Source organism: Neomonachus schauinslandi, chromosome 4 (assembly GCF_002201575.2).
Source record: "Neomonachus schauinslandi chromosome 4, ASM220157v2, whole genome shotgun sequence".
NCBI classification, from domain to species: domain Eukaryota; kingdom Metazoa; phylum Chordata; class Mammalia; order Carnivora; family Phocidae; genus Neomonachus; species Neomonachus schauinslandi.
The window spans coordinates 83,681,577-83,814,513 of NC_058406.1; the positions used below are offsets into that span (position 1 = coordinate 83,681,577).

General features: G+C 37.5%; 2 protein-coding genes, 1 long non-coding RNA gene and 1 pseudogene across 4 annotated transcripts; 2 read left to right on the forward strand and 2 right to left on the reverse strand.

The window, feature by feature from the left end:
* Positions 1 to 17,899: 17,899 nt before the first annotated feature.
* On the reverse strand, positions 17,900 to 23,396 carry EXTL2 (exostosin like glycosyltransferase 2). Its single transcript, XM_021690298.2, has 3 exons — positions 22,973 to 23,396; positions 22,251 to 22,321; positions 17,900 to 19,910 (listed from the first exon to the last, which is right to left on the reverse strand). The coding sequence occupies exons 1-3, from the start codon at positions 23,364 to 23,366 to the stop codon at positions 19,422 to 19,424; spliced, it is 954 nt and encodes a 317-aa protein (XP_021545973.2). The 5' UTR covers positions 23,367 to 23,396; the 3' UTR covers positions 17,900 to 19,421.
* Positions 23,397 to 33,259: 9,863 nt separating this feature from the next.
* LOC110580365 lies at positions 33,260 to 38,435 on the reverse strand. 2 transcript variants are annotated; one of them, XR_002480333.1, is made up of 4 exons: positions 38,379 to 38,435; positions 37,698 to 37,870; positions 35,264 to 35,341; positions 33,260 to 33,398 (listed from the first exon to the last, which is right to left on the reverse strand). It is a non-coding gene; the product is annotated as an uncharacterized LOC110580365 (long non-coding RNA). The 2 variants fall into 2 exon arrangements; XR_002480332.1 differs by lacking the exon at positions 38,379 to 38,435 and having other exon boundaries at positions 37,698 to 37,915.
* Positions 38,436 to 38,962: 527 nt separating this feature from the next.
* SLC30A7 (solute carrier family 30 member 7) lies at positions 38,963 to 121,327 on the forward strand. The gene is made up of 12 exons (XM_021690272.1): positions 38,963 to 39,231; positions 39,450 to 39,551; positions 53,478 to 53,591; positions 57,716 to 57,803; positions 58,476 to 58,602; positions 66,709 to 66,852; positions 71,799 to 71,849; positions 75,323 to 75,458; positions 102,309 to 102,399; positions 108,239 to 108,388; positions 117,716 to 117,807; positions 121,029 to 121,327. The coding sequence occupies exons 1-11, from the start codon at positions 39,152 to 39,154 to the stop codon at positions 117,761 to 117,763; spliced, it is 1,131 nt and encodes a 376-aa protein (XP_021545947.1). The 5' UTR covers positions 38,963 to 39,151; the 3' UTR covers positions 117,764 to 117,807; positions 121,029 to 121,327.
* Positions 81,003 to 86,241, forward strand: LOC110580584 (annotated as a pseudogene).
* Positions 121,328 to 132,937: the final 11,610 nt, after the last annotated feature.

Below are 132,937 nucleotides of genomic sequence, written 5' to 3' on the forward strand. Positions count from 1 at the left end.
GATCATTTTTTACATTGTACATTGCCAGTTTTAGTTTACTAATTTTGTGTAGAATTCTTAAATCTGAAAATAGAGCTACCATATGATCCAGCAATTGCACTACTGGGTATTTACCCCAAAGATACAAAAGTAGGGATCCGAAGGGGTACGTGCACCCCGATGTTTATAGCAGCAATGTCCACAATAGCCAAACTGTGGAAAGAGCCAAGATGTCCATCAACAGATGAATGGATAAAGAAGATGTGGTATATATATACAATGGAATATTATGCAGCCATCAAAAGGAACGAGATCTTGCCATTTGCAACGACGTGGATGGAACTGGAGGGTATTATGTTGCGTGAAATAAGTCAAACAGAGAAAGACATGTATCATATGATCTCACTGATATGAGGAATTCTTAATCTCAGGAAACAAACTGAGGGTTGCTGGAGTGGGGGGTGGGGTGGGAAGGATGGGGTGACTGGGTGATAGACACTGGGGAGGGTATGTGCTCTGGTAAGCGCTGTGAATTTTGCAAGACTGTTGAATCTCAGATCTGTACCTCTGAAACAAATAATGCAATATATGTTAAGAAAAAAAAAAAAGAAGAAGAAGAAGAAGGTAGCAGGAGGGGAAGAATGAAGCGGGGGAAATCGGAGGGGTAGACGAACCATGAGAGACGATGGACTCGGACAAACAAACTGAGGGTTCTAGAGGGGAGGGGGGTGGGAGGATGGGTTAGCCTGGTGGTGGGTATTGAGGAGGGCACGTTCTGCATGGAGCACTGGGTGTTATGCACAAACAATGAATCATGGAACACTTCATCTAAAACTAATGATGTAATGTATGGGGATTAACATAAGAATAAAAAAAAAATTAAAAAAAAAAAAAAACTAATGATTTGATGTATGGTACTAACATAATAAAATAAAATTAATTTAAAAAAAAAATCCATTGCCTTTCAGTAAGTTGGTAAAGGATGTACAATACACGTCATTTTTACACAAAATAGTACCTTAGATAGTCTCCAGTGTGTATAATATATACACACCTTTTAGCATCTGTTTCTACTTGGCAGCTTGCAGCATTAGGCTGAATGTTGTGATGAACAACTGAATGGGGATGAAATGCTAAGCAGTCTTACAATGGATTTTTATTAGAAAAAGTAAGCTCTTCAGAGCTTCTTATTGATACTTTTCCATAAAGATGGTAAGCCAACATATTTGTACATAATTAAGGTGACATACTCTTTAAATGTTTAAGTTCTTCCAGAAATGGGGATGGACTTGACTAACCAACTGATGATTCTCCTCTTGAGCTGGGATTGTATATTTTTTGTACAGGGAAATCTATTTTTACAAATGTATTACTAACTATTCTTACAAATATATGTATACAGGGTTGTTACAATTAAGAATTGCTGGGATCATATCCTCAGTATTTACTTATTATTTGACTAAATTTCATTCTATTCAGCTCAGCCCAGAGAAGCAGATTTAATAGGTTTGTTTTCTTATTCTGCTACTACTGTACTTGGGTTTTTGGTCTAGTGGTCATAAAATATTCCCAAGAAATATGTTCACTTAGAATTCCCAAACCAAAATAATAAAATCACTTAAAAAAACTTTTAATACACACAAAAAAAAAAAAAAAAGAAAAGAATTCTTAAATCTACAATAAGTAAAATTGGCCTGTAATTTTCCTTTCTCATACAATCCTTATCTGGTTGTTATCAAGGTTATATTAAACTCAAAGAATAGAGTAAGGAATGTTCCTTTTTTTAAATTTTCTATAAGAGTTTGCAAAAGATAGAATAATCTTTGCCTTGAAAATTTGGTCAAACATTCCAATAAAATCATCTGAGATTGCTGTTTTCTTTAGGGAGATGCACAATTACCTTGTAAATTAGTGTTTTTAATGGTTATTGAACTATTTCTAAAGGTTTATATATTTTTTCTAAATTTTCAACTTATTAGCATAAATCAACTGAAGTATCATTTTATTATCTTTTAAAAATTTTGCTGGATATGAAGTTATCTTCTTTCTCCATTGCTAACCTTATTTATTTGTGCCAACTTTAGTTTCCTTTATCAACCTTTCTAGAGGTTTGTCCATTTTAATAGTCTTTTCAAAGAACCGACTTTTGACTTTGTAGATCCTATTTTACTGTACCTTCTGTTTTCTAAACCATTAATTTTTTCCCTAACTTTATTATATTCTTTCTTCAAATGTTTGTTTTTCTTCTGTTCTTCTAATTTTTTAGGTTGTAAGTACAGCTTATTTATTCTTTCTTAATATAAGCATTTAAAGCTATATATTTTTCTCTAAAAACTACTTTTGCTGGCCTCTTATGTTTTGATATGGAATATTTTTATTATTTTTACTTATAAACACTTATAATACACATCTTAATTTCTCCTTTCCAAGTATGTAAGAATTTTTTTGCTTGTCTTTTATGGTTGACTTTTAATTTAGCTAAGTTGTATCCAGTAAACATGTTCTGAAAATAATTTGAAATTTGTCAACCTTTGCTTCAAGGCCTAGATTGTAGTCAGTTTTTGTAACTGATCATTGATAGGTATTTAAATAGATATGTCTAGTAAATTAAAAGTTACAAAAGTTACCTTACCTTTTAGTGAAGGAAGACAAGAGCTAGATAAAGAGACAGGTAAAATATAGGGTGTATCACATAACAGTGTCCTAAGCAGAAACGTGAAGCAGAATAAGGGGACAGCCTCACTGGTAAGGAAACATGTGAGCAGAGCCCTGAGAAACTGGAGGATGCCAGCCATGCCCATATCTGAGGGAAGAAAAGCCTTCCTGGGAGAAGGAATAGCCAAGGTAGGAGATGGAAGTCGGCTTGGTGTGTTCAAAGAACAGCCCAGATCCCATGGGGCTAAGGCAGAGTTAGTGAGGCACAGAATAGTAGGTTTTGAGGTGGGGGAGGGGGGGCAGGACCAGATCATTTAGGGACTTATGAGACACCCAAAGGATTTTGCCTTTTCTTTTTGAGTGAGTCTGGAAACTGTGAGAAGAACTGTGATAGGTCTGATTTTAACATTTTTTTAAAGATTTTATTTATTTATTTATTTATTTATTTATTTATTTATTTATTTGGGAGAAAGAGAGAGAGCGTGGGCACACACAGAGGGAGAGGAAGAAGCAGACTCCCGCTGAGCAGGGAGCCTGATGCGGGTGGGGCTCCATCCCAGAACCCTGGGATCATGACCTGAGCTGAAGGCAGACGCTTAACCAACTGAGCCACCCAGGTGCCCCTGTCTGACTTAACATTTTAAAAGCTCCCTCTGTTGGGGCACCTGGGTGGCTCAGTCGGTTAAGTGTTGGACTCTTGATTTTGGTTCAGATCATGGTCTGAGGGTCATGAGGCCAAGCCCCATGTCAGGCTCCATGTGCTGGGCATGGAAACTGCTTAAGTTTCTCTTCTCCATTAAGGAGGGCATGTGATGTAATGAGCACTGGGTATTATATAAGACTGATCAATCACAGACCTGTAACTGAAACCAACAATACATTATATGTTAATAATAAAAAAAAGATTCTCTCTCTCCCTCCCCCTCTGCCCCTACCTCTGCTTGTACTCTCTTTCAAAAAAATAAGTAAATAAAATAAAATCTCCCTCTGTTGAGATCATGACTAGAGGTTTGATGAGAGAAAGGTGAGAATGTGGCATTTCATTCATTTAGTTTTATTTACTTCATTTAGTATGTGATTATTGGGTGTTAAGAACTATGCTAGCTAGTTTGTATTCATTATTTCATTTAATTTTCAATTGCTCTGAAGGAGATCATCATCATAATAAATAACCATAATAGTAATAGCTAACATTTATTGACCACTTATAATATGCCAGGCACTGTTCTGGGCACTTTAATCATTTAATCCACCCCAGAAGCAATGAGAGAGATAAAATTATTGTCCCTATATCACACATTTGGGGAGCTAAGGAATGGAAAGATGAAATCACTCACCCAAGGTCAGCTGGCTGAGCCCAGATAGCTTAGCTGCAGAGCTTTGTCTCGTAGCCACTGCATAATATGACCTCCCTTGTGATAAGCTCACTGAGATTAACAAACTTGCCAACTTCACATCCTACTGAGTGATGGATCCGTAATTGGAACCCAGGTCTATCTGACTCCTGGACCCAGGTTCCCCGGTGATAAATGGTACCAGCCCATAGCCTCTCTGCAAAGCCCTGTTGGTCATGAGGGGTCAGAGTGAGAAATGGTCAGTGGCATCACCTTAGGATAGAAAGGTTAGAACATTCTGTAGGTTGTGTGTTCTTTCGTTTTGTTTCATGCTACCCCTCGGGCATCACTCTCTCTACTCTGTCACACTTGATATACTTGCCTTTTTCCATTCCTTAAGAACAGTGGACATTTCTTCTCCTCTTTTGTATCTCGAGCATCTAACACAGTGCTAGGCAGAAGGTGCTTAATAAATGTTTGTGGAAGGCTAAATGATTGCTTAAACTCCTTCCTAGAGAAGACGAACCAAATACATAGAAGCTTAACCTACTGCATGTGAAAGAGAGATGCTAACTCACCAAGTGTCAAGTAGGGTGCCTGTCTTAGTCAACATATTTCATAATCACTGAGAAGCTGAGAAAATATGTGGTGAGAATATACAAATTACTCAAAACGAGGCTCAGAGAAAAAAATAAGTTAAATAAGTAGCTCTAAGATGCTGAAATTTACTGATCTTTCATAAGTATTTTTAAAGATTTATTTGTTTATTTATTTGAGAAAGAGAGAGAGAGAGAAAGAGAGTGTGCAAGTGGGGTGAGGGGCAGAGGGAGAGAATCTTCAAGTAAACTCCCCACTGAGTGTGAAGTCCCACACGGGGAGGTCATGACCTGAGCCGAATTCAAGAGTCAGGTGTTTAACCAACTGAGCCATCCAGGAGCCTCAGTCTTTCATAAGTATTTAAACAAAGGTGTCAGATATGTTAAAAAAACAACAACAAGAAGAAGAAGATAGCAGGAAGGGAGAAATGAAGGGGGGTAAATCGGTGGGGGAGATGAACCATGAGAGACTATGGACTCTGAGAAACAAACTGAGGGTTCTAGAGGGGAGGGGGGTGGGGGGATGGGTTAGCCTGGTGTTGGGTATTAAAGAGGGCACGTTCTGCATGGAGCACTGGGTGTTATACGCAAACAATGAATCATGAAACACTACATCAAAAACTCATGATGTAATGTATGGTGATTAATGTAACATAATAAAAAAAATAAAAGAAAAAGAATAATACGGGATTATTATTCCAACAAAAATAAATTAGGATTATTGTTTAGTTTCTGAAAAAAAGATAAACAAAGGTGTCAGGAAAGTTGGAAGTGATTTTTTTTTAAATAGCTTTTTAATAATAGGGCAGCATTAGGGTGGCTAATGGCAAGTGGTAGGTAAATATTACTGAAACAGATCCAGAGCAAACCCAACTTTCCACGTGATAAACATTTTATCAGCAATGCTATATGGAAATTCCTCAGGTCTAGAGATTGCCCAGTCCTTGTTCCCTTCTACCCAGTGTCCTCGAAAAAGAAGAAGAAGAGGAAGAGGAAGAGGAAGAGGAAGAGGAAGGGGAAGGGGAAGGAGAAGGAGAAGGAGAAGAAGAAGGAGGAAATCAGCAGGCCCTAATTTTTTTTGTTGGGGGGAGAAGAGTCAAGAATATGGCTGACAGCTATTTTAAATGAGGGACCCTCAATGGAGCATTTTGCTGCGGTGGGTCTGACTAGAAGGACCCATCATATTTGCATGTAATCTGTAACTGCAGTCCTGTTGTGAACCACACTGCTGCCAAGAATGGTAGTGAGCTGAATGTATGGTCAGAGTCAAATGACAAAAGAAAATCTGCATTCTCTTCAGATAATCTCCTGAGGCCTTCCATAACCTCTTTCTCAACCCTCACATCTCCACTGTGACCAGAGTGGGGGGCGGGGGGAGAAGTAGAGTGTTCCCTTGTTAGAAGTAATTTTCATCCCTTTTCAGAACTCCAGACTGTCCCACTGGGGGTTGGAGGCTGAGGGCAAATCACATACTGTACCCTGTTCCCTTTCCAGTATCTTAGTCCCTCTCCACATGCCCTCCGTCACCCATTCGGATAAACAGGTAAAATTGGGTTTAAGTAAGCCTTAAGGAGAATATTGAAAGAGAAAAATCACAAAGGAGCAAATTATACCAATCAGTTATATGCATTTTTAATAAATCTCAGGCGATTTTTTTTCCCCCAGCATTACTTCCATTTACTCCCACAACTCCTCTTGGAATTACTGGCATCTTTGGCCTTCTGAAAAGAATAGGGAAATTACAAAGCCCTGCACAGGGCAGTGTTTTTCTGAGTAGGATAGAAAACACTAGTTAAGAATATGAGCTTTGGAGTCCACTGACCCAGCACTGAATATTGTCCTTTTACTGTGTGGCTTTGAAGAAATTACTTAATCTCTCTGAGTTCTAGCTTCTTTATCAGTTAATTGAGGATAATAATACCTATCACATAGGGTTGTTTAAAATATATATAAAGAGTGTTCCGTAAAAGATGATGCATGCTCTATTGTAAATGGTCAAGAAATGGTAGATGTTAATATTATTGTTACCATGACATTTAATTCATTCAATAGAGGTTATTAATTTTTAATCCAGAAGTTGTACTGACTGTACTCACTTTAAATTTGTGATTGCATGGGGCGCCTGGGTGGCTCAGTTGGTTAAGCGGCTGCCTCCAGCTCAGGTCATGATCCTGGGGTCCTGGGATCGAGCCCCACGTCAGGCTCTCTGCTCAGCGAGAGCCTGCTTTTCCCTCTCCCTCTGCCTGCCACTCTGCCTGCTTGTGCTCTCTCTCTGTCTCTCTGTCAAACAAATAAAATCTAAAAAAAAATTTGTGACTGCAAATCTCAAATGGTTCAAAACACTGTTAGACCATTCTAACTCATTTCCATGCAGACTTCATTACCCTCCTCCAAGTTAGCTATTCCATAACATCCTCTCTTCTCACATCTCTAGTATCTCCCTCTCTCTCTCTCACACACACACACTCACACTCACACTCACACCCAACTGGTACTCATACTCAGACCTTAGTTTATAGAGACAACAGAGTGATCAGATGGGAACTGCTCTCCTTTCCACCATGAAATCCATAACTTGCCTACATCTCTGTTCATGGACTTTGCCTTCCCTCCTTTTTCAGGAGAAGAAATGCCCCTGCTCCGCAGGCCCCCTCCCCTGAGCTTAGCACACATCCTCCCTGGCCTTCCTAAGGACCTTACTCTTGCCTTGTGTGTTGGCTATGTCGCCTCTCACATGATTCCAATCTCACTGTGGCCCATGGTTCTGCCAGGCCCTCCTCCCTTCTCTGTTTACATTATCCCCCTGGATGATTTCACCCAGCTTCATAGCTTTAAATATCACCTATGCTTTAATGACTCATCCCCAGTGTTCCTCATCACAGTACCTATTACCAATATCCCCCTTATTGCTCAGGCCCCAAACCTAGGAGTCCACAAGTCCTGTATAGCTCACAGCAATCTCCAGATGCATCTCAAGGCTAACTACCTTCTCACAACTCCATTACTACCACCCGATCAAACCCACCATTTCTCTCTTGATCAGGGTTTCTCAACCTTGGCACTATCAGCACATTGACCAGATAAGTCTTTGTCATGAGGGGCTGTCCTGTGCGTGGTAGGCTGTTGAATAGCATCCCTGACCTCTAGCCACTATGTGCCCACTCCACAGTTGTGACAACCAAAAATCTCTCCCAACTGTGCCAAATGCCCTCTGGGGGGCTAGGGGTGCAAAAACACTCCTGACTGAGAACCACTGGTCTAGGTCAGTGCCAGCAATCTCTTCGCTGGTCTCCCAGCTCCACCATTGCCCTTCTAAAATCTGCACCCCAGAGCGATCTTATTAAGGACATAAATCATAACATCTCCAGCCCCAGCTTAAACATTTCAGTGGCTTCCTTTGAACACAGTTCAAGCTTCTGACCTTCTTTCCTTCTACTCTCACCATCTGTCTCTGCCCTTTACTCACTCTGGCGTTCTTATTGTCTGCCAGACTTGCCAGGCTCGTTCCCATTTCAGGGCCTGTGCCTCTGATGTTTCCCTCTGCTTGAAATTCTTCTCTTCCCACAGATCACACATAGTTACATTTCATCATTCAAGTAACATCTCAAATGTCTCCTCCAGCTTTTCCTGGACCCCCAGCCAAAGAAATCCCCTAAAGCTGCTCTCCATCAATTACTCTATTTTATTTTATTCATCAGTACTAAAATTCTGTTTTTATTTTGTTTGTTTGTTTTTACCTACTTACTGTCTGCCTGCTAACATGCCAACTCCATGAGAGGAGAGGCTTTATCTGGTCTTGTTCCCCACTGTATCTTTAATTTGTTGAAAAGTCCCTGACCAGAATAAACGTTTGGAAATGATTAACTGACAAATTGTTAGCTAATTGGCTGATTAAACACTATGTGATCCTCCTACTGGGTTTGGGGCTACAGCTAGAAAAATGAATATTGAGACGTGGTTTCTGCCCTCAAGGAGCTTGGTCCAGTGGAGGCTTCAGAGAAGTGAAAAAGTAATCCCAATACAGAATGGTAAGTGCTGTAATGGAGAAGCCTAGGGGCGGTAACAGTATTCATGGCAGAAGCCCTTAACTCAGACCTGGGGCAGCCAGAGAAGACTTCCCAGAGAGGGTGGCATGAACGAGTGAGTCAAGAGGGGTAAGTTGGAGTTAGCTGGGTGAGTGGGTGTTAAGGTCTGAATTGTGTCCTCTCCTCAGTTCATGTGGTGAAGCCTTAACCTCCAGTACCTCAGAATATGACTATCTGGAGATAGGGCCTTTCAAGAGGTGATTACCGGTAGAAGGAAAATCCTTTTGCTCCTGCAGATTTCATAACTCTGAAATTTCTGCCATTTTAACTTCCTTTGATGCCAGGGTTCTTAACCTTGGGTCCATAGACCCCCCTCAAGTGGTCCATAAATAGAATTCAAGGGGTATATGTATTTAGAAAGGAGGAAAAGGTACAACTTTAATCTTGCTAGTCTGAAATTTAGCATTTTTATCAATTATGAATATAGGCAAAACTACAAAAGATTAGCAGTACCTGTGACTGTCAAAAACATATTTTCATATCATATTACAGTTGTCACAGATTTCTCAAAATATCATTTACACTCATCACTTTTATGAAACTATGGTAGTTATCAAACCTACTGCTAGATCTCATTAACAAATCATTTAAACATATTTTGAAAACTGTATTTAAATATAATTAGTTTTCTTTGTAATCCTAGGTATTTTACTTTGTCTTTTAAAAACATGATTCTCAGGCGCCTGGGTGGCTCAGCCGGTTAAGCGACTGCCTTCGGCTCAGGTCATGATCCTGGAGTCCCGGGATCGAGTCCCGCATTGGGCTCCCTGCTCGTTGGGGAGCCTGCTTCTCCCTCTGACCCTCCTCCCTCTCATGCTCTCTGTCTCTCATTCTCTCTGTCTCAAATAAATAAATAAAATCTTAAAAAACAAACAAACAAACACGATTCTGAGAAGGTATCCTTAGGCTTCCCCAGATGTCTTCAACACAAAAAGATAGCTAATCCATTACATAGCCATGTACCGACTCCATTATCCCAAATTTTTGGTTTCTATATGGAGCTGCTCTTATTTTGTTTGATAAGCTGTAATTGTCCCAAATGTTCCTCCAGGGAAAGTAGCCATGTGTCTGTCTGCGCTTTTCTGTTGATCTGACCACCTATTGGTCCTTTCTCTTTTCACCTGGTCATCAAAAAACCACTTTTTTTGGAGGAGGTAAAATTGGTTTCAAGTTATTTGTTCTTGTTCACTTACCATCAACAAGCATTATTGAGCACAAGGTACTTGGGGATGCAGCATGGGTACCTCCTGGGAATTTATAGTTTGGGGAGTGGTCAAAAAAAAGCAGAGGGCGCCTGGGTGGCTCAGTTGGTTAAGCGACTGCCTTCGGCTCATGTCGTGATCCTGGAGTCTCGGGATCGAGTCCCGCATCGGGCTCCCTGCTCGGCAGGAAGTCTTCTCCCTCTGACCTTCCCCCCTCTCATGTGCGCTCTCTCTCTCACTCTCCCAAATAAATGAATAAATAAAATCTTAAAAAAAAAAAAAAGCAAAACTACAGGGGCACCTGGGTGGCTCAGTTGGTTAAGCGACTGCCTTCGGCTCAGGTCGTGATCCTGGAGTCCCGGGATCGAGTCCCGCATCCGGCTCCCTGCTCAGCGGGAAGCCTGCTTCTCCCTCTGACCCTCCCCCCTCTCATGTGCTCTCTCTCATTCTCGCTCTCTCAAATGAATAAATAAATCTTTAAAAAAAAAAAAAAGCAGAGAGACAGACCTATGCACAAAGAGTTACTACACAATGTGGTAGTTGCTTTATTAGGATATATACAGGTTTATGGTAAATGAGTTGCCAGGGGAAGGCTTCATGCAGGAGATGACGTTGAAAGTAAAGAAAATGCCATTAAAGGGCTGAATTTGCCAAGACCGGGCAAGGAATGTTCATGAGCCGTTACTCTGTTTTGTTTTGTTTTTTTAAGATTTATTTATTTATTTATTTATTTGAGACAGAGAGAATGAGAGAGAGAGAGCACATGAGAGGGGGGACGGTCAGAGGGAGAAGCAGGCTCCCTGCCCAGCAGGGAGCCCGATGCGGGACTCGATCCAGGGACTCCAGGATCATGACCTGAGCCGAAAGCAGTCGCTCAACCAACTGAGCCACCCAGGCGCCCGTTACTCTGTTTTCTAAAAATCTTGGAATATTAAACATAATGAAATAAAAGAGATTTCCATCTTGGTATATAGATTTAATTACCATATTTTATTAGAACCGAGAAAATGGTTGAATATTTAGGACATTTTCCTTCCTCTACGCATTTGTACAAACAATATTCATAATCAACACAGACGAAAATATTAGGGAAACATTAATTTGAAAAGCATTTTGATATGAAGAATTGTCAGTTTTTCCTAGATGAATGTATGACACCTGCTGGCCAAATTATAAAATTTCCCTCTCCAAAGGAACGGTGAGTAATAAAGCTAGTTTTATTAACTCCGTTTCTCTACCAAAGGAATTACATATTAGACCTGCAAGGGGGAGATTTTTTCTGAATGGCAAATGCAGTCCTTGTTTTGTTTTTCTGGCTTGAGAAGTTCAAAAAGTTCAAAGAATTTAAATATTTATTGCAATTTCTTTACCGGTGAGTTAGATAAGATTTGGAGAGAAGTCATGCCTCACTCAAGGTCACATGCAAGTGGGTTGGCCATTTGCTACTAGAGCCCTGGTTTCTGTTCTCCTGCGTTCCCAGACTAGGCAAGATATTCCAGGGCAAGAGTTTAGATTGTTAACGTCTCTTCTATCTCTCGTTATTGGACTCAACTTTTCATAAATTTTCCTGCTAATGACATTACTAATATTTTGTATGAGTCTTTTATTTCTTCTCCTTGACTAATTGTTGGGGTTAGGACTTCCAATAGTACATTGAATAAAAGTGGGGAGAGTGGGCATCCTTTTCTTATTTCTGATCTTAGAGGAAAAGCTTTAAACCTTTCACCACTGCATATGATGTTAGCTGTGAACCTGTCATCTATGGCCTTTATTATGCTGAGATACATTCCCTCTATATGCACTTTGTTGAGAGTTTTTGTCATAAATGTATGTTGAATTTTGTCAAATATTGTTTACTTGAAAAAAAAAAGCCCGGTTTATTGAGGCAAAATTTACATGAAATAAAATTCACCAATTTTAAGGGTATGGTTTTATGAGTTTTGATAAATATATTTTGTCACACCACCACCACCACCACAAACAAGATCTAGAATGTTCCTATCAGCCCCCAAATTTTCTTCATGCCCTTTGTATAGTCAATTCCCCCCTCCAACCCTGAGGCCCTGACAACCACCAATCTGTTTCCTGTTTCTATAGTTTTGCCTTTTCCAGAATGTCATATACATGGAATCTTTTGTGTCTGTCTTCTTTCACTTGGCTTAACTGATTTTGAGATTCAGCCATGTTGCTGCATATATCAGTAGTCTGTTCCTTTTTATTGCTGAAAAGCATTCTAATGTGTGGATAAACCAAATTATGTTTATCCTTTAACTAGTTGTTGGAAATTTGAGTTGTTTTCTGCTTTTGATGGTTATGAATAAAGTTGCAGTAAACATTTGTCTATAGGCCTTTGTGTGGATATAAATTTTCATATCTCTTCAGTAAATATCCAGGCATGGGATTGTTAGGTTATATGGAAAGTGCATATTTAACTTTATAAGAAGCTGGCTTTTGCTTTTTAAAAGTAATTTTGTAAGTATTTCTTTATTCTACCTTATTTTAGACTAATTCTAATTGTGTCCCATATTGTCATACAACTCTTGTGCAAAATATAGCTTCAACTCTAAGCGTGATGAGAAAGCAACAACAAAAGGCTAGTTCATGAGGCTCATGAAATAGTATTTCTAGAGGTAAGAATATTGCATTAAGAGAAGAGTATAGCCTTGGAACCAGCTGCAGTCTGTCACTTTGACTTGCTGTGCAACCTTTATTTATTAGGCAAATTACTTAACCTCCCTGAATGTCAGTTACTGAACCCTTGAATGTGGGAGATACAGATATCAAAATTACAAAAATTACATGGGATAAGGTGAGTGTTCCTCACGTAATAGGCACTGCTGTTACTGCCATTAGATTAACAACTTTTGCTAAAAGCTAAAGTCTATATTCTACAAAACAAATGGTATCACACTATAGATATTTTAGGATTCATTAGGTATTAATGTGTTTCTTCAGGGGTTGTAAATATGCCACACAGAGACAAATGAGTTTTGTTTGGCGCTAGTGTCTATGATGTGTGGGTTTTAAAAATACTGTTATTCTTGGGCGCCTGGGTGGCTCAGTTGGTTAAGCGACTGCCTTCGGCTCAGGTCATGATCCTGGAGTCCCGGGATCGAGTCCCGCATCGGGCTCCCTGCTCAGCGGGGAGTCTGCTTCTCCCTCTGACCCTCCTCCCTCTCGTGCTCTCTGTCTCTCATTCTCTCTCGCAAATAAATAAATAAAATCTTAAAAAAAAAATACTGTTATTCTTATGCTTAACCACAGATTAGCATTTTGTACTTAATTAAGATCATGTTTTTTATAGGTCACTGAGAAATGCTATTGTCACGTAAATTATGATGACAATTACCAATGTGTTACAACTTATGTAATATGATTTACCTAGGCCAGGGCCCACTTAGCTAAGTAACTTCTGAAGGACTGATATCATCCTGTAGCTCCACTGAAGAAGATATTCTTAATCAAAAACATTGACAGTCGGTTGTTAACTTTGCTATTTTAAGACTCTTTTCACTCAGTTTACTGGCAGGTATTTGAGCTGCTAAAAATGTTAATTAGGTTGCACTGACATCTGCTGGTAACACAGTAAATTCCATAAAAATAGTGTTTTATAAACTTCAATAGAATCACGTAGTTTAATTTAGTCTTTTTTTAAAAAATTTTTTTAAGTTTGAGTCTTCAAAACTTGTATTTGCATTCTGGGTTTATGAGATTAGGGGCTGTGCATGATCATTTCTGATTCAGAGTTCAGTTTGAATCAAGTGGCTTGTTACCCTGTTGTGTGTCTCTTTGCGATCTTCATAAAGGCCCAGCAGCAACAGAAGCTTGGTTGAGAAGTAACACACCTTTTAAATAAATCATAATCTCTTCCGGTCAGTGTTTATCACTGACCGATGGCATTGTCTTCTTCCTCATCATTGTCACATCATAATCATTATGTCTTTTGGTTCAAAAACAGTACAACAGTAGTGATGTGTATTAATTGAATTCAATTAATTGTATTAGTATTCACTTTGAGAAAGGACTCCTGGGGAGATAGGCTGAGGGTGTGGGGAAGATAGTAAGCTCCAACAGAGCTAAACTCTAAGGGATTATTTTTTCTTGTCAGGAAGTATAACCTGGTTCCTTTATTTATTTTTTAAGATCGATTTATTTATTTGAGAGAGTGCATGAGCCCGTGAGGGCAGGGGCAGAGGGAGAGAGAGAGAATCTCAAGCAGATTCCGCACTTAGCATGGAGCCCAACTCCAGGATTGATCCCACCACGCTGAGACCATGACCCTGAGACCGTGACCTGAGTGGAAACCAAGAGGTGGATGCTCAACTGACTGAGCCACCCAGGTGCCCCTAATCTGGTTCCTTTAAAAACCTACCAATTCAACACTGATTTAGGGTCACCAAATTTTGCAGCTGGAGAGAAATTTACCAATCATTTAGTTCATTTCTCCTTTTGTAGATGTGAAAACTGAGACCCAGATAAATTTACATAACCTAAATCATTACCTAGCTGATAACGAGAAAGATATTTCCTAATTCTCCCATTGCAGCATTCTTTCCTATGTAAATTGTCTTCACTAGCTATTAAGTTTATTGCTTAAACCAAAAATACTTGAACACTCAAATATGATTATTTGAAAATTTATATTTAGCTTACATTAAGTCAATCATCCTGACTTTAACTAGAGATGTGTTACTAAAATATACACTGTATTATGTAATACCGCTCAGTAGTGATTCAGAAATAGGTATCTATCCTATTAGGTATCTGTCCTTCCCAGAAACTAAAGCTCTATTTCTTCAGATGTGAAAATAAAGACATGCAGATTGGGGAAAAAAAGAAAAAGAAAAAAAAAAAAGAGGCAGGAATACACCTTAACCAGAAAAATTTCTGGCTCTTTGGTCAGATTTGGGGGTAACAGAATTATGCACCAGATGTCTTATCAGTAATATATGTACATTCCCTGCCCCTTTAGTTTTCTGTCCCAATAGACACTGTTATATGGCATAAAACTTTAACATTGCAACTTGCATTGTGATAAAATATGTGCTATATAGATAAATTACCAACCAGATATTCTATAATACAATGTCAGGCACATTTTTCCTCAACTTCAGCACTACTGACATTTTGGGGTGCTTAGTGTTGGGGGGCTGCTGCATCCTCAAAGCCAGTAGCATGTCCCCAGTTGTAATAAACCAAATGTGTCCAGACCTTGCTGTGCGAACCCTGGGGGTAAAGTCAGCCCAAGTTAAGAACCACTGCTGTAAATTAAAGCTGTTTCTTTCAGGTTTATTTTTGTAAACTACTTAAAATATTCTGATCAAGAATTTGATTTTCTTTTTAAATAAAATATTGACATATAAAAAGAGAAGAAGCCTTGAGTCATCTCTAGTTTAGATAAACACTTCATCTGAATATTCCATTCTGAGCCAGAGTTAATAAAGCGGGTTCCTTAAATTGTTTTCAGTACTTGCATATTCATTCTTGCTTCTTTTTATGCTCCAAGGTATAATTTTGACACAGCTACTAACTCACGACCAAGTTTCTTTAACTCTTGGGCAAGCTGCTCTTTCTTTATCTGTAATAGCTTTGGAAAAAATTGTGTGCTTTCCTGATGCTACAAAGTTCTCTCTACACATTATGCCCTTTGAAACCAAAAGCAACCAGGGAAATTTTCGGGCAGGCATTTTCATCCCCATTCTCCAGAGAAGGAAATTAAGTGGAGCCAGGACTCAGTGCATGTTTCCAATGTATCAAATGTTCTTTTTATTTCATCTACAGTAAGTATATTTTCAGGTTTTATAGTGAGAGAACCTTCATGAAAGAAGAAAAGGAGGCATGGAAGTGAGTAAGAAGGGAGTAGAGAGAGAGAGAGCAAAGTCGGGAGATCCCTAGCAGGACAATAAATACTGGTTTATGATATAGCATGGGGTAAAGGATGATCACATCTCACCACTGAAGCCCTAGCAGCCAGTGAGATTTGGCACCTCCCCAACCCTCCTCCATCAAAGCTTGATCCTCCACTCCATCTCCTCCCGAGTCCCTCTACCTCCTGCCCTCCCCTGCATCCATAGAGCATGTAAGTGCACACATAGAAGCAGGCACACACACCTTTGGGTCAAAGCCTTGGTTCTTTCCAAGAGGAACGAATATGAGCATTTTTTTAAAAGATTTATTTATTTGGGGCACCTGGGTGGCTCAGTTGTTAAGCGTCTGCCTTCAGCTCAGTTCATGATCCCAGGGTCCTGGGATCGAGCCCCACATCGGGCTCCCTGCTCCGCGGGAAGCCTGCTTCTCCCTCTCCTACTCCCCCTGCTTCTGTTCCCTCTCTCGCTGTCTCTCTCTCTGTCAAATAAATAAATTAAAAAATAAATCTTAAAAAAAAAGATTATTTATTTGAGGGGGGGGGACGGCGCAGAGGGAGAGAAGAAAGAATCCCAAGCGGACTCTGCGCTGAGCATGCAGCCCCACACAGGGCTCAGTCCCACGACCCTTGAGATCATGACCTGAGCAGAAACCAAGAGTTGGACGCTTAACCGACTGAGCCACCGCTCCCCCACCCCAAAATTTTTTTATTGCTGGGACAAGCAAAGGGTCAGCAATTCATTGCCTATACTTCAAGCCTGGGAACAAAGAGTTTCTAGAAGTACTTCAAAAGCTTCCTAAAGCTTATACTGCCTTTGAATCTTTTATTTGACAGTTGGGCTTCCTGTTTTTTAGCCTTCTTAACAGAGTTCTTAACATAGCCAAGTCCTTCCAAATCCTCTGCGAATTTTGTACATGGAAAAAGGAAAGAAAACATTAAATATGCAATGTTGGGAAGTCTGATGGGAAGCAGGTGCCCTCAGATGTGATACTAAGAGTGCAGTGATGGCAATGCTTCTGGAGACACCTAGCAATATGTATCAAAAACTCTAAAAACATGCATACTACTGGATGGGTCCAAGTATTGAAATTCTTGGCCTTAAAGGAATCATTATAGATGTGCTCAAAGGCAAGGGCATTTACCCAAATGTTGTCCTAATAGGAAGAAATCAAACAAAATGGTAGTAGGATTGATTATATAAATTATAGTTTATCTATCCAATGAAATACCAGATAAATCATGCTATTAAAATATATGCTTCAGAAAGTCAGGAGGAATAGACACAAATACGCTTAGCCATTGTTAATGTGGTGGTGTGCTTTTCATTTCTCCTTTACGCTGTTCTGAATAAGCCAAAATTGCTAGAATGAATATGTAGGGTTTTAAGAATAAGAAAAGGGGCATTTGAAATAAAGACCTGAAAATTGCCATGGTTCTCTGCCCATTGTTACATAGGAATAATTTCTTGAATATCTCACCTGGTGGGCACAGAGGCTTTCTAATACCTAGGTATTGAGTTGTAGAATTAACTGCACTTATTAGCAGTAACACACTCCAACAGCTCTTCTATTTCTTAATGCAAACCACTAGGTAGATAGGACTCTCATTTTTGCAGATGAGGAAACCGATGCTCCAAGAAGTTAAGTAAATGTGAGATCTAGGAAGGATTTGAGTCCAAATACTCTCCTGGCACACCTAGCCTCTAAGTTCATTGCTTTCCTCATGCAGTTTCAAACCTGAGCAGCATCTCTTCTCCCAATCATTTGGAGCAAGAATAAGAGGTGTACAGAGGAAAACAGTTTTAGGAGAATCACAGCCGCAATGCAAAGGTCTCTGTATCACAGATTGAACTTCACTTTGTGATCATATTTGCTCTATAATGTCTGTAAAACATGATACGATTAACTTACGTGATGCTTAAGACAAGTTTGAGAACACAAAATGGGAAATAAAATCTCAGAATATTTTCCCACTGGAGAACTCCCCCCCCACCCCGGGGAACGTAGCTAATGCCTCTGCTTTACCCTGAGCAATATATTAGAATATTTAGAAATTTGTAAAAACACGGACCACAAAAACATGAGTCTGCTTAATTAAGAGAACATCTGCATGGTAGAAGTTTATTTTATTTATCTGCCAGGTGAATTCCAAGAGGCAAAAAATCACTACCAAGGTTGGCCAAAGCAGATAATGAACATTATAGGTTTTTAGTGAGGTTCTGGGTTCTACTGGTTTTATCTGACTGCATTAAGACACATACACATGCCAATGTAAAGAAACAACATATACTGAACTAACTGCACATAGACCTCATTGTTGGAACATTAACCATGATTATTATAATATTTTCACAGCTTTGCAAATGTGAGAATACAATGACATCATGGGAGGAGGAGGGGGAAGAGGAAGAGGAGAAGGTGGTATACAGGAGCTTAATTGTTCCTTGCTACTCTTGTAAACAAGGACCAAACACAGACACTATGTGGAACACAGATACTAATTCATGTAACAGAGTGAGCAAGTTAACAATTTACTTGCTCAATTACGATGCAGACTCCCTATAAAATTCCTCTGCTATGATTCAGTTATTTTTCTCCTGTATGTAACCAAAATATCATCATGATGAATGCATTGGGTCTTTTTTGGAAAAAAAAAAAAAAAAAAAGGAAGCAGCAGCAGCTCTGAATACGAGAGTTTAACTTTGTGTATAATACACGTAACTCTTTAGTATCCATGAGATAAGCCTATGCCCTAACAGTAAAGGTCTTTCCATACCAAAGGTTGTAACTTTCGTCAGTTCCTAATTAATCATTCTTTCAGAAGATTATTTTATGTTTCTTAAACAACACACAGTTTCTGTAAAATATAGGAATTAACGTACACTTCTCAAGGTCAGATTCAGGGACAAAATGCACTACCTGAATCCAGTAACACATTTGCTCCCTGCTGCATAGAAGTTGCACATAAGAAACACAGGTTGCATTTTTTTGTGATCCATGCAGTAAATATTCACAAAAATCAAGCAAACAACTAGACATCCTTCAGCTACTAAAATGAACTCTCCCAGTCACAACAGACTTATCAACGAAAATCAAAGCACTGAGGGTTGCATCAAAACCATGCTGGGCCGAGTTAGTGCTGGAAAGGGCTGGTTGGAAAAACCACAATGAAAGCACTGAGAGTCATGAGTTTTCCACTTGTTTTTATAAGGGATTGAGACTATTCTCCTCTCACATGGCTTTTCTCTATGCCATAGGCTTTTGCTAATGAGGCATTTCAAGCTTCAAATGAAAACAATCATCCTTTAGGGAAAAAGCTGAGAAATGCTTTTCTGAAGTTTCTGATCCTGGAGACAACTTGCTATAGGTCCTTAAGGCAAACGCCAGGAATCCAAGAAATTGTAGAACTGTCTCAGAATGTAAACAATAAAATCGCTGACCAAGAAGTTCTATCCGTGTATGAAAATTCCTCGCAAAAAAAAACCTATCTAGAGAGTACCAGCTTCTTGGTTTTTGAAGTTCCTTAAATTCTATGTCCTAGAAGCATGGTACATTTTTTCCTTTGTAGAGACTTCTGTAGTGGATAAAAGTTCGTGATGTTGCTTAAAAAACAAAACAAACCCCAAAAAACAAAACAAAACACCAACCCTAGCAAAGAGAAGCTACTCAGATACTAAGCAGTTTTGAGGTTTGTTTTTGTTTGTTTCATATTTTACTTTTGTGGTTGGCATAGGGAAAACCAAACTGAGAAATCATGATGTTGGAGTATTTTAAGGGCATGCTATCGTAGATACTAACAAGCTTATTTATACAATAAGACCTCTGCAGAAAGTGCTCAGCTCGGTGCCACATTCCAGGATAGCCACCGTTGGACTCTTTTTCTAAATTGCCCATGTTTACAGGTTTCACAAATACCCCTGAAGTCTTCCCGGTGTTCTTGGCAATGATAAAATTCATGGCAATATCATCACAGTTCTGGATTTCATCTATCAAAGCATGGACAGCTGCAGGTTGCCTCTGAAACAGGTCAAGGTATTTGCTATTGAAGAATGAGGCTCCAATCAGCACCATAGAGTACTGGTCGCCATTTCCAAACCCCGGTGTTTGCAGTTCAAAACCTCCATAACTGTAGACACCTGATGAAGTAGAGACATGCTTTCTAGGAACAAATCCTACAATTTGATCAGGAAATTGCTGAAAAGATGGAAAAGGAACAATTAAGGGTGGCATTTCTTGAGAGCAGACATGGTGAGAAAGGCAATGATTCATTACAGAGAGAATTAAACTGATTTATCAACTTTATTTTATTCTTGGCTTCCACATCTCAATTTCATCTAACTCCAGGCAACTTCATAAATCTACATTCTGATACATTTGCAGGTCAAAATTCCATCGCAACCCAAATTGCTAACAAAATTTCTAACCTTACAAATGTTCTCTGAATTCAAATGTTCTCTGATATTAACAAAATCTAGTCACCAAAGAGTCTGGTTCTTCAAAGTTTGCTTCAAAAGAAGCTGACTGTACGAATGCTATTTATTACGGGAGATAAGAAGATATAGCATAATTTTGAAAATCTGTTTCAATCTCTAAGGAGCACATAAAATTGTGGATCTACATGTATGATTCTGTTTTTCCATGTTGATTTCAATGTTCTTGAAAGTCACTGTTGATTTTAAACAATGTTATATTTTTCCCCCTTCTCAGCTTGGGTGTTTCCTTTTTAAAAACATGAGTAAAAAATATATAATGAGATGCTGTCAGACTCTTTGAAGAAAGGATAGTAGTAAAACCATAGAAGTAAGATGAGAGTAACTAAAAATGAAACAAAAACCAGCAAACAAGAGAAAACCAGTGAAGCATGGAAAAGAGTAAGAATTTATAGAGTTAAAAGGTTTAGTTCAATCTCATAAGTAATTTGCGTTTCACTCATTTACTGAACAGACATTAAACTAGGGACACATCCACACACACACACACACACATCCACACACACATCTAAATCAGCCTGGGTTAAATCCCATTTCAAAAAAGTCATCATCTGGGAAGGGTATGATTCAGCTATGTGAACAAGGAATTCCCATACTGTGAGACGGTTGTACGTGCAGTTGGATAAGCCTGTTGGAAGCACTGAGGACAGGGTGACAGCTTTGTTACTGGGAGGCAAAGGGGAAGGGCAGGGAGGTGAGGATAAACCCTGGGGGGCTTCAGAGAGCAAGTACCATTGACATCATTTAGGAGGATGAATGAGGTTCCATAGACAGCTAGAGAAGGAAAAGTCATAGCACTAATTAGCGGTAACGGGTGAGCACAAAAGCACGCTAGATGTCCACTCCAGCCTTGCCCGCCTCTATACCCCAAATCATTACACTATGCCAGGCATTGATGGGACTGAACTGTAGGAGTCAAGTTACCTTGTGCAATGGATTGAAACTGTTCTTGGTTATTCTTCTATGAATAAAACCTAAAAATCATATTTATCCATTTTTAATTATGGCTTACTTGGATTGTTCTAAATAAGCACAGTTCTCCTATTCCCCCCCCCCCCCCGCCACCCCTGACATTTTAGGTAAATTGATTTTTTTTACCTGAAACAGAAATTTCACAGCCGGAATATTACATTAGAATTTTTTGCCTAAGAAGCTTTATTTACAGGGCTGGAAAAACTGCTATACGGGAAAAAAACTTGTTGAACTTGGTATAAAGTTAGAAACTGAAGTTTTGAGAGTGCTGATATCTGCAGAGTACTGTGACCACTTACCATTAATATCTAATGTTCTTATATCCCACGTAGCTAATTAAGGAGGGTTACTATAGTGCAAATTAGACCATTTATTGGGTAGCACAGTGTTTCATTATTTGACACAGCTTCAGAATACTGGTGTGCAGTCCTGATTTCTGCAACTTGTAAAAGCAAGCTACTATTAATTAACACATATTCAATAGCAAAGAATTGTGTTTATAGAATAGCGAACAATTTATGCCTGTTTATTCCAGCTAGGATTTAGGGGGGAAAAAAAAAAACAACCAAAATAAATAAATAAATAAAACTATCACCACAATGATGCATGTGGAATTATTACTATTCCTAATTCCTAAAAAGTTGTCCCAGCATTAGGATTAAATTTTGTGGGTGTAATAAATGCTTTCTTTTAAAGAAAGTTATATATAACATTAATACAGAAATACACTTCTCGTTTGAGACATGTATCTGTGGCCTTGTAGAAAAATATCTCTCGATTCTAGTCTTTGCCATACCAGATCATCTCCTCATTGTTCTCTGGAAGATAGCTCTAGCTCTTCTCCCCAGCATACCAAATATAAATCAAATATAGATAAAAGATACCATAACTTGCAGGCTGGCTTAAATGAACATGAGACATGTTGATTACCATGCAACAAATATCTATGTCTCTTAGAAAAATACTGTCTACACCGTTTGAGATGACTCCCACATTAAACCACAACGCTGCCCAACTAAATCAGAGATAAAACTTTATACTGATGAATTCATAAAGGACAGAGCAACATTACCTGCCAAACTGAGAAAGCAAAGACAAGGTCTTGGGCGCTAATGAGCGTATCATCATCTACCATTAACACCGCTGCAACGAAAGGAAAAAGAATTATATCCAACAGTTTGGAAATGGAAACAAAACTAGTAATAAAGAATGGTGCCCAGATAGAACATTCAAATGAATAATTTCCTGAACAAAATTAGTAAACAAGAAATGTACTCTCGGAGAGATTTGTCCGGTAGAAAAAGTGTTTATTTGAATTGTAATTGATACTTATAATTGCCTGAGGGGAAAATTATTATGCAGCTCTCATCCATTATCCTAGAAATGAATGAACCTATAAATAAATAAAACCGAGGGTCTTCTAAGCAAATTACAATGCTCACGAAACTGCTCTGAACGGGAGGCAAAGGAAGGTGGCAAAAAAAAAAAAAAAAAAAATACATTAAGCGTAAGCCGAACGGCATTTTACTACTTTCTGTGATACCATACTGTGTAATTATAGTCGATCTTTGTTCACATTAACCTCTTTGTCACCGTTGCAAGATGTATGTGATTTCTTGCCCACTAAACTGCTTCTTGACATCTTGAAAATTGCCCCTTATGTTTCTTTTTGATTCCCTCTCCCTGCTTTCTCCACATCAGTAAGACAAGCAGAAGGCCGGAAAGCCACACACCCGCCCCCCGAGCTCTGGGGAGTGGCAGCTCGTGCCAGCTAGGACCCCCGCAGCTACTCACCATTGGTTTCCAGTTCGGGAAAGACCTGGAGTCGATTTCTCATCCTGTTTGTTGCCTGGAGTTTGAAGATCACAGGGACAGGGTGAGGCCCTAGAGAGTTCCATAACTCTTCTGGCCCCTTCTCCCCGACGTTGTTCCACACCACAATCACTTTATGCAGATACGGCACAGCCTGATAATGATTTAAGAGTCTCAGTAAGAGATCTGTTCTGTTGTATGTCTGCATTATTAGAGTAAAGGAATCCAGGGCGGATTTGCCCTGGGATTTTATTTCCCTACGCAAAGTGAGCATCTTGTCTTCCTTGATATTTGGCAGTAAAGTGGTCAAAGCCCCGGCTACGAGGAGCAGCACAAGGATGACCACCAAAGAGAAACGAAGCACTCGAATGCCCATCACTCGTCCGGGAAGTTTGCAGATGTGGCAACACCTGGAATACAAACGGCAATAAAATACAGTGTTAGCATTCTTACTAGTTACCATGTTTTTGGCTTTGCCTTTTTAAGGAGGACGGAGGTAAATCTTATTTGAGTTGATTAAATTCAGTTCTCCCTGCCTCTTTGATAGGGTGACTTGGCCTAAGGTAAAAATGAAAAGTGCAGTGAATGGACCTCCCCTTCTGGGCCTGCTTGCTTTTGCAGTTGTGGACAAAAGCTCATCTACACACAAGCCAGAAGAAGTAAGCAGTGTATTTTAAAATCTGCCCTCATTTTACTATGAAGAATTTGGAACGGAGACTATTTTTTCAAATGGGATTACATTTCTCTCAGTAGTGTACTAATTCTTTAAACAACTTTACTGAGAGATCATTGACATAAAAATTGCATATATTTAAAGTGCACAACATGATGTTCTGATACATGTATACGGCAGGACCTTGAACAGCACAGGTTTGAACCGCATGGACCCACTTAATATGCGGATTTTTTTTTCAGTAAATACAGTCCAGGACTATCAGTGGATTTTCTTTCCTTATGATTTTCTTAACAATATTTCCACTTTTCTTACTTTATTGTAAGAATGCAGTATATAATACAGACACCAAATACGTGTTAATCGACTATGTTATAGGTAAGGCTTCTCTGGTCAACAGTAGGCTATTAGTTGTTAAGTTCTGGCGGAGTCAAAAGTCAAAAATGTGGATTTCCGACTGTGTGGGGCATTGGCCTCACGTTGTTCAAAGGTCAATTATACTCCAGTATACAAAATTTAAAAGTACTTTTTGGTAGCAACCTTTTTTCCAAATGAGATCATAGGTGGTAGCCAATGAGCTTTATCCGAGGCGTGATTATTGCTAATTGAAATCATAGGCGGAAGCCTTATATAAGAAACAGATAATAATGGCAGGAGCAGCAACAATTACAGTGGGTTTACCACTTATTAGGCCCTGTACAACGTGCTTCGCACGTCATGGTATGTACTTACTCACTCAATAGAATAAACAAGTGGTTATGAGTGCTTACTTGTACCAGGCACTGTTCTAGGATCTGTGGCTACAGCAACAAATAAAATAGACTCAGTCTCTGCTGTTTGATGCAGAGGAAATAGTAGAGAGAGGCAGACGAAAAGTAAACTCAAAGATAAGTTAGCATAGCGGTAACGAAGAGAATACATCAGAGTGACATAAGCAAGGGCCAGATCACCAGGAACCTTGTCAGCTGAAAAAGGAGGATAGGTTTTATTCTACTTGAGATAGGAAGCTCTTAGAAGGTTTTGATCAGGGCAGGGACAGGATCTTTTACTAGAGCTTGAATACTTGCAGAGGTTAAATATCCTTCTCAGGATTAGGAGGCAACTAAGTAATGGATCTGGAATCTATACCCAAGAAAATCTGCTGCCAGAGCCAGGCTGTCCCTCATTATGGGCTAAGGGATGTACTGCCAGATTTAAATTCAGGTTGAACTGAGGTAGGGCTCTGGAGCTTCCAAGTCACCATCTCTGATAGTACAGGAGGATCAGAAGGTACTGTAATCAGCTATGTACTCTCCTATTCCTCACTATACCTAAAGGCTCCGCCTGCAATATGGCTACAGAATACTAGGTGAACAAACACCTGATGAATGTGGTCTGGACATTCACGGGTCAAACATTCCTGGCGGATCAGACCTCTCAGTCACGTATGTAAGAAAAGACTGAATCACACAGGCAGTTTTACAGAGACCCAGAGCTCCGATTTCCTAGCCTCCGATAGAGTTCATTATCACCCCTGCTGCCTCCTTCTGAAGCACTGTTGACTTTCAGTTATTGCTGGCTTTTTTTTGTTTTTTCTTTTTCTTTTTCTTCTTTTTATTCTGCTGGTTCTGTTTCTGATTCCAGACTTTACTTACTCCTCTACAAGCTTCCGTAAGCTTTCTAGGTAAGTCCTTATTTTGTATTTTGGCAGCTGAGCCTTCACACACATCTTAGCATATATATCCTAGATCTATTCAACTGCTCTGTTCAAGTATGAAAGCCAGAGTGAGGAAAAAGAATATTCAAAGATATACTTACTTATAAAAAGACTGAAAACAAAAATCAACCAGAAGTTTCTAAACATTTAGAAAATACCTTTAAGAAAAAAATAGATCTTAGAACTGGAAAGGATATTATTCTTGATGACTTTAATGGATCCATCATTTACCCTCTCTTATTATTTTTCATACAATTCCTCTTTTTAGGGACGCCTGGGTGGCTTAGTCGGTTAAGCAACTGCCTTCGGCTCAGGTCATGATCCCAGAGTCCTGGGATCAAGTCCTGCATCCGGCTCCCTGCTCAGTGGGGAGCCTGCTTCTCCCTCTCCCTCTGCCTCTTCCCCAGCTTGTGTGCTCTCTCTCCTCTCTCAAATAAATTTTAAAAATCTTAAAAAACAAACAAACAATGTCTCTTCTTAGGTGATACAATAAAAAAATACTCTCATCTATTCCACGATATCGACAAATGTGATAAAGCTGGAGGAGACTTCTTACTGCTCCCTCCCAGCCGTGGTAGGCCAACCGCGCTAAGCCACTATCGCAGTCCTGTGTAGTACCATTGAGACCATACAGTTTAGTTTTGGTTGTCGCCATCTCCTTAGAAAAGCACTGTGTGTGGATGCCTAGACTCTGGACTCCACAGCCTGTGGTTTAACTGGGCACGTGCTGCCAGACCACCGTTCCACAGGCAATCCTAAGACTGTAGTCTAAATCTTCCCATCTCACAGCTTAGATTCCCAATGAAATCTCACTTTAATGTCCAAATGATGATGTTCGGTCAGCCTTTTGTTTTTCATGGAGGAGATTTAGCAGGGGTGGAATTCAAGTGACAATCCCACTCCTGTGATCTTGTTTCGTGGGGGAAGGCGTGCTTTGCAATTGTAGAAACAGTTTCTCCATATATAGTTCAGCAAGGACACAGAGAGACCATATAGACCATGCCTTTAACATCTCCCTTTGAAGTGTACAAGAATGGGGAATGGAGAATTCTAATGGGGCTAGGGACATCCACTCCATGATTGGAGAGTGCATTGAGGCCTGTGCAAGCAAAGAAGAGCTTATTCATAAGATCAAGGAGATGGTCGTTGCCATTCAGCAACTCTCACTTTTCAATAGTCCAGATTTGCAAAGCAGTGTTACCTTGTAGTAACCTTTTCAGAGAATTTGCAAAGAATATTCTCTCCTGGACTCTCTCTGTGGCTTGTTCTGTTAAGAAAAGCAATTTTGTGTTCTGTTAAGAAAAGCAATTTTGTGTCTCTCCTTTTATCGTGGCCTCACTCAAGATATGAATAAAATGAATTATTTTTGAAGTAACCCCAGCTTACTATGATTATTCTTCAAGGACAGTAATTTAAGGCATTAGAATACAATGTTTTCATTGCATATACCCTCTTACTAAAACAACACATACTGTTAATGTAGCCAACCAAGGAAAAACCATTATGAATTAATAATCTTGGTTCAAAGGCCTTGAAAATCCTTCTAATATATTGAATCAAAAGCAGGTCTCATAAAACATACTTTCAGTTCTGCATAAAAATGGCTAGCTATAAGCACTCAAAGAATCATCCAACAATTGCATTAAAATACACCCTGATTAAAATCTTTGTGTTCATTTTCCACAGCTGAGTAGGAACAGCATCTCGCAAAACTTACACAGAGGTGTTTCTAGTTTCTAAAGCAGACACAGGTAACTATCTAGCAATTTTAGTGTAGAAAAAGTAATGAAATTAATTACTATAGCCTACCATAAATATAATTATGTAATTATATTTACATATAATTATATGATAATTATATACCCTACTATAAATATACTTTGTCAAAGACACTCACGAGTATTTCACTTTCACCTATACTTTTAAGTAGGATTTAGCCCTATGCCCATCATAGAAATTTCCTCTTTCAGATAACTTCTAATCTCCTATTCTACCTGTTCCAAAAATGTGTTGGAAGATATGAATAATTTATCTTTAGAAACACAGTGTAAATATTTCATGTATTTATTAAATAATGCAACCCAATACAATTATGTAAAATTTTTAGTCTGTATAGAAAAGCAAGAAGAGCAAGAATTTCAGAGACTGCAGGGCAAGCGGCACATTTATACTCTGAGAACAGGTGAAGTTTGGAACTCCCACTGTAGACCCGCTAGAAACAGTTTCAGATCAGTTTGGAGAAGAACGATGACTTCACTGGCTGTCTGGATTTCAGTCTCTAGCTTTCTTCTATTCTCTCTCTAGAGAAAGAACTTATCATCTAATTCACAGCTTTGAGCTTTGAACAGGAGATACAAGGAAGAACACATCTAGGATAGTCTACATCTTACATAGAAAGAACCAAGAAGTCAGTGGAGGTACCTCCCAGTTCTCTTGCCCTCAATTCCTACACCTTCTTCTTAGATTTTTTTTTCTTATTTCTTTTTTTTTTAGATTTTATTTATTTATTTGAGAGAGAGAGAATGAGAGAGAGAGCACGAGAGGAAAGAGGGTCAGAGGGAGAAGACTCCCTGCTCAGCAGGGAGCCTGATGTGGGACTCGATCCCGGGACTCCAGGATCATGACCTGAGCCGAAGGCAGTTGCTTAACCAACTGAGCCACCCAGGCGCCCCTTCTTATTTCTTTTTAATGTCTGTATGTATTTACTGACACCCTGTCTTATTCTAAAGAGGATCTGACAGCTCTTAGACTAATCCTTCTCTGCTACCGTTGATTAAATGTGACTTTTAATAAACACAGTAAATGTCAGCAAAACAAAACAAAAGGTCTTCCTTTCTTGTCTCCTGATCATCTGAAAAATCAAAGACCCCCAAATGATATTTTTTGCAGATACGTTAACTTATTAGTTCTTCATAGGTAGACAGCATATCCTTTTAGTTATTTTCATATTGTTATTCTAGCATCTTCTATACCAGGGGTTTTCAACGGGGGACGACTCTGTTCTCCAGGTGATACGTGGCAAAGACCGGAGACATTTTGATTGAGGAAGAGATGCTACCGAGTGGGCAGATGTCAGAGTTGCTGCTAAAATCCTGCAATGGACAGGACACCCCTCCAAAGGGAAGAATTATCCAGCTTAACATGCCAGTGATGCTGAGGTTGAAAACCCTGCTCTACATATACTTTACCTGACACGACGTACCTGAACATGATCGGGGGAAGGACTGCTAGCCAGGTGGCTTCTGAAAACCCCACTACTTTGGTTATACTCAAACAGTCAGGGATAAAGCCAGGGCTCCAAAACTGCCCCAGTATTTATATGCTTTACTGTACAAACACATAAACTGAAAGACAGCTCGGAGCTCTAAGTCACTTCCTTACTTCATAAAGAACTCAAGGTCCAGGCATAAGGAACTTGCCTAGGCTCACGCATGCAGCACACTAGCAGTAGAACCAGTGCAAGAATCTAGCTCTCCTGATGGCAGTCAAGGACTCTTTCCACTGTGTCGTGCTAAATTCTGCAAGGATGTATCAAAGTATCAGTACATAAAACTGTCACTATCTGTCCAATAATATAAATATTTATACTTGGTATGCTGGGGTATATTTTACAACTTTATTAAGATTTATTTCGTATATCCTAAATTTCACCCACTTAAAGTACAATTGACTCTTGAATAACACAGGTATTAGGGGCACCAACCACTCCACTCTGCACAGTCAAAACCCCTTGTATCACTTTTTTTTTTTTTAAAGATTTTATTTATTTATTCATGAGAGATAGAGAGAGAGAGAGGCAGAGGCAGAGGGAGAAGCAGGCTCCCTGCGGAGCAGGGAGCCCGATGCGGGACTCGATCCCAGGACCCCGGGATCATGACCTGAGCCGAAGGCAGACGCTTAACCGACTGAGCCACCCAGGCGTCCCCCCTTGTATCACTTTTAACTTCCCCAAGACTTAACTACTAGTAGCCTACTGTTGACCAGAAGCTTTAGTGTAACATGAACAGTAGATTGACACATTTTGTATGTTATACGTATTATATACTGCATTCTTAAAGTAAGCGAGAGAAAAGGAAATGTTATTAAGAAAATCATAAGGAAAAGAAAATCCATTTATAGCACTGTACCATATTTACTGAAAAATATCTGCACGTAAGTGGACCCGCGCGGTTTAAACCCATGTTGTTTGAGGGTCAACTAAACACTTCAGTGGCTTTCAGTATATTCACAGAATTGTGTAACCATCACCACAATCTAATTTTAAAACATTTTCAACATCCCAAAAAGAAACCCCAGACCCATTCATTAGCAGTCATTCCCCCCTTTTCTCATCTCCCCCAACCTCACCCCCCCTCCAACCAGGCAATCTCTAATCTACTTTCTGTCTCCATAGATTTGCCTATTCTGGATATTGCATATAAATGGAATCATACAACATGTGGTCATTGTGTCTGGGTTTTTTTCCCTTAGCAGAATGTCTTCAAGGTTCATCCATGTCATTGTATATATATATCAGTACTTCGCTATTTTTTTTTTATTGCCACATAGCATTCCATTCCTACATAGATATAACACATTTTGTATATCTATCAGTTGCTGGACTTTGGGTTGTTTCCACATTTTGCTATTATGAGTAATGCTGCTATGAACATTCATGGACAAGTTTATATGTGACCGTATGTTTTCATTTCTCTTAGGTATGTAATTAGGAGTGGAACTGCGGGGGTCACTATGTCAGAAATTTTTTAATATCTGATAATTGAATAGCTTTTGGAAGAGCATTATTTGAAATGTTAAAAAATTTTTCTTAAATGTGGGTATAAGAGTAAGAAAGTAAATAATGCAGTCTATAAAGCAACAGTTGCAAATTCTCTAATGGGTGTCTCTAAATGGACCAGGCAATTTGAATTTTCAAAGACACACTAGTCAGTTATTTACTTATATCATCTCTCCAAATTCCCTAGAAGGAATGCTGCTGAATGAATAATTCTTTTCTCAGGGCTAGTTCCTTCAGACTGAAAAAGCAGCAATTATCCAGACTGAAGCTGAAAACAAATATGCCAGAGCATAGTACGAACAAAGATTAGTTATGTCCTCTGACTCATAAAGTAGAAAAGCAGGGAGCAGCCTGACGTCGTACACGGAGAAGCTGTCATTTTCATTTTGATGCCACAGATGGCGGAGGAACGATCACTATTCTGCCATTTCACTACTAGATTTGTCTCATGTTGTACAGATTGTTTTCTCCTCTGGTTCATCCTGCAAAACATGTACTTGCCTAAAAACTGATGATTATAGAATACAGATGCTCAGAAAAGGGCCCTCAGCTGCCAAGACGTAAAATCACCTCCGGAAGGGCATGCAGAGGCCAATTCAGAACCTGGGCTTTCCTTCCGTGAACATGCAAGAGTTGGAAGAGACAGCTATGCAACTGATGAGCAGTTTCTGACCAGGTTTCTAGCATGCAGATGACACACACTGCTCAATCCACGGCAAAGGGACACGTAGTGCCAAATTTCAGAAGGACTTTTCTCTTATGGTACCGACAGCCAGTGTTCTGGCCTAGGACTCCATGTGTCGGTACATGCTATTTTCTCCACCGACAAAGCCCTTTCCTGTCCCCACCTGACAAACTCTTACTCCCGGGCCCCTCCGAAGTCTTTTTCAAACATCCCCTCCCCTGCGAACATGCCTCACACTCTCCATCCTCAGTGCTCTTGGGAACTCAGAACATAGTGTCACTAGCCTTTGTTTCCAGGTATTACAACCATTGACTATGCTCCTTTTTGAGTCTAACTGTATTTGGAAGGCAGTTTCCATTAGTCTTTGTCATCCAGAACAGTGCCCGGCCCATTTTTTGAGTAAGTGCTCCCAGCTCTTTGTGGTTAAATGGGGTGAGGGAATCTCTGTTTAAATGGTCTTCAACTCCACAAAGGATAAGAAATGCTTGAAACTAACAGAACAAACTTAAATTAAATGCGAACGAAGGCCCAATTAAGACTAGACAGTACCCAAGAAACCATTCCCTATGTGAAAGACCTGAGTTATCCCCCATTTGGTGACTAGCACAGCCAGTCAGAAATGTGGTCTTAAGCACAAGCCACTTTTCTACTTTCAGTTCTGTGGTCAAGCTACTTGATAAATAAAAGACATCCCAGAACTCTTTTTTTTTTTTTTTTTTTGCATCTTTTCAAAGATATTCTGCATTAAAATACCTTTGCACATCCTTGTTTCTATGGAAGCTCTTAAAGAATGAGCTGATTTGCCTTGGGGGGAAATCATCACTTCTTAGATAATATTGTCCTTGTGAATTTCCCCAAACTTTTAGGAGCTAACAAAAATTAGAAGCTAGATGACTTAATCTGGCAGGCAGCATACAGGATTTAAACCAACAGAAAATAAAATCTTACCTAGTTGAGAAATGAAATTTTAGTTTGGGTCCAGGAACTGACCCAAAAAACCCCTTAGACTTCAGGACGATTGGCAGAAAAAGAAAACTAAGTGAGAAAACACTGCTGCCAAGTGTCATTCACTATTGCCCATAGTAAGCCTCTTCCATTAAAATTTCAAGCCACATACACTAGAATTTACTTCATGACTAAACACAAAATGCCAGAAATAGCACATGAAAGGTCACTTTTCTTTACAAGTCTTTTCCAGGTGCTATCTGGTATTCTGGGAAGAGTTTTGCCTTTCGTTATTTTCCACATATTCAAGAAATTCATTCTTTTCACTGTTATTTTAGAAGTGCCATACCACTTTTCTCATCCTTTACCAACTGCTATCTTCTGCTTCCTAAGTGATTTTCCCTCACTCTTCCTCCTGAGGAACCCATCTGTTCTTACAAGGCTCTTCCTAACTCCCATTACTTTCTTCACAGGTCTAAATACATCAAAATAAGTTAAATGATTTTGTGTTACCAATAAATATTCTTTATTATTCGTATTTAGGAATAGGACATTATTTAGGAATAGGAAAAACAGGAGTAGGAATACACTTATAGTAATAATAAATAATAAAAGTGTCCATAGCGTGGGATTCATCTTGTGGTTCTGCTGTACTTAGGATCGATTGTACAGTGTTGAGAATGGATCATTTAGATGACCACAATCTGGATCAACTGGGTCGTGGATTGGCTATTAGGATGAATGCAATCAGTCTTTTCTAGTCACAGTATAACTGGTTACATATATAAGATCACTGATAGCCAATTTAAAGCTTGTTCTTTAGAAGGCTTAGTTCTGGCCCTCACTGCATTTTGAAATTGTAGTTCCGAAACAGTATTGCTAAAGCAGGTTGATAAATAGCTACATTTACTGCAATATCGCATTTGAATAGATAGATGCTGTGACAGGTCATTTCTCACTGCAGGCTGTAAGGAAAGAATTTCCGTACTGAGCACATTCAAGATCAAGTCCTCCTGTTGGCAGCCAGGCAGAGTGAGCCATTCCTTTATAGGTAAATCCAGTTAGAGGGAACACCAAGGGCAGCATTTAAGGCAGGGATAACAGACAGTAAGTACCTGTGTTTCCACTTGCCTGTCCACTCCCACCCCTTTATTCATAGCAGAAGGTGCCCACAGTCCTGGCATTTTTTTTTTTCCTCCTAAGCCTGAACAAAACATCAGATTCCTTTTCTATACTTCCTCAGACAGGTACTATCAATTAGCTGGATTTGCTTCATTATCGCTGATTTAAGAGGAAATGATGTATAAGTATCATGTGGGACATTTTTTTTAAAGTACCTCCTCCTTTAATTCAGCCATTTGTTACTGAGGCAGACAGTGAGCTCCTCTCTACCCTCGAAGCGCCCAGGTTATGCTACATAAAACTATGCTAGATAAAAGTTCGCTTTAGCCTTGCATCTTTCTCCTGGAATTGCCAATTCATTGTAGCTATGATGAAGATAATGATGATGATGTTTGGAGATGACCAATTCCATGGACATGTATTGGACAGGAGTAGGAATGGCCTTATTTCTAAGAGGAACATCCACGACTTGTAAGGATCCAAGGAGTCAATGCATCCTAAGAAGAAAGCCTAGAAATAGAAAAGCATTTTTAGCTCAGTACAGTGCCATGCAAAATTAGTTCCAGAAATGGGTCAAAAAGAAACCAAGTACATCTGCAAATATATTGCTTTTACCATTCTAGCATAATAGAGCTTTTCATTTGAACTTCTGTTTCAGTCACAGGAAAACGGACAGAAGGCAAGATTGTTAGGCAACGGATCTCTGGAATATTCTATGGAAACTTCTCTCTTTTAGAAAACAGTGGTGTTCAGCAATAAACTCACATCCCAAAATCGCTAAGAGAAAGAGATTTCATACATATGAATTATAATTTATAAATAGTTTCAGATATCAAACCTAACATCAAAGCAATCCTGGCTCATACAAGCTTTCTAACTTTATTAGAGGAAGGTCCGAATCCCCATGGTAAATATCCATCAGTCAACAAACACTTACAGGTACTTACCCCGTGCCCAGCACTGTCAGGCACTAGGGATGGTAATGCAAAGAGCACCCAGTTCCTGCCCTCACAGAGCTCAGCACTAGTAATGAGAACTGTCAGACCTCTGCCATCTGTGTGTTATATAATATCTCAAATCAGTAAGGTTTCAAATCTTTAGAGACAAGGAAATTAAAATATATCCACCCCATTTGAGAGATGGGATAGCGGAGACTGAGAATATGAAACGATTTTCCCTGAGCCACAGAAAGAGTGGTAGGTCACACCAAACTCCACACTTGTGCCACTTCGTATTTTCAGTGTCTTGTGTAGTCTCTTATCTTCAGCTTTGTTCTAGTCTACAAGAATATTTCAACTTTATGGGTATTGGCTTTATTCCGTAAGCTGAATTATTTTGATGGGTTAGACTAAGGGAGGCCTTACAGTATTTTCGAACAGACCCTGGCTCAAGTAGGAACTTTTATTTCCAAGGAAACAAGAGTACCTCTAGAGGAAATAATTCTTCTCAGATAAAAATATTGGTACAACACTCATGTGCACAGCAGCATTGTTCACAAGAGTCAAAAGGCAGAAGCAATCCAATATCCATTAACAGAAAAATGGCTAAACAAAATGTGATTTATACATGAAATACTATTCAGCCTTTAAAAGGAAGGAGATTCTATCACGTGCTATACCATGGATGAACCTTGAGGATATTATGCTAAGTGAAATAAACCAGTCACAAAAAGACCTTATAGGAGATATCTAGAGGAGTCAGATTCATAGAGACCAAAAAGTAGAATGGTAGTTACAAGGGACTGGGGGAAGGGGGAAATGGGGAGTTGGTTAATGAACATAGCATTTCAGTTCTGCAAAATGAAAAAGTTCTGGGGAATGGTTGCTCAACAATGTAAATATTCTTCTTCTTTTTTTAGATTTTATTTATTTGTCAGAGAGAGAGAGAGAGAGCACAAGCAGGGAAAGCAGCAGGCAGAGGGAGAAGCAGGCTCCCCGATGAGCAAGGAGCCCAATGTGGGACTCGATCCCAGGACCCTGGATCATGACCTGAGCCGAAGGCAGACGCTTAACCGACTGAGCCACCCAGGCATCCCAACAATGTAAATATTCTTAATACTACTAAACTATACAGTTAAAAATGGTTAAGATAGCAAATATTATGTTATGTGTATTTTACCACATTTTTAAAAAACAAACAAAGGGCGCGTGGGTGGCTCAAGTTGGTTAAGCGACTGCCTTTGGCTCAGGTCATGATCCTGGAGTCCCGGGATCGAGTCCCACATCGGGCTCCCTGCTCGGCAGGGAGTCTGCTTCTCCCTCTGACCCTCACCCCTCTCATGCTCTCTCTCTCATTCTCTCTCTCAAATAAATAAAATCTTTAAAAAAATAAAAATAAAATAAAAAACAAACAAAAAAGCCCATATTGGTACTTACCTCATTATGGTAAAGTTTTAACTTCTTAAAACTTTTCTTTATGACTTCTGTAATTGATAGGAACAGGATCTCTTGGTGCTATTAGGGGAAATCAAAGATTCTTCTGTGATGTTTTTGTCAATCATCAGAAAATTTTTAAAAATGCTTTTAATGCCATTGCCTATAGGCTTCAGATTATTTTTAGAAATTAAAATGAGGTATTCTGTGTTCTAAAAATTGCATTTAGGCAGAGAGATAGATAACATCTTCCCGTGAGGTTGGAGCTAACCCTGCTATATTTGTGTTTTCACCTTTGGGAAATATGCAGAAGCAGAATAAACTCATATCATCCCCCTATCTAATGTGTTTATACATTTGAAACCTATACGCTATAGATATGTGCCATGGAGCAAAACCTTGGAACGCATTAGCAATTTACACTTATATTCGATTTCTAGATTTTTAAGAATCTGTAGTTTTATCCACCATCATCACAGCTTCTTTATCCAGTCGAGGTTCACGGGGCATTCAATTTGAAGCATCTAAAAAAGCATGGGGTCTAAAATAGGGCTGCAGCTAAATGCCAGGGTTGATTACTGAGGAATGACAGATGGCATCCTTCCTATTCCTTACTGACTACTGCCTGAAAGGAGCTGGAACCCTGACTGGAGATAAGCATCTGTCCCTTCATTCTCTCTGCATTCATTTCTCACAGTCCTCAAGCACATGTCTGAGAAGCTGGTTTTTTCCTGTCGTATAGTCTGCCTAGTTAATCTAATGCAATTAATTAGTAGAAGATGATCTAAACAAATATTTCAAAGTTCAGGGTAGAAATCCATTTATTAATTTTAAAATGTTCATTACTATATTTTATAATCTTAAAAACCCCATTTAATCTTTTAAGACATGAAGGAATTAAGAGTTACGATTGGAATCTTTCAAAATCCTGCATCTGTAATGACCACCTGAATTGAGCAGAAGAATCATTTTTGATTTTCCAAAATAATGTTCTTTTTTTTTTTTTTTTTTAAAGATTTTATTTATTTATTTATTTGAGAGAGAGAGAATGAGAGAGAACACATGAGAGGGGATAGGGTCAGAGGGCAAAGCAGACTCCCTGCCGAGCAGGGAGCCCGATGCGGGACTAGATCCCGGGACTCCAGGATCATGACCTGAGCCGAAGGCAGTGGCTTAACCAACTGAGCCACCCAGGCGCCCAAAATAATGTTCTTTCATTAAACAAGTTATTGAAGGGGCAACAGGATGGCTGAGACAAAAGGCTTGGTATATATCACAAGGTTCACTGAGTGACAGTTGTCTCCCTTTGATACACCAAGGGCATACCTTGTGCACATCTTAAACATCACACAATTCTAAAATCCTGTCACCCTCTCTCCTCACATCAACTTCATCCCATAAAATTCTTCCAGGGAAAGAACCTGGACTTAACTGGCTTTATAATTATTTTCTTCCTCCCACCCTGTGCCCGGCACAGAGCCTAGCAGATAGTAGACACTCACTCATTAAATGACCGCTGAATGAAAGAAACTAACTTTAACTTTGATATGACAATATATATTGGTCAACATATATGGAAGAAACATTATTTCAGAATGACAAAAGAAGTGAGATGCAAACATTTTCCACTCATAGAACTTTTCCTCATTTAACTAGTGTCCAATTTCTATTTCCAATAAAATGCCTTTAGTATTGAAGTTAGGCTGCAATTTGGGAGTCCCAGGAAACCAATATAACTGAAATTAAACTTCAATTTCTCCAACTTATTTCAAAAGTATTTGAAAGGAGTAATGGGGTAATGCAGATTTCTCCATAAACCAGCTGAGCAATTTCTCGTTCACAGCAATATAGGATAAAATGCAGAATTCATTTTCAAAAATGGAATGCAAAAATACAGGCTCAAATTGCAGTTGACCTTGATGAATTAAGAGAATACGGGAAATCAGTTACTGAAATTTGGTTATTTCTATATATCTCCCCCCCCACTCCCCAGTTACATCATATTGAAATAAAGCCGTTTTGGAGAAAAACCCAATTACCATGGAAATATTTATCTTTAACCTAGTTTGCAACCACTTAATATTTCCCCAACAGTGCAGTAGAGTAAAATTTAAAGTCTATGGCTCATATAAAAGCTTCCTAAAAAATATAAGTAAATTTTACTAATTGAAAATATTTCTATGTTTAAGTTAAAATAATGAAACATAGGCCAAGAAAGGCAAAGAGAAAATACTCTTTACAGAACTTAATTTCTGGAATCTAGCTGTTTTACACAGCAGTTTTAATTAACATGAACAATGAAAAAAATCCATTTTCAAAAATAAAGACAACAAATCACTACCCCACTCACGCACAAAGTTCCAAGAACGAGAGCAAAACATGCATACATCCTCACTGCAAAAATTTTTTAACACGAGAGCATTTGCTATTTCCTTACCTCGAGTGCAGAAGATTGCAGTGGGGCCAGCCGACTTATTTGCTTGCAGCCTGGTTCTCATAAAACGGAAGGGGCGTCTCGCTTGCTCATTTTTTGTTGTTGTTGTTTGTTTGTTTGTTTGTTTCTAAACCCAGCAGCGTGCATCTACCCTGCCTCATTCGCTGAATGATAACCTGGAAAAAACACCGCCCGCAAAGTGAGAGCCTGAAGCAGGGACAGTCCCCGGGTGGCCGCCCCTCCTTCCCGGTGACGCTCCACTTCCTGTTAGACTAAAAGGCAGCTCCCAAGAAGCTCGGTTTTGTAGTTTCCAGCCCACTTCCAAAAGCCAATCCTCCTTTTCCCCCATTTCTTCCCCAGAGTAACAACTTTTAATCATTCACGTGATGGACCACCTGACCTTATCCAAACAATTTTCCGGAAAGGCGCCCGCAGGAACGTTCCAACGACTGTGGGTGCCCAGGACAAGCCCGAGAGCTCCTCTCTCTGCGCCCCGCGCGTCTTCGCGCCCCACCGACCAGTCAGCTCCTCCAGCACCTCCCTCAAATGCGCAGGGAGGTTCTGACAAGAATTACAGCCGCGGCTGCGGCCCCCGGGATGACCTGGAAGTGAAGGGGACCTGCACGAACTCGAGAGTTTCGGGGGCTTCGGCGGGTTGAGATTGTCCGGGAAGCAGTGCCTTACCCAAACCTCATTTCCAACATGGTCTCGTAGGGGGTTCCTTTAAAGGGCTTCTTCTGGATTCATTTAACGTTCTTTCGAAAGGCATGTGTTGACTGCCTCACACTTGGCAGTACGGAAGGCCAGGCGCTGTTCTCCGGGACTGGATTACTAGGATTTGGGTGACCACCGAGTTCACCCAGCAAAACTATCACTTGCGCTTCCCGCGGACTGGCGGCTACAGAACACGTTGCCGCCTGGGTTCTAAAGCATTGCCATCCCCAACACCGGGATTTAATGCTAATAGGGGGAAATAGCGAAAGGGCAGGCGCTGGACCCCAGCGCATCCGGGAACATCCGTGGTAGGCGGTCTGGGTGGGCGAGAGCGGGCCCTCAACCTCCCAGCCATCCCAGTCTGTGGGCCGTCACTTCAGGATTTTCTTCGTGCCTACATCCCAGGCCGGCGCATTAACTACCCAGCAGTTGCCACTTTTTTCTGCCCCCTACTGCCTCCCCGCAGGTCCCACCTCGCTCCCGCCGTAAGCCCCGCCCTCCGCCGCGCAAGCCCCGCCCCCGGGCCCGCCTCCCCCTTTCGCGTCCCAGGACGCGTTGCGCGCCCCGGGCCGGAAGTCGGCGAGTTCCCGGGTGTGTGTCTGTGTCTGTCTGTGTCTCGAAGCGGCGCGCGGCCCGGGACAAACGCTGGGGAATCCCATCTGAGGCGTCACCACTGTCACTACCATCACCCACGGAGCCACTTCTAGAGGGGAGTAGACCCGGCGCTTCGCCGGGCAGAGAAGATGTTGCCCCTGTCCATCAAGGACGATGAATACAAACCACCCAAGTTCAATCTGTTCGGCAAGATTTCGGGCTGGTTTAGGTGCGGGTGCTATTTTTGCGGGAAGGGGGTATCCGGCCGAAGGGGAGAAGGCCCAGACCTAAGGATAGCCCGAGGTACAGGGAGGGAGCGTCAGGGACACCTTCCTTCCCTGTGAGGAAAGGAGGTTTGGACTGGGAGGGTCTTGAAAGGGGACCCAACCTCCGGGTCCTGGCACCCCTTTGACTCCCGCCTCTTCTCCACTGTTATCACTCCCCCAGGTCTATCCTGTCGGACAAGACGTCCCGGAACCTGTTTTTCTTCCTGTGCCTGAACCTCTCTTTCGCTTTTGTTGAATTACTCTACGGCATCTGGAGCAACTGGTAACCAAAGGGGGAAAGGCAGGGCGGAAGCAGGGCGTGGGGGAGACGAAGCACTGTTTGCTTAGTGCCACGTAGCTCCTCACCAGGAGGTTCAGGTCTTGCCTTTGCCATTCAGCTCTGCTGCTGAGTTGCTTTCTCAGTTCCACACCAATCTGGCAAGGCTACATTGAAGATCCGGGCCCCATCGTGTGCGGTAGCATTAAGGTTTGGGTCCCGCCTTCCCACCCCTCCCGTCAAACAAGAGTGACAAGTCTCTTTCATTTTGTCTCATAGTCATCCTTGACTACAAACCTTCGCTTTGCTCACTTTCTTGGAATTGGGAGAAACCTGTTTCCTGCCTCTTTGGGGTGGGAGTGTTCCTTGCTTCTCTTGTGGGGGAGTGGCATTTGGATTTCACCCTTAAGATTCCGAGAGGGAATATCTGAGATGTTCAACTTAATTTATTAGGTCTTGGAATGGGAAAGAGCTTTATAAAGGGGATATCCGGAGAAATATGTGTCATTCTCGTCTCTTGAATTTTATGCTGCAACTGTCGGATGATTTTCCTCTGATCTTGACTGCAGTAGAAAATCCCATATAGTTTTCTACAAACTTATATCTCTTGAGTTGATGGGTTTCTGTGCCATCTTTGGGTTTGTTTGGTTGGTTTTGAAACTGCTTTGCGAAGAGGTAAATTCAGGGACTCTGGAAATGAAGTACTATTATCTGGGTATTTGCTGTTGAATAACTTAGGGGCTTGTAAAATTCTTCAGCTAACAATAAGATCATTACACTTCTAAGTGTGTTGAATGCTCTTTAAATCTCACACTCATTTGAGAATCTGATAAAAACCAACACTCAAAATTTTATATAAAACTTCATTCAGGGTGATACTGTGTTCCTTGAAATACATCTTGAACCCCAGCTTAAGAACCTATGCCCTTTATAGTTTATTTTCTATTATTTAGAGTTAGTCTCTTTCCTTTATAGTCCATTTTCAGAGAGAATTGCTGTCCTTGATCTTTATCTCTATTGAGATTGAAAAATGACATTAAATAAGATCACCATTTTTTGTGACATTTACATTTTTATGTGAAAAAGTGGACTTCTTTTCAGTTCAGATGTCAAGTCAATTTTATAAAAAATAGGTTATTGATTTAGTCACCCCTTTAAAAGGCATATTGAAACATAATAAAATTTTAGTATATATAATAACCATTTTGAATCCTCCGGGAAGTAGATATACGTATCCCATAATAGGACTATCCTTCAATGTATTTTGTATATTAAAAGCATTATGTTGTATTGTAATAATCATGCTTTATTATAAATATACAGTATTTATAATATATTTTGCTCTTCTTAAATTATGCCATATTGTGGCATATGTACTTGACTGTATCAAGACTATAACTTGGTTTGCATATGTACACTTTAGCTACAGTTACTTTATATTACAATACACTATCTTTCAATATGGCCTTCCATTGCATAAATTACTATGTGAAATGTCTCGTTCAAGGGAATTATATTTGAAGTGCCTAGACCACTTCTTTCATGGAAAGTTAGGTATAAAGTAAATTTTTTGACCTGTAGAGATCTATTGAGGAAATTACAGTTGACCTTTGAACAACATGGGGATTAGGAGCATGAACCCTGTGCAGTCAAAAATCTGTGTATTACTTTTGACTCCCCCAAAAACTTAACTTCAGATAGCCTACTATGGGCCATAAGCCTAAGCGATAACATGAACAGTTGATTAACACATATTTTGTATGTCATATGTACTATACACTGTATTCTTACAATAAAGTAAGCTAAAGAAAAGGAAATGTTATTAAGAAAATCATAAGGAAGGGGGCGCCTGGGTGGCTCAGTCGTTAAGCGTCTGCCTTCAGCTCAGGTCATGATCTCAGGGTCCTGGGATCGAGCCCCGCATCGGGCTTCCTGCTCGGCGGGAAGCCTGCTTCTCCCTCTCCCACTCCCCCTGCTAGTGTTCCCTCTCTCGCTGTGTCTCTCTCTGTCAAATAGATAAATAAAATCTTAAAAAAAAAAAAAAAAAAGAAAAGAAAATCATAAGGAAGAAAATACATTTATGGTACCTTAGTGTATTGAAAAATATCTGCATATAAGTGGACTCATGCAGTTCAAGCCTGTGTTGTGCAAGGGTCAACTGTACTAAAACCACTGTTTTCCAAGCCATTTGTCAGTATGCACAGTACATAAGGAAAACATCAGTGGTACATGACTTTTTCTTCTGCCCTTTGGTGGCTTGTTCTCCTGACTTTAGGATCTCTTTTCCTCCAGTTTACTCTCTTTGATTGTGTTATTATATCTTCCACATTTGAAATCCAGCTGTGAACTAATGTCTGTCATACCTAAATCATTTAGTAGGTATTCATCAGCAGGTTAACCTCCATATCCACAACCACTTATTCCCTAATATTAATTTTTATCAGAGGATTGGGAGTATAAACACATTGCTTTTGAAGCCTTGGCATATTTAAAAATTGCTTGGGCCTTTTCATAATCTGGGTTTCTATGTCTTATTTAGATATTACAGTTTTTAGTCCCTTTTGTTGAGTGATCAACAATTTCTTTATATGACTGGATTATCTCTGTTCCTAAAGTTTCAATTAGATTTTAAGTTCCTTGAAAAAATGCCTTACCAAAATTTATTTTGTTTATCATATTCATTTCTGTGTTCATTTTCATTCTATAAAAATTAAGTTTCAAGATGTTATGACTATTGAAATGTCAAGAATTTTTTTCCATTATGAAATTAAAAGATGGATAAAACATGCTCTCTCTTCACAAATAAAGGTTTATAGAAACAGTTGATCTAGTTGCAAAGAATATTAAATAGTTCTGCTTCTTGTTTAGAGCCTTCATTATCTAAAGGAAGAATTTAGGCTCATTTGGTTAGGCGGCTCATTCGGTTAGGCGTCTGCCTTTGGCTCGGGTCCTGATCTCAGGGTCCTGGGATCGAGCTCCAAGTCAGGCTCCCTGCTCAGTGGGGAGTCTGCTTTTTTCTCTCCATGTGTTTGCGCTCTCTCTCAAATAAATAAATAAAATCTTTAAAAAAAATAAAGGAAGAACTTAGTTATAATTAGTTTATATTTTTGATGGTGAGAATGTGTCATCAGTGGAAGAATAGCTAAGCTTCTGTGTATTTTTCCACCATATTAAATATCCACTGCTTTTCACTTTTCCACTAGAATGTAAACTTCATTAAAATAGGGATCTTTTCTGTCTTATTCAGGCACCTTAGTACGTGGCGCATAGTGTGCTTAATACATATTTGCTGAATGAAGAATGAGGGAATAATGAATGTATGGAATTAATCTACCTACACTAAACATACTAACTACCCCTATTAGAGGGGAGGAAAATCATTAAACCCCTCTTTTCTCTTATTCTTTGAAGTTAGTAGGAAAATGGTAGGAGTACCATATGTGATCTTTCCTTCTAGGGTTCTTTTTCCTTCTAGCATTTTATTTTCATTCCTATTTATTGTTGAATAACTACTTAATCTCAAGTTAATATAGTATAAGTATGTGGTTTTGTACCATCTAGGATTAAGTTCTTTTTGAAATTACAGAAAAATTCCAAATAATGATTTCTTAAATAAGACAAAACTTTATTTCCAAGATGGTTGTTAGAGTTCCAGCCATCCCTAGCAGCAGATTGTCTAGAGTGGAGGGAAAAAGAGATAAAAAGTATATATAGTCTCTTTTAAGGAGATTTATCTGGACAGACATAGAGCACTTTGACTTATATTTCAGTGGCTAAACCTTTATCATTTTGGTCATGCCTAGTTGCAAATGTGGTCTTTGTTCCAGTCAAACAGGTATTCTGCTGAAAGTCAGAGATTCTTTCTAAGAAAGATACTGTAGGCTCAGGAAGTGGGACTAGAAAGAGATAAGCTAGTTTGACTTCTTCCATAGATAGAAAACCAAGGCCCAGGGTTTTTTTCCCCAGAGTAACAGCAGAGCCTAAAAGCACCTGTCATCCAAGGTTTTTTGTTTTTTTGTTTTTGTTTTTTTCCACTACACCATGATTTTTTTTCTAGTATCTCAGTATAGTTTCCTTTGTTCTTATGCTCTTTTATTTTATGTGTACTTCACTGTCTGTTAGAAAATTTAATTTCAGTAATATTTTTTACCAAGGCTATTACAATCATTTTGCCTTTAGACATAGAGGGAAGTCATATAACTCTAAAGTAAATGTCTTTGTATTACCAAAGTAAATACTTGTTCAGGAAATGTTTTTTTTTTTTAATTTGTTTTTTATTTATTTATTCATGAGAGACAGAGAGAGACAGAGAGAGGCGGAGAGAGAAGCAGGCTGCCTGCTGAGCAGGGAGCCCGATGTGGGACTTGATCCCAGGACCCTGGGATCATGACCTGAGCCGAAGGCAGACGTTTAACTATCTGAGCCACCCAGGCGCCCCTGTTCAGGAAATGTTTTAGGCCATACCGGACACTGATTTGTTCCTACTTTGTATAATATGTCATAGCATATGTTTGTAAAGTAACTCCTTGGTAAAGAATGTGCTTCCATTAATCACATTTTTCTATAGAATTAAAACATGTATATCTTAGTCTTTTATCAGCTTTTCCCCTCTCAAAAGACAACATTACTTATCAGTCCATGGTGATGACTTTTGCTTTCCTACAGCATTACTTTTCACCATAGAAATGCAGATAAATATTCAATTTTGCTGAGAATTTTTTAAAGTAAGGGATTATATAATGGAATGTAGTGGAGTTGAGGGTTTTTCATCGTAACTCTCGTTAGCTTAACAACTTATACAAATGTCAGGATTCTAATTTCTTGGTAATAAATTGACAGTTAGTAGTTTCTTTTCTCCTTTCTATCTCATGAAAACCTATCTTGATTACTCCCTAGCTTCAGTTTTGAGTTAATCTTTAACAACCACTATAAATATACTGTTATCTTAGTTATCAATAGACTTTTTAAAAAATTTTTATTATGGAAAATTTTAAACGTAAGTAAAAGTAGAGAGTTTAATGAACCTCAGGTCCCTTCCCATCACCCAGATTTAACATTTATCAACATGTACCCTATTCCATTTCCTCTTGCTTTTACCTTCCTTATGCTTTTACCTGCCCCACCACTGGATTATTTTAACAGAGATACCAACTATAATTTCTTTTAAAAGAAATACTTATACTTCAGTATGAGTCTCTAAAAAATAAGAGCCCACCCCCTTTTTAAAACATTACCCAATGCCATTCTCATCTTTAAAAATTAGCAATTTATTAATATCAAGTGTCTAGTTAGTGAGTGTTCAGGTGACCCTTATTATCTCATAATTTCTTTTTACAGTTGTTTTAATAAATCAGAATCCAAACAAGATCTAATCCCAACAAGATCTATAGTATTTGGTGGATATGTCTCTTAAGTTTCAGTTTATGGGCTCTTTTCTCCCTTTCTTTGTTTTTGCCTCCACTAGACCTTAAAATCTTTTCCAAAAGTTTCTTTTGCTAAATGTTCTATTCATGTTTATTATATTTTGCTTCAATGATCAGGTTTCTCTTTTGTATCCTAAGAAGTTTTCATTATTAAAATATCTTTAGAAAGTAGTCACTTAAAAAAAGTTTAAAAATTAATCATAGAGAAACTGACAGTGTTTAAAGATGGGAGCCTAAAAAAAGAATGCTGCTTTTAGCAACTAATTTTTCTTCATCAGGTTACATTTGGTATATAAATCAGATAACCTGAAATATTCTCATGCTGTCTTTATTTATAAGGAAATTTATGCCATGTGGTTTAAATGATAATTCAAAATAAGAAACATTTGCTAATATTGAAGATGAACAGTAAAATAGGAATTCCTCATGAGTAGTATTTTGATACATGGTAGGTGAACAGAGAACTAGAAGTAGACTCTTTTTCATGTAAGTTTGCCTACATAGGTGCAGCTGAGTAATTTTCAAATCATGATACCAGATTTAAATAAAAAGACCATATTGCAGTGCTTTAAGAGAACATGATGTTCTGGGGCGCCTGGGTGGCTCAGTCGTTAAACATCTGCCTTCAGCTCGGGTCATGATCCCAGCTGCGGTCATGATCCCAGCTCCTGGGATCGAGCCCGGCATCGGGCTCCCTGCTTGGTGCGGGGCCTGCTTCTCCCTCTCCCACTCCCCTTGCTTGTGTTCCCTCTCTCACTGTGTCTCTCTCTGTCAAATAAATAAAAAATCTTTAAAAAAAAAAAAAAGAGAGAACATGATGTTCTTCCACTTTAGAAGAAGGAGTGGTTTTTCAGGTAGAATCATTTTATAATATACTGAAAATGAAATAACATTTTAATGAAAATTAAAGTTACTTAAAATTTAAATAAAATTAAAATCTCATTTTGATGAGTATTAAAATTCCCAAGCTATCTTTAAACCTCTTGAAAAGGGAACTTAATTGCTGTAACATACAGAAGAGGTTTACCATCTTCCCCCCATTAGGGCAATGTTTGATGTCCACTAAGTATATTTAAGATAAATTTGTCATAAAAAAATAGTGTGTATTAATTTGCTAGGGCTGCTGTCACAAAGTACCACAGTAGAAAGTTACTGTCTTGTGGTTTGCAGACTGAAATTCTAAGATCAGGGTATTGGCCATGTTAGTTCTTTCTGAGGTCTGCCAGGAAGAATCTGTTCATGCTTTCCCTTAGCTTCAGTTGCTTTGCTGGCAATCTTTCACATTCCTTGGCTTATAGAAGTCTCATCTGATACCTTATCTTTACTCAGTGGTCTCTGTGGGTGCATGTTTGTCTCCAGGTTTCCCCTTGTTATAAGGACAACAGTCATATTGGATTGGGGCCCACCTTACTGACCTAATCTTAATGAATCTTAATGAATCATGTCTGCAGTGACCCTGTTTTCAAATTACCTCACATTCTGAGGTACTGGAGATATAGGACTTCAAATTAAGAATTTGGAAGAGGACACAATTTAACCTGTAGCAAGTTTTACTAAATATATATGTACATAAGTATATCAGTAAATATTTTTTTATTTGTATTTATTTAGAATGAATACCCTGCCTTCTTCTACAACTAATTTATGGCCATTTAAAATAGAAGTCACATATATAATAAAATCCTTAAATTAAGAAATAAAATGTTAAGAACCCTGTATAGAGTGGAAAAAATAAGCCTACTAAATATGTAAATTAATGTAGTTACTGAAATTGACTTTTAAATTTAGTTGTAAAGTTCCATAAAGTTAAGGCAGGATGGATAACAATTCTCATTGTCAGGTTTTACTACAACACAACTGCATTGTTTTATCAGAATAGATCATTTTCTGAAACCAAATTTTAAAAGTAACTTACCATATTAGTCCTTTGTCACAGCATAGAAAACAAAATCATAAACAATGTCTTTATTGGTGGTTTTATAACACAGTGCAGAGATATTCTTCAAATGGGTCTTTCATACTTGAAAATACAATAAAGTTTATTTTCAGTGTTACATGACTATTAAGGTTCAAGTGTGTAGAGTTGTAGAGATCCAGTTAGGAAAGGAAAAAGTTTTAAAATAACAGATCTGAGAGAATTTTATGAATAATAGGACCTTTTCTGTGTCCTCCTCAGGCATCAGTTTTCTCATTTAGTCTTTTTATTTATTCCTTTATTCTCATTCTGCTTTGAGTTGGGTATTAGAGGAGTACAGACAGACAGCGCTTAAACTGTATTATGCATCTATATTTGAATAAGGTATACAAAGTTCATGATAAAATTTAAGACATTTTCCAAAATACCTCGTGATGACTTGAAAGAGATTTATAAATAATTGTATTTTTGGGGGGCGCCTGGGTGGCTCAGTTAGTTAAGTGCCCAATTCTCGGTTTTGGCTGAGGTCATGATCTCAGGACCTAAGATCAAGCCCTGAGGTGGGGCTCCATGCTCAGCACGGAGTCTACTTATCTCTGCCCCTCTGCTTCTCCCCCTGCGTGCCCTCACTCTCTCTCTCTCTCTGTCTCTCTAGAATAAATAAATAAAATCTTTTTGAAAAAATGAATTGTATTTTTTATTGTATTGTTTTATTTCAGTTTCTAATTTTATAATTATTCCAAATTATGAGAAGATTTTAAAACTGTGTTTTCTACTTAGGTGAGGAATGTTTTTCACTTTAGTTTGTAGCACTTATAATTGATGAAGGCTCTGGCATCTAGCCAAATTGTCAAGAGCTATAGGTCATGCTTTGGGAACACTAAATATTATGAGGTATTAATAATTAATATAGTGATTTATTAATAATGGTAATAATAGGAATATTGATGTAGCTTTAATGTGGCAAGCACTGTGATAAGTGTTTCAAATATATTAAGTCAATCATTATAATATTTATGACACTTTTTATTATTACCCTGTTTAAGTGATGGCTAAATTGAGGTACAAAGTAGTTAAGCAATTTAAGATTGACAGAACTAGTAAATTATGGAGCTGAGATTTGAACCCAGGTACTCTGACTTCAGATGTAGTGCTCTTAACCACTGTGATACTCCTTGGTTTTAAATACTGAGCTGTTGATATGCTTGCTTTCAGGACATTTCTATTGAGCTATCTTCAGATTCACTGAATTCTTTCCTTAGCTCTGTCTGGTCTTCTCATAAACCAATGGGAAGAATTCTTCAGCACTGATACCTTGTTTTTTGTTTCTCCCATTTCCATTTAATTCTTATTTTTTTTTATTTTTTCTTATAAGGATTTTATTTATTTGAGAGAGAGCGTGCACATGCGTGCGTGTGGAAGCAGGAGAGGGGGCAGAGGGGGAGGGAGAGGGAGAGAGAGAATTCACAGCAGACTCCTCACTGAGCACAAAGCCCCTCATGGGTGCTGGATCCATGACCATGAGATCATGATCTGAGCTAAAACCAAGAGTTGGATGCTCAAACAACCAGTGCCCTTCCATTTAATTTTTTAAAAAATATTTCAGGGGCTCCTGGATGGCACACTCATTGAGCGTGGGACTCTTGGTTTCAGCTCAGGTTGTGATCTTAGGGTCGTGGGATGGAGCCTCATGTCAGGCTCTCTGCTCAGCTCAGCGTCTGCTTGGAATTCTCTCTCCCTCTCCCTCTGCCCATCCCACTCATGCTTTCTCTCTCAAATAAATAAGTCTTTTTTAAAATTTTCATATTTTTCTGCTGAAATTCCCCGGTAATTCATACATTTTGTTCACCTTTTTCCATAGATCCTTTAACATAATAATTATAGTTATGATAGTTCCAGTATCTGAGCCAGTATCTCAGTCTGGTTCTGTTGACTGCTTTATCTCTTCACAATGAGTTCTTTCTCTTGCTCTTTTTTGTGTATCTTGAAATTTTTTATCAAAGGCTGGACATTGTGAATAAAGAGCTGTGGTTATTAAGGTAATAGTATTTGTAACTAGAAAGAGGCCTGTCTCTTCTGTGACGCCATTATTGGGTTAGGTTTTTGCCTGCGTCACAGAAGCTCTCTCTTCATATTCATGGCATTCCTCCACCCACTACTCCCCCCTAAGCTGTAGACTGCTGTTTCTTGTTACTCAGTGCTGGATTTGTGGTGAGGGCAGAGGGGCATTCAGTAACTTAACCCAGCCTCAGTCTTAGGCAGGTCTTGTGAGCCTGGGCCTTGGGAGTATGTTTGTGTTGTTTTCAACATTTTTGCCCCTTCTGTTAAAGCAAAACTCTGCTGTGTACATGTGGATAGTCTTGGGTGAGGGTGAGTTTCCTGCTCTTTTTCCAGTGGTAGCAGAACATCTGCTTTGTGTTGGTGCAGAATTCTGTGTCCCTCCTTTAGTGACTTTTTTAGTGGTTGCTTTAGCATGCGTAATACGAATTTTTTACTTACCACAAATACGTTTATCTTAAAATAATATACTTCTATTTTCTTCTGTCCTGTGTGCTATTATTGTCATACATTTCACTTTTACATGTTTTAAACTCCACAATACAGTGCACCTGTGTTTGCTTTATACCAGAGATCAGCAAACTTTCTCTAAACAGCAGATGTTGAATATTTTACGCTTAGAGGGCCATAAGGTCTCTGTCACAACTTCTCTGGTCTACTGTTAGAGCACAGAAGCAACCATAGACAGTATATAAACAGATGAGTGTAACTGTGTTCCAGGAAAACTTTATTTACAAAAATAGATGGTGATCCGGGCCATGGCTTGCTGATCCCTGCTTTAGATAGTTATCATTAAAAAAAACAAAAACAAAAAAAACAGCTTTATTGAGATAATTCATATACCATACAATTCACCCATTTAAGGTATATAATTGAATGACTTTTAGGATATTCACAGAGTTGTAAAACCATCACAACAATCAATTTTAGAACAGTTTTATTACCCTGAAAGAAGCCTTGCACTTGTACCCATTGCCCTCTAATTCCCTTATCCCCTGACTTTTCCTAATTCTAGGCAACCACTAATCTACTTTGTTTATGTATTTGCCTACTCTGGGCTTTTCATCTAAATGGAATCATATAGTGTATGATCCTTTGTGACTGGTTTGTTACACTTAGCATAGTGTTTTCAAGGGTCATCCATATTCTGCGTGTGTTAGCATTCATTTATTTTTATTGCCAAATAATATTCCAGCAGTGTGTGAGAATTCTGCTTTATTTACATCCTCACCAACACTTGTTACTGATTTTTTTGATTTAGCTGTCATAGTGTGGGTATGAAGTTGTTTCTCATTGTTTTGATTTGCATTTCCCTGAAAGGTAGTTAATGATGTTGAGTATCTTTTATGTGCTTATTGGCCATTTGTATGTCTTTTTTGGAGAAATGTTTATTCGGGTTCTTTGTTCATTTAAAAAATTGGATTATTTATCTTGGGGCGTCTGGATGGCATAGTTGGTTAAGCAAAGACTTGGTTTCAGCTCAGGTCATGATCTCAGGGTCATGAGATCTGGCACTGCGTTGGGCTCCACGCTCAGTGTGGAGTCAGCTTGAGATTCTCTCTCCCTCTGCCCCTCCCTCCAGTGCTCGCTCACTCTCTGAAATGAATAAATGAATCTTTAAAAAAAAATGGATTATTTATCTTTTTGAAGTGTTTTAAGAGTTTTTCATATAGGGGCGCCTGGCTGGCTCAGATGGTGGAACATGCAACTCTTGATCTCGGGGTTGTATTTTAGCCCCATGTTGCGTGTAGAGATTACTTAAAAATAAAATCTTTAAAAAACAGAAGAAGAGTTCTTCATATATTCTGGATACAAGCCCCTTTTCAAATATATGATTGGCAAATATTTTCTCCCATGTGTGCATTGGCTTTTAACTTCCTTAATAGTGTCCTTTGAAGAACGTAAGTTTTAAAATTCCAGTGATGTCCAGTCTGTGTTTTCTGTTTTTGCTTTTGTTACTTGTGCTTTTGATGTCTTATTTATAAAAGAAACTATTGCCTAATCCAAGGTAGTGAATATTTTAGCTTTTATGTTTAGGTCTTTGATCTATTTTGGGTTAATTTTTGTATATGGTGTGAAATAAGGGCAAAAATCATTTTTTGCATGTGGGTATCCAGTTGTATCAATACATTTGTTGAGAACACTGTTCTTTCCATCTTGGCATCCTTGTCAGAAGTCAGTTGACCATAAATGTGAGGATTTATTTCTAGATTCTAAATTCTATTCCATTGCTCTATAGGTTCACTTTTGTTCCAGCACCATACTGTTTTGATTACTGTAACTCTATAGTAAACTTTGAAATTGGGAAGTGTGAGTCCTCCAACTTTGCTTTTCCATATGAATTTTAAGATCAGCTTGTCAGTTTCTTCAAAGAAGTCAGCTGGGATTTTGATAGGAGTGAGTTGAATCTGTAGATCAATTGTGGGAGTATTGGCATCTTAACAGTATTGTCTTCTGATCCATAAACATGGGTGTCTTTCCATTTATTTAGGTCTTTTTAATTTTTTCAATAATATTTTATAGTTTTAGAGTATAAATTTTACATTTTTTTGTTAAATGTGTTTGTATTTTTTTTTGATGCTATTGCAAATGGAAATGTTTTTTATTTTTTTATATTACTACTGTATAGGAATACAGTTCATTTTTGTATGTTGATATTGTATCCTGTAACCTTGGCAAACTCATTTGTTCTAATAGGTCCTTAAGATTTTATGTATATAAGATCCTGTCGGGGTGCCTGGTTGGCTCAGTCGTTAAGCTTCTGCCTTCAGCTCAGGTCATGATCCCAGGGTCCCGGGATCGAGCCCTGCATTGGACTCCCTGCTCCGCGAGAAGTCTGCTTCTCCCTCTCCCACTCCCACTGCTTGTGTTCCCTCTCTTGCTGTGTCTCTCTCTGTCAAATAAATAAATAAACAAAATCTTTAAAAAAAGAAAAAAAGATCCTGTCATCTGCAAATAGTGATAGTTTTACTCCTTCACTTCCAGTCTGGGTGTCTTTTATTTTATGTCCCGCCTAACTTCCATTGTTGGATCCTCCAGTATAATGTTAAATAGACGTAGCGAGAGGGGACATCCTTACCTTTTACCTGATCTTCAGGGAAAACATTCAGTCATTGGCCATTAATGGCGCTGTGGGTTTTTTGTAGATGCCATTTAAGAATTGAGGAAGTTCTTTTTATTCCAAGTGTGTTGAGTGTTTTTGTTATAAAGGGGAGTGTTAAATTTTGTCAAACTCTTTTGGCACTTATTGAGATGATCATGTGGTTTTTGTCTTTTATCCTATCGATATGATGTCTTAGATTGATTGATTTTCATATATTGAACCAACCTTGCATTGTTGGGATTAATCCCACTTGGTCATGGTGTGTACTTTTTTAAATATATATCCTTAGATTCCATTTGCTAGTATTTGTTGATGATTTTTGTATGTATATTTGTGAAAGATTAGTCTCTTTCATCTCTTGTGATGTCTTTTGTTTCATTTTGGTATGAGAGTAATAACTGCTCTTATACAGTGAATTAGGTAGCATTTCTTTATCATCTGTTCTTTGGAAGAGTTTGTAAGGGATTGATATTTATTGTTCTTTAAATGTTTGGTAGAATTTATGTTTAAAAAAATAATAGGGACCAAGGTTAATAGTACTGATGCCTAGAAATGTGCACACCTGTTATTTTGTCAGGCCATTAGTGTGGGAATTTTGAGTCTCTGATCAATAGTTGACTAGCTGGGTTTTGTGTTTTGTTGTTACTAGTTAATTTCAACAAGGCACTGACTTCAAATTTTTTTAGTGGCTTTTACCACCTTCTGTTTAGTGTAGGGTTTGGGGCCCTGGAGGTTTTTTTCAGTGATCTTGCTCTCCTCTCAGCTTTCAGCAAGCCCTGCACACCTCGCCACAGGGGAGTCCCTATGCTCTTGCTCAGCTCTCAGAGATAGATTGCTATTGTTTTGTACTCTAGTCAAGGCTTTGGTTGTGGGGGAGAGAGAATTTGGTTCTCCTGCTGGAGCCTTATTTTTAGGCAGTCCCTTCACACCTGAGAGCCAGGGTGGGTATTGTTAATGTTCCTGCCCCTTCTCCTACCTCTCCCCACAGCCTTTTATCAAGAGAAGGAACAATTGTCTTACTCCTCTTCCAACAGCAGCAGACCTTTGCTTTGTATCAATGTAAGATCTTGGGCCCAACCTGGCTTCAGACTTGCCCCCAGCGGTAGATGGCTGTTTTTTCTCTCTTTCAGTGGCAGCTGACCTTTGCCAGTACCAGAGGGTGGGCAGATTCCTGCCCTTTATCTAGTAGCAGCTAGCTTTATTTCTACCCCTCTTTCAGTAGAAGCTGGGTTTTTTTCTTGGGCAAGGGGTGTTAGGGTTTCCTTCTCAGGTGTTTAAAACTTATCCTTAATATTTTTCTATATATCATATTTCAAGGTTGTCTTTTTAGAAGATTAGTTCCTGATAAGCAGAAGGACATTGAGAGAATTTAGAGAAGGATGTTTACTATTTGGTTACTATTATAATATACCAATATGTCTGTTCTTTTACAGCTTAGGCTTGATTTCCGACTCTTTTCACATGTTTTTCGATAGCACTGCCATTTTGGCTGGATTGGCAGCGTCTGTTATTTCAAAATGGAGAGATAATGATGCTTTCTCTTATGGGTAAGACTTTTTAAAAACCTTTTTATTAAAGTATAAGAAATACAGAAAATATACAAATCTTAAGCACATGATTTTCACAAATTGAACACATTTGTGTAACTTGAACCCTAAACCCCCCCCCACCATGCCTCCTTCTGGTTCCTTCCTGTGCTTCCAAGGGTAATAACCACCTCCCTAACTCGGATTTGTTTTACCTGTTTTTGAACAGTATTTAATTGGAATCTACAACATGTACTTTTTTTTGGTATCTAAGTTCTTTTGCTTAGAGGTAGGACATCCTGGTTTTACCAAAAAATTTTAAGTGAAATTTTTTGCTAGATAGGGGACTTTCTGAACTTTTAACTTTTTTTTTTTTGGAAGAAGAAGAAAGTTTCAGTATACAAAAATGGTCGTGTTTCTTTTTTAGAGGGATATTTTGCTATTAATTTATTTAAAATCATTATTTCCTAATACGATTTTATATTACTTACCCTCTTCAAGCTCTGCTTTTATGAAAAATGCTTCTTTTCATACTCTTGCTCATATTGGAGAGTGTTTTTATGCTGGAGAGACTATATTGGACCATTTGGTCTCACTTCTGAGCCTAGTACTATTTAGAGGCAGTTTGCCTTTTGCCATCTCTGATTGGGAGAAGCAGTGGAGTGTCCAGTGTTTGACTGGCTCTGCCTGAGTGTTTTCCTTTTTGAGTTCATAGAGTATTTTGCAGTGTAATTATATTTATGTATAAGCAGCACTCGGGTAATATCCTCCTTCTCTGTCTTCTCCACCTTCTTTCTCTTTCCTGTTCCCCTCTCTCGCCTCTTACGTGTTGACTCTTTCCTGTCTGTCCCCCTCCCTTGTGAGTGCTTTCTCACATTCTCTCCTTTCTTCACTCTTACCTGTTCTCTCTCTCACTCTCATCTCCATCCTCATCCTCTCTGCCATCTCTCCTGAACTCCCTTCTCCCCTCTCTTGTTTTTCTTTTCAGCTCCTTGTGCCTGTGCTCATGGTCTCTCCCTATTCCTCAGCCTCCCACTCCCCCCTTCCTCTCTTTCTCTCTCCCACACATCTTTTATCTTTCTTTTCTCCTGCTCTCTCTCTCTCTACCCTCCACCGCTGTATCTCTCAGGCTCTTTCTTATTCCCCCTCCTTCTCTCTGAACCTCTTAGTCCTAGTTCTTTCTTCTCTCCCTTTCCCAATCTCTTTCCTTCTCTCACTGATCCTCCTCCCGGAAGGTTCCCTTTCCTTTATAATGTCTCTCCTTATGTCCTGCCTGCTCACATCCGCTGTCTTATGCACTCTGCCTCCTGTTCTCTCTTTTACTCTTGTTCCCTCACTGCTTCTTCTTTCTCTCCACCTTCGCTTTTGTTCTCGAGCCAACACGCATGCACTTTCTCTTGTACGTGCTCTTGTTCTCTTCAGATATTTATCGAGGGCCCACTATGAGTCTAATTCTTTGCTGCTTATAAGGATGAATAAGATATGGCTTCTGCGTTGGAGGAACTTGTGCTCTGATGAGGAAACACTGCTGTAAAAGTACCATAAAACTATACATTGTGACAAGTGCCAAAAGAAAGATAGATAAAATTCTGTGACAGAACTTGCTGATTTGGGGTATAACTGAAGTGATGTGGTTATTTGTAAGATTATAAAAAGTGAGACAAAAAACACTAATTATACTGTTTTTATTGACTACAGCGAGGGATCTCTTTATCTATAAACCCAAACAGCTCAGAAGAGAACATTTTCCATGGCATTACGCAGACAAAAGATTCTTAAGTGTATTTTGAATCATTAAAGAAAGATTGCATGTAAAGTTCTAATCTTGTGTTGGAAAATTAGTAATTCATATATACTGTACATCAGAAATCTGATTAGGATATTTTACTCTACAATTTTTCAGAAAAAAATTTTTTAAAAGCCAATTTTTCAGGATAAACAGTAGGTGACTATAAAAATTCTCAGTTTGTTAAATCTTAGGGTATCTGTTGTTTCCTATTTAGAATGCACAGTCTCCCACCATACGGTTTTTAGGAACAGCTTTGAATACCTCAGTACCATATTAGGTTTAACTATTCAACTTTAACTAGTTTATATAAGGGAGTGATATTCTTGCCACCTTTATGTTTCCTGTTTTGTCTTCTCCTTGTTTGCTTTTTTCTTTTGAGAAGGGAAAAATTAGGGAGTAAAATCTGATGCAGCATTTGAAACTATTAATAGTTGCTATAGTAATAAGTAGCAGCAGTAGTAAAATGTAGATACCAGTACATCAAAGTGACACCGAATAGGCTAAGCCTGGGGATGAATCCCTAACCCCTCAGCTCAGTATGATCACAACAGCAGACTGACCGCAGCAGAAAAATAAGGAGGAATCTGAGAAGCAGAAGACTTTTCAGTATTTCTTTATAGAAAAGTCATCTTTGTGTCTGGTCACACTCCTCTTTTTGAAATAGCAATGCCAGCATAAAAGTAATATATGTCTGATAGGTAGATACATGCATATGTACACGCCTTTATATGTATGTATATACCCTTGTATCTTTTTTTTTTTTGCCTTGGCTAAAGAATTCAGATACCATCTGCATTAGGCAATAGCACATTCATGAATGTGCTGTATATTAATTCCAAGACTCACTGTGTTCAAGTAAACGTAGTCATTTGTAAAGGCAAGTATATCTAATTTTCACAAGTTTTTCACTTGAATCCTGCAACCAAGTTTAGCAAATATATTAAGCCTAATTAAATCACTTTAGTCCAGCAGTTTATCAGAATTTATGGAGCACCTACTAAGCTAGGCATTAGAGACAAAAAGACGCCTGAAAAACATTCCTACCTTTGATCTTGAAATCTAATGGAACTCAAGGACAAAGGACTTTCAATCAAGCATTAGCTATGGGAGTAGAAGAGTGGGCTAAAAGAAAGTGCTTTTCGTTTTGAGGTTAGTAACCCTGCTGATATATTAGATAAATTCCTAAGTGTTTACTATGGAAAGCCAGCTGAATTCAATGAATGTTCTCTCGTGAAAAATAAAAAGGCATATGCTTTGACAAATATTATGTAAATTTAATTCATTTGTATGTGTTAGAAGGTAGAAGTATGCATTATTTCTGAGTGCAGAAATATGTACTATGTTGGAATGTACTGACAGAGCAAACTCCAACATGACGGAATAGAGTGCATTTTAAAGAGTTTGTTCTCTTTACTTTAAACATAGTTCTTACAGTAAAAATTGTATTATAGAAGTTGACATAGAAAGCTAGAAAAAGCAGTGTTTTTGATGCTCCTATTATATTGTTTAAGGACCAGAGTGATTAACTGCTGTCAGCACCCTTTGAATAATGTTAGGACATGTAAAACTGCCAAGTTAAAGTTGTTTCTAATAACTTTAACTAAGCCAAATAGTATCTTATGGAAAAAATAAAATCTTTCCCCATGCTTCACACAGGTAGGAAACAGAAAGCTTCAGAAGTCCATGGAGAAAAAGACAGGTATTTTAAAAAATAGTTTAATTAGTATTATGTGAAGCTAGAATTGATTCTAAAAATAGGTAATTGAAAAGTTTTGTTAAATTTCTTAATCTTAGAAAAGAGTGATAGAAATATAAATTTCAAGTTGTCTCTGGGGTACTTCAGAAATAATTTTATTTTCCTTCAAAGCTCCATTTTCCAATTATTTGAAAGCAGAAAGGTACAAAACAAAAAAATGTAAGGAATTCTTAGAAAAGAAGCAATTAATAAGTTAGAAAACCCCTCTTTCAAGTCCTTTTCTTCTACTTTTTATCTTTAGATCCTTCCTTCTTTGCCTACTTGTCTAGTCCAGTTATTCCTTCTCCAGGGGCAACTTGAGATTTACATTTCTGTGAAAGGTCTTTTTAAATCTACTTACTCTAAGAAGGTCTTTATTGGCTTGTAGAAATGGATGTATTTCGCAGTATTGTGCTATTACATATAATTCATTATGATTAAATTCATTTCCTCGTTTCTACAATATATGTAGAATAAAACACATTAATTATACTATAAATACTAGGACTTTGCTGGCTGCTTATAACCATACAATATGGTTTAGAATCTCTGAATGTGTATAAATTAATGATTTGATTTTTAAGAAATAATAATTCAGTTTTTTACTTTGCTCTTCTTTAGGTATGTTAGAGCGGAAGTTCTGGCTGGCTTTGTCAATGGCCTATTTTTGATCTTCACTGCTTTTTTTATTTTCTCAGAAGGAGTTGAGGTATTGTAAATAATGATTAGACTCAGTAAATTACATTTCTGTAATGAAAATGTTTATGAACTAAAGATACATGTACAGAGCTGCTTTCACGCTATTAAGTATTGAGGACAGTCTTGGGTCAGATAAAATCTTATGTAAGAGGACTTTACAAAATAGTTGAAAAAAATTAAATATACGTGAAACTACTTGAAATTGAAAACAACTAAATGAAAGTGCTTTATAGGTTATGAATGAAGTGTTGACTCTGTGAAAGGTAAAAGCACAATCTGGGAGTGAGGTCTGTCGGGAAGGGTTCTTAAAATAGAATCTGAGAGTTTTGCCATTGAACTTTAATATTTGGTATAATAAAAAAAATAAAGAGAAGATTGAAAGATCAATGAACTTTAAATGAATGGCAATATTATTTAAGATACCAAAGAGGGATAGGTTTTAGACCAAACAGTCATGCTATTAAATATTTGTGTTTCTTTAAAAATAGTAATTTTATCTTGTCTGCAGTAAGTGAGCACTATTTTTTTTTTATTTTTTCCTATAAACTGTTTTGGCATATATTTTTAGAATGCTTTTAATTTTGAAAGTAATCAAAAATTTTTAAAAATTGCTTTTTGTTTTTACCAGTTGATCAATCAGAAATTATATCAATGCTCTTTGTTTGTATTATGTGTTTTCTAGAGAGCATTAGCCCCTCCTGATGTACACCATGAGAGACTGCTTCTTGTTTCAATTCTTGGGTTTGTGGTAAACCTAGTAGGAATATTTGTTTTCAAGCATGGAGGTCATGGACATTCTCATGGCTCTGGTATGATGGTTAGAACCCTTTGTTTCTTCATTTTTCTCTTTTCCATCATAATTATCACTTCTAACAACTAATAAATTTTAAAATTAAAGCCTGTGTTGATTTTTAATAACAGAAATAATATGTTAATAGACTCTTACTAATGTCTTTCTGAGCTATCACTCCCACTTCTCCATGTTCCTCTATCCAAGTGCCATCTCAAGATTATACATGTTCTCAGTTTGGTGTGGATGCTTCCAGACCTCTGTAGCTTATCTGTTTAGTATGACACCATTTATATAAAACCAACAAATAAACATTAAAAACCACAAAACAAATCTAGTTACTAAAAACTATAGTGTATGTGGGTATGAAATTTATTCTACCATCTGTTTTTGAGATCCTTCTGTTTGGTATACGTCAGTCCGCCTTCACTTGTTAACATAAAACTCCATGGTGTGAGATACTATGCTTATTTAAGCTGGTCTTCTGTGTATAGACTTTAAGTCCTTTCCACATGAAGCATATCCTTGTGAACATATGCAAGTGTTTTTCCTAAGCTGTGCCATCCCATTTGGTAGCCATTAGTCACATGTGGCTATTTAAGTTAAATTATGGTTAATTAAATTTAATAAAATTAAAAATTCACTTCAGTTATATTAGCGATGTTTCCAGTGCTCTGTAGCCACATAAGGCTATCATATTGGACAGCAGATATAGAACATGTCCATCACAGAAAGTGCTTTGAATTTTACTGTGCTGGAATATAAGTAGAGTTGCTGGAACACAGGAAGTACAGTTTTTAGTTTCAATAGACAATGGCAAATTGCCCTCCGAAATGACTCATCCACATTTATCCCAGCAATGAATGCCAGTACTAATTTCATCCCACTTACATCAGAACTTATTATTATGGGTTTAAAACTGTTTTGCTAATACTTTGATAAATATGTTATCTCATTTTATTTATTATTTCTCTGATTAGTATTGAGGTTGAAAATCTTTCTGTATGTTTTTAGGCCACTCAGGTTTTTCCTCTCCTAGAATTGTCTATTTATTTTTGCTTGTTTTTCTATGGTCTTCCTGTTAATCCATTTATAATAATTTTTATATGTTTTGTATACTAATTGTTTTATGTGTGGCAAACAACTTTTCCCAATCTATGGCTTATCTTTAAACTTTTATATAGGGGTTCTAATTTGGATATAGTCTTACTGTTTCTTACATTTTTTCTGGCGTGTTTTCTACTGTTTGAGATGTTTCCTGTACCTGAGTCATAAACGTATACTCCTATATTTTAATGCTGTTAAAATGTCAGGGTTTTTTCCCGCATCCATTTGTTCCTTCATCTATATGTAATTTGTTTTCATAATGGAGTGAGTTACGACTTAATTTTTTTTTTTTTTCAGTGTGAATAAGCAGTTTTCCAAGCACCAATTATTAACCTGCCTTTTACCCCATTGAGGTAAAAGAACACTTTTAGCCTATATTAAATTGCCTTTCAAAGTTGTTTGGACCTGTCTTGCTCAATTGGTTTTTTCATCAGCTTGTCAAGTTGTATGAAAAATCTTTTGGAGATTTTGACTGGGAATGCATAAAAGAATTTTTATGTCTTTTACTAAATTGTCTTTGCTATTTTGATAAAGATCTTTGTATTTTTTGGTCAGTTCATTTTTAGGTAGTTGGATGTTTTTATTACTATTAAGAATAAAAACTATTATTCCTGCTTGTCTTATTGCATAACCAGGATCTCTAGCACAGTGTTGATTGGAAATACTTAGTTTGTATCCTTGTGTCAACCTGGATGATCACCTGAGTAACTTAACATTTTATCAGAATCCCTGGAGGAAGCCCCAAACATCAGCATGTTTTAAAGCTCTCCAGGTGACATTAATGTGCATTCTTCATTAAGTCAATGAAGAATGTTACTAAAGTTTTACCATTTGGTCTGATGTTTATGGTCTGTTTCTGATGAAACTATTTTATCAAGTTAAGGATATTACTTTTCTTCCTGAATCTATTGAAGTAATCATTTTTTTCCTCCTTAGTTAATTTAAAATTTGTAATTACATTGATAGATTTCTTATAAGGAACCATCCTTAAATTTTATGGTTAAAATGTATCCATTTAGGTCTGCATTTAGGTGTGTGATCCATTTTCAGTCAATTTTTGTATATGGTGTGAGGTATGGGCCCAATATTTTATTGTATATAGATTTCGGTTGTCTCAGCACCATTTGTTAAAAAGATTATTTTCACCCCTCTGAATTGTCTTGGCACTCTTGTCAACAATCAGTTGACCATAAATGTGAGAGTTTAGGGGCGGCTGGGTGGCTCAGTTGGTTAAGCGACTGCCTTTGGCTCAGATCATGATCCTGGAGTCCTGGGATCGAGTCCCACATTGGGTGCCCTGCTCAGCAGGGAGTCTGCTTCTTCCTCTGACCCTCCTCGCTCTCATGCTCTCTCTCAAATAAGTAAATAAAATCTTTAAAAAAAAATGTGAGAGTTTATTCTGGACTCTCAACTCTGTTTCATTGATCTCTGTGTTTATCCTTATGCCAGTACCCTACTTGTTTAATGTACCTTTGAGGGGTGCCTGGGTGGCTCAATCATTAAGCATCTGCCTTCGGCTCAGGTCATGATCCCAGGGTCCTGGGATTGAGCCCCACGTGGGGCTCCCTGCTCCGCGGGAAGCCTGCTTCTCCCTCTCCCACTCCCCCTGCTTGTGTTCCCTCTCTCGCTGTGTCTCTCTCTGTCAAATAAATAAAATCTTTAAAAAAAAAAAGTAATGTACCTTTGAGGTGGTTTCAAATTGGAACATGTGAGTTATCCACCTTTCTTCTTCTTTTTTAAGATTATTTTACCTAAGGCGCCTGGGTGGCTCAGTTGGTTAAGCGACTGCCTTCGGCTCAGGTCATGATCCTGGAGTCCCAGGATCGAGTCCCGCATCGGGCTCCCTGCTTGGCAGGGAGTCTGCTTCTCCCTCAGACCCTCCCCCCTCTCATGTGCTCTCTTTCTCATTCTCTCTCTCAAATAAATAAATAAAATCTTTAAAAAAAAAAAAAAAGATTATTTTACCTATTACTGACTAATTTAAGATTATTTTACTTATTTATATTTCCATATACGGGCTCGTGGGTGGTGCATCTGGCTAAGCATCTGACTCTTGGTTTAGGCTCAGGTCGTGATCTCGGGGTCATGAGATCAAGCCCCGCGCTCTGCTCAGTGCAGTCTGCATTAGTTTCTCTCTCCCTCTCCCTCTGCCCCTCCTTCTGCTCACTCCCATGTGTGCATGCTCTCTCTCTCTCTCAAATAAATCTTTAAAAAAATTTTTTAAGATCCGCTGGTCAATTTCTGCAAAAAAAAGGCAGTTGGGATTTTGATAGAAATTGTGTTGAATCTGTAGATCAATTTGGGAAGTATTGTCATGTTAACAATGTTAAGTCTTCTGATCCATGAACATGGGATGCCTTCCCATTTATTTATAGCTTTTTTAATTCCTTTCAGCATGTTTTATAAGTTATTAGTGTACATGTTTCACACTTCTTAACTTTACAATTAGGCTTTCTTTTTTTTTGTTGCTATTGTAAATGTGATTGTTTTCTTAATTTCATTTTTTTGATTGTTCTTTACTAATGTTTAGGGATACAGTTCATTTTTGGATACTGATCTTGTGTTTTGCCACATTGCTGAAGTTGTTCAATATTCTAATATATCTTCAGTGGATTCTGTAGAATTTTTTAGTATCATGTCATCTGTAAATAGAGATGATTTTACTTCTTCCCTTCCCATCTGAATGCCCTTTTTTTCCCTTCCTTAATTGCCCTGATCATATGCTTCAGCACAATATTAAAGATTTATTTATTTTTCTGTGAGAGAGAGAGAGAGCACACACACACGTGAGTGGGGGGAAGGGCAGAGGAAGAGGGAGAAAGAGAATCTCCAGCAGACTCCCTGCTGAGCGTGAAGCCCAAGGTAGAGCTCCATCCCACGACCCTGAGATCATGACCTGAGCTGAAACCAAGAGTCCTACACTTAACCAAGCCACCCAGGCGCCTGCTTCAGTACAGTGTTAAATAGAAGTGGTGAGAGAGGACATCCTTACTTTTTTTCCCTGATTTTATGATGAAAGCATTCAGTCTTTCTTCATTAAATATGATGTTAGCGGGCGCCTGGGTGGCTCAGTTGGTTGGGCGACTGCCTTCGGCTCAGGTCATGATCCTGGAGTCCCGGGATCGAGTCCCGCATCGGGCTCCCTGCTTGGCGGGGAGTCTGCTTCTCCCTCTGACCCTCTTCCCTCTCATGCTCTCTGTCTCTCATTCTCTCTCTCTCAAATAAATAAATAAAATCTTAAAAAAAAAAAATACGATGTTAGCTGTGTTAGCCATGTGTTTTTCAGAAATGCCCTTTATCGGATTGAGAGAGTTCATTTCTATTCCTAGCTTACTAGGTGTTTTTATCATGAAAGGGTACTGGGTTTTGTCACAACTTTCTCCTTCATTTTTTGAGATGATCAGTTGGTTTTTATCCTTATTCTATTAATATGATGTATTACATTGCTTGATTTTTGGATATTAAACCACCTTTTCATTCTTAGGATAAATCCCATTTGGCCATGGTTTATCTTTTTTATATATTGTTTCATTTGGTTTGTTAGTATTTTGTTGAAAACTTTTGTGTCTGTATTCTTAAGGAATTTTGGCCTGTACTTTTCTTTTGATGTCTTTGGTTGACATTGGTATCAAGATAATATTGGCCTTTTGTAATGAGTTGGGAAGTGTTCTCTTTTCTTCTGTTTATTTTTTTTAAGGGGGTAGGTGGGGAAGAGTGTGAAGTATTGGTATTTTTAAATGTTTGGCAGAGTTCAGTATGAAGTCATCTGGGCCTGGGCTTTTCTTTTTTGGAAGTTTTTAAATTTTTCTTTTTTTTTTTTTTTGCGTATTATAGGTCTTTTCAGATTTTTTTTTCCTCTGGAGTCAGTTTCAATAGTTTGTGTATTTCTAGGAATGTTTGTTTGTCCATTTGTCCATCCCATCTAAATTACCTTGTTTACTTGTTTATGGTATGTCTTTTTAAAATTTTATTTTATTTCCATAAGGTCAGTAGTGAAGACCTCTCTTTTCCCAGTTTTAGTAATTTGTGCTTTCTGTCATTTTTTTTCTTGGTTAATTTAGTTAAAAGTTTATCAATTTTGTTTATTTTTTTTTAAAGAATGCCCTTTTGGTTTTATCGATTTTTTTTCCCATTGTTTTTCTCTTCTCTATTTAATTTTATTTCTGCTTTAATATTTTTTATGTCCTTTCTTCTCCTTGCTTTGCCTTTAGTTCTTCTTTTTTTAGTTTCTTAAGGTGGAAAATTAGATTATTGATTTGAGATTTTTTTTACCATAGGGAAATATTTTTCTAAGCACTGCTGAAATATAATCTGTAAGTTTTGTATGTCATGTTTTTTCATATCATTTTTGTCATCTCAAAGTATTTTTCAGTTTCCTTGTGATTTCTTCTTTGAACCATTAGTTATTTAAGAGTGTGTCCTTCATTTTTCTTCTGTCGTTAATAATCTAATTTAATTCCATTGTGATCAGATGACACACTTTTTAGGATTTCAGGTTCTTTTCAATTTATTGAGTCTTATTTTATGACCTAGCATTTGGTCTGCATGGATAAATGTACACTTGAGAAGAATATGTACTCTTTGTTCTATAGATGTCTGTTAGGTCTAATTTGTTCATAGTTGTTCAATCTTCTAGTTTTTTGTTGATGTTCTGCCAAGTTATCTATTTGTTATTGAAAGTAGGTATTGAAGTCTCCAACTATTATTGTTGAATTATATATTTTTTCAGTCAATTATTTTAGGTTTTGCTTCATGTATTTTGGAGCTGTGTTGTTCAGTGCAATATGTTTATCATCGTCATATCTTCCAGATAGATTGAATATGTTATTATATGATGTTCTTTTTTTTTCTTACAGTAATTTTTGGCTTACAGTTTATTTTGTCTGACATTATGATAACCATTCCAGCTTTTTTTTTTTTTAACTACTTGCATGGTGTATTTTTCTTCCTATCTTTTTGCTTTCAACCTGTTTGTGTCTTTGACTCTAAAGTGTGTCTCTTGTAGACAGAATGTAACTGGATCATATTTTTTTTTATCCATTCTGACAATCTCTGTCTTTTGATTGGGATATTTAAACAATTTACATCTGATGTAATTACTACTAAGGTAGGATTTACATCTGCCATTATAATACTTGTTTTCTATATCTTCTGTCCTTTTTGTTACTCTATTCCCTGATCCCTGTTTTTTAAATATAATACTTTCTAGTGTACTTTTACTTCTCTTGTTTCTTTTACAAGTAGCATCTTAATTTAAAACAATTTAGTTGAGATTAATAGTAATTTAGTAATACACAAAACCTTTGCTCCAATATACCGCCATGTTCACCTCTCTTCTTCATACTATTATTGTCATACAAATTTCATGCTTTTATGATGTCCATCAATACAGTTTTATAATTATTACTCAGTACAATTGTCTCTTGAAACATACAGGAGAAGAAACGAGTCATAAATTTAAAATATATTTATCCTCTGTCATAATTGCCTTTACCAGTGCTCTTTATTTCTCTGTGTGGATTTTTGTTACTGTTTGGTGTTCTTTCATTTCATTTGCAGGTAGTGTTTTTGTTTATGTGATAATGTCTTATTTCTCCTTTATTTTTAAGGGAGAGAGTTGAGTTTAGCATTCTTAGTTGAGTCTTTTTCTAACATTTTGATTTTGTCATCCCACTGGCTTTTGGCCTCCATGGGTTTTGTGGAGAAGTCACCAGTTAATCTTACTCAAGTTCTGTTATACATGGTAAGTTATTTTTATCTTGGTGTACAACTTCCAGTGTCTCTGACATTCATCAATTTGACTATGATGTTTCTAGATATGGCTCTGTTTGAGTTAATTCTTGGATTTTCCTAAGTTTCTTGAATGTGTAGATTAATATTTTTCATCAAAGTTGGGGTTTCAGCCATTATTTCTTCAAATATTTTTTCTGTCTCTTCTTTTTTTGGGGACTCCTTAATGCTTAATTTGGTACATTTGATGTTTCCACAGGTCTCTAAGGCTATGTTTATTTTTCTTAATTTTCTTCTTTTCTGCTCCTCAGAGTGGACAGTCTGTAGTGATCCATCTTCCAAGTTTGCATAATTGTAGCTCAGATCTGTTGTTGAGCACTTCTAGTAAATATTTTATTTCAGTTACTATATTTCTTTAATTCCATAATTTTTTGTTTGGTTCTTTTTTTATAATTTCTCTTTATTGATATTCTCTATTTGGTGAGTTATTGTTGTTATACTTTAATTCTTTAGACTTGGATTTCTTTATTTCTTTGAACATATTCTAATGGCTGATTTAAATAAAGTCTTTGTCCAAAATCTGGGTCTCCTTCAGGAACATTTTCTGTGGGTTGCTTTTTTTTTCTATGTATGTAGCATACTTTCATCTTTCTTTGCATGTCTTACAATTTTTGTCATTGTTGAAAACTGGACATTTTATATTATAATGACTCTGGTATCATTACTTTACCTCTCCCTTCAAAGTTTGTTGCATTATTTTGTTTTTGTTTTTTCTAAGGATTCTACCTGCTATAATGTAATTCTCCTGATCTTTTATCAAATACAGTGCCTTCCCTGCCACTGCCTCAAAGTGACCGTATGCATACATTTTGTTTTACTTTGATAGTATATGTAATAGTACTTTGCAAAGTTTTAGCTAAGATTTTTGTCTGTGGTCTTCACTGCTTTATCCCCAGTGCCTAGAATAGTGCCTGTAACATAGTGTGTTTCAAGTAAGTATTTCCTGAATGAATGAATGAATGGCATTGTCTAATCTCTAAATATTTCTGTGTACTTCTCACTTATTTTCATCTCCAGTAAAGTCTACCACTTCCCTCCATATTTCATTTCCTTCCCATACTCCATGGTAGGAACTCAATCAGTTTTAATGAATCTATAATACTTTTTACAAGTAGATCTTTACTTAATTGAATCTCTTTTTAGAGCTAGTCTTTTCACTGATATCAGTATTATTGTAACCATTTATATAATATAGTTTTACATACTTTTTGTTCTAACTACTTTTTAGGCCATGGACACAGTCATTCCCTTTTTAATGGTGTTCTGGATCAGGCACATGGCCATGGAGATCATTGCCACAGTCATGAACTGAAACATGGTGCTGCACATAGTCATGATCATGCTCATGGACATGGACACTTTCATTCTCATGGTAAGTACAGCCAAAATACTTTCAAATGGACAGCCTTCCAAATATACAGAAATTTTGTATAGATTACTCTTTTAGTTGAGATAATTTCTTCAAAAGGTTTTGTAATCAACTTCCTTTCTAATGAATCAGACTAAATGGTTCGCAGGGCTTGTTCATTTTTAGTATATAATGAAATTAACTCAGTATAATGCCAAGGATATAGCTGTTTTTCAGTGAGTATATTATACTATGTGCTACTATTTTAAATGAGCTTCAGTGAATGAGAAACAATTGCATTTTAGCAAATGAAAATTATAATTTTTTAAGTACAGACGAGATTGGGTGCGTTTTTTTAAGTACAATAAAGCCTTTTGTCCTACATAGGCTTATAAAAATACAATAGGGGTTTTCAGTTTTGCATATTTTCATTGTAATTTTTGGTGAATATCACCCGATACTTCCTTGTGCCCTTAGAAATCTTTGTATGCTGGAGTACCTGGGTGGCTCAGTTGGTTAAGCGTCTGCTGTTGTCTCAGGTCATGATCTCAGGCTTCTGGGATTGAGGCCCTCCTCAGCAGGGAGTCTACTTCTCCCTCTTTCTCTGCCCCTCCCCACTGCTCAGAGTATAGATTAATAGAAGTTACTTAGATACCACAGTCAGATTATCTTTAAATAAATTATATTCTCAAGTATTGTCTATACCTGCCAAATAGAATCCTCAGACTTTTGATTTGAAAATTGAAAAGGGAATTGAATATTAAGTCCCTAATTTATCAGTCTCTAAAATTTGCTATATTTTTGTAACTATTATATTGGTATGTTTTATTTATTACTTATTTATTTTTAATTCCAGTATACTTAACATACCATATTACATTAGTTTCAGGTGTACAATATAGCGATTCAACAATTATATACATTACTCAGTGCTCATCAAGATAAGTGGACTCTTAATCCTCTTCACCTGTTTCACTCATCCTCCCACCTACCTCCCCTCTGGTAACCATCAGTTTGTTCTCTAGTTAAGAGTCTGTTTTTTGGTTTGTCTTCTTTTTTTTCCCTTTGTTCGTTTGTTTTGTTTTGTTTTTTTGAGAGAGAGCATGGGTGAGTGGGGGGGAGGGGCATAGCGAGAGAGAATGAGAGAGAGAGAGAATCATAAGCAGGCTCCATGCCCAGCACATGGAGCCTGATGTGGGGCTTGGCCTCATGACCCTGAAATCATGACCTGAGCTGAAATCAAGAGTCGGATGCTTTACCAACTGAGCCACCCACGTGCTCCCATTTGTTTTGTTTCTTAAATTCTATGAATGAGTGAAATCCTGTGGTATTTGTCTTTCTCTGACTGACTTATTTCACTTAGCACAATACACTCTAGCTCCATCCACGTCATTGCAAATGGCAAGATTTCAGTCTTTTTGATGGCTGAATAATATTCCAACGTGTGTGTGTGTGTGTGTGTGTGTTTACACACACCACATCTTTATCCATCTGTCAATGGACACTTGGGCTGCTTCCATAATTTGGCTGTTGTAAATAATGCTGCAGTAAAGAGTGGTGCATATATCCTTTCAAATTAGTGTTTTGTATTTTTTGGGTAAATACCCAGTAGTGTGATTACTGGATTATATGGTAGTTCTATTTTAAACTTTAGAGGAACTGTAAAAAACATACTGTAAAAAACCAAGAGTCAAATTCTTAACCGACTGAACCACCCAGATACCCCTAGAATGAAAGTTCTATATTACTCTGAAATATATTCATTGGACTCCAAAGAACTTAGTGGTTTGAGACCCACTCTCACCCATTCAAAACTTGTAAATCGTTATAAATTTAACAACATCCTGTTTCTCCTTGAATTTTTATTTTCATTACAGAATTTTATAATAAGGGATTATATTTGGGTTAAGTTATTAATTGATCATGTGTTCTACTTCTTGGCAATAAAATAGGTATATAAATTTAAATTTTTTATTTCCTAGAAACATAAGACTTAGCGTTTAAACATTTCTTTTGGATGGAGTTATTGTAGTTATTTATTTTTTTTTTTTTAAAGATTTTATTTATTTATTTGACAGAGAGACACAGCGAGAGAGGGAACACAAGCAGGGGGAGTGGGAGAGGGAGAAGCAGGCTTCCCGCTGAGCAGGGAGCCCGATGGGGGCTCGATCCCAGGACTCTGGGATCATGACCTGAGCCGAAGGCAGACGCTTAACGACTGAGCCACCCAGGCGCCCCTGGAGTTATTGTAGTTATTACTAAAAGTCAAAGTAATTCTATTTTTAAAATGTTGATGCATGTATAATCATAAAAGGCAACGTTTTACTTAAAATACATATATTAATGCGATAATTTGAGCTCTTTTTTTCTCAATTAGTGTTTGGAAAAATGACACTGACAGTTATCAGCATAAAAAAGGTTTTGGCAATAATTCTGTTCCTATTTTCTAGCTTTATAATGCAAGTGCTAAGAAACCTTAAATAGAAGAAATTCTGTTTATAGCAGTTTCGGTGAATTCTTTGAACACCTTCAGAATTACATTCCAAAAATTACTTAGTGATCTGTTATCAAAAATTATTTTTGATAATCTATAAATTGGCAGCTTCATTAGCTAATCCTTGCATTCTATTAAAAACAGTTGGAAACTGTTGCTTACAAAAGGATTTGCCAGCTAGTCAGTAGAGTCGTTGCTTTTGTAGCATTACCACCAATATTTGCAGTTGACCCCTTGTTTGTTGCCCTAGAATTTTTTTTATACCTTGAGCAATGCACTGTAGTAAGATTCTAAATAGGTGAAAGGTAGCTTTTCTTTTTGGCCAAGGGGGAGAAGGATAAGTGGCAAGGAAGAATTTATATGACATCAGGGCACATGGAGATCATAGTAACTAGTAAAAGGAAATGCTAGGCTTCAAACACAAGGAAATCTGACTCCAGGGGTGCCTGGGTGGTTTAGTCGTTTAAGCATCTGCCTCTTAGTTTTTTATGTTGGTTGAGTGTCCCACTCTCGATTTTGGCTCCGGTCATGATCTCTGGGTCATGGGATTGAGCCCTGCATAGGGTTCCTCGCTCAGCAGGGAGTCTGTTGGAGATTCTTCCTCCACTCTCTGCCCCTCCCCCCCTGCACTCTATCTAAAATAAATAAAAAAAGGAAATCCAACTCCAAAATCTTCTCTTTACTATTATTTTTGCCTTCAGTATATATTAGCCAGTATGAGGATACAAAAATAATAGGGCCATGATTCCATTTTGCCCTTAAGAGACATCATAGTCTCACTGGGAAATGCTGTGAGCTCTGTATTTATTGAAATGCTACACTGTCAGTAAAGCTAGTTGGTTTTTGTTTGCTTGGTTTAACTGCTCATATCTCAGTGACTCAAGCAGTAAAAGTTTATATCTTGCTCTTGGGTTGATGGGGTAAAGGAGGGCGGGTGCTGTTTTTCATTCAATTTAGGGATCTAGGTTCCTTTCATCCCTGGGATTCTTGACCCTTGGAACCCTCCACTGGATTCCCTGCATCTACCCGGAGATAGAGTACATAGAAGATCATATGGGACATTTTTATGAGCCTAGAAGTGGTTTACTTGTCATAATTATTATTTTTTTTAATTTAATTTATTTATTTAACAGAGAGAGAGCACAAGCAGGGGGAGCGACAGGCAGAGAGAGAAGCAGGCTCCCCGCAGAGCAGGGAGCCTGTTGTAGGGAGCCTGATACAGGGAGCCTGATGCAGGGTTTGATCCCAGGACCCTGGGATTATGACCCAAGCCAAAGGCAGGCGCTTAACCGACTGAGACACCCAGATGCCCTACCTGTCATATTTCTTTGCTTAATACTGTTACATATATCATATAACTCAAGAGAGCCTGGGAAATGTAGTTTATTTGTTTACCAAAGAAGAAGAAGAAAAAATGGGTGATAAACAACTAGCTAGTGTCTACCACAGATAACAAATTTTATATCCAGAAGGACTTTTCAGATTTTACATAGGTGGGAGTTATATTATTTTACATAACCATTATATTAATATAGCAGAATGCACCTTTCCAAATAATTATGTCAAAAATTACTGTCATTATCTGGACCTACTACTTAACAGACAAATCTCCTCCCTTGATCAGGAGCTGAATTTTTAGAACAGTTAACACTTTTGACAATTAGCATGATTTTTAAGGTGACTGTGTCTTTCTCCCCACCATAGCAGTGCCATATCCAGACAGAAATCACTGTGCAGCCTTAGGCTTTTATGCCTCTTCTGGCATTGTTACGGGCTCTATCAAAGTTGTAGTAAGGATATGTCAGCTCTTTGGTACTATGGGCCAAGAACCATGACCCCAGGCAGGCTTTCTGTTAGACATGTTCAGAAAGCTTGTCAGGCCTCCTGATGATCTCAATATTGCTGATCTTTTACCTTGTTTACCTATGTTTTCTGCTTTTATGTTAAAGCTGATAGTATCTTCAGAGTCAGTGTAGAAATTGCAGTATTTTTAAATTTTTTTCATCATAAAGGCAAAATGAAAAGTGTTTTTATCTCTTCTGTTTGAAAAGCTTGCCACATCCATCTAGAAGCTATTGGAAAGCTCTTGTTTGCCATAGTCTGTTATCCTGGATGCTGTCCTGGCTTTATTTCTTGGACTTCTTATAACTTTCAACAGTAGATTTGTTTTGTCTGAGTTTTCCAGTTGTAAAATTAGTGTAGCAAACTGTAGTATAAGGTATGTTATGAATAGTAGAAGACTTTCACAATGTTTTTAATTTACTATTTTTACCAGATTGCTTGATATAATAATTTCCTAAATACTGTATACCATTTTGAAATTGTATTAAATTTAAAAAAGAATTTTGTAAATCTGATGTGGCTGTATAGTCATGCATCCTTCATGATATATTTGAATGAAAAATTCTCTGAATTGCAAAAATTGAATCGGTAATTGAAGATATATTTTAAAATAATTAAACTTAACTCTCTACAGATGGTCCCTCCTTAAAAGAAACAGCAGGACCCAGCAGACAGATTTTACAAGGTATGACAAGTAATTTGTGTATTTCTCAGTTTTATGAAACAGGTTTCATTGTGTTGAGCTAGCTGAAGTTTTCCTTTAAGAAAAATATGTAACCGTATTTGTGTCTAAAATATTATCTTTCTTTGTGACTTTTTAAATTTATACTATTAGTTATATTAGCATACATTCTTTTAACTATCACTTGGCTATTTCCTTAGATTTAATAAGATTACGGTAGTTAAAAACTGTACTGCTTAACTATAAATAATAGCCATGCCAATGACTATAGTAACACTATAGTAATATATTTGCCTCCATAGGATTACTAAATAAGAATATATATATACAATTTATTTTTCTTATTTTGCATCTGATAATTTTAATATGTGAGTCATTTGGGTTCTAAATCTTTGCTTTGTTGTTATTGATCCTTTCCTCTAGCCAGAGGTCATATTGAAGATGCTGCAAATAACTGAAAAATTCAGTTAACTCAGTTTTCATGTGTGAGTACCCACATGGAAACTTTGAATACCAGACAGATTTCCCTATCCTTGAGCTAACTACTGGGCTGCTGCAGCCACCATAAATTGATGGATACTCAGAAAATATAAAGTAATTTTCATAACAGCTTGTATAAAAGATAATTAGGAAGGCAGATCTAACCTCCCTTCCCTCAACTCGTGATGATTTCCAAAACTAAAAATAAACTCCTATTATCAAGGCTAATTTATAGCATTGGATATAGATGCATTACATATGCATGATTATAAGCTATTTCAGCAAATGCTGTTCTAAACCAATTCTATATATTTTGCAAATGGAAAACTAGTAACTGGAGGACACATTTAAGCCTCCTGAAATAAACTCCTCAGTATGGAGGAGCACATTCATAGTGGGGGAAAAAAAAAAAAACAAGAGCTATATCAAGAAATAGTGGAGAAAAATAGGCGCAGTAGAGATTGGATCCCAAGCTATTGAGAAAGTCAGATTGAAGTCAAAATCTAATAAAAGCAGGAAGGTGGGGAGCTGGGAGTTAGGAAACTTTGATGGTGAAGTCTAAATAGAAATTCAGAGCCAAAGATTGGCTCCTACCCCAAAGAAACTATCATAATTCACAGACAAAACTGATTTTCTCTGCTTTGTAAAATTTTATAATGTATCATTTTACATGACATGTAAGCTCCTGTTTAGCCATCATTATTTGATGCCTATGGATATGACAAAGGTCACACTTTGCATTATATATATATCTTTTAATATTAATATAACAGAGTTAACTTTTTAGAGCAATTTTACATTCATAGCAAAACTGAGCAAAAGGTACAGAGATTTCCCATATACCCCTGTCCTGGGGATGGCATTCCAAATTGTCAGAATCCCTTAGCAGAGTAGTACATTTGTTTTATATATATATAGTCTCTGGCTGGAGTGTTCTTGGGCAGTTAAAATATTCGTATCCTTCCAGGTCTTCTAAGGCTTTCAACTTTTATGTAAGTTAAACATACTAGTTTAACTTCTTTCTTTAGTGATTTTTCTTCTTGAAACAGTTAACTAGAAAGTGAGAAGGGCTTAGGTAATTAATGACACTTGCTAATAAAGCCACTTTTCAGGTCGGCACATAAGATGTAGTCAGGGACTTTTCAGTCAAAAATCAAGAACAAATGATTCTTTTTCCTTTCGATTATTTAGAGCTGTTTTTATGTCTGATCCTACTAAAACACTGATTAAAGAATATAAGGGCTTAAAATCACATTTCACTTAAGAGTTTTGAAGCGTAGGTCCCTTCCGTCTACTTTGATGGGTATTTTTCTTCAGTTTTATTTTTTAAACTTAATGTGGCCTTGACACTTACTAGTCTGTTTAATTCTTTGCTATTTGAAATACCCTAGAGGAAGAGTTTTTTCCTCTAAGTATGCTTTGGCATAATATTTTTGTTACAGGAAATAGAGCCATTAGCTTTTTGAAGAATAGTTATAAACGTCAGTAATCTATACAAATGAAAAAGTATATTAAGTACTGCAGGATGAATTATATTTGGTAAAATACTTGATATAAAATTACACAGTAGAAGATGAATCGAAGCATATTTTCCTAGAGCACATTAAGATTTGATTGGACTCAGTAATAGTCTGTTTTTAAATTATTAGAAAGTGTTTTCAAGTTTTAGTAAATCTGTGTTTTACACCTAAAAAAATGGTTTGCCTTTAATAGTCCAGTGAATAATAAAGTAGAATAAGTATTTCTAAAGTAGGTTTTTTTATGTATTATTTCTTTTCAGATAGAATAAATGCTATTTTAAAATATTCTATTTTTAGTAACGTGGTTTAAGTTTGTTTCAAAGACAATGTCTGTATACAGTAAATTTTACCTATTAAAGATCTAAATGTTGAATAATTTGTTGTCTTAAGTCTGTTTAAGAAATAATGTATTTTAAACTTCTTGATTTTTTTTAATGGTTTTCCAGTCAATTATTAAATGTTAATATTTAATGGGTTCTGGTTCTGATCTCACTTCTGACCACAAATTAAGATTCTGTGCCCAAATCCAATGCGGGGCGTAAAGAATGTACTCTCATAAGCAAGCAGTTCTCTGATACCTGGAGGTCAGAGGGGCCTGGGACTGAAAGTTCCAACCCTCTAATCATATGATTGGTTCTCCTGGTATCCCATCCTTAGGTGGGGTCCAAAAGTATATTAACATTAACCAGAGACACCTTTGTCACTGTCACTTAGGAAGTTCCCAGGGTTTTCCAGAAACCAGGATGAAGACCAAATATGTATTTCTTATTATAAATCACAGTATCACAATATTGTATCTAGGTTTCAAGACAGAATATCAGTATCCTAACAATTTAATATTTATTTATTAGAAGTTTTAAAAATATTTTATATTTGCTTTTAAATATTCAGATCTCTACTTTCTTCCTTATCAGGTTTGAGCTTAGTGTATAATTTAGGTAACAAAACCTTCAGGATAATTAATAAGTATACCAGGATTTATAGAGTTAGAGTCCATAGGAAATTTAGTCTCAAGTAGTAATAATTTTAATTACCAGCAGAGGGCTCTGTGTGTACATATATTTGTAGTTACAATGTTTCTTGAACAGTTCTTTCAGCCTAATGCCATTTTCTTTCAACAAATTATTAATTAACTTATGGAGTCTTTTAACCAGAGATGAATGTGCTTAAAATCAACTTATTTCTGTACTTACTTCCTCATTTATGTTATACCAAAATATTAAGGATCATTAAGAACAAGTATAATTTATGAATCAGATATTTTGAACCCTGCTGATTTGAAAAAGGAAAGATTATTTCCATTCCCAGAAGTAGTACTCTTACTTCATTACTAAACAATGAATCTACATTCTTCCTGATTTCCAGATTGGTATTTAGTTTTTTATATATAAAGTCAAGAATATAGTTTTAAGAAATATTTGTATTTTTCATTGATCAGAAGATACTATTTTGATTCTGATTATGCTTTGTTTCCAGGTGTATTTTTACACATTCTGGCAGATACACTTGGAAGTATTGGTGTAATTGCCTCTGCCATCATGATGCAAAATTTTGGTCTAATGATAGCAGATCCTATTTGTTCGATCCTGATAGCCATGCTTATAGTTGTAAGGTAAGTGTTATATGTTACTTTCAGGTATTAAAATGAGAAGTGAGAAATGTGCTACTTAAATTACAGATCTATAATACAAATTATGATTGTGTTGGCTTTCCTTTGGCCTTTAACAAATTCCTATGTAGGTAAGTTCTCTTTTCATCTTCCTATTTTTTTCTGTTTGCCATTTATTTCTCATCTAGGTTTTGATGTTTCTTTTTGGTATTTAGCAATTAATCTTTTGGGATTGTAATCCAAATTAGTAGGATCTTTTTTAATCCAACATTCTATCTGTAGAGTAGAACACTAATAATGTAAAATGTATTAACTATAGTTAGAATCTTATTCTATATCTTACACTATCAAATGCAAGAAAATGTTAAAGTCTCTTCTACAGCTATTTAATTTATAAAGTTACATTATCATTGCAAAAGTCTTATAAAAATGCTTATTGAGGTATATAAGTGTCTATCTCCCTATCTAGTTTTATAAAATTCTTGAGGAAGGGTCTGTCTTTTAGTATAGTTTATCTCTATTGTGCGAACATGTATGTAAAGTGTGTGTGTGTGTGTGTGTGTGTAAATTCTCAATAAATATTTGCTGCATTAGATTATATAGTATCTCATATTTATCACCCTCTGAAATACATTTTATTATTGATTTAATTTTTATCAGAATAATGAAATAATATATTGCCTTTCTTTCACAGTCTTAATTATTTAATGTTAAGTATATAAACATATGTCTTGATTTGACTGTTTTTGTTTTATTTATCCATAATGATTTTACTGTCAGCAAAACTTGCTTTCTAATGGTAACTAGAGGGCAGATTATGATGATTTTTACAGCTTATGTTTGAATAGAGTATACTTAATTATGAGGAATTATAATCTTATATAAAATAGTCATAAATATAGATTTTGAAGTTCTTACCTTTAAAAATGGTTATACATTTTAAACATGCAGATTATTTTTTAAGTTTCTTCAAATTATTTGTACTAGGAAGCAACTCTGCTATGTAAAAGTCTTATAAAGTTTGGAAGTTTCTTCATCTTTGGAAATCTTTGTTTTTGTTTTGAGAGAGAGCATGTGAATGGTGGGGAGAGGGAGGGAGAGAATCTTTTTTAAAATTTTATTTATTTATTTGAGAGAGGGAGCATGCCCACGAGCAGGGGGAGGGGCAAAGGAAGAGGGAGAAGCAGAGTGCCCCCCTGATCAGAGAGCCTGCCATGGTCATTGGTCCCAGGACCCTGGGATCATGACCTGAGCCAAAGGCAGACTCTTAACTGACTGAGTGCACCGAGAGAGAGAATCTTAAGCAGGCTCCAGGCTCAGCCTGAAGCCTGATATGGGGCTCGATCTTATGACCCTGAGAACATAACCTGAGCTGAAATCAAGAGTCGGATGCTTAACCACCTGAGCCACTCAGGCACCCCCATCTTTGGAAATCTTTTTTTTTTTTTTTTTTTAAAGATTTTATTTATTTGACAGAGAGAGACACAGCAAGAGAGGGAACACAAGCAGGGAGAGTGGGAGGGGGAGAAGCAGGCTTCCCGCAGAGCAGGGAGCCCGATGCCGGGCTCGATTCCAGGACTCTGGGATCGTGACCTGAGCCGAAGGTAGACGCTTAACGACTGAGCCACCCAGGCGCCCCCATCTTTGGAAATCTTAACTATACTTCCTTGAAAGTTCAGCTTACATGTCACAGAATTCTATAAAACTTAACTCCTGATAGATTTGGTAACTTGTGTATCTCTCTATTTGCATGTTCAGTGTTTATTTTGTTTTGTATTATAAGTTTTAGTTGCTTCTTATACTTAGAGTTGGATCTTAATTATTGCTTTTTTTTTTTTCCTTGGCTCCACTATTACTATCCTAATTCTCCTATCAATTGTTGCTTGGAAGAGCTTGGCTTCTCTGTCTCTCTCTAAACTCTTCTCCACCCTGTGGCCACAGTGATCTTTCTTAAAGGAAGATTATGGTACATGGAAATATTATATTGCTTTAAATTCTTCAGTGGCACTTTCTTACCCTCAGGAAAAGAATAAACTGCTCAATGGGGCGTTATGATGTTACTCGTTTACTTCTCAGTCTTTCTCTCATCCCTTCTCAATTTATCTTCTCTCCAGCCATATTAAATTACTTTAGGGGCACCTGGGTGACTCAGTCGTTAAGCGTCTGCCTTCGGCTCAGGTCATGATCCCAGGGTCCTGGGATCGAGTCTCACATCAGGCTCCCTGCTCGGTGCGGAGTCTGCTTCTCCCTCTCCTTCTGCCTCTGCTTGTGTGCTCTCTCGCTCCTTCTCTGTCAAATAAATAAATAAAATCTTTAAAAAATAAAAAATAAAAAATAAATTACTTTAAGTTTCCTGAAAATATGTTATGAGCTCTCTGGATTCTGGGCCATATTTCCTTTCCCCAAAGTACTCTTACACTGAGTGCCTGTCTCCCTCCTCCTCCGAGTATGTCCATCATAACTGCTCATCCTTCAGATCAGATTTCAGTTTAAACAGCCCTTTCTTCAGGAAGCATTTCTTGATCGTCCACCTCTCAGGCTGGGTTAAATATACCTATAGCACTTTTTACTATTCCTTTCATGGCATTTACTTACCAAATTGAAATAGCCCGTTTCTTCTCTCTTATGCTCCATGAAGGCAAGTTGTTTTTTCATTGTTGTAAGTCAGCGCCGGACTCTGCCAGGCAAAAAGTTTGTGTATTTTGGATTTGAATCAAAATAAATTCATGTTTTTTTCAACCTTGGAGAATTTCTTTCTCTGTTCCCAAATAGGGAATTTTTACTTAGTTCTATTCCCATTCAGTTAGTCCACAAATATGAATAAATAAATACATACCCACAACTTTTTTACTGAAATATTACACATTTGTTTTTAACAAAATATTTTCAACAAATATTTATTAAATAGACCCTCTCACCAGAGTGGTGATACAATACTGTTTTAATAATCTTACATTATAGTAGGAGAGAGAGAGAGATAACAAACAAATTAATAAATAAACTACACAAATATCAAATAGTTATTTGTAGTATGCAGAGAGTTAACATAGGATATAGTGATTGGGTTGCTACTTTAGATTGAGTGATAAGGGAAGTTTTCTGGAGAGGGGGGGCATTTAAACTGACCTGAATGTCACAGGAATGTCAGAGGAAGAGCATTCTGTAAGGAGCAGCTAGTATCAAAACCCTCTAGAGAAAATAATGTTGGCCAATATGGCTGAAGTGTAGGGAGTAAGAGGAGAGTGGTTTGAGGTAAAGTTGGAGAGATAGGCCTGGGAAAATGAGCCAGAATTAGGAGTATGGTTTTATTTTTACTGCAGTGAGAAACCATAAGGAAGTGACATTATTTGATTTGTATTTTTAAAAATTACTTATGGCTGATATGTAGGTAATGAATTATAAGGGGGCAAGAGTACAAAAAGGCAGAGTAGCTAGAAAGTTATTAGAGTCGATGAAATGGGAGGCCATGGTGGCTTGGTCTGAGGTACTCATCTAGAGCCTGGAGAGATATAGATAAAGTTAGAAAATGCTTTGGGCTTAGAGCTAATAAGATTTGCTTATGGATATGAATGTTTAGATCAGGGTTGAGTAAAAGAAAGGAATCAAGGATAATTCCTAGAGTTTTTATGTGAGCAACCTAGTGAATGAAGGTGTCCTTATTAAAGAGGAAGGATTAGAGGAAGAATAATGTTTGTTTCTTTTTGAAGAGCACTGCAGATCAAAAGGTCTGTTTTGTTTGTGAGTAAGTTTGAGATCTCTCATTAGACATTTTTATAGAGATCTCATAGGCAGGGAGGTACAAATACGGAATTCTTGGGAGAACTCAGCTGAGTACAAAGGATTGGAAATCGTACACATGTAGATTTAAAGTCATGGAGTGGCATTTATTTGGCATGAATCACAATTCCCACCCCTTCCATTTTCCTGGAAAACATCCTTCTTTTCTGCAGGACCCAGTTTAGCTTCAGGGTTCCTTTCAGTATAGTGTTTCAAGCAGCCACAACCAATCAACTACAGTTGACTTTCAAGATAAAACCTATATATCATCCTTATTAAGTCTTACCAGTCTATTTATAAAACTTCTTCTCACTAGTTTACATAAATATATAGTCTCAAATTCATATAATTTGATTCTTTCTCATTATTGTTAAATTTTAACATTTTTATGTGTTCTTTTCCATTGTTCTGATAACAAAAGTAATACATTTGATTGTAAAAAAAAACTCAAACATTACTGAAATGTACAACTTATCTTGGAAATGTTCTCATAATCTCACCTCTTGAATATAAACCAGGAAACTTTAACATATCTAAAAATCATTGAATAATGGGGCACCTGGGTGGCTCAGTCGGTTAAGCGTCTGCCTTCGGCTCGGCTCATGAGCCCAGGGTCCTGGGATCGAGCCCCGCATCAGGCTCCTTGCAGGGAGCCCGCTTCTCCCTCTCCCTCTGCCTGCTGCTCTTCCAGCTTGTGTTCCCTCTTTGTCTCTGTCAAATAAATAAGTAAAATCTTTTTAAGAAATCATTCAATAAATGTTTTAGTGCATACTCTGTGCTAGACAGTAAACAACATAGGCAAATACCCAGCCCCTGCGGAGCTTATATTCAAATAGGGGTTACAGTCAATAAAGCAGATGAACATACAGATAGATGACGTAATGTCTTAGGGTGGTGAATGCTATGAAGCAGGGTAAGGGGGTGCTATTTTAGAAGGGCTTGCAAAGTCCTCTGCATAAAGTGACAGAGCCCTTAATAGTGAAGAAGAGGGGCAGGGGACTGTTCAAAAGATTATTCCTGGTAGAGGGACCGTCAGGTAAACACATCAGATGGGAAGCTGCCTGACATGTGTAAGGAGCAGGGAGAAGGACAGAAGTGCAATATACAGGGCAGAGTGTAGAGTATCTAGAGTTCGGGAGGAGGTTGGGGTGGAAGATAAACTGGGTGTCATCTGCTTATGTATGGTACTTAAAGCCATGAGATTGGATGAGTTTTCCCGGAGAGGGAGACCTGGTGGAGAGGAGAAGAGGTCTGACGACTGAACCCTGAAAGGCAGGGCACAGGGCGTAGCTCCAGCTGAGGAGGGTGGCCTGTGGGATGGGAGGAGAGACGCAAACGCACACTGTCTTAGGAGCTGCGTGAAGAAAGCATTTCAGACAGGAAGGAGTGATCCACCCTGTTAAATGCTGCTATGACTGATAGTTGGCAACTGAGCCAAGACACTCAGAAGGGTAATGAGGAGGAAAGCCTGTTTGGAGGAGCTTCAGGAGAGAATGGGAAGGAAAGAAATGGGGGTAGCAACCATAGTCAACTCTGCTTGAAGGCCTTTTGCTGTAAAGGGGAGCAGTGTGATCGCCTGCCAGTGCCGAGGGCCCCTTTGAAGTCTGCAGTCATTAATTTAAAGTGAAAACCACCAGCACCGCTGTGTGTTTTTCTCTAGTCTTGCTCAGCTACTTGATAAAAGGTAGGGAATAGACAGATTGAGCCATTTGGGGTGTTGTCAGAGGAGTACTGACAGAGTGAGAAAGGAGCACAGCAGGGATTATTGCGATGGGAAATGAAGATTTAAAGGTGGTAATAGAGGCTGAAAAAGAGGAGAAAAGTGAGAAGGTTAGTAGGTCGGAGCTCTGGCAGGAGGGTGAGTGCAGCAAGTAGGGGAGACGCAGGCTCTGAGAGGCTTGAACTTGGCATCTGCAGGTCTCAAGTGTGGCTGTAGGGGTGGATCCAAGATAAACTTGTCAGATAGAGGCCCGTGTGCCGGATGGACTGCCCACATGGGTGTTGAAACTAAGAGTCATGAAAAAGGTAGAGGTGGAAAGAGAAGCCCATGGCTATGCTCTTTAGTGACTGAGGGGAGCTATCCAGAGTCATAGCACTGGGAGTCAAGATGGGTAGAGGGTGGAATAATCTGATGGCCGGGAACTTAAAGGAACTTTTTTTGTGGGGGGGAGGGAGTAGGTGGAGCAAAGATCTGGAAATAGTAGTGAGGACGTTTACCTCACCGCAAACTCCACTAGTACGCGGAGCGTGGGAGAGAAAAGAGTGCTGTAGGGACAACAGTGTCCTCAGGCAATAGCCAGTTTTCAGGTAGAGCATGAGTAAGTCTTTCATGCAATGATAATAAATAAAACAAGGTACAGGGCAACACATAGAATGATTCATTATTATAAAGAGTCTTTATCTAAAATACATATTTCTCTTTACATGTATTGGGAAAATATCAGATTGCATATATATACATATATGTTATTTAGGTCTCTCTGGGTGGTGCCATTGTATTTTATATTTATTTTGGGTGGGGTGATGCATTTTTAAAATTGTGCTTCTTTCCTAACGTCTCTAAGGCAAATCAACATTTCTGACTTTACCTCATAAACATAATTTTTTTAATAGAGGGCAATAAAAAAAGTAATAGCTCCAGAGGACAAAAATAAAGACATTCCAGTTGTCTATTTTTATGTTAAGAGAGCAAACTTAATTTACTAAATGTTCATATGATAATGAAATATTTGTAAGCAGATCACTCGAGATGTTTTTCAAATTGTGTAAGAGTTTGCCTGGTTAGCCAAAACTGATTTTAGGAAATACGTGGAAACTCTTACCGACTCAATAAAATAGAGTATAAAGAAGTAATTTTCCTTACCCTTAATTTTATATGTATTTGCAGTTCACCAAGAGCAAAAGAAATAATAGGACTGTATATGTTTTCTGGACCTAAATGTTCCACGATTTGGAACATGCCATGAAAATAGACGTCTCTCCCTTGTAGGCTGCCCAGTGTTCCATTTTCACTTTCACAGTGAAAGTGATTTCTTAGAAAAAGTTTTTCTCTCAACATTTTCTAACACAGGCAAAGGATGCTTTAAATTGCTCAGTAAAACTGAGTTGTGCTGTGATGAATTTTGTTTCCAAATGAAAAGCAGGAGATCCAGTACAACAGTGAGAGTGTCATTTTTTTATCTTCTGAAAATACACTTCTTTTAAGAGATTTCAGAGTCGTTTTTGCTCCTTTTTTCCTTAGTAGTTGAGTTGGAATGGAAAGTGGATTCATAACTTAGCCTACAGAAATCTGAACAGTTAGTTGTAGCTTTGAATCACATTGTGATTTATTTAAAAGGGATGCCCTTTATATAGCTTGATTTTTGATTCACTGAAATAAAAGAGGTACCTATGCATGATGGGAAAAAATACATAAACAGGATGCAGAAATAAGCTTTGTTTCTGGTGTGGTATTTTTGAAGCTGTGCTGCAATTTTTTTTAAAATCGGTTTTCTACAACTCACCAGTTACCACCTTGTGGTGCTTTGTACCGTTTTACCATAATCATTTGTAAATACAAAGAAAAACTTTTAAACAAAAGAAATCGTCTTTTTGTTAGGTGTAAAAGTTTTTCAAGAAATATATTTATTTCTTATCATTTTGAAGAACAAAATAGCCCAACTTGCAGAGGCAAACTAAAGTACAGACTTTAGAAATGAGAGTAATGGTCATAAATAGAGATATGAAATGGAAAGAATATGCACTAATGAAAACAAAATTATATACTTGAAATTCTAAATCATAGGTGATCATCATTGTTAATGAATACAGGATTTGAACCAGATACTGATTTTGATAAACCTTGTTGATTCTTTGGTTAAATAATTATTTGTGATAATAGATAATTATTAACTAAATAGATAAATAATTATTAATTAAAAAGTAGCATTTTTTTAAACATGTAAGAAGCTGCCATATCTTCAAATAGTCATATATGTAAGAAATAACGGGGGTTTTTTTTCAAATATGGTTTTGCCTAATAATTTCCTTTGTGACTCATCTTTCAAGTGGTTATAATTTATGAACTATACTTCTGGGGTAAGGCAAGCAGTTTCTTAAGATTTTACCTTGTTTGTATGTGTCTATATTGTAAAACTGAATAAATGGGAACATCATCGTATAATAACTATTTTTAAATATATATAAAACCATCATAGAGCATTTATAAATACTGATTAGTCTAACAGCCTTTCTCAACGAGCATTCTGGGAGAGAATCCCTAAGGCATTCATTTGTTTTTAAGTATTAACCTCTCACCTATACATCTAGAAAAGTACTGGTTATGTTACTGTCCTTGGGGAAATTCAGAAATAGTCACTCAAATTATTTTGTGTTTTTGGTAGTTCAGAGCATGAATCCTAGTTAAGAAAGGGTGGCAGACAGTCTTAGAAGTATTGGAAAGGGGGCTTCTGGGTGGCTCAGTACGTTAAGCATCTACCTTTGGCTCAGGTCATGATCCCGCCGTCAGGCTCCCTGCTCAACGGAGAGTCTGCTTCTCCCTCTCCCTCTGCCCTCCCCCTCCCCCTCACCCCCAGCCCCGCTCATGCGCACTCTCTCTCTCTCTCAAATAAATAAAATCTTAAAAAAATATATTGAAAGAGCAGAGCAAGCATGGTAATGTATTAGTGATCATTAGCTTATTGGACAAGAGAGTGTTTGAGACTACTTTAAACAAGAGAGTGTTTGAGACTTAAAAATTTGAAAGAAGAGGTTATTTTATGTAAAATCTACTAATTTATTTCTGTAAAACTCATGAAAATAATGGAAAAACTGACAAGCATAATTTAGTACAGTTACAGATACAAAATTGATGTACAAAATTAATACCCTTTATGTATAAGCAAAATCCAGCCTGTAGATAAAATGTGCAAAACTTGTGTGAGGAAAAGTTTTTAAATGCTTCTAAAAAACACAAATGGACTTGAACAGAGCCTCTTCTGTTTTTGAAGAATCAACATCATAAACATGTCAATTCTTAGATTTATTTAAAAAATTAAAACTATTCTAATAAAAATACCAACAGGTTTTTTTTTTTTCTGGAGGGTGGTAGTAAAAGTTGATTTTAAAGCTTATAAAGAGGAAAAACAAGCAGGAGGAATGCCCAAGAAAACCCTGGAAAATAAAATATAAAATGTAAAGAAAGCCTTTATAGTTAAAATAGTGAGGTGCCTGAAGAATCAAATCTATGGAGCAGATTAGAAAGTCCAGAAATAGGGGCACCTCGGTGGCTCAGTCATTAAGCGTCTACCTTCGGCTCAGGTCATGGTCCCAGGGTCCTGGGATTGAGCCCCACATCAGGCTCCCTGCTCCGCGGGAAGCCTGCTTCTCCCTCTCCCACTCCCCCTGCTTGTGTTCCCTCTCTTGCTGTGTCTCTCTCTGTCAAATAAATAAATAAAATCCTTAAAAAAAAAAAAGTCCAGAAATAGATTAAAGATTTTCTTTAAATTAAAGATGAGCAGGGAGCCTGGTGCGGGGCTTGATCCCAGGACCCTGAGATCATGACCTGAGTTGAAGGCAGACACTGAACGGACTGAAACACCCAGGCACCCCCAGAAATAGATTTATGTGCAAATACAAATTTAGTAAGGATAAAGGTAGCATTTCAAATAAGTGGGGGAAAGATGAGCTTTCTAATAACTGGACAGCTATTTGGAGAAAGATAAATTTGGAACTGAAGCTAATACTATGTACACCTGGATGAATTCCAAATTGATGAGAGCTCTCAAAGTAAAACATGAGACCATGCTAATACTAGGAGAAAGCATGTCTGAATTATTTTGTAATATGAGAATATTAGGGGAATAACTATGGCTCAAAACCTAGAATCAATAAGAAAAAAGATTGATGAATTAAGGTACATGAAAAAACTTTGGCATAGAAAAGAAAACATCAAAAGGGAAGTCAAGCTCTTTTCCTCAGCAGGACCGCAGCAGGAGCAGCTGTGGTGCTAGTCTCTTTGAGCTGTCCAACTCCATTCTTGTCGCCGCAGCGACACCTGCACTCGCCGCCACCATAACTGAGCAGATACTTGGTCGTATCCTCAAGGGCCACAACAGCTGGGTAACCCAGATCACCACCACTCCCCAGTTCCCAGACATGATACTGTCTTTCTCTTGAGAGAAGACCATCATCATGTGGAAGCTGCCCAGGGATGAGACTGATGATGGCATCCCTCAGTGTGCCCTTTAGGGTCATTCCTACTTTGTTGGTGAGGTGGTCATCTCCTCAGATGGCCAGTTCACCCTCTCAGTCTCCTGGGATGGAGCCCTTCATCTCGGGGATCTCACAACAGGTACCACGGTACCACCACACGCAGATTTGTAGGCCATACCAAGGATGTGCTGAGTATGGCCTTCTCTGACAACTGACAAGTTGTCAGTAGCTCCTGAGATAAAAACATCAAGCTATGAATAATACTTGGAGTGTATGCAAATACACTGTCCAAGATGAGAGCCATTCGGAGTGGGTGTCTTGTGTCTGCTTTCCACCCGGTAGCAGCAATCCCATCATTGTCTCCTGTGGCTGGAACAAGCTGGTCAAGGTATGGAAGCTGGCAAACTGCAAGCTGAAGACCAGTCACATCGGCCACACGGGCTACCTGAACACTGTGACTATCTCTCCAGATGGATCCCTCTGTGCTTCTGGAGACAAGGATGGCCAAGCTGTGCTGTGGGACCTCAATGAAGGCAAGCACCTTTATCTGCTAGATGGTGGGAACATCATCAATGCCCTGCACTTCAGTCCTAACTGATACTGTCTCTGTGCTGCCCCGGGCACCAGCATCAAGATCTGGGACTTGGGAGGCAGGATCATTATAGAGGAACTGAAGTAGGACATTATCGGTACCAGCAGCAAGGCAGAGCCCTGCTAGTATACCTCTCTGGCCTGGTCTGCTGATGGCCAGACTCTGTTTGCCAGCTACATAGAAAACCTGGTGGGAAGGTGGCAGGTGACCATGGGCACCCCCTAGAAATATATGGCAGAGTTTTAGAAATAAAACATTGGTTTTCTGACTTTAAAAAACAAGCAAAATTAAAAGGGAAGTCACAGACATAATAAACTGATAAATATTTGTCACTTAGAACATGAAAGGCTAACCTCCCTAACATAGAGCTCCCAAAAAGAAAAAAAGACTAACAGCCTGATAAACAAATGGGCAAAAGTGTAAGTTCATTTAGTTTACAGGAGAAGAAATACAAGTTATATTTAAACATATAAAACTAGTTCAGCCTCACTCATAAAAAAAGAAATGCAAATTAAAACTACATTGAGACACCGCCTCTCATCTATCAGGTGGATAAATATCCAAAAGTTTGCATAATTTTTTTGTCAAGGCTACAGGTAAAATAGGCAGAACATTGCTGACAGAAATGAGAATGGTACTATCTCTGCAGAAAGAATGTTGACAGTATCTAGCATAATTAATTGTGTATTTATCTTTGATTAAGGAGTCCTACTTCTAGAAATATTTGTATCCTAAAGATGAACTGGCAAAAATATAAAAGAATACATTTATTCTTTGTGGCTTTATTTGCTATAGCCCAAAATTGGAAAGAACACAAATGTCCATCAGAAAGGGAATTCTGTGCAGCCCTAAAAAAAAGAATTCAGTTGGGGGAAGAGAGGTGACATCAGCAAGATGGCAGACTAGGAAGCCCTAGATTTCTTTCCTTCATGGAGGATAGAAATTTAACACAACAAACTTACAAAATAGATCTGTAGAAATCCTGAAACCAGTTCAAAGGTTCCTGCACCCCAGGCTAGCGGGAAGCCAACCATGTGGAGGCTTGATAGGAAATGTGTGACACTTTTTACTCTCTCATTAGAGCGACTCCCACCCCCCAGCCCTGCCCAGGGTGGAATGTTTGGGAGGAAAACCCCAACTCCCACATTATCCCTAGAGAGGGAAAGGAGTTGAACATACCTCCAACTGACTTTTGGGGGCTGCTGCCTGAGAGATAGTGTCTTTTTTGCTTGTATCCAAGTACTGACAGAAACAGAATGCCAGGTTGGGCATCCCTGAGAAGAATGGCCTGCATTAGAGTCTGCAGTACCACAGACTGACACTAGATGGAACCCCAGGACGATTTACTATAGCCTAGCTGGCTGCAATATTACAGACACAAACTCCTGAGTAGAAGCTCAGGAGCTCCTGAGTAGAAGCCAGCAACCCTCTTCAAACAGGGCAGATTACCTACAAAAAAGCACATAGAGGACACATACCCAGAAAAGACTTTTGAGGTCCCCAGAATCTCTAGCCAGGCCTAGTAGAGAAAGTCATCCTTGTATGAAACTAGACCACAAAGTTTGGAGAGTTGGTTGATTTCTTCAGATGCCAAATCCCAACAACAAAAAATAAGACATATGAAGAAACAGCCAACTGTGATACATTTAAACTAATAAATTAGATCTGTAGAAATCAAATCCTTAAAAAAAGGAGATATGAATTGCCAGATAAAGAATTCAAGATTACCATCATAAGGATACTTAATTAACTAAAAAGAAAGCATAGATAGACAAACAAAATTAGGAATATGATGCATGAACAAAATGAGAATATGAACAAAGAGATAGAAACTAGGAAGAATGGCCAAACAGAAATTCTGGAACTGAAGAATAACAGTACTAAATTGAAAATTTATTGGCAGGACTCAGTGAATTTGACCAGATAGAAGATAGAGTCAGTGAACCTGAACACAGACTTACAAAAATTACTGAAGCAGAGAAGGCAAAAATGAAAAATGAAGAGAGCCCAAGGTTATTTATGGACAAGAACAACAACATACAAATATGGGAGTCTCAGAAAGTGAAGAAAGAAAGGAGCAGAGAACCTGTTGAAGAAATAATGGCCAAAACTTACTCAAATTTGAGAAAAGAAATGGACATACAAATTCAAGAAACTTTAAGAAGTAGGATAAATCTAAAGAGGCATACACTGAGACACATCATAAACTGTAAAATGTCACATGTAAAGTGAGAATCTTGAAAGCAGCACGATTAACTTGTCGCATGCTATGAAGACCACAAAGAAAATGTCTATAGAATATACACAAAGGGAAATGGGAAGTGAATCAAAACATGTCACTACAGAAAAATCAATGAAACACAAAGCAAGAGAGGAAAAGAGGAACAAAAAGCTATTAGACAGAAAACAATGAATAGGAATAGTAAGTCCTTTCATACCAGTAATTACTTTAAACGTAAACAGATTAAACATACCTATTAAAAGACATCGACTGGCTGAGTGGATTAAAAAAAAAAAAAAAGCATGGGGTGGCTGGGTGACTCAGTTGGTCAAATGTCTGACTCTTAATTTTGGCTCAGGTCATGATCTCAGAGTTGTGAGATTGAGGCCCACGTCCAACTCTGTGCTGGGTGTGGAGCCTGTTTACGACTCTCTCTCTCTCCCTCTGCCCCTTGCCCCTAAAAAAAACAAACAAAACATGATCCAGTTTTGTTCTGCCTATAAGAGATGGACTTTAGATCCAGATATAAACAGACTAAAAGTGAAAAGGTGAAAAAAGATATTCTATACAAACAGGAATCTAAAGAGATCGCAGTGGCCATACTTAGACAAAATAGATATATCAAACAAAAGAGACTTTAAGACAAAAACTGCCACAAGAGACAAAGAAGGACATTGTACCTTGTTTTCACTTATGGATAGAACAACCAAGTAGAGGATCCATAAGAAAAGAGTAGTCTTCAACAATACTGTAGACCAACTGGGCTTAACAGAAATATGTATACCACTCCACCCAATAACAGCAGAATACACATTCTTCTCAAGCAAACATAGAACAATATCCCAGATAGACTACATGTTAGGTAACAACAGAATTTGTAACAAATTTTAGAAGATTTAAATTATATATCTTCTATGATCAAAATGGAATGAAACTGGAAATAACTAGCAGAAAGAAAACATGAAAATCCAAAATTATGTGGAAATTAAATAACCTATTCTTTAACAACCAGTGGGTCAAAGAAGAAATTACAAAGGAATTTAGGAAATATCTAGAGACAAATGAAAACAAAAACACAACATACCAAAACTTACGGGGTACAGTGAAAGCAATACTAAGAGTGAAGTTCATAGTGACAAATACCTAGACTTTGAAAAAATTTCAGCATATTCACATGACTTTATTTTATCTCATTTTAGTTTTGTGAAGAAAAAAAAAATCAAATCAGTGACCTAACTTTATACATTAAGGAACTAGAAAAAGGAAACTAAAAAACTAAAAAGTTAGCAGAAAGAAGAAATAATAAAGATTGGAGCAGAGATAAATGACAGAGAGAATAGAAAAACAATAGAAAACAACAAAACCTAGAGTTGGTTTTCTTGAAAAGATTAACAAAACTGACAAACCCTTAGCTAGATAAACGAAGAAAACAGAAGATTCAAATATCTAAAGTTAACAGTGAAAGAGGAGACATTACAACTGATGTCGCAGAAATAAGAAATAAAAGGAACTACAATGAACAATTATATGCCAACAAATTAGAAAACTTAGAAGAGATGGATGTATTTCTAGAAACATCCAACCTACCAAGACTGAATCATGAAGAAATAAAAAAATCTGAACAAACCTATAACAAGTGAGGAGCCAGTAATTAAAGAATTGAAGCACTAATCAAATACTTTTCAACAACAAAAAAGCACAGAACCAGATGAATTTACTGGTGAGTTCTACCAAGCATTTAGAGAAGAATTAACATCAATTCTTTTTCAAACTCTTCCAAAGAATTAAGGAGGAGAAGAGACTTCCAATCATTCTGTGAGGCAAGAATGACCCAGGTATACTGAAACCAGACAAAAAATGACAGGAAAAGAAAACTATAGACCAAGGGACATCTAGGTGGCTCAGTCGGTTAAGCAGCTGCCTTCGGCTCAAGCCATGATCCCAGCATCCTGGGATCAAGTCCTGCAGTGGGCTTCTTGCTCAGTGGGGAACCTGCTTCTCTCTCTCTGCCTGTTGCTCCCCCTGCTTGTGCTCTCTCTCTCTCTGACAAGTAAATAAATAAAATCTTAAAAAAACCACACACACACACTATAGACCAATATTCCTCATGAATATTGACATAAAAGTCCTAAACAAAATATGAGGCAAAATGAATTCAACAGCACATTAAAAGGATCTTGCATCATGACTAGGTGGAATTTACACTTAGAATGCAAGGATGGTTCGACATATGAAAATCAATTGATGTTATATACCAAATGGAAAGTGAAGGAAAAAAGACATGATCATCTCAATCAGCTCAGAAAAATCATGTGACAAAATTCAACAGCCATGAAATGGTAAAACACTTAACAAATTAAGAAAAGAAGGAAACTACCTCAACATAATAAAAGCCATGTATGAAAAACCCAGAGTTAACATCATACTCAGTGGGGAAAGACTCAAAACTTCTCCTCTAAGATCAAGAACAATGCAGGCATGCCCAATTCCACCACTACTGTTCACCATAGTACTGAAAATTCTAGCCAGAGCAATCAGACAAGAAAAAGAAAGGCATACAAAGAGGAATTAAAATTTCCTGTTCACACATGACATGTTCTTAAATGTAGAAAACCCTAAAGATGCCATTAAAAAGCTATTAGGACTAATAAAAGAATTTAGCAAAGTTGCAGAATACAAAATCGACACTCAAAACTCAGTTGTGTTTCTATATACTAACAATGACCAATCTAAAAATGAAATTTAAAAAATAATCCCATTTACTATAGCATCAAAAAGGATAAAATACTTAGGAATAAACTTCACCAAGGAAGTGAAAGACTTGTACACTGAAAACTACAAAACATTGCTAAAGGAAATCAAAGAAGATATGAATAAAAGGATGGATCAGAACTTAATATTGTTTAAATGTGTATACTATCCAAAGTGATCTGCAGGTTCAGTGCAATCTCTATCAAAATCCCAATGACATTTTTTGGTTAAAAAAATATCCTAAGATTTGTATGGAATCTCAAAGGACGATGAATAGCCAATACAATCTTGAGAAAGAAGGAGGCCTCACTTCCTGATTTCAAAACATACTACAAAGCAACAGTAATTAAGATGGTGTAGTCCTGGCATAAAGATAGGCATATAGACCAATGGAACAAATGGCCCAGGAATAAACCCTTGCATATATAGCCAAATTATTTTTGACAAGAGTGCCAAGACTATATACAGTGGAGAAAGTACAGTCTCTCTTCAACAAATGGTTTTAGGAAAACTGGATACCCACATGCAAAAGAATAAAGTTGGACCCTTACCTTATAACTACATGCAAAAATTAACTCAAAATGGATTAAAGACCTAAATATATGATCTAAAACTCTTAAACTTCTAGATGAAAACATAGGGGGCAAGCTTCAGGACATTGGATTTAGCAGTGATTTCTTGGCTATGACCCCAAAGGATAGGCAACAAAATAAAAAATAGATAAATGGGACTTTACCGAACTTAAAAGGTATTGGTGCGTCATACGAAACAATCAGCAGAGTAAAAAGGCAGCCTCTGGAATGGGAGCAAATAATTGTAAGTTATATATCTGATATGGGGTTAATATGCAGAATGTATAAGGAAAATCTACAACTCAAGCAACAATAACAACAAATAATCTGATTAAAAAACAGGCAAAAGATTTGAACAGACATTTCTCCCAAGAATATATACAACTGGCCAATAAACATATGAAGAGATGTTCAAACAGCACTAATCATTAGGGAAATGCAAATTCCTACAATGAGATATGACTCCATTAGGATGGCCGTTATCAAAAGAATAGATAATACGTGTTCATGAGGATATGGAGAATTTGGAACTTTTGTGCAGTGTTGGTAGGCATGGCATGGTACAGCCATTATGGAAAATATGGATGTTCTTAAGAAAGTTAAAAATAGACTTGTGTGCACACTCTCTCTCTCTGACAAATAAAAATCTTTTAAAAAATACAATAAAAAGTAATGTAAATTTTTAAAGGTGGAAACCATATTAAGTTTTTTCAACTTTGACTCACTTTTTTTTTTCACTTTTTTTCACTTGTTTGCACAAGAAAAAAAATTAGTCCCTCTTGGTTCTTCAGTTTTAATATTCATTGTTGTGTGTAATTAATTTCAAACTCTTCCACTAGCTATAGCCTGCTCTTAAGTTACTCTGTTCTCTTGCTTAATTAATCCTTGAAAAACATAATTTCTACCCGTATCTCAGCAACTAAGCATTTTCATATAGTCAGCATCCAATGTAATGTAGCAATTAGAAACCTACCTTCAGATACTCAGTAAAAAGTCTGTTCTCACAGTGGTATTTTAAAAGTTTGATTTGGGTAAACAATTTAATAAGGGTCCTTTTGCCTTTGCTTTGTATTTCCCATGTTTGGTTTACTTCTCACATAACATGTGACTTTCTTTCTTTTTTTATTATTTTTTTTTATTTTTATTTTTTTTTATTCATTTGAGAGAGAAAGAATGAGACAGAGAGAGCATGAGACGGGGGAGGGTCAGAGGGAGAAGCAGACTCCCAGCCGAGCGGGGAGTCCGATGTGGGACTCGATCCTAGGACTCCAGGATCATGACCTGAGCCGAAGGCAGTCGCTTAACCAACTAAGCCACCCAGGCACCCAACATGTGACTTTCTTTGGAAGTTATCATTGAGGATGGGCCCACAATGGTAACTAGGTGTCAGGGATTTGCTTCTATTCAAGTCTTGACAATACCAGTCAGCTCTCAGATGATGGAAAACATTTATATCGTTACTGAGCTTTTAAATTGCTTTTTGTGGTTCAGGCTTCCTATACACTTTGAAGATCAGCTTTTCCTAAAAGTCAGACCTCTCCTGTAGGCAAAGGTGCTTTGTGAGCACTAGCAAAGCCATGTTGATGACTTCATTGGAAGAAATATTGGAGTGTGGTTAAGAGCATTTGCTAGGGAGCCAAAGTGCCTGGGTTCAAATCCCGGTTTCACCATTTAGCTGTGTGACCTTGGGCAAGTCACTTAGCCTCTCTATGCCTCACTTTTGCAACTTTAGAGTGGGGCTAACAGTAATGCCTACCTCATAATTTGTTATGTATGGATTAAATGGGTTAAGATATATAAAGTCTAGCACAAATTGGGAAAAAATTGGGAAGCATTGTGTAAGCGTTAATTGCTTGCCTACCTTCCTTCCCAAAAGGAATGCTTTTGGCAGGCAGGCACCATTCACTTAAATGATTTCTCACATGCCCTCCCCCCCCCCATTAACTGACCCTCATTCATTCATTATCAAGTGGGGAGAAAGAGGGAGAGAGAAAGGAGGGAAAGAATAAAAGAAATACAGTCAGTTGGTGACTGCCTCCACCATTTCGGAGGGCAGAGGAGCTGCTGCATGTTAACAGTGCCCCTTTGCTACTTGTCTCTGCTCTCCTTCCTGGATCCTGGATTTCTTCACAGGAACACACTCAGCCATCTAGAGGCAAAGCTCTGTTACTATATGGTGAGGAAATGTTATGGTTTAAATACCACATAGATTGAATCAGTACACGTATACCATTTTTTAACTTTCACCAGACAGACACAGTTTAGCCCAGATTCCTAATAACCTTGTTCAACCTAGAGATTAATCAGTACTTTGGTTCCATTCCTTTTGGATTTTTCTTGCTGACCTCAAGGCCTTTTTGTTCTGAGTTAAAACCTGTGATCGCTGAAGCTATCTGAATGATAATTGATTTGATTTTGATAGTCATGACAAATATTTCTTGCCATCTTATCTGGTTTTTCTAAACAAGATCCCGTGTCTTCACTTCTATACTGTTTTCAAAATGCAGATCTCCTTAAAGAACTTTATCTCCTGCTTTTGTCTATCTTACTTCTAGCTACTGCTTTCAAATGGGTTACAGAACTAGTGGGGAGGTTCTTCCAGGTCTCGTTATCTTTTCAATACAAATGTTACCATATTTAATACAAATGTGAATTTGTTCCTGCCCCGTCTTCTCAAAACTATATATTTTATGGAGCTTTTTGCCCTCTTCCTTCATTGATTCCATTGTCTCTTCCCAATTCCCTACCTCTTGACAGGATATCAGTGTGAATTTGCACTCGTTTTTCTTCTTTATCTACACCTTTGTTCTTTATGGCTACATAATAGATCATTTAATAATTTTTTCCTATATTGCTGATGTGATTTTAGTTTCTTATTCATGAGAATGAAGAAAAGAGCTTTCATTAAGATAATAAATTTCAAATCAAGAATTGGGAGTGATGATTGCTCCTGCCTGAGTTTAATTCTTTCTCACCTGTACTTGAATAGAGGATAAGATACTTTTGCTTCTATTTATTAGAAATTCTTTTGGGAGAGGCACCTGAGTGGCTCAGTAGGTTAAGCATCTGCCTTCGGCTCAGGTCATGATCCCAGGGTCCTGGAATTGAGCCCCGTATCTGGCTCCTTGCTTGGTGGGGAGCCTGCTTCTCCTTCTCTGCCTGCTGCTCCCCCTGCTTGTGCGCGCTCTCTCTCTCGCTATCTCCCTCTCTGTCAAATAAATAAATCTTCAAAAAAAATTCTTTTGGGGAGTGACTAAATTGAGGGGACCTTTATTGTTTTGCTATTTAGCTATTACTTTGAAGGGTTGAAAGTCACCCTTTCAAACACCCTTTCAAACACGCCAGAGTGTTTGAAATTTTAAAATAGATTATACATTCAGCAGACATATGCCAAGTGCTTATTGTATTCCAAGTACTGTGCTAGGCACTGGGAATAAAAAGAATATGACATGACCTCTGACTCTAGAGGACTTAATCATGATGAGACACTGTAGTGTGATGCAGAGAGTCTTAGCTTTGGAATCAGCACATCCAACTCTGCCTCTTACTAGTATATAACAAAGAGCAAGTTGTCTTAATCTCTCTGAGATGGTTTTCTCTTTTGTAAAATGAGGGAGTTGGCCTAAATATCTCTTAAAATCTTGCCTACATCTGACTTTCTGTCATTGCAGAATGGAATGTTTTAAGGTTACTTAAGGCTGGTGTGAGGATCAAATAAGAAAAAAAATTATGAAAGCACTTTAAAAACTATTAAGTGTTGTCTAAACAAAGACATTACTAATTACTTACTAATTTGACATTATTTACTAATGCTTTTGGTCCAAAGACCAGATGTATTAGGTGTTATAAATAAGTTCCAGACGTTTAAGGAAAAGAGTGACCTTTTCATGACTTTGGCTCTGAGTTCTAGGGTTATTTAAGGGTATGTAATTATCACCATTATTGACTAAAGTAGGTACTCTGTAAATGTGCATTGATTTAAACCATAGGTTTTGAAACTCAGTGTAATTATAAGGTAAACCACAATTCCTGTGGTTTGGAGTTATCTCTTCCATATTAGCCCCACAGGGCTTGATCTCACGACCCTGAGATTATGACCTGAGCTGAAATCAAGAGTCGGAGGCTTAACCGACTGAGCCATCCAGGTGCCCCTGCATTATGATTCTTGAAATTCTGGGTTAATAGGTAATTGTTCATCACTATGAAATAATTGTATTTATGCAAATATGACTGCATATTTACAGCTTGCCCTAGGACTACTGTGTTTAAACGTAGAGTATATGTCAACTCTGGGTCAGTTTTCTTTGGCTTTTTGTCCACTATACTTTCAAGTATATGACATATACCGGACCTTCAAATTTTATGGGTTCTTTAAAAAGTATACCTATCTTTTTCTAGGTTCGTAGATTGTAAGAACCCCTGATAATAGGCAGAAGGACTGAGCCCATAAGCCAATTCAAAAAGTTGAATCAGTAATTATGTTTTAATTATTATTATAGATGTTTATTCTCAGATCTAAGTAATAGTTTCAGCTCGCTGAAATTTTTTATTGCTAAGCATTACGATTATCACTAGTCTGTTCTTCAGAAGTTTTCATAATGTATACCCTTATCTTTTGTTTGGCTTGTTTATAATTACTGCTAGATAATTTAGTGTTGAAATGGTGAGACTTTCACTAAAAGCTGTTTCTCAAGTAAAATTCTGAATATATTTTCATTTGCAAAGTTACTGGCAATAAAGAGTAATAACTATTGCTTATTTAATCTGTTAGCATTTAAGCCTACATTAAGTTTATGTTTATGACTGTATGATTATAAATTTGATTTACCTTCAGCTTTTGAAGAATAAAACCATAACCCTGTTTTACTGGTAAATTCATATACCTAATGACTCATGCCTTTTATATATGCTAGGAAAATGGTGTTCATTTTTAAAGTTAGAATTGAGTTAGTCAACCAGAAGCGGGAACCTCTAATTGTTTCCACATGCTTACTTTTTGGGTTTGGATGCAACTCTAAGTGTTAGCTCAGTCAGGAATTTGCTAAGCTTGTCTTTTTCCCCATATCCTTTCATTATGGGTAGATAGATCCATGCTAAAATCTCTTTTATGATTTCCCATTACGATAGTTAATCAGAAAAATATGGACACAAACTCCTAAGCTAAACACAATTTTAAAAGGCAAAAATAAAGTTTCTGCAGGTTTCTTTTACATTTTATGATCTTTAAAATTGTTATAGAAATTGACCATGGTTCTAAATTGCTCTATCACCATGCGACTTAGCAAGCACCTTTCTCCTTCCACCACAGTTTCATAACCCTCTTACAGATATAGCTGAAATCCTTACATAATTTCAGAGTTACTGTTAGACAAAATTAGTGTGACACATCAGTGTGCTTTGGTGAAATGCTTGCTGCTGTTGAATGTAAGCATTTTATGAAAATTCCACTGAACCAGGCAACCATTTTGAATTTTATAATCTAGCAAAATCAGTAAATACCTCATTGACCCTTACCAAAAAAATACACTGTTCTAATTATTTCCTTATATCAATTATGATACCTTTTATTTAAGTTATTTTAAAATTAATTTTATTAAAATGTTTATTTGCATTATGATTCTTTTTTGTTTTTGAGAGAGAGCACACATGCACATGCTTGCACAAAGGGGAGGGGCAAAGGGAGAGAATCTTAAGCAGACTCCCTGCACTTGCTGAGCGCGAAGCCCCAGCTAGACTTGATCTCACCACCCTGAGATCATGACCTGAGCTGAAATCAAGAGTCGGAGGCTTAACCAACTGAGCCAATCACGATTATGCATTATAGTTCTTGAATTGAGTGTTAAAATGAGTGATCTCTAAATTCCCTGTTACTTTTAATAGTTTGTTATCTGTGATCATGGAAATTCTTCACCAATTCTACAATCTTCAAACTAAGGGCCACATGTGAAAATAAATTTTACGGGATAAAGGGAAAATACTGGGTGTTTTTTCTTTCTTTCTTTCTTTTTTTTTTTTAACAAATGTGGCAAGGAGTAGCTGGCTTTGGGAGGCAACATACATGGACTATAGACACAAAAATTTGAACGAAGGTTTGGATAAATTTGTAGATGATTCTGGGTGGCTTATTAAGAGACTGTATTAGGGGAATGCCCTTCAGGTTTGAAGGCTGATCTCTTCAAGGATTATTATAGCTTGGACTCAGTCATCTCTTCATTGTGTTTTAACTCACACACAAATTAGAAAAATTAGACTATGCCTAGGGTATTCTAAAACATTAAGTATTTTAAAGTTGTTTGCAAAAAGCTGTCTCACACCTGTTGCTTAATAGTATCATTGTTCAAGGGCGCCTGGGTGGCTCAGTCAGTTAAGCGACTGCCTTCGGCTCGGGTCATGATCTCAGGGGTCCTGGGATCGAGCCCTGCATCGGGCTCCCTGCTCTGCGGGAGGCCTGCTTTTCCCTCTCCCACTCCCCCTGCTTGTGTTCCCTCTCTCTCTGTGAAATAAATAAATAAAATCTTTAAAAAAAAAAATAATATCATTGTTCATATTGTATGCCTTCTGTTACAGTAGAGTCAGGTTCTTTTCCAGTTTTCCACTTTATTTTAAAGGTAGATTTAAAAGTAAGTTATCAACATAATAATAAAGGAAACTGTCACCAGAAGTTCATGGGAAATGAAAATGGATACAGGCGTCATCTCTAGTTGTTTTGCATTCATATGTGCCTTCTTCCAAATGGTAGGCCCTGAACAAGTGCTTGTTGCCTGATTTCTAGTCACCTTTCTATAGGCTTTTTCAAAAGTTGTGAATCCCTTTAAAGTAGCTATTTTATATTATTTATCTTTTTATTTTCAGTGCCTAGTACATGCTTGGCAAATAGTAGGCATATAATAAATGTTTGTTGACTTGAACTTTCCAAAATTGAAGTTAGAGTCCAAAGACTTGGTCTTATTATTCTAGCGCTCCTACTCACTAGCTGTGTCCTTAGGCAAGTTACTTTGGTGTTCTAGACCTTCATTTCCAACTCTAGAGTTAGATTCCATCTGGTTCTAGAAAATCTGATGCCAAGCAGAGTATACAGTAGTGCTTAATAATTGCTTATTCATAGCAATTGCTTAATAAAATTCATTTGTGGGATTACCTAATTAGTGATGGAGTAAATCAGTTTGCCAAGTATATCTCATCTCATTTGGTGACTTTTTTTTTTTTTTTTGGATGTATACAAATAACATTTTCTTTCATTTCCAAATAATTCTTGCACTAGTGTTCTTTGTAGTTTGACCATTTTTTTCTTATTGAATGAAAAGCGAAGATGGAAGAAATTGCCTATTTAATCCACGTCCTCATTTTACAGATGAGAAAACTGATGCTCTGGAAGGCTATACAATTTGTCCAAAGTTATTTAATGGCAGAATTAGAAACCAGGTATCATGGTTTCTAGTTGAGTGCATTTTCCACCTCAGATATCTTTAGGCATTATTAGAGTTCCTTAGGATAAAGATTGAAGAAGAAATGATGAAAAGAGCTAAATTTTTCTATGTGCCTCCTAGAGGAGGCATAAAAAAAAACCTCTTTTTTTATTCTCAGAGTTTTTTCATATTCTAGGAGGACCATTTTGGTGCCTCACTTTCTGAATAGTAGTAAGGAAAGTAGGAAAACCTAAAAATTGTAAGTTAGGTATATAAAAATATTCCTTCCTGATCCTTCCCTTTTCCCTAAAAATGATGGAGAGAGGAAAGAAAAGTGTCATAATGGTTGAATTGTACCTTATGAGTCTACCATCTTGTTTCTCTTTGCCTTTTTTATAACCCAGGGAATCCTCACCTTATAGTACCAGCACAGTAGATAGAAACAGACACTGCTCTTCAGGTTAGATGAAGGGATAACCAATATTCTTTTACTGTCAGAATCCCTAACCCCACTTCCAGTTGCTTTTTCCCCCTTTAACCTTACCACAGGTATCAGTTTTTTTGTTGTTTTTTTTTAATAGGAGCCCAGAGAGGACATTTCATACAGGTTGGAAAACAATTTGGGATCAGGAAATATACCCTAGAAGGGGTGACACTTGAGATTTTATTTTTTATTTATTTATTTTTAAAGATTTTATTTATTTATTTGAGAGAGAGAGACACAGCGAGAGAGGCAACACAAGCAGGGGGAGTGGAAGAGGGAGAAACAGGCTTCCCGATGAGCAGGGAGCCCGACGTGGGGCTCGATCCCAGGACCCTGGGATCATGACCTGAGCTGAAGGCAGTTGCTTAACCGACTGAGACACCCAGGTGCCCCGACACTTGAGATTTTAGAGAAGGACTAGAAGCCAGACTACAGGGCAGTTTAGGGACACTCTAGGCAGAGGTAACAGCATGAGCAAAGCATGAAAAGAAGGAACAGCCAAAAGTAAAGTGCAGGGGCGCCTGGGTGGCTCAGTCGGTTAAGCAACTGCCTTCGGCTCAGGTCATGATCCTAGACTCCTGGGATCGAGCCCCGCATCAGGCTCCTTGCAGGGAGTCTGCTTCTCCCTCTCCCTCTACCTGCTACTCTGCCTGCTTGTGCGCTCTCTCTGTCTCTCTCTCTCTCTCATAAATAAATAAATAAATAAATAAATATCTTTAAAAAAACAAAAGTAAAGTGCAAGTATGTTTATTTAGAGGGCTGAAAATGTGAAGCAAGGATAGAAGGCGAAGCTAGGTGGGGCAGATCTAAAAATATACCATGTTAAAGAGCTTACATTTAATCCCCAAGATATTGGGGAGCTTTTAAGGGATTTTTTTAATGGGGAAGGGATAGGATCAGATACTGATTTTAGATAAATTAGTCTAATAGTCTTATGAAGAATGGTTGTATTAGTTATCTAAGGATGCATAACAAATTATACAGAAACCTAGTAGCTAAAATAACAGGCATTATCTTATAGTTTACTTTGGTTCAGGAACCTGATCATAGCCAGTGAGGCTCTCTGGCTCAGGCTCATTCACAAGATGCCAGTCAAGGTGTCAGCCAGGGCTACAGTCATTCCCAGGTTCATTTGGGGGGAGAATCCACTTCTAAGCTCACTGAAGTGGTTATTGAAAGTAGTCAGTTCCTTCTGTACTCTTGGACTGAGGGTCTCAGTTCCTCTCCAGAGGTATCCCTCAGTGCTTTGTCACTTGAGCCTCTCCATAAAACAGCTCACAGCCTGACAGCCATGAGCAAAGAAGTGAGAGAGCAAGAGAGCAGGGTGAACAAGATGGAAGGCGGAGTCTTCTAATCTAATTTTAGAAATTTAGAAGTACCATCTTGTCACTTTTGCTGTACTTTATTCATTAGCAGCAAGTCACTAGATCCAGCCCACACTCAAGAGAAGAGTTAGGGGATTACACAAGTCGCTGCACTGTTTCTTCACTATATCCAATTAGACACCAGTTATTTCTCTCAGTTATCTGTTTAATTTTCCTAGTTGTCTCTGTTCCTGTCTTATTATCCAAGTACTTATCACTGTGCACATAAAGTGTGGGAGTGGACTTGTCATTGCTTCCCTGTGGCCATTTCCTATGTCTTTGTTATTTTAATGTCTTGTCTTCCTTTCCACCTGTCAGAAATACCACTAATTTTGGGAGTGCCTGGCTGGCTCAGTTAGAGGAGCATGTACTCTTGATCTTGGGGTCCTGAGTTCAAGCCCCATGTTGGGTGTAGTGATTACTTAAGTAACAATAAAACTTGAAAAAGAAATATCACTAATTTTTGAGGTACATTTCAACTTCTACCTTTCTTGAAATGTATATATGTTCCTTTTATCTCTGTCTCCGACAGCTATAATTAGGAGGGGTCTTTGGAAATTTTGAGATTCTCCAAGTTTAAAAGAGAGCACTGGCTTAAGCTATTAAGTATAACGAAGCTCTCTCTCCGTCTGCCTGTGGAGCAGTGCCTTGCCACCCTGATTCACTGGAATCGTGTGGAGAGCTTTTTAAAAAGAGATGCCTTAAAAAAAAAAAAAAAAAAAACAGATGGCCTTGACCTTCCCTCAAAGATTCTGATTTAATATGTCAGAAATGAAAACAAGACTGTAAGGTGAATTTGATGTCTAAATAAGAGAACTATTGCATTAGAGTCACCCTTATCATTATACTGTTGTTTCTGTACATTTAATCATCCAAATAGCTTAAAGCAGTAATTTCCAAATACTGGTGGAGAGCTAGCTACATCAACACACACAGACATTTGGGCCCTATCACTAACAGTGTTGATACACTAGATCTGTGGATATATCCAGGCTTCTGTATTTTTTAAATAATGAAAGAAGACCGATATATAATTGGGTTATAAAAATATTGGATGAATGGACTAATGTACCATATTAATTTTTTTGTATATTCCTTTACAGTACTATTCAGATACATACATGTAAATATTTGATAAACATTAAGGACCAATTGACCATGATATGTCTTAGAGATTACTTTGGAAGATTCTGGCCAGTTGAAATCATATTTTAAATAGTAGTTGAATGACTGCTATGTTTAGATTTTTAGATGCTCCAGTACTATTCAGTAGTATAGTTTAGTGTTTCATACATTGGTACATTTTATCTAGCTCTTTTATTTTAGATAATAACTTACTGATCACATGAAAAATTTAAGAACGACTAGATTCTTTTTCCTCATATTATTCTGATAAATCTTGATACATTCTAGTATAGAGTTATATTATTACTTTCTTACAGAATGGGATTGTCAGAATGTGGCTTTAATAAATTTTTTCTTCCTTTTCTTTAGTGTTATTCCTCTTTTAAGAGAGTCTGTTGGAATATTAATGCAGAGAACTCCTCCGGTGTTAGAAAATGCTCTGCCTCAGTGCTACCAGAGGGTAAGTTTCAAAGCTTCCAAACCATTAGATTTTATATTGTTTCCAAGCTGTTAGGGTTTTTAACTTTGACAAATATGGGTAGCATATGTGTAATTTAGTATTTCTTCCAAGATTGAATGCTAACCATGAATGCCATTTATACAAACCAGAATAAAATCATTGGAAAATATTGAACTATACTAAAGAAAATGTGGTAGAAATTGTTCTCATGTAGAATTTGAGCAGTTCTTTTAAAATATAGATACAAATAGCAGATGATATAAACATTTATTCAGTATATTTTTTGAGCTCCTACTTTGTGCCAGAAATTCTAATAAGGTACTAAGGATATAAGGGTAAGCAAGACAGACAGTGTCTGTGCTCAAAGAGATTGTGGTTTAGTGGGGAAAAACAGGTACTAAATAATAAATTGATAAATAAGAAAATATCCATAATAGTTACTATAACAGAAATTTTAAAAAGTGATGTAGTAGACATGGATGATTACCTTAGATTCACGAAGGAGGTCATATTCAAGGAAATTGAAACCTTGATGACAAGAAGGAGCCAGCCTTATGAAAATCCTGGAGAAGAGTGTTTTAGGCAAAGGAACACTTTATGCTAATGCAGAAGTTCTACGGCTGGAACTAATTTAGAGTTGTGAAGACCAGAAGAAAAGGTCACTGTGGCTAAAGCATAGTCAATAAAGGGATTGGCTGGAAAGGGGAGAGAATAGTAGGGGCCAGATCATACAGAGATTTTTGGTCTTACTAAGAGGTTTTGATTTAATTTTAATCCAGTGGGAAGTATTAGAAAGTTTTTAGGGAGGAAGAGTGTCATAAAACTTGTGTTTTTAAAAGATTATTCTGCTTGCTATTGGAGAACAAATTCTAGAGAGAATGAAAGCAAAGAAAACCAGTTATGAGGTTCTTGTCATTTAAGTGGGGCAAAATGGTGGTTAGGACTACCGAGGGAGCAGTGAAGATGGAGGTAAGGACACATTTGGGATAAATTTTTGGAGATGGATTATATTAGTGGAGGGGAGAAAAAATGTTCACTCTCAACTAGGTAGATGCTGGTACCATTTGTTAAGATTAAGGCTGTGTTGATGCAGGTTTGAGGATGGAAAATCCACACACACCCCCCCCCAAATCAAGAGTTCTAATCTGGGTATGTTAAAATTGAGATGCCTTCTATACTCTTAGGGGAAATGTCAGTGAAGTAGTTGGACATGAAAATCTGGTGTTTTAAGGAAAGATTAGGACTAGGAAAAGTTCTGAGTCATCAATATATGAATAATAAAATATTGGGGGGGTGCCTGGGTGGCTCAGTCGTTAAGCGTCTGCCTTCGGCTCAGGTCCTGATCCCAGGGTGCTGGGCTTGAGCCCCACATCGGGCTCCCTGCTCAGCGGGAAGCCTGCTTCTCCCTCTCCCACTCCCCCTGCTCATGTTCCCTTTCTCGCTCGCTCTCTCTTTCTCTGTCAAATAAATAAAATCTTTAAAAAAATAAAATAAAATAAAACATTGGGATTATGTGAGATTCCCTTGGGAGAATTAAGCTCTTTTCTTTTTAGCTTTACTTTCAGCTCCAGGTTTACAGCACAGGTGGTGGGGAAGCCAGAAAAGGGAGTGGTTAGGAAGGGAGCTGGAAAACCAAAAGAGCATAGTCTCTCAGAGCTGAAGAAGGAAGCAGTGATCCACTTTCTGTGGGGCAAGCAAGGTACGAACAGAGAAGTGATCATTGGTTGGCATCGTGAACAGCGCTAATAACCTGGATGAGACCAGTTTCAGAGGAGTTTGGGGAGAAGAGCATGATTTGAGTAGACTAAGGAGAAAATGAATTACGGAAGTAAAGACAGTAGCTACAGACAACTCTTTTAAGAAGTGTGGCTGTTAAAGGGAGCAAAGAAATGAGTTGACAGCCTGAGTATGGATATAGTATCAGGGCAGGGCTGTTTGTTTTTAAAATAGGATATTCTGGGATAGTGCTGTCCCATAGAACTTTCTCCTATAATGGAAATACTATATAATCTGCAATGCTCAGTATGGAAATCACAAGCAAAATGAGCACCTGATGTATGGCTAGAACAACTGATTTTTTAGTGTAGTTTAATTCTCCTTATTTAAATAGCCACATGTGTCTGGTGATTTCTGTATTACACAGTGCAGTTCTAGAGCATGTTTGTTATTGATAGGAACAGGCCATCCTAGAGGAAGAAATCAATGATACGGTAATAAAGGTGGTCATTACAAGAATGAAGTTCTTGAGAAGATGAAGAAAGATTGAACCATGGGTGCCTGGGTGGCTCAGTTGGTTAAGAGTCAGACTCTTGATTTCGGCTCAGGTCATGATCTCAGGGTGGTGGGTTCGAGCCCTGTGTTGGCGCAGAGCCTTTAAGATTCCCCCTCTACCCCTCCCTCCCACCTTCCCTCCCTGTTTGTACTCTCTCTCTCTCTCTCTCAAGAAAAAAAAGAAAAGGATAGAACCAGTAGCAGTATGGAGGAATTCAGTGTAGAGGGGAGCCAGGGGTACTGTATTCCTGGAGGGGAGGCAGAAAGTGCTGACATAGATGAGGGTCAACTGGTGGATTTGGTGGTACAGGATAAGGGATTTTTATGTGCTTCTATTTTATCATTTATAAGGCAGTATAATCAAACACTCCTCTGGCTCAGAACGCCAGAGGAGGGGCACCTGGGTGGCTCAGTTGGTTAAGCGTCCGCCTTCATTCCAGGTCGTGATCCCCAGGTCCTGGGATCAAGCCTTGTGTCCTCCCAGCTCAGCGGGGAGCCTGCTTCTTCCTCCCACTCTGTCTCCCTCTCTGCTTGTGCTCTCTAAATCTTTTAAAAGGGGAGGAGGGGGGCGCCTGGGTGGCTCAGTCGGTTAAGCGTCTGCCTTCAGCTCAGGTCATAATCCCAGGGTCCTGGGATCGAGCCCCGCATTGGTTGTCCCTCTGCCTCTCCCTCTGCCTGCTTGTGCTCTGTCAAATAAATAAAACCTTGAAGGAAGGAAGGAAGGGATGAGGAGAAGCTGTAAAAAGGTTTTTTTAGATAAGAAAGTGAAGTGTTGCCCATTTATCATTTGTGGTTATCATTTTAAGGTAGGGTAGTCATCATAACTGTGAAAGGAAAGGGCAATTTATTGAATGCTTACTATAAGATGGTCCCTGTACTAATTGTTTTACATATACGGTTTCTGGTCTTCACCATATCCATACAGGGTAAGTTTTGTCTTCCTTTCCATAGGTAAAATTGAGGCTCAGAGAATTTAAGTAACTCATCCAAGGTCACAAATGCTAGTGGCTGAACCAGAATTCTAATCCATATCTTTCTGATTCCAAAGCTCATGCCCTTTCTATTATACCACACTGTTAGAGTAGGAAAAGCATCTGTGACTACGCTTTCCCCAAATTGTTTAACTTGAGGAGAGTTAAAGCCAGTTTGTATAGGAACATTCCTTAGTCTTAGCTACAAGAGTACTTGCATTCTTAGAGGTAGAAGAGATCTATTCATTCGGTTGTTTCATTCACAGTAGACCATCCCGTGAGGATGCCATTCAGAAACATGTAGAGTGATACCAGGTTCAAGCCACTATGTCATCAGAATCCCGAAAGAGGAAGAGTCCACCTTGACCTCTTTTCCCAGTAAAAGCAGTTTTTAAAAAGGCCACAGTTGGTATTGTCTCAAATTTCCTACCAACTGTTTTGGAGTTTATAGAAAATAATGCCTACATTGATCAAATTCTGATAAAAAATGAAAATTTTTGATAGTTCTCGGTTCAACTTTTTCTTAATTAATATCCCAAATAGGTTACTTAAAAATCAGAGGATCTCAGAATTGAAAAGGATGTTGACTTTTTGATAATAGGCATTCTAGCAGGTGTGAGGTGGTATTTCATTTGGTTTTGATTTGCATTTCCCTGATGATTAGTGAGTTGAGCATGTTTCACTGTTGGCCATCTGTATGTCTTCTCTGGAAAAATGTCTATTCCCATCCTCTGTCCATTTTTTAATCAGTTTGGTTTTTTGCTATTGAGTTGTATGAGTTCTTTTTATATTTTGGACATTAACCTCTACCTTCTCAATTTTTAATTGTCCTTTCACATTTTCTATTTTTTTCTCTTATGGCATTTTTTTTTAAATTATGGCATTTTCTATATTTCCAGAAACTTATCCCTTTTGTCTGTTTCAAAGTTGTGTTTTTATTTTGTGTGCGTTTATGTATATTTATCATACACACACATACACACACAATTTACTAAGCACTTACTTGGGCCAGGCACTGTTTTAGATGCTAAGGATACAAAACATAAAAAAAAGAAAAGAAAAAAATTCCCTGCCCTTTTGAGCTTAAGTTCTGCTGGAGAGACAGGCAATAAAAAATATAAATAATATGAATGAATAATGCAGTGTATGATATTATGCTCCAAAAAGTAAAACATAGCAGAGAAACATAAAAGTGAAAACATTATTATTTTACATAGAGTAACAGGAGACCAAGAGTACAGGAGTTATAGTAGCTTACTGAGAAGATGACATCTGAGTAAAAACCCAAACAAAGTGGACCAAGTAGAAATCTGGAAGGAAGGTACACTTCAGACAGAGGGAATAGCAAGTACCCTGCGGCAGGAGTGTGCCAGACTTTTCAGCCAATGGTGAGGAGGCTGGTTTAGCTGAGGAAGAGAGGGCAAGGGGACGCCTAGTAGGAGAGAAGGTGATTAGGTAACAAGTGGGCCATGTGACATGGACCCATATAAGTCATTGTGAAAGCTTTGATTTTTATTCAGAGTAAGGTGGGAAGCCATTGGAGGATTTTAAACAGCCAAGTGGCAGCATCTGACCTAAAGTAACAGGATCGCAGTTGGAATACCGTGATGAGAATAGATGGAAAAGATGCAAGGCCAGAAATGGACCAGTTACTATAATATTATATTATTACACTTATACTATTATAATAATCCAGACTAGAGATAATGCTGTCTTCAGCTAGGCTGATAGTAGTAGATGGTGAGAATGTTTGGATTCCACTCAGTGGTAATACTTTGTGTATTCACAAGCTACACATTCATATAGTATTCCCTTTTATGGTTTTTAAAATCTGTTATTTGTAGTTGTTCTTTTTCATGGAAAAAGGCATGGAAACAGTTCCTGTTTGTTTTTTTTTCTTTTCCAAACCTCCTTCAGAGTTTGTCTTGCCAGTGGTTGTCAGCCTTAGGCTATGAAAACCTTAAGGAGCCATCGTAAAAACTGAGAGACGTCCTTCTCTTTTTTGTTGTCACATGATTTAGAGAAGAGTATATGTTGGCATTTAGCTCCTTGGGGGAGCTTGGGGATGCAAAGGGTCCTATAGTTTCTGACACAGGGAAAAACCGTCCTGTCCAAAATATGCCCCCTTTGGGAGACACTGACTTCTCTACTTCAGTAATCTTTTAAAGAACTAGTTTTTTGATACTGTGAATTCTAGTAGTTTCTAAGTCTCTGGACCATTGATTTCTGTCCTTTATTTCCTTCCTTCCTATTTCTTTGAGTTTACTTTGTTGTTCTTCTAGTTTCTAAATGCAAATGAGTTTATACTTGTTTTCTGATCAATGTACTTGAAAGTGTAAATTTCCGTCTAGGTGCTCTCTCAGCTGTGCCCTACAAATTTTGGCACGTGATCATTCCCATTTCCCAAACACCTCCCATGGCACATAATGAACTAGAGAACAGAATCCATGTTTACTGAATATGTTGCATAATAATAGTATTACAGTTAATAATCTAAATAGCAGTTTAGTGAACTGCAGCATAATAATAATAATAAAACAGCATACATAAAAAATAAGGGGGCCCTATGATGTTAATATTTGCCCTTTCTGTTTCAGGTGCAGCAGTTGCAAGGAGTTTACAGTTTACAAGAACAGCACTTCTGGACCTTATGTTCTGATGTTTATGTTGGGACCTTGAAATTAGTAGTAGCCCCTGATGCTGATGCCAGGTGGATTTTAAGCCAAACACATAATATTTTTACTCAGGTATGACTTTTTCATTAAATTCTTAAAGATCTTTGAATTTATCTTATCTACTAGTTTAAAAAATATTTACTACTTAACATGTTAAATATGTATGTATATAAATATATATATACGCACACACACATGCAATACTATGAGGAAAGCATAAAAGTACTTTTTTTCAACCATACAGGCAAAATTGGGAGATCTTATTTTAGTTAATACTCTTAAGGAAGATAGTCCTGTTCTCTCATTATACTGATTTGAATTCTTAAGAAAAAGTAGATTCTCCTTTACCGTATACTCCTTATATAAGACATGTTAAATGCTGTTTAAAGCCAAGAACTAAAATAGCATTTGGAATAAGAATAATGTCTTGTCAGTGGCTTTAACTAAAAGTAGACTATGTTAACGTTTTTGTGTGATAGCAAAGCCATAGTTCTGTGTGGTTTAAAGCTTAATATTCTGTTGTATTTGGAATCATAAATTAGTCACTGCATGCCTGCAGCCAAATCATTTGACTTGATGCTTATTCTGTCTTGAGTTGACATAGTCATGTGACTGATAATGTAAGAGTGATATATATGATTCTGTATCTGCTGGGAGAATAAGAACATCATGTCAAGAACATCTAAGGAAAGAGTGAGAGAATACAAATTTTTTTTCATTCCAGTTTGCTGGAAATATTTGGCGAAAAATCTAGATGTCGACACTGCTGCTAAAATTACCTAACACATAGATCTAATGAGGAACTGTTTCCATGCCTTAAAAATGTGTGCTTAAAAACTGGCCTGTGCCTCCTGGTGTGATGCAGTGAGAGTGTGGGGTACTTTTGCCCGAAATGGTTAATGTGAATCTAGTCACTAGCAGAACAAACCCAGCTTGTAGAAACTTCTATAAGACTGTTAGCCTGGGGGCGCCTGGGTGGCTCAGTCGTTAAGCATCTGCCTTCAGCTCAGGTCATGATCCTGGGATCAAGCCCCGCATTGGGCTTCCTGCTCAGCGGAGAGCCTGCTTCTCCTTCTCCCACTCCCCCTGCTTGTGTTCCCTCTCTCTCTGTGTCTCTCTCTCTCAAATAAATAAATAAAATCTTTAAAAAAAAAAAAAAAAGACTGTTAGCCTAGATTCTTACCAAGTGTTAGTGTCATGAAAAGGGGGGAAAAACAGTGTGGAGTTAACTTCACAGTTGAATGCAGTGTCTTACCTTGATTGAATCTTAGATTGGGGGAAAAAAAAACAGGCATAGAGGAAACTGTTGGGTAACTGGGAAATTTGAATATGGACTGCATAATAGTTCATAATAATTGTGTAGGTGTTAGATTTCTTGGGTGCAATAATGGATTGGGGTTATCGAAGAATGCTCCATTCTTAGCAGATCCATGCTGAAGGATTTAGTGGCGAAGGATCAGGATATCTAATTTTCAGATGTTTCAACAGAAGTAAAAAGATTATAAATAAATATACTTAGAGAGAAATAAAGCAAATGTGGCAAAATATTAGCAATTGGTGAATATAGGTGATTTTATTTTTTAAAAAAAGTTAAAAAACAAAAACTTTGGAGGCTCCTCATTGCCACCAGGATAAAACCCAAACTTTCTAGCATGACCCCATTAACTTTTCAAGCCTCTGCTATTCATTCCCATATACTTCATACCCCTCTAGACTGTTTACTTTTCTGTGTGGGACAAAGATCCTACTCTAATGTAAAGGTCCAATTCAATTGTTACTTTCTCTCTGAAGCAGAAAGACCCCTCTAAGCTGCATAACTTTATCTTTTGATATACATATTTATCTGCAGGTTTCTTCCAAATATGATTTTGCATTCTCAATGCTTAGAAAAATGTATGTGTATAATAAATTTGTTGAACAAACAAATTCTTAAATCTGTATTTGACCAACACCATCTTTATGTGTGCTAAGTATGGAAAAATATGGTTGGGTTCCCATTGGTCTTTTTAACCACAGCACAAAAAGATGGCAATGGTATAAAGAATTAGAGATATAGACAGAGATACACACACACAGGGAAAGAAGGAGAGAAAAAGAAGAAGAGGAAGAGAAACAGATACATCATATCTTCAGACACGGACAACAGAATATAATATGCAGTTTAAATTCAGGATCTTAGCATAAATTAAATGTCTCTCTTCTCTAATAATGAGAAATGTATGGTTATGTTCCTTTGGGAATAAGTAATGAAATAATTTTATGTGTAGTCAACAGCAAGACTTAGTCTACTACGAAGCACTGTGCTGGTACCACTTACTCCAGAATTTTAATAACTAGGTCCCTTCTTTAACAGACACTCTTAAGTCTGTATGACTTTCTTGTAATGAGGCATGCAAGACCTTCACAGTATGTCTGAATCCTTCTCACATCTTTCAACAGGGGGTGTTTTATTTTTGTTTTCCATTGGTGATTCTTTTTTTTTTTTTAATGTTATGTTAGTCACCATACAATACATCATTGCTTTTTGATGTAGTGATCCACGAGTTACTGTTTTCATATAACACCCAGCGCTCCATGCAGTATGTGCCCTCCTTAAATACCCATTGCCGGGCTAACCCATCCCCCCACCCCCCTCCCCTCTAAAACCCTCAGTTTGTTTCTCAGAGTCCATAGTCTCTCATGGTTCGTCTCTCCCTCCTACTCCCCCCCCTTCATTTTTCCCTTCCTTCTCTTAATGTCCTCCATGCTATTCCTTATGTTCCACAAATAAGTGAAACCATATGATAATTGACTTGCTCTACTTGACTTATTTCACTTAGCATAATCTCCTCCAGTCCCATCCATGTTGATGTAAAAGTTGGGTATTCATCCTTTCTGATGGCTGAGTAATAGTCCATTGTATATATGGACCACATCTTCTTTATCCACTCATCTGTTGAAGGGCATCTCGGCTCTTTCCACAGTTTGCTTATTGCGGACATTGCTGCTATGAACATTGGGGTGCATATGGCCCTTCTTTTCACTACATTTGTGTCTTTGGGGTAAATACCCAGTAGTGCGATTGCTGGGTCATAGGGTAGCTCTATTTTTAATTTTTTGAGGCACCTCCACACTGTTTTCCAAAATGGCTGTACCAACTTGCATTCCCACCAACAGTATAAGAGGGTTCCCCTTTCTCCAACTTTGCCAACATTTGTTGTTTCTTGCCTTGTCAATTTTTGCCATTCTAACTGGTGTAAGGTGGTATCTCAGTGTGGTTTTGATTTGAATTTCCCTGATGGCTAATGATGATGAACATTTTTTCATGTGTCTGTTAGCCATTTGTATGTCCTCTTTGGAGAAGTGTCTGTTCATGTCTACTGCCCATTTTTGACTTGATTATTTGTTTTTTTGGGTGTTGATTTCGAGAAATTCTTTATAGATTTTGGATACCAGCCCTTTATCTGTAGTGTCATTTGCAAATATCTTCTCCCATTCTAAACAGGGGGTGTTTTAGAGGCAAAAGTGGCTCTTATGTGGCTGCAATAACCTTGCTTTTTCACTGTCATTTCTAGATCATCGTTCTTTCCTTTACCCTGTCTCCTAGTTATACTGTGTCCTTCACCCTCCTAATGTGAGCTTCTGTTGACCTCCAGGACATGCCGCAGTACTCTCCTAAGACTTGGGCACTTAGTCACGGTTTTCCCTCTGAAGGAATGCAGTTTCTAGGTTTAGAAATGCGCAAGCAGCTGTGTCCATTCTTAGGAACTGCTGAAGTTGTAACTGAAGTAGGTGGAGATGGCTTCTTCTGGCAACCTTAGACATCTTGGCTTTTAAAATGGCTGAAGCTGAAAGTTTATTTAGCTGCTTCTTTGGTTTTGGAAACTGTATTTGGGTTTTGAAATTTTTTTTGAAAATTTTTAAGCTCTGAAAAATATTTTCAGCCTTTTCATCAGCCAAGGTCAAGCCCACTCTATTTCATTCCTTGCAGAGCAGGACCTTGTGGTGAAGATGGTTCAATACATTTTTTTCCAGAGGGGAGGGGGAACCACCCTACTAATGACTTCTATTCCATACCTTTAATGATTTTAAAGTTTCTTAGTGATCATTGTTTTAGTTCTGATATATGCAGAATTGAAGTTCCGAAAGACTAAAAGAAGGATTTCCTCAGTAATAAGTTATACTTTTTGGTTTTAGGACATTTTCAGGTGTCTTTCTTATAACTGATCTTTTTTTTTTTTAAGATTTTATTTATTTATTTGACACAGAGAGAGCACAAGTGGGCAGAGCAGTAGGCAGAGGGTGAGGGAGAAGCAGGCTCCGCACTGAGCAGGGAGCCCGATGTGGGGCTCAATCCCAGGACCCTGGGATCATGACCTGAGCCAAAGGCAGCCGCTTACCTGACTGAGCCACCCAGGCGTCCATTATAACTGACCTTAAATCAGAATTTAAGTGATAGCTTTTGGTTAAAAAAGTTCTTGTTAAAATATCTATGAAGACAACTTTAAACTGAAAACATCAGCTTGAGAATTACAACTTTCTATTCTATTGATAAAACTGTAAGCTTCATGACTACTTTAGAACTGTATATTAGGCATGTCCGTTTTATTTGCATTTTCCATGGTATCAGTCTTTAACAGCCAGCTAAAGCTGTGCCTGAATAGAGAGTAAAATAAGTGAATTGGTGAACTTAGATTCCTTAGGAATTATTAGGTAAGGGATAATCCAATTTTTAAACTACAAGGTTTTCTGTTGGCATAGAAAAAGTTTTCTCTCCCATTCTCCCCTGCACTACCTTTTTAAAAATGAGTTATCATTTGAGAATTGATGAAATAGACAACTTATTTTTTATATTTAGTGTATGAACAAGAAGATTAAGATGGCAATTTAACATTTTATGTGTCTTTTAAACTTGCTGATATCATGTTAATTTTTTTAATATACTGTTTTGTTAGAAATAATGTTTGAAGAAAAATCTAGAATATGCTTGTTTCGTTGTGCTCTTCGGTTCCACAAAGCACAGAAGACAATCACCTAAAACATGCTATCTACTCCCTGATAGAACTTTTTTTTTTTTTAAGATTTTATTTATTTGACAGAGAGTGTGAGAGAGCACAAGCAGAGGGAGCAGTAGAAGGAGAGGGAGAAACAGGCTCCCCGTGGAGCAGGGAGCCCAATGTGGGGCTCGATCCCAAGACCCTGGGATCATGACCTGAGCTGAAGGCAGACGCTTAACCATCTGAGCCACCCAGGCACCCCCCTGATAGAACTTCTATCTTGATTTCTTTCATCTTTTCTCCTCTCCTGCCTATTTCTGTTATGCATGTTAAGTCCTGAACCCCCAGCTTCCTGCTTCACCTTTTTGTGCTCTAGCCTCTAGCCTCAAAATAGCAGTTCACTCTGATACCCAGGAAGGAACCAGAAAGCCTCCTCACATGCGCAAATGGGAGTTCCCCAAGTTTCAGGAACCTCCCCAGCCTCCATGCTCCTGATACCTTCCTGCCTGACCGCTGACGTCACCCAGCCTCCTGTCTGCGGAAGGGTAGGGGGAGCCAGTGGGAGAAGCTACTTACCCCTCTCCAGGGGACTAGCTAGTTTCCACCCTCTTTGTTTGTTTTCCTGTCTGTAGGTTTTCATCTGTCACAAGCGTCAGTTCTGCTTGCCAACTCTGCAACTTCTCCTTAGCCAGCTTTCCATTTTCTTCATCTATGTGCTTGATGCGTACCAGAACCTAACCTCCTCAGAGGTTGGAGTAAACAGCCATGGGATGGGAGGCCAACAGGGCCCTAGGTTCATTGTTTGTAATTAACCCACAAGGGTTAAGCCCTCACTGGTTGGCTGGTAGAGGGCAGAAACTGCAGCAGCAACAGCAGCTGGGCCTTCAGTGAGAGCCCACCGCGCACCAGGCGCTGTAACAGCTGCTTAACACATCACTCCAGCCTCCTTATAAACAAGGGCTGTTCTTCGCAATTTATGGAAAAAGGAACCCAGGCCCAAGTTACTGCTCATGCCTTATAATGTCATATTCACTCACTGTTCACTAATTCTGAGAGGATTTAGGTTTCACATGGAAGACTAAGGCAGTTTTCAAGACTTCATTTTAAAAGGATAAAGATTAATGTTCTATGTTCAGTCAAAAACTAAAGTAGAAAGTTTCTGTGGAATTGGTAGAGAACACAAACCAATAATTTTCTATAGCCATATTCCTGTGTATTTCTCTCTCTCTCTTTTTTTTTCACTCCTGATTTGTTTTCCTTTCCACAAAATGAATATTGATAATGAGGATATTCTAAGTCTATGGCACCAGGTTAACATTTATTTTCTTAGGAGTGCATGTGTTAAAAACAAGTCTTAACGATTTAAAAAAGTGTTGACTGAATTATGGTTTACATGACTCTCATGATATAAGACACAATGAATATTATATGGTTTTCCCTTGTTTAAGACAAGGCTTTTAAAGGCCAGGCTCCGACTCCCAGTGCCATCCCAGTGGTAGAATGTTTGATGCAACTGAGCCCTGTTTTGATCTGCTAGAGTATTTGTCTTGTCTTTATGGTGTGGATAAACTGTATAGAAAACCTGGTTTGTATTCAGGGAGTAGCTGACTCACTAGGAGTCTTTGGAAATTCTTCTTTTCTCTCTGCTTTGAAGGAAATTGAGAAAGGAACATGGGAAGTTGGAAAACTTGAAGCCATCCCCGTCAGGACAGCTGGATGAAGCAAAATGACTTTTTCTGTTAGACAGCTTTTATGTAAAGCTGTAGCCCCTCAGGGGAAAGATATAAGCTTGAGTAATTAACTCATGATTATGCAAAGATCCATTTACCTAGCCTCTTTGTTTTTCCTCTTTTTTTACTGCCTTGGGCTAACCTCATTTCTTATTACCATCTTCACCGTACTAGGGCTGGGGCTGAGGGAAGTGGTAGGGGTAGTAATAGGAGCCCAACTTATTTTGACCATTTTACTTTCATTAACAATTTTGTTGGAAGAGAAAAGGAATTAAGCCAGTTTACTTGGGCAGTAGTTGTTTTTTTCTTAAGGTTAGATATACAAGAATTTTGCAGAAGAGTTCCTTAGTTATTTCAGAGACCATCTGGGTTGAGTAAATCAGATATATTTACAACAAAAAATAATAATTTATTTTAATAGCCTTTAGCCTTTTATAGCATATGAAATCCTTTCTCATATATTCACATATAATCCTTACAGTGGTACCTCAGATGTAACAAGGGCTTATTAAATACTTTCAAATATTGGATGAACATATAACAATTTTGTGAGATAAGTAGACTTGGTATTTATCAGTGCTTTTAAAATGAGAAAAACTGAGGTTTGGTTTTAAATCTTAGCTCAAAATCATGCAGATGTTAAGTTCTGTCTTTTTTCTGCCATAAGCCTCTTTAAGGAAAGGCTGCTATTAAATGTAGTTTCCATAAATTGAAATAACAAACAATTTTGAATTATAGAGCTTTAACTTGCCCACAGCAAGGATTTTTTTATTTTATTATTACTATTATTATTATTACTATTATTTATTTTTAATGAGGCAAGAAAGCTAAAACCTTTTCTGTGCTGATAAGTTTCTAGGCTCTACCCAGCTTTTTATCCCATTTGAGTGGTCCCTGCTCCTCTCACCCATTCATTAGTGTTATACAGAGCCCACCTACTTGAATGGTAGGAAAAAAAGCCATGCTAGAAATCACTGTAGTGTTATCCCCCACTCTGATTTTTTTTTTCCCTTTCCATTAATACTCTAATTTGCCTTTCATTCTTTGATACTGACCAAAAAATGCTTATTATAGCTATGTATACTTTAATGTTAAAAAGTTATTTTTACTTGAAAGAAGGAATTTAGTAGTAGAATTTCTGTTCATCCAACAAGCATTTATTGATCACTTACCATGTGCCAGGCACTATTTGAGGTACTAGGAATCAGCAATGAAAAAACAAAGACAAAATCCTTGTTTTGTAGAGATAACGTTATAACGGGTGAGCGTCAGCAAACACAGCAATGGAGGTGATGTGAAATGGTCAGGTTTTGGGATTGGGCTACTTTGAAAGTAAGGCAGACAGGTTTTCCTAATGGGTTGAGTGTGAGAGAAAGAAGGGTCTTTAAGTTGTAACATCGAGGATGGCATTGAGCTGTAGATGATACAAGATCACCAGGCTTGGGGGGAGGAAGTAGTGTTTTAATACTTGTCAGACGTCCAGGTAGAACTGTGAAGTAGATGGTAGGTAGGTTCCAGTGGGGAATACAAGTGTGGGAGGTGTGAGCATGTAGATGGTACTAAAAGTCTGGATACTAGATGAGATCAGCTAGGGAACAAATGGAGAAAAAGAAGGAATCTGAGGACTGAGCCTTTGCATATTTCAGTGCTTAGTGCTCAAAGGTAGGAGGAAGAACCAGCAAAGGAGATTGAGGAAGACTGATAATTGAGGTAAAAGGTCACCAGTGAGTATTCTCTGAAAGCCAAGTGAGAAAAACTGTTTCAGTAGGAAAGAGTGCGCACCTTTGTCCTCACTGTTAGAGTAAGTACTAAGAGGACTGACAGGTGAGTACTGGTCTGAGCAACTTGGAGGTGACCCTGACAAACACCTTTGCAAAGTGGTGGGTGGCAAAAGTTCAGTTGAAATGCGTTCAAGAGAGGGGCACCTGGGTGGCTCAGTCGTTAAGCGTCTGCCTTCAGCTGAGGTCATGATCCCAGGGTCCTGGATCGAGCCCCACGTCGGGCTCCCTGCTTGGCCTGGAAGCCTGCTTCTCCCTCTCCCGCTCCCCCTGCTTGTGTTCCCTGTCTCGCTGTGTCTCTCTCTGTCACATAAATAAAAAATCTTTAAAAAAAAAGAAATGCATTCAAGAGAGAATAGAGAAAAGGAGTTGTAGACAGCATATATACAACAATTGATAAAATAGGAGAGTTGGGAGCAATTTTGAGAGGCAGTCCTTGAATAGCGGGTTCATCTCCAAAATTGAAGAGAGGCGTTAGAATGTAATTAAATAATCAACAGATGGTCCTACTTAAGTATTTGCTCATCGTCCATCACAGGAATATTGAGACCGGATCGCTCTATGATTTTAGTAGCCAGTTAGGCAAGCACTTTGCTGTCTTTAGTAGAATAACAGTAGATGGGTAACCTCATTGTTCCAGATTTCACTTGGACACGGTTTGTAATCAATAGCATGGCTTTCTTCTGTAGAGGTAAATGGGGGACCTTTTTGCAATTATGAAAATACTTATTTCTAAGATAAAATTACTGGCCCTTTCTGATGAAGAATGGAGAATTATTTTCCAGAGGCAAAAAAGAAAAACAATGCTTTCCTTTTTCAAAAAAATGAGATTTTTTTTTTTTCTATTACTTTTCTGAAATGTATAGTCTGCTATTAGATTGATTTTCTGATTTTTTTTTTTTTTAAACTTTTCAGGCTGGAGTGAGACAGCTTTATGTACAGATTGACTTCGCGGCCATGTAACGAATGAAAAGAAATTATCCTTTTTGGGGGACCTAATATTTCCGGTACTGTACAATCCCAAATGTTGTACCTAGCTTTTTAGAACAGAAAAATCGTCACTACAGTTCCCCAGCGCCAAGTAGACCAGGTAGCGTCAGCAGTTTGTGCTCTGCCAGGAAGGAGCTCATAGCTAAGGGAGCAGAACTAGGAGGAGCTCTCCTGGACTTTTGGTCGTGTCTTTTGTGCTCTTCCCTCCAAACCATTTTAATTTCTGACGTTTGTAGTTTTGTCCCAGGATGTTATTTTTTGTTTGTGTACCTTTTTTTTTTTTTTTTTTTCCATTTTCAAAAATGCCCTCAGCCCTAGTGGTCATCCTAGCGAGTCCGAATTCAGATGCTGGGCTTCCAGTCATCTGCACAGTCTTCACTGAAGCTGCTGGAAACCACTGCTTTCATTTCCACAAAACTAGTGTTATTTAAAAAAAAAAAAGAAATCATTTTATATGTAATGTCACAATGGTTGACATTCTTCAGTATAATCATATGTTTGTAAAATTGTTTGTACCTTGCAAACTTATGAACCAAACCATATTGGGTTTTCAAAGTGCCTTTGTATCAGAAAATGTATTTGCCAGCATAATAATGTACCATCAAAGGTCATGCATATGGGTTTTTTTAATGGATAATTCTATAATCTGTATGAAGTAAGACTCTTATAAGTGATGTGTACAGATTGTCTGTGTGTGTACTTCCAGCCTAGGTTTAAAGATATGAAAAGTTTCCTCTTACTGCTCTATCTCATCGAAAAATAGAAGGTGTTATTTTGCTTTTTAAATCAAATTCAATTATCACATTATTCTGTGGACTGTGTTTTCAAAACTTTGCAAATGCATCTGTTATATAGACGATTGTTTTGACTTACTTAAAACATCTGCTAAATCCCAAATTTCTCTGAAAGCTACTGTGTCTGTGAAAACTTCCCTATGTGTCTCCTTGCTGTTTTTATGGGTTTTATTTTTATTTTTTATTTTTTTAGAGACTTGGGGGAGAAGGGGCAGAGGGAGAGAGAGACTCTTAGGCGGGCTCCACGCCCAGCATGGAGCCTGACACCAGGCTCAATCTCACAACCCTGTGACCGTGACCTGAGCCGAAATCAAGAGTCGGATGCTTAACCCACTGAACCACCCAGGTGCCCCTATGGATTTTATTAATGAAAGGCAATGTAGAGGGAAGGCAGAAATGGTTGTGACAATTTACTTTGTTTTTTCATTCTTCAAATGCCAAGTCATACAATTTGTTTTCCGGTGCAAGCATTGCACAAATACAGTTGCTTTCAGAAACCTAAAAGCAGCATTTTATTGAGTTTCAACTATTGAAGATACAGATCAATTGTGATAAAACAGGTGTCTTAGAAGTTAATAAACAAGTTGATTTCTAAAGGTTTTTGTGTATTTGAAAAATAAAATTGTGATTTGAGAGGACAAGTGCTTGAACACTCAAATATTCTCTGTGTTTTTGAAGAAATTGATCTGGATAGACATTTACCCATTGTTCTTCATTTTATCACAATGTATGTTCCCTTTTAACTTTAAAAATCTGAAAATTCTTGGGGAAAAAAACTCTGCAGGATGGAAGTGATTGTTTAGAATGTAGACCAATAATAAGCACTTTTTCACGGATGGGGCAGAAATCGCTGTTGATTTTGTCTAAGTTTTAGAGTAGCTTTCTCCCTATTTCTGATCTACAATTTATGAACTAAAGTGTATTAGGAAAACTGGACTACTTTCTTAATGCTTTCCTAAAATGCTGCAGATTGCTATGAGCTGTTGACAGTCTCCTTTTTGCAGATTAAGCAGTATTTTCAAAACATTTTTACTTACTGCCAGGCAGTTCTAAAGCTAAGAATTCCTGCAGTAAAATGTGTTTAACTAAAACAGTTGTTGAGATGTTTTAGGAGGGAAAGTATAAAAGGAAATGTCCTGATAACATACTACTTTTTCATTATAAGTGTAAGTGACTATTTGGAAGTTTGCATCCACTCCGAGCCTGATAGAAGCCTGGAATATTCTGTGGGTTTTGGCATATTGTGGAAAATGTCAGATCTAGATGAAGGTGGGAATTTTGGCTGTGTGCCTTTAAAAGCTAATATTATATGTAATTGTACTGATTGTTCACATATGGAGACAGTATTTTCACTGGCATGTAAACTTGAGCAGTGCATTTTGAAGGTCCAGTTCTGCCTTTCATCAGGCCCTCCATTCCAAGTAAAGTTTTTGTCAAAATATGCATCATTTTAACTATACTCTGAATACACAAGTGCATGCATATGTGTTTTTTCTTTGATAAGGCATTGAGCATACAGATTATTAGACTGATATGGAACCCTAATTTTGCACCTATTACAAGACATTTCCAGCTCATATCATTTGGTGGGTTGGCATTAACATTTATGCTTTAATTAAATGTCCTTAAACCTGTGTGTGCAGCAGTGGACAAATCAGTGTGAGAAAAAGCAATCTTGTTCTAACAAATACTCGGTCTCACCTGTGTTTCTGGCACAGACCTATTTATTGCTAAAGTAGATAATTTCACTGAGAAACACTACCTGATTGTTGTAATAGATTTGAGATGTCTCTATGGTTAACTCTTGGGGGGGGGGGGGGGGAAGGGCAGGGAGTCTTTGAGTATAACTTTGCTAGTATTTTAAAAATCAAAATATTCCCTGGAGAACAAATTTGTTTCGCTCTGGGAAAGTTTACCTTGCTAAGTAAATTTCCCCAAACAGAAATATACCTATATTAGTTTTGTGTTTTAAAATCTAGATTGTATTACTCAAAGGGCTTACCATATGTGTGACTTTATTTTGCTGACTCCCTGTGCACTTTTGTGAAGGACAGTGTGTAGTTTATCTGTAGCTCTATATTCCTCTTGTCGTCGCCAAGCGGTCTTCTGCAGAGGCATAAGGAAGTAGCAGCAGATGGTAGTGGCATCTACCTTTGTCTCCGGATGCTTCAGCATTCTTCAAAGCCTCCGTGTAGACCCCAGTAACCAAAATACTGTGACTTGTGCACCTTTGTAAAGCAGCCCAATCAGTGACTCCAGATGCAATTGATCAGAGTTCTATAATGTTTTTACCTGCTATGGAAGAATCAATTTTATAGAGATTATGGTAGCATCCTCATATAATGCTGGGATTTAAGAACAAAAATATGTCATTGCTCAACATAGAATTTTACATCTAAGGGACTGTCCTTAAAAGCAGTCTCGTTCTACCTCTCATTTTACAGATGAGAACACTGAAGCCCAGAAATGCTGTCATTTACTCACAGTCGCAGAGATAATTAGTGGCAAAGCCAAGACTAGAGTCCAGGTCTTGTGACTCCAGGTCAAGTTCTTTCTCCTCTACTGTGCTGCCTGCCTCTCCAGTGTAATATTTGCCTTTCTGTAAATGTGATGAAAAAGCATTTGTAAATAAAGGAAAGCTGACCTCCATTTTTGGTACATTAAGGCACTTTATAAATGGAGTTTTATTGTCTTATTTTTCATAAGTAATTATGAGGTTTAGAATATTATTTCCATACTTCCATTATGAGGTTTAGAATATTCTTTATGGAAAATATAATTTTTGTACTCTTACTTTTTTACTCTTATGAAACCAGTTCCTGATTTTTAAAATACGATGACATCTGTGCTTTGGATACTTTTAACTTGTGAATTTTTCTGTTAATTGCCCAAGGCTAAATCCAATTTAAGGATTGCTTAGTTTCTTTATTTTGTTTATATTCTGTGAGCTGGTACTTTTTAGAAACCAGGCTAATTCTTACAGGTCGTATCATTTCACTCTTGATACTTTAGTTTTCACTTACTGGGGAGCTTTTTGGATTTTTAACATTTATTCTCAGAGCCACACAAAATTGGGCATTAAATTAAATATAGAACAAAACAGGTCTTTTAATTCAGTAGGGTGAAATTTTGAAGTCTTACCAGAACCCCAAATGTTAAATTGCTTACTCTCAACATAAAAGCATTACCTTGATAAAATTAAACTTTTTTCTTTCTGTCACCATCTTCAAAACAGAAATTATTTTCCAGTTCACGAGAACTTTGGCAAAAAAAAGAAAAAATTTTATTTTTTGAAGAACACTCATTAAAAGTTTTATTAATGGAAGAAGATTATTTCAAGACATGACCCACCAGAAGCCTTAGTGATCCAGATCTCTACCATCGAGGTAGACTTACATACAGTGAAAAATTATCGAAACAAGTATCTGCAGAGAAGTATAGTTATATTTAAAGGCCAAATGGATGTGAGTCTTTTTGATGAGGACATCTTTGGTTTGTGTTTAACCATTTCCCAACTACAAATTATACGGAAAGGGTGGGATTCAACCTTTATTAAGTATTTCTGTGTCTTTGTGTGGCCTTTTCCATGGTGTCACATTTGAAAGCCTCGCATTTCAATAAAGAAAAATTTTGCATGCTTTTATGACTGACAGAGCATTTTCAAATTCCCTCCCTGGGGAAGGAATTCGTAACTGCATTTTCCAGATGAGGAAGCTGTTGTGGGAGAATTTAAATGACTTGCCTGAGGGATAGCCGGTGGTAATGCACTGACCTTAAATTCAGTGCTTTTTCTGATGACTGCTCTGTTTTATGTATATCATTCTACAGTGGTTTAAAGATCCAAGAAGTTGTAGCAGATTTGAACAGATTCTCTAATAAAATCAGTGAACAATTATGACAAAATTGATTATGGGGTTAATAGTTGTTACATATACATTACTTAAACTCATTCCTTCATTCAGTGCTCTCACACTTATTTCCTACCTTTGCCATTGAATTTAAACTGTGCAGTCTAAAAAGAATAATCAGAACTCCTTTAAGTATTTTTAAAACCTTTTTAAAAAGTTTTATTGATGCTCAGAGTAAGCTGCTTAAAAAAGGGATTGACTCAGAAGAGAGTCCTTGCCAGTGTGTAAGTAAAGAGAAACTGAATTCATCCTGGCTAAGAGAGGTTAACATAATTGATGAAGGAATTATCTTCCAAGAAGTACAAATAATTTTTGCTGCTTGAGAGGGATCTGAGGATGTACAACATTACATTTTACAGACACCTTTTCAAGAAGAAATCTTTTTCATAGATTAGTAGCAATCTATGCTTAATAAAAGTATTGAACTTTGAAGTCTTCCCATGGCTTTGAAAATTTAGTATTTGCAATTCTGATGATGTTGGAAAGTTTGTAAAAAAGAATGTCTTTGTCTCATCATCTATCCCATTATTCCCAAACTTAGTATGAATTTATATGCTCAGTAAATGTTTGGTTAACTAGTGAGTAAATATTGTAGGTCGTAGTGGATACAAAAGTAACAGTTGGGGACAGATAGAACCAGTAATTTATTATAACAGAAGACACCTCAGCTTTTCTTTGGCATTTTTGCACAAATAAGTGACTTTGTATCCACTGCGACCATTTTTTTCTAGGAGCCCTGTGAGCTGCTTCTCGATTTTAATCCAGGAACATTAGACAAAGAGATGCTATCCATGTTGTTGGATAGAAATTTGGCAGAACTGAGACTGTGGAAGCTGGGTCACTTGAATTTTTACATTATGTATTACCAAATGAGAAACCACATTGCCTCCTTGGTTTCTGTGGAAAATTGCCATATTCATATTACTTTAAGGATCTGTGTATAACATACCTTGTTTCATTTATCTCCAGATGTATAATTAGCCAAAACTCTTTCAGTGGTATATCCTGAAGGTGCTTCTATAAAAACAAACACTACATGTATTCATTTAGTGATTTAAATATTCCTAGAATAGTTTTTTTTCTTTTTTCCCCCCCTCTAAATACCAAATTTTAATGGAGCTTCTCTATATTTCTTATTTTTCATCTTTTAATTGCTGCTGCCACGGTAAAATTTCCCTTTACTAGTGAAAAAAAAGCTTTATTTTGAATTTTGTTTAGGTACCACATATCATGTATCAGTTAGCCTCCATGAAGATTCTCTTTTGAACTAGATGTATCCTGTCAAGAGTTTGCCAAGTAATCCCATTGCTTCCTCTAAGAGCAAAAATTCAGTGATATTTCTTCGCAAGTGATATTTTGCCCCAACACTTGTGAGTTTGATCAAGAAAGAGAATGATCTTTTATATCGGAAATACTGTGAGTTAAAAATTGCCAAATCCCTTTTCAGTATATTCCAAGCACCCCTACAACACTTTACCTCCCTGTCTTTAATGGTTTCTAAACATATGGCCAAGTTTGGATTTGGGTTTGATTCCTATATGAAGATTATGGCACCAAAACATTTCTAAACAAACGTTTGAGTACAAGGCTAGATTGGAACGTCAAATTTCAAGGACTATACTGTAATTTGATTTGAATGTGCTAAAGTGAGCAATTATGATTTGCCTAAATATAATACAACAAATCCTTCATATATATTTCACTTTTTTCTACTTGAAGACATTCATGTATATATTTTAACTTCAGATGTATTTAAAAATAATAAACCTTGTATCAAAATTCTTCCAATAAAATTTGTTTCAAAATCTTCACCTGAATTGTGTCTATCAGTTTGATAAACTGAAAGGAACATTGTGAACCTAACAATTACTGGAACCAATGCTAGAGGACTTAGGGAATGAAAGGGAAAGAATGGTGTTCAGGACCAGAAAATGGGAAAACTCACCAGAGGGAGGAGATGCTGGGAGATTGGAAAGGTCCCCCTTGTGGCTCTTATCCGTTATTATACCTTATAAACACATCTCACAGTATTTACTTCCAGATATTTACATTAACCCCAAATTGTTCTTTCACGTTATTCTCTATGCATGACCTCAACTTACAGGAAATAAAGACCAAAACCAACATGAGCATCTGTTATCTTTCCAAATGTTTTTTTCCCTCTAATCAGAAGCAATAAAAAAATAACTTCTCCACAAAAACCCCAGATCCCATTCATCCCACCTTCTCAAACATATTCTTCTATCAAAGCAGCCTCTTCACTATCAATCTCTGCCACACGGTAAGGGCTTTATATTCGGTGTGTCTGCTGTTGAATACCTTCTATGTGGTCTGAATGTGTCCTTTCTAACCATTTCCATAGCTCCTGCTAATATGGCTTCAGTCCTCTTTATTTTGTAGAAGTTAATTAAAGGCCCTTAGTGCCTTACTTCTTGTCACATCCATGGCAGAACTACTAACATCTCAAAATCAACAAAGAGAAAATTATTTTTTCCCACTCAAATAGCTTCTTAACTACCAATTTCTGTCAGAATCCCTTACATAATTCTTGGAAATCTAAACATTGCCTTTGTCCCCTTCATTTCCTAAATTCCCTATTGCAAAGTCCTTCCCTTCTTCATTCCTTCGAAATCTTTTACATTCACCTTTTGCATTCCCACTGCCTTATTCCTGGATGTCATTGATGACTGCACGCAGTCACTATGTGGAACTATCTAGCTTCCCATGCCTGGCTTGAGCCACCTCCATGGCACCCCCTCCCCTAACCATCAGCACAAACAATTCTGGCCTTAGGCAGGAAGTACAAGGAATTTCTGCTGAATCAGACTTTTGCCCAGGCACTCTGAAAACATTTCCTCTATCTTGGCTTCCTGATTATCTTCTGCTGGCCCTTCTGCACACTGGACTTTGACCTGCTAGATCTAGAGCACCTGCCAGGGACTACCTGCCTTTCCTGTGTTCTCTAGAATTAGCCTCTGGCCTAAGGAACTCTACAGTGGCCCATCACCAGTCCCCTTAGAGCAGCCTCTTCTGTTTACAGTCTGGTTTAAGCAAGTGATGTATTATAATACTTCACTACCTAATCTTTATCTAGAGTTTTGTTTCCTTCCCCACAGAAGCCACCCTATGTTGTACTGACAGACTAGGTAAGCTTCTCAGTTTTCACTTGCAGTCCTCCAGCTCAGGAATCTGGAACGGCTCCATAATGCTCATCAAATACAAATTCCCCTGAACAACTTTAGAAACTCGTAATGCTTTTCCTCTCCTCCTTATCCAATCTCATTACCTACAGTATGACAATAAACTTATCATTACTCTAGACCACAGAAAGAGCAGACAGGGAGAGACCAACTGGTCCAATAGATGCAGACAGAATGACAGCAATTTAGTATTTTCCATTCTGTAAAAAGGAAGGAAGGAAATGAAAAAAAACGAAAACAGCATTTCAGTGGGATTCCAGTTCATTCAAACAATCTATTAGCTCATCCAGCCCTATTTCCAGGTTTAAAAAACAAAACAAAACAACTCTACCATAAGGTAGGCTTAGCACATGCTACTAACATTTAAATGTACATTTCAACTTTATCTGCTAAATTCCCATAACCAAGAGAAGTAATAAAGGTCACAGTAAGATAATACTCAAATGCTTTGAGTCTGGCACACTTTAGGCAATCAAAATTTATTGGAAAAAATGGATGAATTTAATATAAAGTTTAATTCATCGGAAAATGGTTCTGTATGCATTGTTAAAGTAAACTGCATTCTTTTTGTAAGACAGCCACTGCTAAAACAAAAAATACAAAAACAAAAGCATTCAAAGAGTATCTCCTGAATGTAGGCAGATAATAGTATTTTAAAAGGGTGACATTGTATAAACATTAAATTCAGATTCACATCTAATCATACTACAGTTTCACAGCAATTAAAACCCTAACATTTGGGCACCTGGGTGGCTCAGTTGGTTAAGCGACTGCCTTCGGCTCAGGTCATGATCCTGGAGTCCCGGGATCGAGTCCCGCATCTGGCTCCCTGCTCGGCAGGGAGTCTGCTTCTCCCTCTGACCCTCCTCCCTCTCATGCTCTCTGTCTCTCATTCTCTCTGTCTCAAATAAATAAATAAAAAAATCTTTAAAACAAAAAAAAAACCCTAACATTTGGCTTGGACTTTTGAAAATATCATACCACTTCCAAAATGATAAGTAAAATAATATCTGTCTGATGAGCCATCACTGTTTTCCCACGATAGGCATTAAGTTAGATCAAACTGTTGTTCAACTTTACAGGGGTTATCTGTCCTGTATGTGTGTCATACTACTTCCCCTTGAGCAATAATGTGTACACAGGCCATAGATTGCTACAGAACTTCAAAACAAGACAAAGTTACTACATTTGTAGTTCTATTAGTTGGAGCAAAGACTTCCCCCAAGCAATTCTGCAGTGGTGGCCAAAAACTATGGAAACCCACAAGAGCTACATACAAGAGGAGGAAATTTTTCTCTGTTTAGTGGAGCTATGGTTTAAAAAGGGTAGAACCAGCCCCTCTGCTTTTTTTCTTTCTGTCCCTCCACATGGGTCAGGATGTAGGCTCAATCATGAAGATATGAGACAGAGCAACTGTGTAGAGTAACAAGAACCCCAAGTTTATGGCCAGAGGACTGAAAAGGGGAGCCTAGGGAACCAGGAAGCAGCAGAGAGATCATGGAATGGGAGGGGCAAAGGAAAGCAACCTCATGAAGTTGTTTATGAACCCTCAAGTCACTAATGTTTGGATCTGATCCTACTCAGCATACCAAAACATCTTCAGAACTAAACTAGCCAATCAGCTAGGTCCCAGACTGTCTAGGTCCCCTACTGAGGGGCACAACCTGAAATAGATCCAAAGAAAACTGCAATCCTTGAAAACTGAATGGACACAGCCCACAGAAGGTAGATTAGTAATTACATTCTGAACCTAACCAGGTTGACTGCCTATTGGAACAAATAGATTGCCATTCTCCATAGAATCTGAACAAGACCCAGAATCTCATAATACTCACAATGTCCACACTACAATAAAAAATTATTCTATAAAGTGCCACAAAAATTTCAACTTGTGGAAGAAAAACAATCAACAGATGAGGCTGAGATGACATCAATATTGGAATTACCTGACAAAGACTTTAAAGCAGCCATTATAAAAATACTTGAACAAGCCATCAGAAATAATCTTGCAACAAATATTAAAACAGAAAATAGAAGATATAAAAAGAACAAATGGAAATTTTATATCAGCAACTAAAAAACAAACAATATAAACCCAAACCATACAGAATGGATTCAACAGAAAATGGAGCAGGGGAAAGAGTCAATGAACTTGGAGCTAGATCAATAAAGTTATCCACTCTGAATGGCAGAGAAAATAGACTGGGGGAAAAAAGAAAGAACAGATCTCAGAGACCTGGGGCATAATAAGAAATGTCTAACATTTGGTATCAGAGTCCTGGAAAGAAAGGACTCTGCATACCATGCTGAACCGGACAGTGCTGGAAAAGTGTTTGAAATAATGGCTGAAAACTTCCCAACCTGGCAAATAAACCTACAGATTCAAGAGGCTATAAGCCAACTCCAAAAAGGACAAACCCCGAAATATCCACACCTAAATGCATCATAATTAATTTCAATCAAAATCTCACGAGCTTTATTATAGATATCAACTAGTCCATTCTAATATTTATATGGAAAAGCAAAAGAACTAGAATAGATAAAACAATTTTGAAAAAAGAATAAAATTAGAGGAATCAAACTACCTATTTTTAAGATTTACCATAAACCCAAAGTAATCAAGATAGTGTGGTATCACAGAAGGGAAAGATAAATCAACAAAACAGCAAAAAGATCCATACAAATATGGCCAACTGATTTTTGACAATGGTGCAAAAACAATTCAATGGAGAAAGGGTAGTCTTTTTAAAAACTAATGGTGAAAAAATAAAGATAAATAAATAAAAACTAATGGTGTTGGAGCAATTGGACATCTATATGCAAAAAAAGAACCATTAAAACTCACACTTCATACAAAAATAAACTCTAAAACGATCTAAATGTAAAATGCAAAACTATAAAAATTTTACAAGAAAACACAGGATAAAATCTACATGTCTTTCAGTTCAATGATGGGTTCTTAGACATAGTAACAAAAACATAATCCACACAAGAAAAAACTCATAATCTGTATTTCATCAAAATGAAAAACTTTTGCTTTAACAAAAAGACATGGTTAAGGGAATAAAAGGACAAACTATGGATTGGGAGAAAATATTTGCAAATCACATATCTATCTGACAAAGAATTTGTATCCAGAATATGCAAAGAATGCCCAAAACTTAAGCATAAGAAAACAATCCAAATTAAAAGACATGAATGAATGCTTCATTAAATAGGATATTAAAAATGATAAATAAGCATGTGAAAGATGTTAACATCATTGCACTAGGACAGTGCAAATCAAAACTATGATGACATATACCACAACACGCTTATCAGAATAGCTAAAATAAAAAATACTGCCAATATGAAATGCTGGCAAAGATACAGAGCAATGGCAATTCTTTCACAATACTGGTGGGAATGCAAAATGATAGAGTTACTCTGCAAATCATTTCAGGGGTTTCTTACAAATATGCATTTACCACATGACCCAGGAACCCAGAAACTGCATGGAGCACTGGGTGTTATACGAAAACAATGAATCATGGAACACTATATCAAAAACTAATGATGTACTGTATGGTGACTAACGTAATAGAATAAAATTTAAAAAAAAACAACTCATGTCATATAAAAACCTGAATGTGAATCTTTTAACTCTATATATAATTGCTAAAAAGTGGATGGGTAGAGGCTTGAATATAAAGGGATAGTGGGAGGGAGTTTTTTTGGTGATGAAACTATTTGTGTCTAGATTATAGGCGTGGTTTCACTGAGAATTTACTATTAAAGAGCTAGAAACTACTAAACAAATAAATGGAGTATTTAACTACCAAACACTAGGATTTCATGATAGTAGACCAAAAATAAGAGTGTTCCTTTTTCTGATGAATAATGCACACTTTTCATTTTACAATTTCATTTATTTATTTACAGAGCATGGGACTGGGGGAGGGGCAGAAGGAGAGAGAGAGAGAATCTTAAGCAGGCTTCATGCTCAGTGCAGAGTGGGGCTTGATCTCATGACCGAGACCATGACCTAAGCTGAAATCAAGAATCGGACAACTGAACCACCCAGGCACCCCTACAATTTCATTTAAATTGAGGTTAAATTATACACAGAATAGTGTCACCAGAATTAGCAAATAAAGGCGCCCTGTTAAATTTCAGTTCAAATAAATAACCATCTTTAGTATAAATGTGTCCCAATTATGGAATGGGATATATATGTATTATATATAATACATACATATATAATACATATATATATAATGAATATATATATTCATTATTTATCTGTAATTCAATTTAACTGGGTACCCTATTTTATCTGGCAATCCTTATACAGAAAAATGCACAGATCCTAAATCTATATATTTGAATGAATTTTGGTAAATGTTTATATCCATACAACCAATACCCAATCAAGATAGAGAACATTTCCATTACTTTCAGGTTCCCTTTTGTCCCTTGCCAATCTTCATTCTCTCTACCACAGGCAAGGCCTGTTTAATTATTTCTGCCTATTGCTAAACTTCATATAAATGGAATTGTATAGTCCGCTTCTGTGTCTGGCTTCTTCTTTTTTTAAATTCATGTAGGAGTCAATGGTTCATTCTGTTTTATTGCTAAGTAATATTCCATTGTAAAATATAGCAAAATTTTAAAATCCATTCTATTGATGGACACAATCCTTGGTTCTAGTTTGGGGCTATGAATGAATAAATATATACAGTTATAAACATTCTTGTACAATTTTTGTCAATGTTTTCATTTCTTTTGGGTAAATACCTAGAACTGATCTTGCTAGTTCACAGGATTTAATTTATAGGAAACTAAAACTACTTTCCAAAGTAGTTGTGCCAATTTATATTCCTACCAACAGCAGGCAAATTTCAGTTACTCCATATCCTTGCAAATGTTACCATTGTTAGTCTTTAAAATTTTTGACATTCCATTGGCTTTGTTAATTTTATTGTCCATTTTCTATTTCACTGATTTCTGCTGTGATGTTCAGTATTTCCTTCCTTCTTAGTTTTTATATGCGTTTCTTTTTTTTCTATCTAAGATGGAAACAGATCATTGATTTTATTTTTTTAAAAAGATTTTATTCATTTATTTGACAGAGAGACATAGCGAGAGAAGGAATACAAGCAGGGAGAGTGGGAGAGGGAGAAGCAGGCTTCCCGTGGAAAAGGGAACCTGACGTGGGGCTCAATCCCAGGACCCTGGGATCACAACCTGAGCCAAAGGCAGACTCTTAACCACTGAGCCACCCAGGCACCCAGATAATTGATATAGATTTCTAAGCACTGCTTCATCTGCATCCTACAAATTTTCACATTTTGTTTTTGTTTTTATTCAGTTAAATGTTTTATTTCCAAATATTTAAGACTTTTCTAGACTCCTTTTTGTTAGTGATTTTTAACTCCATTGTGGTTAATAGCCAAGCATATGGTCTACTTTGCTGAATGTTTCATACATGCTTGAAAATAATGTCTATTCTACCACTATTGCATGTAGTGATCTAGCAGTTATCAGTTTGGTCCAAATGCTTTTTGTTCAAATCATCAATATTTTTGTTAGTTTATCAGTTGCTAAGAGGTTCATTAAAATCCTCAACTGATTGTAGACTTGTCTGTACCTCCTTTGTCAGTTTTTGCCTTGTGTATTTTGAAGCTGGTATTCGATGAAGACACATTTAGGATTATATCTTCTTGATGAACTACCCCTTTTTTATGAAAAGTCTATCTCCAGTGTACTCCTTCTTTTAAAGTCTGTTTTGTTTTATATTAATATAGCCACTTGTTTTCTTATGCTTACAGTTTGCATGTTCTATTTTTCCTCATCTTGTGTCTGTAAAGTTTAACTCTTGTAGACAATATATAGTTGGGCCTTTAAAAAAATCTAGTTTTTAATTGGAGTGTTTGATTTACATTTAAGTAATTACTAATTGGGTTGCATTTAGGTCTACCATTTTGCTATCTGTCCTATATATTTTTTACCTATATTTCCTGCTTTCAGATAAATCTCCTTCAGTATCCAATTTTAATTCCTCTAATTTTTTTTTTTTACTTCTGCCTTATTTTTTTATAGCAGTTGCCAAGGGATTTCAATACATAACATACATAACCTTATCAGTCTATAGTTAGTATTCCACCACTTCATTTTTTTAAGATTTTATTTATTTGACAGAGAGAGAGAGCACAAGCAGGGGAAGCAGCAGGCAGAGGGAGAGGGAGAAGCAGACTTCCCGCTGAGCAGGGAGCCTGATGTGGGGCTCCATCCCAGGACTTTGGGATTGTGACCCGAGCCAAAGGGAGCCACTTGGTAACCGACTGAGCCACCCAGGCATCCCAGTATTCTACCAGTTTAAGTAAAATGTAAGAACTGCCACTGTGTAATACCCTTTAACCCCTGTAACTTGTATTACTGTTGAAATCTAACTATACACCAGTATACCATGCTAAATTCAGTTATCTTTTAAAAACATTAAGAAAAAATTGAGTCTTTTATACTCACATACTATTTCCTTCCATCTAATGTCATTTACGTTCAGCCTAAAAATCCTCCCTCAGCTTTCCTTATAGGTCTGCTAGTGACAAATTCTATTTTTATGAAGACTGCTTTACTTTGCTTTCATTTTTGAAGGACGTTTTTACTGGATATAGATTGGTAGGGTTTGGTTGGCTTTGCTTTTTAACTTCAGTACTTTATAGATCTCTTCCTGTTGTCTCATGACCTCCATTGTTTCTGAGGTGAAGCAGCCAACATTTATTGCTCCCCTGTACGTAGTGGGTTCCCTACTACCACTCATGGTGGCTTTTAAGATTTTCTCCTATCTTTGGTTCTCATCAGTTTTAACTACGATGTCTTAGGTGTTTTCTCTGTATTTATTCTGCTTAGAGTTCACTGAGCTTACTGGATCTGCGTATTTATAGTTTCACCAAACTTGGGAAAAATTTTGACCTTTACTTAACTCATCTTTTTTCTGCCCTATTTTCTCTCTCTTCTCCTTCTGGAAATCCAGTTACATATGCACTGAACTGCTGCATATCACCCCACGTGGCTTTGTGGCTCTGTGCTTTCTTTCTTCCCTCCAACCTTTTTTTATTCTTTATTCTTCAGATAGGATAATTTCTATCCATCTGCACTTCATTACAACCATTTTTCCTTTTCATCTTTGAGCCTAGTTCTACTAACTGCTTTAAAATCCCCATCTGCTAATTCCAAGATCTGGATTATGTTAGGATATCTTTC

Excerpts from the sequence above, each read along its gene's own strand:
- EXTL2 (XM_021690298.2), bottom strand. The coding sequence starts at position 23,366 with ATGGGCATTCGAGTGCTTCGTTTCTCTTTGGTGGTCATCCTTGTGCTG. Across the intron at positions 22,322-22,972 it reads TCCCGAACTGGAAACCAATG|CGGTGTTAATGGTAGATGAT; the intron begins GTGAGTAGCTGC and ends CTTTCGTTGCAG. Across the intron at positions 19,911-22,250 it reads TTGCTTTCTCAGTTTGGCAG|CAATTTCCTGATCAAATTGT; the intron begins GTAATGTTGCTC and ends CCATCTTTTCAG.
- SLC30A7 (XM_021690272.1), top strand. The coding sequence starts at position 39,152 with ATGTTGCCCCTGTCCATCAAGGACGATGAATACAAACCACCCAAGTTC. Across the intron at positions 53,592-57,715 it reads AATGATGCTTTCTCTTATGG|GTATGTTAGAGCGGAAGTTC; the intron begins GTAAGACTTTTT and ends GCTCTTCTTTAG. Across the intron at positions 57,804-58,475 it reads TTTTCTCAGAAGGAGTTGAG|AGAGCATTAGCCCCTCCTGA; the intron begins GTATTGTAAATA and ends TGTGTTTTCTAG.